Source organism: Phyllostomus discolor, chromosome 5 (assembly GCF_004126475.2).
Source record: "Phyllostomus discolor isolate MPI-MPIP mPhyDis1 chromosome 5, mPhyDis1.pri.v3, whole genome shotgun sequence".
Classification (NCBI taxonomy): domain Eukaryota; kingdom Metazoa; phylum Chordata; class Mammalia; order Chiroptera; family Phyllostomidae; genus Phyllostomus; species Phyllostomus discolor.
Window position 1 is genome coordinate 5,453,953 of NC_040907.2, and position 121,904 is coordinate 5,575,856.

Here is a 121,904-nt window from a genome sequence, read left to right on the forward strand (position 1 = left end):
CGGCTGGGCTGAGTAGCTCTGGAAATGCTTCCACACCTCGAGCTCCACTCCAGATCACGGGCAATTCGGCCAGCCAACCGGCGCCTTCGTCCCTTCATGGGCAGGGCGGGGCTCGGCGTGCAGCCCGTGGGATGTGTGGGAGTCGGGAGACGCCCCCAACTCCGGGCAGATGACTCGGCTCAAACACCAGGCTATTAAAAATCTTTATTGCTAATTTCCTTCTCCAACAGATACAGGTTTTTAGTTGAAATAAGAAGCCACGGCAACACTTTCACTTGTCTCCTTCAGAAGATGAGACCGATCGGGCCCCCACTGTTACAAGGTGGGGGGGGCGTGACCTTGACAAGGACAGGCTGGGGCAGAGGACATAGCACGGGCCATGGCACGGACCCCGGACGGGAGCGACAGGTACAAAGACAGGGGCCGCCAGCGACACTGGCGTCTACACCTGAGGACAGACGCTGCAACCCGGGGGGAGGGGAGGTGGAGAAACGCACCTTCCCCAGGGGCTCCGCTGGAGCTGCAGGGCACTGAGCTGAGCGTGAGTGTGTTTATGAGTGTGTGTGTGCTCACACTTGCACAGGCGTGCACACACCGCCCCCTGGAGCAAGATGCTCTGAGGCCCCTTCTGGGGTCCCCACAGTCCTTGTCCCCTGGGGACCAACAGCCTTTGCAGTTAACAGTCAGCCACCAGGGCCAGGGTCCCGTGCGTGGAGGAGCAGGAGGACACGGGGTCCAGGCCCCCGACACTGGAGACTCAGCACAGCGTGGCCCTCCCACGGACCACAGGGGTCTCTGGGGATCCCACCTGGGACATTGTGACAGTCAGCCCCTGTGCTCCACGGCGGCCCCAGACCTGAGAAGGGGGGTGTTTGGTTCTGAGAGTCTTCTCCCGGTTCCGGGTCCTGGGGGCAGGAACAGGCGTCTGCCTGAGGGGAGGGTGAAGGCTGCCCCCAGGGGGAGGGGGAGGGCAGGTGGGAAGACTGCAAGCTCTTTCTCAGGCTGGGCTGGAGCACCAGCTGGGCAGGCCTGGCTCAGGGAAGCGCTCTGTAAACGAACACCACACGGGGAGACCTTTGGAGGGCGGAGCAGTGAGAGGCACAGGCCCGGATGAGAGAACCCGGGTGCTGGCTGGGACCTGTGCGGTCCCAGGGGCAGACGCCTCTGGAGCCTTGCTGGGGGGGGGGGGGGGGGGGGGGCGGTGTTTGGGGTCAAAGCACTGGCAGGCTTTGTGAGCCCAGCTGGGGTCTGTGTGTGGGTGGGTTCTGGGCCCCTGAGCAGAGAGACCTGTGCTACACGGTGGGGTATCGCAGCTGGGAGAGCAGCTCCTTCCCTGTACAGGAGCAGCCCTGCACCACGCACCTCGGCTTAGCACAGAGGTGCTGGGCCAGAGGGGCTGGCTGGTGGTGGAGCAGTCCCACCCCGGCCAGGGAAGCTGGCTTGCTGCCTGCCAGCTGCTGGGAGCGATGCACGTAAATCCTGCCTGACAGTCGGTCACCTCTAAGCCCCGGGCCGCTCCTTCAAGACAACGCAAATCTCCTGGGGGGCCCCATTTTCCAGCGGTGGAATCTGCTTGGGGTCCTCGAGGTCCCCTTGCTGGCAGAGCCAGGCGTGGCCACGAAAGCAAGTGCACCGTCCAGCCGCAGAGGGACCGCTCTGGGCAGGGTGGGGAGAGGCCGTGCCAGCAGGGGGTCACGGGCGAGCCGATGGGAAACCAAAAACACACACCTACCGAGAGCCAATCGAATGCAAACACAAAACATGTAAAAGCAGCAAGCTCTGTGTAATAAATATTGCAAAGCGCACTTGGTTTCTTTCTTTCTTTTTTTTTTCTTTTCAAGTCAAATATAACAACCAATGTCCCAAACCCTGTTTTCGGCATTCAAAAGAGAGGAGAAGCTGGTGCCGTCGGCAGAACACCTGCAGCCAATCAAAGAAAAACGCCGTTTCCCATCAGCCAGCCAATCCGACATCTTCACGCTCCTAAAAAGTGACCCAAATAAAGCACCGGAGCTCGGAGAGCTTCTTGGGAAGCCATAGACCGAAGAGCGAATTAAAAAAAAAAAAAAAAAAAAAAAGTAAGAGTCAGAAATAAAAATAAAAGGTTTCTGTTGGTCAAGATTTAAAAAATAAAAAGGTTTCTTCCTGCAGCCAATCGTGAGTCCGTCCCTTGAAGCCGACGAGGACCACACGTCCGGAGTCTCCCTGGACGTGGCCCCGCCGAGTGGCCTGGCCGTGGGGCGGGGTGGGTGGGGTGCTGAGGGTGGGGAAGGTGACCTGCTTGCTGCCACTCGGCCGGACGAGGTCCACGCGGATCGCTTGGCCCTTGCCAGCTTCCAGGGTGTTCTGAGGGGTCTGTCGCTACTGCCTCCGGTCCTCCGTCTCCGACCTGGAAAACGCCATCACCACGTCCTCTGCACCTGCAGACCAAGGGAAGAGGCTTGCTGGGCGGGCCCCCGACGTCCGGCTGCAGCCTGGGACCCGGCCAGGAGGCCTGGCCCTCAAGGGTAGCGGCCATCCCCCCTCCCCTCCAGTGCAAAGTGCTTCCGAGGAAGCCTGCCTCTCCTCTGGGCCTTCCTGGCAGCCTGGCCAGGGCATGCACCAACCCCGGTGCTGCAGGGCCGCGGGGCTGCAGGACCATGGGCTGGGGGTGACGCTCAGGCCTGCTCAAGGCCACGCAGCTAAGAAAGCGTGGGAGGACCAGGGCTGCTGGTCCTGGAGCCAGGCCCTGCTCATCAGACCCCCTGCTCCAAAGCCGCCAAAGCCAGGGACCCTTCGGAGCCATTCCTCTTGGCCAAACTCCCTGTTCCCAGGAGCACGGACAGGCCTGTCTCCAGCCCGCCTGTTGGCCCGGCTCCTACGGAGACAGATAATGGCCATAATCTTTATTATTCTTGTGGATTTGAGAGTCTGGTCCAGGCACTCATGAAGTCACTTCCTTTGTCCTGTTTCCCGTCGGACAGGTTCTGACAGGCAGCCAGAAAAGCAAGAGGGGGCAGGGAGAGCGCTGGAAACACCGACCTGCCTGAGGCGCAGACCCGGCAGGGCAGGCGAGGCAACCGGCGGTCCTACCTCGCCTCCTGGGCCCTGGCCCGCCGAGTCCTGCCACTTTCTCCCCTCTTTCTGAAGGGCACCCAGGTGCCCGGGGCCTTTCGGATATCCTCGCCCTCTGTGCTGGCCGGAGGGATTCTCCCGGGAGGGGAGGACTGGAACGGCAGACACAGAAAGGCCACCGGAGGGCCAGCCGGCGTGGGAGGTGCGCGGCGGAGCTTCTGGCCCGAGACACGGAGCCGAGAGCGCGCTGGGTTCCGCCCCCAGGCCCGGTGCTGGCCGCTTCGGCCATGCCGCGTGCGGGGCACTCTCTCCTCCACGCTGGCGGTCCCCTACGGACCTCCTTCCCACCTGTCCTGCCTCACGGACAGTGGAGGGGGCACCCCGCCGCAGGTGCTACAGGTGCGGCAGGGGAGGGCCTGTCCACCTGGATGGACCCGGGTAGAGACGTGCCTTCAATTTGGCGCCAGGGCACAAGGCGCGGCAACCACCCGCCCTGCCCAGCCGGGGTTCTGAGCGGCTCCCTCTGAACAGGGGAGTAGGGTTCTGGGAAGGAGCTCGGACTGCCTGGCTCCTGGGGATGGGGCTCCTCTGCCCGGGAAGCCCTGCGGATCTTTCCTGTGTGTTCTCGGGAACATTCTATTCTCGCCCCGGTCCCTCAGCCCCGGGACCACGCAACATCACTGCAGGCAGAATCTTCCTAGCAACCGCCGCTTCCAGGATTACATCACACCCTGCACGCCAGCTGAGCCGGGCGCCCAACAGATGCCGGCTTTCCCCCCTGGTGCCGCCTCCCCAGCTCGCCAACCAGTGGGGGGGGGGGGGGGGGGTGGGAGAGAGACCATGACGGGGGAGCCGTCAGCACGAGACGCCCCGGGCTGCAGTGAGCAGGGGCAGCCCACTCGCTTCTTTCCCAGCCTGTCTCGGGGGCTTTCTCCCAGGACCCCGGGCCTCTGTCCTGAGCTGCAGCCACGGAAAGGGCACTGGCGGCCCCAGGGGGGAATGGAGAGTCAGCAGAGGGGAGGGGCCCTGGCTTCTTAGAGGAGCCCAGACCTGGGGGCCGGGGCTCCCGCCCCACGGCTGCCCGGTGTGTGTGTCCAGGCCACGCTCGGAGAGCTGGGGAAGGAAGTAACCGCCTCCAGGTCACCCAGGGAGTCCGGTGACCGTCTAACAAGGCACCTGAAGCTGAGGACTTGCCAGAGCCCGGCCTGTGCCACGCTGCCAGCTGGTGGCTGCATCCCCAGCCGGGGTGGGGAAGGCTGGGAATCCACGGCGCTCATTCACAGGGCTGCCCACTCTGCGGCGTGTGGAGCCACGCGTGGGAAGGGCCTGCACAGCTGCTGCCCGTGCGGCCCCTAAAGGGCCCTGCTGGCTTCCAGGCCCCAACACAGGGATCCGAGTTCCTTTGGGGGCCAAGAGCGGGGAGGCCCTTCCAGAGCCTTCTCTGACCTAACCTGCACACTGGCGCCCGACACCCATCCTTCCCCACGGGCCCGGCCATGAGCCCAGCGGGCCTCTGGGTGAGGACACCCCTTCCCCTCTCCCGGTCTCCAAGGCGCCTGGGCTGGCTGCCCCCCCACCCCCGGGGGCTGAGCCACTCTGCTCGTCATCACGAGTCAAACTGCTGGAGCTGAGAGCCCGGAGGGAACTCAGAGGGCGGCTACCATGGTCCCTCCTTGTCCTTTCGAGGCCAGCACGGGGTGTCCCCCATGGGTGCTCTCACTGTCATGGAATCATGGGGTTCAGATGCTGCACAGAGGCCAGTAGGCCCGCCCCCACCTCCAGGCAGCCACCTGGGTTTCCGCTCCCGCGTCACAGTGAGGCTGGGCACACCCACGAGTCCTCCTGCACCCACTGTCTGGACTTGGCACAGAGTTCTGCCGCCCGTCCACCGGATGTAGGCGAGTGCAGGAGGAGGGGAGCTGGTCCGTCCGTCTGTCCTGCCTGTGCTCACTAACACAGCAGAAGACACAAGGAGCCGGCACCTGGCAAACACATCACAAGAGAACAAACCACAGGCCCGCATCTCTTATGAATACAGATGCTCGTAGCACCCATGACGTGCGAAAATACAGAAAAACACACCAGCAACCTGGAAAAGGCAGCACCTAGAAATCACGACACAATCCGACCAATGGGATGTGTCCCAGGAATGCAAGGTTGGTTTAACATCAGAAAATCAATCAATGAAGAGAAAAAGGGACGAAAACCATACGACCATCCGAAAAGACACAGAACACACATCTGACAAAATCCAACAGCTGTCCATGGTGAAAACCTCCGGTAGAGCGGGAACGGAAGGGACTTTCTCAGTCTGGGCGAGGGCGTTCACCGGGAACCACAGCCGTGACCGCACTTGGTGACGAGAGACCGGGCGTCCTTCCCCTTCAAGGGCAGGAAGGGGAAGAGGATGCCCAAGCTCTCACATTCCTACTCAGCACCGTGCTGACGGTTCTGTCCGGGGCAGCCCGGCAAGAGAAAGAAATAAAAGGCACAAAAATTGGAAAGAAGTAAAACTACATTTGTAGATGACCCGGATCTCGACTACAGAAAATCCTAAGGAGTCCAATAAGAAAACTATTAGAACTAGCCCTGGCTGGCATAGCTCAGTGGATTGAGCTCGGGCTGCGAACCAAAGCATCGCAGGTTCGATTCCCAGCCAGGGCATATGCCTGGGTTGCAGGCCACGGCCCCTGGCAACCGCACATTGATGTTTCTCTCTCTCTCTCTCCCTCCCTTCCCTCTCTAAAAATAAATAAATAAATCTTAAAAGAAACTATTAGAACTAATACACAAGTTAAAGTTACATAGTATAGGATCAATATACAAAAATTATTTGTATTTCTATATACTACCAATGAACAATCTGAAAATAAATAAAAAAAAAAACAACTTTACTTATAGTAGCATCAAAAATAACAAATTTACCTGGCTGGCGTAGCTCAGTGGATTGAGCCTGGGCTGCGAACCAAAGCATCACAGGTTCAATTCCCAGTTAGGGCACATGCCTGGGTTGCAGGCCAGGTCCCCAGTGGGGGCCATGTGAGAGGCAACCACACACTGATTCTCTCTCTCTCTTTCTCCCTCCGTTCCCCTCTCTAAAAATAAATAAGTAAAATCTTAAAAAACCCCACAAATTTAGTAGAAATAAATTTAACAAATGTACAAAATTTGTACTCTAAAATATATAAAACATCGTTGTTCAAAACATGGCTGAAAAAAATCCAAAACAATCCCCATCAAAATCTCAGCTACCTTTTTTTTTTTTTATTGCAAACATTGACAAGCTGTTCCTAAAATTCACATGGGGACCCTAGGATCCAGAATTGCCAAAACAACCACGAGAAAGGACAAAGTTGGATTCACCCTTTTGGGGTTCAACACTCACTACAAAACCCCGATGGGTGTGGCTGGGTGGGCAGGGCGTCGCCCTGCAAACCCAAAGGTCTCCAGGTGATTCCCACCTGGGGCACCCGCCTGGGCTGCAGGCCAGGTCCCCAGTCGGGAGCACGTGGAGAGGCAACTGATCGATGTTTCTCCCGCACATGGATATTTCTCTCCCTCTATTGCTGCCTCCCTTCCCCCCTCTCTAAAACTGAATGAATAAAGTCTTTAAAAAACGTACTGTGACACTGTGGTCAACAAGACCGAGTGGCGTGGCGTGAGGACATGAGGACAGACGCATGTGCACGTCAACAGAACGGAACTGAGAGTTCGGAAATGACCCCCCCATCCATGCCAGTCGGGTTCGGACAAGGGTGCCGCGGTGACCCAGCGGGACAGAGGTGGACAAGCGGCGCTGGGACGACCGGATACTCTCATGTACAGGACGAAACTGGACCCTCGCTCACACCGTATGAAAAGGTTAGCTGAAAATGCCCCAGTGGCCTAGATACATGGGCTAGTGTGACAGCACCCCTGAAGAAAACACAGGAGTGAATGTCTATGACCTTGGGTCAGCCAGGAAGAGGTTTCTTAGATAGGACACTCAAAGCACAAGTAACGCAGTAAAACACCAGATAATCTGGGCTCTATCCAAGTTAGGAACTTTCTGTGCTCTAAAGGGAACTAGAAAGAGAGTGGAAAGGTGACCCGAGGAACTGGAGGAAATGTGTGCAGTGCATACATCCGGTGAGAGGCTGGTGCCTGAAATTTTAAATAAAAACTCAACAATTATAAAAAGTGAAACCACCGAATTTTGGAAATGAGCAAAGAACCTGAACAGACGTCCCTCCGGAGACGGTGTCTGAGCAGCCAGCAAGCACAGGGCTCGCAGCATCACTCGTCGGCATGGAAATGCAGCCCCGGACCACGGGGGGGAGGCCCCACTTCCCACCCACTAGGGTGGCGGGAAGCAAACCGAGAGACAGTGACAGGCATGGACAAGGGCGTGGAGCGATCGGAACCCTCCACCGCAGGTGGACACGGCAAGGGGCCGCTGCCGGGCCTGCCCCACCCACAGCCTTCCCACCCCAGCTGACCGCCCCTCCCCTCTCTCATTGGTCGTGGCTCAGGTCAAAACCCTGGGGTCTTCCCGATTGCCCCACCCCCGCCCCACCCCCTCCACACACAACACATCAGCCAGTCCTACTGACTACGTGTAAAGTAGATCCGGAATACTGTACATCATCACTGTTTCCCCACCCCCACCCCGGTCCACACCCCACCCCCCACCAGCTTCTGGAACCTCCTGTTCCTGGACCTCCCCATGGGCGCCCCGATGGTCCATGTCCACACAGCAGCCAGAAGGAAGTTCTTAAAAACACAGGTCAGACTTGCCGTGCCTTTGCCCAAAACTCTCCAGAGGCATCCCATCACCAGACGTCTCATTCCATGCGGAGTCAACTCCAGCTCTACACACCGGGGCCTGCAAGGCTCAAGGGATCTGGCCTCTGGATGCCTCTGGACCCTGGACCGCCTGCACCCCCTCCTCTCCCCCACCACGGGGGCTCCTGGCCGGCCTCCAGGCACGAGGACTTGCACCTCCGGGCCTTTGCACTTGCGGCTTCCTCTGCCTCAATGCTCTTCCCCGAGTCTGTCCCACGGCTCTTGTCCTTCGTGCCAGTCTCTGCAAACCACCCCCGGGGGTCCCCCCACCCGACCACCACTGCCGAAGCGGTGCCTCCCGTCAGCCAGGCCACGGCAGCCAGCCTCGGTATGCTCAGCGAGACCCCAGAGTGACATGTTGACGTGACCTCGTTTCCCCGCTGGAAAGAACATTCTATAGGTTCCACGGGACCAGGGGCTCTGTCTCTCATGCTCATATATTCATAGCGCCAGGGAAAGTCCCCGGGACACGGGACGAGCCGCTGTTGGGGACCCTGTAGGCTCAGAGACAGAAGGCAGCTCCGTGCCTCAGCGGCAGAGGCGGGCTGGACACAGGCCCCGACTCCACGCCTGCACTGCCACGCCCTCAGGACAGGGAGCGAGTGACTTCCAGGCGCCCCAGCACTGCGGTTGCTCAGGCCTCCTGCCAGAGACCCGCCGATCCGCCCACCCCTGTCAGAGGAGAACCAAGACCCGGGACTGAGCAGACACAACATCACAGCAGCCCCAGGGTGCCTTGGAGGAAACCCAGCACGGAGTCCAGAATGCCACCCTGGGGTGGGGGGGCAGCCCCGCCCCCATACGCCTGTCCGGTCCCCACGCCCTGCCCTGGCCCGCTGCCTGCCAGATACCTCCCCGGGCCCAGGCTCGCTCGCCTGCCGTGGAAAGCAGGGGACCCAGGAGCTGGCAAGGGGCAGCTCCACGCCAAGGCAGGGCCCCCTGTGGGCCGTCCCCGCCCACACCCAGTGCAGGCTGGGCCCTGTTCACAGAGTCCAGTCAAGTGACTGGGGAGGGAAAAATGACAACTATGCAGGAGCTTAGAAAGGGAAGCTGGCCCCTAGCTGGGGGCGGGAGCCAGACAATGGGGTCACTGGCCCGTGCGCAAGCTCCGGGTGAACTCACAACAGCGGCAGGGAAGGCCCAGCACAGGCCGCACACAGCAGCGCCACCTTTGGCCCCACCCACGTCCAGGCGGCCCTAGGGAGCCTCCACATCGCCGCCAGGACGCTGGCTCCCTCGGAAGTGCAGGGGCGCAGGGAGCAGCATGGTTTGGAGGAAGCCCCCAAGGCACGAGATGCAACCCCCAGCACCTGCCCAGTGACTCTCGGCATTTGAGGCTCTAAGTTAACATCTTTCCAAAAAGGTCTTTCACGTCACCTCCCTGTTTCTGGAATTGTCAGATGTACTTTCATCGGCCGCACGGTCATAGCTGGGCCAGTGACGGTGGGCGGAAAAGAACAGTAAGAGGGACAGGGAGGTGGCCATGGCCCTGAGGCCGCAGGGTGGATGGAGTGAGGGCACTCGCGGTCCATTTCTCAGACCTGGCCGGGAAACCCTCACGGAGTCTCCAGCCCACGCCCGCAGATACGGGGTTACTCCCAGAAGCGGGGTTACTCCCAGAAGCGGGGTTACTCCCAGAAGTGGGGTTACTCCCAGAAGCCGCACCTGCCATGGGCGGGGCGCCCGCATCAGGCAATCTGGAGCCACGGCTCCTCTAAGCCCAGCCCCCCCCGAGGACCACGCCCTCTGGCGACAGGAGGCTCCCTGAAACCCCCACGCCCCTCCGCCCCTCGCTGGGCAGGACTTCCCAGAGCTACTCTGGGGCCAGACATGCTGGTGCAGGGATCTCCCGACCTGCTCTCCCAGGGGCCCAGCACCTTCCCAAAGAGGGTAAACCCCTGGGGCTGAGAAACTCAGAGGTACAACCAGAAGCCCCAGCCTCCAGACCCCCACCGCACTGGAGGGGGGAGACGGGGAAGGGCGTTAACTCTGGCTAAGCGCTCACAGCCATCCAGGGGAGCCGGCCGGCCAGGCCCAGACACCCTCCACGCCCAGGCCGAGGGCTGGAGAGGAAACACGAGCACGTGACCACACGATTTGGGTGGTGGTATCTCTTCACCCAATGGCCTCATTGTCACTGTCACTGGCTATAACCAACTACAGTCTGCTACCTGGCTGCGCGAAACCGCAGCGACGCAGCTGCCAGCTCTGGAGGGGGGGGGGGGCGGGCCAGGCGGCAGGGCCCCTGGAGAAGCAGGTCGCGGATGCTGCGCCAAGGGGGAGCGCTGCCCCGAAGGAGACGAGGCTCGAGCGTGGCCCTGGACTGGGCATCCCCCCAGACGAATGCCGAGTGCTGGGTGGCATCGCCGCTTTTAGCAGCCGCATCCGCAGCCTAGGAGCCTGGGGTTCCATGCGTCTTGGCTCTGATGCCCCAAGTTCCCGGGGGGTGGGGGGACGGGTTTACCCAGAGACAGCAAGACACCGGTTGCCATGGGGACGGCAGCGTTGATCCACCAAGGTCTTCGCAGCCGAAGCAGGCCTCCAGGCTTGGTGGCACCCACTGGGTGACAACGGTCACCAGGCACCCAGGCTGCCGGAAGGCGAGGCCTGCAGGCAAAGTGTGCAGCCGGCTCCCAGCAGGCCGTGGGGCCTCCTGACTCGCCCTCCCTGAAGGCCCTCCCTGGACTTGGGCTGCCTCTGTGGATGCTGGTACCCCGAGCCCGACTCTGGGCCTGACCACGCCTAGTGTGGGATGCGGGGGTCCTGCCCACTCACCCGCCTCTGTTTCTCCAGCCACAAACCACCATGACGAGTCCCAGCGGCCCTGCCTGTCTCAGCACCGAGGGCAGCGCCCACAGCACAGAGCATCACAAACGGCATCTCCTGGGGTCACAGCTCAGGTGCTACCACACCTGGTCTTCTCTGGTCCGGACCTGCCCTCCTAAACCTACCTGCTCTGGTCCCGGACCCGCTCCCCCAAAACTCACCAGCTGGAGTCCCGGACCCGCTCCCCCAAACCCACATCGCCCCCTCCTACACGCTGTACCCGGAGCCCGACACGCCGCCCCCCTCTGAGGTGTGTCCTACCAGGCGAGTGAGGTGCCCGTTGTCCTCACTCCGATTCTGCGGCTCCCACAACGTACGGTCCCCCAGACCAGAGAGCGAGGCTGAGCGGGAAAGGGGCAGGATCTGGGAGGTGTCGGGGGGATCCCTCCAGGGGCCAGGGGTGACCAGGTCTTCAGCGTCCTGGCACGTTCCCACACTCTAGCGGACATCAGAACCACCCGCGGGTTCTTTCGAACGCGGATTCCCGGGCTGTCTGACTGCGGGGCTGGGGTGGGGCCCAGGAGTCTGCACGTGTGACGAGTGCCCTCGGTGACCCCGGAGTGGTCGTCCAGTGGCCTTCCACACCCTGAGAACTCGATGCCGCAAACCGCCCCTTGGTCGCCGCTCCCCACCCCCGAGCTGGAGCTGTTGCCCCTCCTGGGTCAGCGTCCTGAAAGACGCCCCACTTCCCCTTCCTCGGGTCTCCCCAGAAACTGTTCTGGGAAAAGTCACCACGGACCTCTTCAGTACAAGTCACGGAGCCCTGACGGTGACCCTGCGGACCCTCCCCTCCTCCCAGAGCATCCTCCTACTGTCCTTGGCACCAAGCTCCCGGGCCTCCTTCCACTGGGCTGCCGCCCCCTCTCCATGCCTCACCGACACCCACACCCAGTCCCGTCTCCTCCTGCCTCGCACCCAAGCTCCGACCGTGCTTGACACCCACCGGCTCCTCCCCCTCAGTGCTCCCCTTCCCGCCTCACCCACTGGGACCCTGGTCTCAAACCCCATCCCCACGTGTCCGCCCACAGGCAGGTTCTGTGTCCTCAGTGACCCGCCTCTGGGATGCACGTGCATCCTTTTGCACGTGACCTCACTGTGACCTTCCAGCTGCCTCCCTGCCTCGCCCTCTGGCCCACGACCTCTCCCCAGCGCTCACCCTCAGTGATGACAACTGACCTGGCTCTCGCCCCCTTCAGGCCCACGGTGATCCCTTGCAGACTTCGGAATAAACTGCGTCCAGAGCCCATTTGCCTTTCCAGCCGCCTACCACCCACCCGGCAACTGCCGCACCAGGGGGACACGCAGACACTGAACACTGGCGTAGGCTGGGCGAGCCCCAGGGGCTCCCTTGGCCTGGGACGGCCCTCCCATCCCCCACCCCGGGTTTCCCACACCCCCACCCCCACACATCCTCCCAGCCCAGGCAAACAGCACAGCTCCTTGCGGGTTCCTGGGCGAGTTTCTCTTTTCTCGGGATCGACCAGTCTCCCGTGACCTGTGCGCCCAAAATTCTCCACACATCTGTCCCTGTGTCCACCCTGCCGCACCGGCAGCTCCGGCACGGGGCTGTCACTCGGCGCCAGGCCTGGGGAACGGATCCGCGGGCCGATGTGTCCCATTGCCGGGAGAGGGGCCCCTGGGCGCTCTCGTCGGGGCCGAGGTCGGCCTCCCCCAGGGTGTCCGGAGGCTGCACGGGGGCTCGGAGGCGTCTGTTCCCAGTCCTGGACGAGGGGCCCCTACAGTGGCCGAGGCAGGTCAACGCAGCCCTTCCCGGGCCGGGACCAGACGTGGAGCTGAGCCCTGGGCCTGCGTCTCCGCACACTCCTCCCCCTTTCTGGGTCGCCGTTTCTTTTCTTTGCTCCGAGTTATCACACACCCAGTCTTTCCGGTTGATCTTTCAGCTGGATTCAAGGTATATGTGAATTTTTTTTTGGTTCAGTTTTTAAGTTTTTAGGTTACAGGTAATTCTCCTGAAAGCGTTGATTAAAGTTAAAGAAGATTAGCTTCCCATCCCGTAGAGTGGGACTCTCCCGGGGCCCGCCCAGCATTCCGGGCCCGTGTGTCACCTCGGGGGGCCTCTGGGAGAAGCCTCGGCCCACGCACGGGTCCAGCAAACCCCTGCTCTGTGCCCGAAGCTGGACACGGCGCAGACCCTGGCCCCGCGGGGGTCCTGACGTAACGTGTGATTGGGGACACGCTGCAGGAGCCAGAGGAGGGGCTGCGACGGCCCGAAGGGGGCCGGGGAGGACTGCGTGGAGGAAGTGGGAGGACGGAAGGGCGTCCGAGAGGGTCCCAGGAGCCGCGCTGGCTACAGAGTGGACAGGACGGTGCCAGCACCTCTGAGGAGAGCCGCCGCCGAGAGGGCCCTGTGGGACAATCAGCTGTGAAGTGCCACGGGTGGGCCACTCCCCGGGAGCTGCAGGCTCCCTGCTGCTTTGCCCTTGGCCACAGCTACTTCACCAGGGTTCCGGGGCAGCCCCGAGACCAAAGGGCCTATTTTGGGCTCTCTGGTAGCACGCCGAAAGCCAGCAGCCTTGGCTTCCGAGGGGCAAAGCCAGCAGAGCCCAGAGAGAGCCCAGCTGGCGGCTCCAGGCTGGGGACCTTCCCTGGAAAGTCTCCTACAGAACAGTGTGATCAGGTGGGGGCCAGGACAGGCGGGTGGCGCCACTGAGCCAGTAACACGACTCCCAGGCCACAGAGTGGGGAAGAGAAGGGACAGGAGCTTTTCCTTAGCAAAACGGGCCACGTCTGGACGCGTCTCTTACAGCCCGGAACACCCGGACGAGGGCCTATACAGAGCACCGCACAAGGACGACAGCTCTGCAGGTGACTGGCTACGGGGGGGCCTCTGCGAAGTGCACTGGGGACCTGGCCCTGGCACTGGCCGGGTGCCCTGTCCCCTGTGCAGTGCCAGGGCAGGAGGACACTGGTGCTCTCGGAGAACCGGCACCTTCGAAAGCGCCACAGGGCCCAAAGCAACAGCAGTGGTAAACGCTTCCTCATTTTTTCTGTGTCCTGAAATTCCACGTTAACTGCCCAAGTCCCGCCTGTCAGTCAGGTGAAGCACTGCTTTGCTTAAAAATGTGCACGGCCTGCGAGCCACTCCTAGAGTTTATCTGAAAGCCAGCGAAGAGTTACACACAGGGCGTGCAACACGCGGCCTGCCCGGCCGGGCCCCACACCGACGGGCTCTGTCACTCAGCCTTCGGCTCGTCCCTTAGCCGCTCCAGCCTGCGGCCTCGCCCTGAACGTGGGCCCGGGACAGCGCCCGCCTCGCAGGCCTGGCTCGAGGGTCCGCCGGGAAGATGCTCGACAAGAAGCCGGGCTCAGAGGAGGGCCTAAGTGGACGTCTGCTGTCACCGTGATTCACAGCGAAAATGAGAAACAAGTGTGGAACAATAAAGGATTGGTAAAAAAAAAATTATATCTATATCTATATATATGGCAGAGCCATATGGTTTCATACTCTGCAATTTCTAAAATGTTTTCTCGAAAATTATTTAAGAACATTGTAAAATTATCGTAAGTTAAAAACAAATGGATGTTAAGATGGAGAGCAAGATGTTTCTAGGATAAGGTCCCGACCTCACGATGGAACCAGGTGCACGTGTCTAAAGGGTGGCCAGGAAATGTAACCAGAGGTAACAGAGATCACAGTCACGCGCCAGGATCCAGTCCCTGAGCTTCTCGGCGGTTTCTCTTTCTCCCCCCGGTTTTCTCCGATGACTGTGCCTTACCTCGCGGCCAGGACAAAGGGTCAGCTTGTGTGACCGGGAGGGGGGCCCTGGCGACAGGCAGGGACGAACCTGCCCTCCCGCCGGCTTGGGAAGCTGCAGCCAGGCCTTCTCCCTGGGGTCCAAGTCAGCTCTGCCTGGCTGCCCTCAGGGGCCGGGGGAGGGTGCTCAGAGGGTTGGCCCCGCGGTTCTGCCTCTCTGGGCCCCACGGAGATGAGGAGGGGAGCCGTAGTCCCAGGCTCAAGGAGCCCAGAGCCCATCGGGAGACAGAACAGGAGACAATGTGGGAGCAGCCCTGCCGACACGAGCGTGGTGGGAACTACACGAGCGCCTGACCTGTGGAGGCAGGGGAGCCCCATGCGGGGGCAGGAAGGTGTGAGCACGCATGGCCCGAGGCAGGAGCTAAAAGCCATTCACCGTGGCTGTTCATGGCGCTTGAGGTGGTGGTGTTGCAGCTGGGCAGGGGGCCTTGCTCTCATGCTGAGGGGGCTGGATTTTATCCAGAAGCAGAAGAGAGCCACTGAGAGGGTTTGAGTGGGGAAGAGACCTGCGGATGGGGCCTTCCGAAGTCCCCCTGGCTGTGGGTGGAAAGTGCGCTGCGGGGCAGGTAAGGAGTCAGGGCACCGGTGAGCAGCTGTTGCAGCAATGGAGACAAGAACCCACCCGAGCCCAGGGCCCAGACCGCAGCGGGGGTTCCCACCGCAGTGGAAGACGAAGTGGAGCTGGGGAGCACTAGCCGGGAGGATCCAAGGGCTCGGTACTAACTAGGTCCGTGGGGACGAGAGGAGGACACGGGGTGCGCGGGTGGCACGTGCGTCACGGCAGAGGATGCAGGCGAGGAAGGTTGAGACCCTGGGGCTGCTGAGTGCGGGACGTGGGTGTGAGGTCACAGCACTGCCCACGGGGCTCTGGGGGCGGCAGCGGGGGCTGGGCTGCGAGTGCGCATCTGCCGAAGTCACCGCGCAGGTGAGCTCCCAGAGACAGCGGATGAGACTGAGCGTCCAAGGTGGGGGAGGCCAGCGTGATGAAGGGAAAGAGGCCGCTCACGGGGGGATGAGCACTGAGAGAGGTGGAAATTTAGGGGACGGAGAGAGAGAGGTATGTGCATCATGCAAGACAAGGGGCGAAAAGCAGGGGTTCTGGGAGACATGCCCACCATTCAGTTCAGTACCGGGGTGCCGCTGGGGCCCTCTGCCGGAACCATTCAGTGACCCCTCGGGGCCACGCCCACGTGCCAGGGCCCAGCAGATTCTGGACACAAGTTCGCCGAGGGCAGAATGGGAATGAAGGAGGCCGGGAGATAGGGTGCAGGGTGAGGCGTCAGACCTCAGTGGGTGAGGGATACCCCAGAGAGGAAGTGCGCGCGGGTCTGGGGGTTGTGGGCGGGACCCCAAGGTCAAAGCAAGTACTGATCCACTGGTGGGGTGGCCTCAGGCCCCCTGCCGGGGGTAGCTGGAACAGCAATAGGTTGCTGGCACCCCAGAGGGAGTTTGGGGCATATGCTGAGAGACAGCGCCACCTCGTGGCAGGAGGCACTCACACCAGGCTTCTGCTCCCAGGCCTTTGGGGGTCTTTTGTGCTGGGGCCCCCTGCACTGGAAGCAGTGAGCCAGGGCTCTTGCCACCTGGGCAGCACTGGAGCCTCTGACAGCAGCATGCCCCGTGGCATCAGCTGAGGTCGGCTCTGCCAACGGAGAAGTAGGTAGACTAGAATTTTAGGTGACAGTCACTTGGAAAGGACAGAAATACAAGATTCTGCCCTTGGGCTTATACCTGCACCAGACGGGTTGCTCTTTGGCTGTTCTTGTGTGTTTGTTTGTGACACCTTTGGGCCCACAAAGAATAACAGCATGTGCATGAAGCTCTTCCAGGCCCAGCCGCCTGCCCCTCTCCAGCTCAGGGTCCACAGGGATTCGTGGGGCTCTCTGCAGAGCTCACCTTCCCGTGAGGTGGCGGTGCGGGTGAGGGGCAGCCTGCAGGGCACCCAGCAGTGGAGAGCCGCACCTGCCACCGGCCTGCCCACGGGGGCTCCCCACGCTCCAGGGTCAGCACCAGAAGCCCGCTTCCCGGGGGGAGGGAAGAGGTGTGCGTGAGGCCGGCCCGGCTGGCCCAGGGACGCCCCGCACTCAGAAGGGCCCAGACTCTGGGGCCCACACCGTCCCACCCATACAGCTGTGACTCACTCCCGACTGCTCCGCGGTTTCAGGCCAGGTGAGGTCACCGTGACTTCCTCAAACCACTAGGAAGAGCTCGTTTTTAGTCTCAATTGTTGCCTTAGCCGAGTAAGATAAAGAGTTCTCATACAAATACTTTCGGAAGCTTCTCTTATTACAAAAGAAACGGGTATGCGATGTAAAAAAAAATCAGCTTAACAAAAGTATGTGACTTGGAAAGTGGAAGTCCCTTATACAGTTTTACTCTCTATCAAAATTTTCTTCTTCTTTTTTTAAATTTTAATCATTGTTCAAATACAGTTTTCTCCTTTTTACTCCCAATCTCAAAATTTTCTATGAACAGCCTGTGCATTTGTCTAGCATTTTTTTTTCCTGCACACACACACACACACACACACACACGCGTGAGTGTGGGGGAGAGGTGCCTGTGCTGTCTTCTGCGCTGACATGTGGCTGTACAGCTTCCCTTGATTTCTCCATTAAGAGCATTCAACTGGAGGTGTTCTTACCCCACCCCCGTACCCCACCCCCCAGCTCAAATTCAGGTTAACTCAGTGACCCCAGACCAGGGTGGGAGGACAGGTAAGGCCCCAGGAACTCAGAACCCTGAGTTTCGGGGAAACACGGTTCAGCATCCGGGAGAGGGGCCTGGGCTAGAAATCCAGGTTCGCCTGGGAGAGAAGTGTGCGCCCGGAAACACGCCAGGAGCGGGCAGGGGCCAACGGCACACTCCTTGTCTCCTTCCCAGCTCCGCCCACAGAGCAGCCGGCACAGGACAGGCCGCCCAATGGCGAGCAGCTGTTGAGCCGCTGGGACGTCCTGTCCGGTTCTGCTGAGTTAGGTGCACAGGCCGGGTCACACCCAGCGTCAGAGCTCGGGAACTGGGCCCCGCGCCAGGGCAGAGCCCTGTGACATCCAGGAGAACGAGGGCAACTTCAAGACAAGCAGCCCCGTGGTCCAGACCTGCTCTTCCCCTTGGGAAGAGCTCGAGGATGGGCACACGCACCCCCGGCACTCTGCCTGCGGAGCCCCCGCCCAGCGGACGTGCCCACGCTACTTCACGGCCAGTGGCTCAAACTAAGCGCAACAAGAACAAAAGAAAGTAACTAGAAGGTGCTGGTCGGGAAGCTGGGCTAAAGGGTCAGGGTAAGCCTTCCAGGTAGGAGGATCCCCACAGCCTCGGCCACTCCAGAACACACAGTGGCGAGCCCTGCACAGGTCTGCACCCCGCACCCCCTGGTAACTGGCTGCCTGACCAAGGGCAGTAACTTGCTGCATCTGAATCCCCGTTTCCTTGCCAGTTTACTGCAAGCAATAGTAGCTAGCTACAATTAAATGAAATGTATCGAGCACTTAGCACATGCACCAGATAATATACGCAAATGCCACCCACCACCACTACTGTGACCGTGTGAAGACACACACACAAAAAGAAATAACTCCCAAGGGCACAGAGAGGGCCTCCCCTCTGGGCACAGCCAGGAGCACCCCAGCCACTGTGTAGCCTGTCCCCGGGCCAGGCCTAGCACACAAGTCCAGGTTCGCTAGCCCTGCATAGGGTGCTGGGGGGCAGGGGGCAGGCCAAAAGCTGAGGAATGCAACAATCAGAGCCTCCGTAGTGACCAGGCCTCCGGATGCCTCCATTTCTTGCCTCCCCCAGGCCTAGAAAGGGATCCCACCAGACTGAGACCAGGCAGGAGGCTCCCAGGGCCCCCTGGCTTGATGTAGCCTCTGCCTAGGGCTCAGCTCTGAGGGTGGGAGGGGGCTGTGGCCCCTCCTCGTCTCTCACGGACCCCCATCTAGGAGGGCTGCAGCCACGCTCCCAGGAAGGGCGTGGCCAGCCGCGGAGCGCGGACTCACCCTGGTCGATGGAGTGCTGCGGCAGCTGGCTCAGCTGGCTGTTGACCACCCCGGCGTAGGTGCGCAGGAACTCCTCCTCGCTGGCCGTCAGCTGCAAGGGCGAGAGCGCTGCAGGTGAGGGGCGGATCACTGCTTCTGAAGGCACCTGCCGAGGCCTGCTCGATCCCCAAGAGGCGCCTCCTCCTCTGCTCCCAGGAGATTTGACCCCTCGGTCACAGAGCGAGCCCCCCTTCCACCTGGGAAACGGCCCATGGGGGCCTTGCCACTCAGAGCAGTCCACCCGAGGCTGGACTCACGGGCAGCACAGGGCTAGCAGGCGGGCGCAGGCCCTGCTCGGGGGAGTGCCCCTGAGCATCCGCTGCCCCTCGGACCCACCCTGGGAGAGGAGACTTGGATGGGAGAACAGAAGGAGGGAAGGTCGGGCCTCAGAACTCTCACCGCCCCCCACCCCCGGCCCGGAGGTAGGAAGGCTGCCCCCCCAGTGCCCCTGGGACTCACGTACCGGACTCGTGCCCCGTGCCCCAGCCACAGAGCCAAAGCGCAGGCTCAGCATCCCCCTCCCTGGCCGCAGCTGCTACAGCCTCTGCTCTGCCCGCACCCGCCACCCTCCCTGGGGGGCTGTGGCTCCATGCCCCCACAGGCACTCACGTTTGACCCCATCTTCCTCAGCATGAGCAGCACCCGGACCTTCTGCTGAATGTACATCTCCTCCGGACTCTTCCCGGGAGCCCCCTCGCGGTTCATCCCCTGGCCAGCTCTGGGGTCCTGCGGAGCGAGGAGAGACATGAGCGGGCGTCAGGGCAACACAAGCCAGATGGAGACACGGGGCTGGGGGGGGGGCGGTGCTGCCAGGCAGCCCACCGTGCTGCAGGGTCTCGCTTCCGAGAGCCCAGAGCTGGGGGTGAGGTGCCTGCTCCTCCTCATCCCCTCTCACCCCAACCGGACTGAGCCCTGGACCTACAGCGGGCACCGGCGCCCCCTCTGTGCGAAGAGCGGCCAGGCCCAGGAAGACGGAGCTGACCTGGCCTGCTGGCCGGCTCTACCTTCCAGCCACCCCCGCGGCGAGGCTCCTGCGATGAGCCACAGGAGATGTGCTACACGACCCCCAAGTGTCCCAGATTTTCAAAGCAAGCAGCTCTCCCAGGGAGCAGAAGTGGTGTGATCAGTCAGAGGCAGCTGGCCAGGGCCTCTGCTGGAGAAACTGTGAGATCAGCACCCAGCCCCCAAACCCCAAGGCAGCGCCCGCAGCCAAAGCCCCTGACGAGTTCAAGAGGCCGGCTCCTGGGCTGGGCTCCAAGGAGTCCCTCGATGGGGACAGGGGGGCCCAGGGCGGTGGGGCCGAGACACCCGTCCACACTCCCTGCCACCACCCCCCACCCCAGGCCCACCCCGTCCGTCAGAGGGTGACTCCTGTGGCCGCAGCTGTGCCCAGGTGCAGCAGGGACCCCACCTGTAGCAAGGTCCCCGGAGAGAAGTCCCAGGGTTTCCCCTCCGGGAGGAGCCGGTGGAGAGGAAGCCAGGCGTGGAGGGATTTAGATTACATATTTGCAACTCCTGGATGAGTCAGAAATAACGCAGCAGCTGGTGGGGGTGGAGCCTCAGCGGCCCCGGTGCCAAGGAGCTCCGCTCCGAGGACCGAGGGAACTGGGCTGGTGGGATGAGAACACTCCTCACACCGTCCATCCCTCGGGGTCCGGCGAGCCCCGGACCAGCAGGCTCTCCCAGGCAGGGTGGCTGTCCTGGGGGGGGGGGGGGGGCAGTTCTTGGAGCAGCCTCAGGAATGCACCAGAGCCCCGACCTGCAGCTTCCTTGTTGATCCCCTGTCAACTGCTCGGTCCCCGTAGCCTAACAGAGGCCCTGGCCCTAAACAGCCCACACAGTAGTCCAGCAGCCGGCAAGTTGGGGCTTAAGTAGCAGTTCTATGCCTGATGTGATGTGGGCCCTTTTCAGGGCCTTCCCTTCTGCCACCAGAGCCCCAGGCTCCCTGCTCTACCGTCTACCTCTGTCCCCTCCTCCGGGAGCAGAAAAGGGTCTAACTAAGGGCTGGTACTTGGGCAAGGGCCGGAAGGCGCCTCAAGACTGCTCCTGGACGGGAGGCAACCCGGCCACCCCAGGGCCAGGTGTGCGGAGTGCGGGGGACAACCCTGACCCCTAGCACAGCTGGGTGGGAAAGCTCGGTTCTGGGGGCTTCACTCCTCACACTGGCCTCTTTTCACTGTCCCCCACTCCCCCAGCCCCCCACCCCACCAGAAGGATCTCTAAAAAAGGCCAGGACACAGGGCCCCACCCCCTGCTTTGCCTACCCCCCACCACCCCAGTGCACCGCACAGTCTCACCAGGACCCCACGAGGCCCGCACAGCCGGCCCTGCTCCCCCTCTTCACTCCTCCCCTTGCTGCTCTGCCTTCCTGGCCCCGTCTGTTTCTAGAACATGCCGAGAAGCTCTTGCCCCAGCAGCCTTTGCACCGAGTGTCCTTTGACTCTGGAACTAGATCCTTCTCATCCTTGGTTTCACTCGAAGACGCCTCCCCAGGAAGCCTCTCCCAGCTGTGGCAGCGCGGGCACCACCCCCTCGGCCCCCTCTGGTCCACGCAGCCCTGACTTGTCCCAGTTTCCCAAAAGCACTGCACTGGAGCGCTGGCTGCTGCCTCTTCCCGGCCCGACGGGGAGGCTGGCACCTGCGCGCTCCACGTCCCGCACCTGCGCACTCCGCTTCCCCGTCCTCCTGCAGCCCTGGCCCGTGCCTGGCGGGCGCTGGAGGGACTCGGCCCGCAGACTGAAGGCAGCATGGAGACTATACTGCCTGTGGCGTCAAAGCGTCCTCACCCCCACAACACCCACCACACCCGGTCAGGGCCAAATGTCACGGTGCTGAAAGGGACCGAAGGGCCTAACCGGCCTCCGGAACCGCACTGAGCGCCCGAAGGACCCCGGCTCCCGAGTGCTGCGTGCGCCTGCGCTGTTGTGATCTCCGGACGGCGTCCGAAATGCTCCGTGAGGCCTCCAGACTGGGAGTTAGGGCTTCCAGGAGCAGAATCTTCCCGTTCTGCCCTGTGGCCATTGCTCTCTCCACCTGACAGTGTGGAAGACAAGTGACCAGCCACTAGGTGTCGCTAGAAACCAAAGAACCAGTGCGCCACTGGCAACCTCCTCCCGGTCTGGCTCAGGCCCTCTCCTGCCCCAAAGGTCCCAGAGCAAGATCTAGCCATTCACTCAGGGGCCCGACTGACTCTCCTGGACGCTGCACGTCCCGGGAGCTGGGAGCCCCTTCCTCGCTGTGCTTCCGGGACAGCCAGGCGTCCGCCAGCAGAGAAGCAGGCCCAGAGCCAGCGGGGATGTGTGTGTGCACGCACGCCCATGAGTCGTCACACGTGGCCTATTTTTCAGAGTTTTGCTCTGTCCAACATCTCACCCCCGGCGCCCCGAACAGATCAGTGTCGTCTATTATCTTCCAGGGGACTGCAGCCTGTCCCCCGGAACCTCCTGCTCTGACACGGTGTTACTAAGTGTATGTGTGTGGGGGGTGGGGGGGAGGCTCACAGGGCTTTGTGGGTGCCGGAGTGCATCTCCGGGGCCGGGTCACTCCCGTGTCAGCGCACTTTCCCAGCCCCAGCTGGTGCTTATCTGTTTCTTTTTGCTCCGGGGAACATTCTTGTCATTTCTAAAAAGGGTGGTCTCCTAGGGTTCTTCCAGCTCCCACCGGAGCCGATTCCGCCCTGCCTCCCGGCAGAGGGCACACCTGGGGCTGGGGCGGGAGCTGGGGCGGGGACAGCCGTGGCCAGGGAGCACGCCTCTGACCCTCCCGCTCCCGTCTGGGTGGGCCAGAGCTTCACGGCTGCTTTACAGAACTTCCCCACAGAATCGGCACTGAGGGTGTCAGAAGGGAGAAAGTGAACAGATGAAGAGAATAAATCGTGGTGACCCAAACGACAGGCATTCCGGTCGCTGGTACGCTAGGAGGGCGCTCCAGCCCGTTCGGATTTGCCGCCTGCCTGTCTGAGCAGACACGCTGTTAGATTTTCATCACGACCCTGACGAGCACCAGGCTACCCTCGTCTGAGAACACTTACCCAGCCCCGCAGGGATCGAGACCTTGCCTCCATCAAAGTGTGTTTAGATGACCTAAGGCCACACTGCAACTAATCCAAACACACCACCCGTCCATCCTGTCCGCAGCCACTAGGGCCAAAGGTAACGACGCTTCTCAGTGGTGCCCCCCCGGCCCCCGCCCACCAGCCCCATAAAGGTCCCGTCACCCGACGTGGTGGCGTTTCCATTCTAAGTCCAAAGAAAAACCTGTATTAACGGCCCGAGCCGGAGACAAACTGGCTCCCTCTCTTGAGACACAGCACCCTGGGAGCCAACTGGGGACAGGCGCGGATGAGCTGAAGCGCAGAAGGTGGAAAGAACCAGACGATGATGGACCGTCCGAGTGAGCGGCAGGGGCAGAGGCCTGCGGCCGCACATCGCGCCGTGGATAAAAGTGGAGGCGATCCCAGGAAATCACGTCTGATTGGGACAAATGCAACGGAGGGAATCCGAGGTACCTGCATTCCCAGCAAACACATGGGCGTATCCTCCCCCAACCCCCCCCCCCCCCCCCCCACTCCTGCTGGTTCCGAGCCTGCATCTCCAGCGGAGCAAGGCCGGCTGGTGCTGCACAGTGAGGAAGGGGCTCACAACCCCGGACGGATCTGAAGGGACAAAGGGGGCCCGTGGCCTGAGAGGCCACACTGTGTTCTCTGGGCGACACCCTGCGCGTCTCTGCAGGGACCTGACCCTGCGAGCAGGAGCACGAGGCCCCCTCCGAAGCAGCCGATCTCACCGCGGAAGAACGCGAGGCAGTGCGGAGGGATCACCGGGCCAGCAGTCCGCTGAGCGCAGCCGCGGCCCGCAGACCCACTCGGACAAACGGCGCCGGGGAGCTGGCTTCCCTTCGCCAGGCACGCGGGGCCCTCAATGCAAACAAACACAGCCGCCCGCACTCACTTTTATTTACAAAGTGAAGCTAACGCTGTTTGAACACCCACATTTATACAAATCAAAACACACATTTACACGGGGGCGACCTTGTACCTGCTGGGAAAACGCTGAGTAACCTCAGGCCCCGCCCGGCCTGGCCCGGCAGCGGGGGTCCTGCAGCCACACGAGCCACATTTGCCCCCTGTGTCCCAACATGGGTCTTTTGTCCACTTTTAAAATGTGATACATTTTACATGCTCACATTCTGAAACGTGCATTTGTACAGTGTTTACCCTGCGTACAAATACAACGCCACACAACTGTGCTATTCGTAGCACTTCTACGAAGTGTGAATCCGGAGATCGCACACGCCCTAACAGACCAGAAGCCGCCAGCAGGGCCGCTGCCTTCCCCGCGGGAACCCACCCATCTGCAGACGCGAGCTCTCTTAGGGGGGGATGGAGACGCACTGACCTCACCGTGGGCCTGGGAGGCTGCGCCCGAGGACCCGCCATCCGTGGCCACGTCGCCAGACACCCTTCCCCTGGGGTCCTTACCTGCTCCTGGAAATCAGCTTCAGGCAGACAGGTGCTCAACTGTGACGGGCGGGCTGAGGCCGGGCAGAAATAGGAAGGTGCGGCCCTGCGGAAACACGGAACACGGTCATGGGCGGAGCCAGGAGGGCCGCGGGGCTGCCGGAGTCCCACCGGGAGCACACGCCCCGTGCTGACAGGTACAGGACCGCGGGCCGGGCGCTACGGCAACGGGCTCTGCCGCAGTCCAGAAATACCTGTGTGTCTGGCCGGCCCGGGAAACCTGCACCAACACCTCTGGGGCAAGGTGCTGACTGCAGCTGGGCCCGCCTGTCACTTCCGGCCGAAGCAGGTCACCCGCGCCCCCTCCCCTCGGGTTAGTCACCGAGGCCAATGGAGAGCGGCGCTGGGAGACGGTGCGGCTTGGCGTGAGTCACTCCGCCGGGACAGCGGACGGGCGCGTCCCGCACCTGCGCCAGCAGGCACGCCCGCCAGACCCGGCAGGAGCCAGGCGCAGGTACCTGGGCTCTCGCCTCCTCTGTGCTCAGACGTGCACGCAGCCTGTGCTCGGTGCGTGTAAACGTAAACCAACACGCACACATCACAGCTGCAGGTGATTTACAACCCACCGGCCTGGCCACAAGTCCGCTGGTGCCACACACACACCGCTTTCCGGAATCCGAACGCTGCCCTCTCGTCTTTTGCCTCTCCCCACACGACCACAGCGCCCAGGCCCTCTGCGGGGTGATTTACTGGAAGCATGGACCGAGGGAGGCCACGGGCGGGAGCCCAGGGCAGGCAGGCGTGGGTCGCCGAGGAGACCTGGGCAGACCCGGCTGCTGCCTGATCACCTCCTCGGCCGAGGCGCACAGACCGCGGAGCACCGGGGTTAAAGGTGGCCTCCCAGCCCTCGGCCCGCCGTGACGGCCGGGGTCCCAGGGTAATACCCGAGGAGAAACCTGTCTCGAGGGGGGCACAGGACCGAGGGGAGCTTTGGACCCCTCTGTCTTCCACAATTTCTGCAAAGAAGGCTGCTAGCTCACCCCAGGGGCCGAGGAAAAAAGTGTTTGCCATAGAAAGTGAGATTTCAAAAGCCTCCCCCCCCCCTTGCAGGGGGACGTGGCTCTGGCCTGGGGCGCCTGTCCTGCTCATCCCCTCTACTAGCGAGGCCCCCGGGTGGATGAGCCGCCAGCCACCACCCCTCCCCGCTCAGACTGCCCCCTCCCCCCCCCCGCCCCGTGGGGACAGATGTTCACCGTGATTAATTGCTCTCTTATTCCTCTAGGTATCAGAGCACCCAAATGCCAAGGGCCCCACCCAAGTCCCCACATTCCTTCAAAACGAGGTGAAAAGAGACAACTTTCTCCAACTCCCGAGGGGCTTTAACTTCTTTTTTTAAAAGATTTTATTTATTTTTAGAGAGGGAAGGGAGGGAGATAGAGAGAGAAACATCAATGTGAGGTTGCTGGGGGTCAGGGCCTGCAACCCAGGCATGTACCTTGACTGGGAATTGAACCTGCGACAACTTTGGTTCGCAGCCTAAGCTCAATCCACTGAGCTACTCCAGCCAGGGCAGCTTTAATTCCTTAACCCACCGCAATGGCCAATTAGCCTCCTGCAGTCCGCAGGGCTCAGGCCCCGCCCGGGAGCAGAGAGGAACTTTGTTTTCATGACTTTGAGAGGAAGGAAGCAGGGGGGAAGCAGGAAGGCCTCTGTGAGACCCCAACCTTGACCTCTGAGAAAGGGCAGCCACTGTGGCCGGGTCTGACTTGGGGTGGAGCCGGGCCACCCCCCGACTCGAAAGCTGAGGGGGTGAGCGCAAGAGTGGGGAGACCAGGGAGGAAGAAGGAGGCAGAAGGTGGGAGAAGTGGAGGCAAGAGGAGGGGCACGTGAGGGCGACTCCCAGGTGTGCGGGCTGAGAAGCCAAAGGTGGGCGTTTCCATCCGGAGCCGTGGAGGGAAAAGACAGGGAGTTAAGCTTTAGGCAACTGGGGGCCTTCCCACCCCTGAGGCTCAGTCCCTTTGTCTACAGATGGGGGTGGGGGGGTGACGATGGCCTCAAGCGCTGGCTGAAAAGGAACCGAGACAGCACGTGAAGAGAGCCCTAGGCTTAGGGCCCGGTGCACAGCGAGCTCTGAGCTCTCGATAAGCTCTCGATAAACACTAGTGACTGTTGCTAGAGGTTAAGAGCAGAAGGCAGCACAGACCATACGAGTGAAAGATGTTTTTGTTAAAGGATGGGGGTAAAATGGAACAAACAATAAGAATCCAAAGGTTTAAAATAGCCCAGCTTGCTTTCCTGCCTTCTCCTCTCCCAGCTCACCCATCGGCTCCCCACTAACTGGGAGGAATAATGAGGGGTGAAGAGCTACTGGGGTGGGGTGGTGGGGGGTAGGGCACAGGACCTCAGCGCCACGCTTTCCACGCGCTGCCCCGAATCCTGGTTTCTCAGCCTCTGGCACTGCTGACGTTTTGGGCTGGACGCCGGCCTGTGGGGTAGGGTATCTGGAGGCACCCCTGGGCCCTACCTAATACAGTCGTGTTGCAGTCAACACCAGGCCCGGATACAACACAGTCCCGTAAGGGTATAATGAAGCTAAAAAATTCCCTATTGTCTGGGGACGCTGTAGCCCTTGTAATCCCACAAATACCACGGCGTCACAAATGACTGCCATTCTCAGTGCAGTGACCTGCTGGCAATAGGTCTGCAGCCTGGGAGCTGTGGGGGGGGGGGGGGGGCGTCTGTCACCCCCAAATCCCTATGTCTGTCTGGCATAAGGGTTATTTCAGGCTGATTCATTTTAAGAAACGGCAAACATGGGAGAAATTCTGGAAGCCAAGTAGTAGAAGTTGAAGTTACTCTTTGTAAAATACATTCACAGGTATTTGTGAGGGAAATCTCCATTGGTGCCAGGAAGAGGGGATGACCTTCTCTCCAGAAGCTCTTATCCGTGCAGGGGGCTTAAACCTGCAGGGCGACCTGAGCCCAGTTTGCTGCGCTCCTCCTGGTCACCTCCATGACGGACGCCCCCACCGCCGACACCTTCCTTGGTCTTCAGCTGAAGGTGGTATTTTACATGGTGGCTCCCACCATTTGGTAAGTTACTCAGCTTCCCTAGGTCTCTCCCACGTAGACAGGAAACATACATGTTATTAAATGTGTTTGTTTTCCTTCTTAAAAAAAAGATTTTATTTACTTTTGGAGAGAGGGGAAGGGAGGGAGAGAGGGAGAGAAACATCAATGTGCAAGAGACACATTGATGGGTTGCTTCTCGCACGCCCCCTACTGGGGACCCGGCCCACAACCGAGGCATGTGCCCTGGCTGGGAATTGAACCAGCAACCCCTCGGTTCGCAGGCTGGCGGCCAATCCACTGGACCACACCAGCCAGGGCTTTTTCTTGTTAGTCTGTTTTTTTGTTACAGGGATGTCTCAGCCAAGAACCCAGAAGGGGAGAGGGAAAATTATTCTTCCTCCCCTCCAGGGCAATGGGCTATACCGTATAGCCCTATATAGCCCAGGGGGTTAGTAGGCTGGGCCATCTAGGTTTGCGTAAGTGCACACTGATATTTGCACAATCAGATCTCCCACGGATGCACTCCCGTCGTTAAGCAGTGTGTGACGTAGGTGCCGGCAGCACCAGCTCCCTGGTTGTGACAACTGAGGCTGAAAAGGGGGTTCTAAGGAGCGTAAGCACCCAGGGGGATCCGGTCATAAATTCCTAAATGGACAGGTCACGGCGGGAAGTTATAGCTTCTTCAGTTTGTCTTGGCCTCAAGCGAGCCCTGTCCAGTGTTTCTGTGCGTCTAGGTCACACCCCCCTCCTCAAGAAAGCGCAGGATCTGGGGACTGTCCTATAATCCAGTCCCCACCTTGCTTTCTCCCACACGCACTTGCAGCCCTGCTGGCGTTCCCTCCTCAGTTCCAAAAGCGTAAAATAAACCGGAGACTGTTACTCTAGGAAGCATTTTTCTCAGGCCGCTGAGCTCTTGCTTCCAGGCGTGTCTTCCTCTGTTTGGCTCAAGTACATTTTTATAAAAATTCTCTACAGATTGGGACATTCTGACACGGACACCACCAAACGTGTCTCCAAGATGTTGTCACGTGTCCCCGAAGAGGCAAAGTCGTTCCTGGCTGTGACCACTGTAGAGAAGCAGCTGGCACATTTTCTAGCTTACTGTTGGCCAGGCCAATGATTCTAGCCAAGAGCGAAGGGTTGTCCTTGACCCTTCACTCATGGGAATCCGTTCCGTCTGTGCTACAAGCCTTTCCAGGTGGAGACACAGAGATGCAGAGAGTAACTCGCCCGTGACCACCCAGCTAGTGGGGCCTTCTCCGTGCCTGGCGCGGGAGTCGAACCCGAACCGGCCGAGCTCTTCCCCTGCCCGCCAGCACACAACCGAGCGGACAGAAAGGAGCTCAGAGAGCCAGGGAGAGGGAGGCGAGACTGAGGCCTGACCTGTGGCTCTGGCTGGGAGGCCCACTGAGGGCGCCACCTCAGGCCCCCTAGCGACATCGAAACTGGGGCACCAGAGAGAATCTCCACAGGTTCCGCTCTGAGTAATTAAACTGCAGCCTCCAGGACTCTCAGGCCTCATGAGCAGCTGCCTTAATTAATAAATTCCACAATTCAGCCTCCTCAGCCCAGAGGCAGGCCCGGCATTCTCGAACCACGCGCCGGCAGCACGAGCAGAGCAGGTCGCACGCCGGCTCTGTGAGTCAGGGTGTTTGCAGGACGCAGCACCATTCTCGGGGGATGAGCTTGGGAAAAGGCATTTGTCCTGAGGTCGCCAACCCCAGTTCAGACCTGATCCAGAGCTCCTTCCCGCTCTCTGGGGCCAGGCAGTGGTAATCACTGTGGGGGCTGAGCATTCTTTAAGGGCTGGGCACAGCGTCGGTGGTCACATTCAGCACACTGTCCTCACAACAAGCCTGCAGGGCAAGAATTGTTCCCATTTGCCCTGGCTGGCATAGCTCAGTGGATTGAGTGCGGGCTACGAACCAAAGTGTCGCAGGTTCGATTCCCAGCCAGGGTACATGCCTGAGTTGCAGGCCATAACCCCCAGCAACCATACATTGATGTTTCTCTCCCTCTCCCTCTCTCTCTCTCTCTCTCTCTCTCTCTCTCTCCCTCCCTTCCCTCTCAAAAATAAATAAATAAAATCTTAAAAAATAAAAAAAAAAAGAATTGTTCCCATTTTAAAGACCAGTAGACTGAGGCTCAGGGAAGGTAAATAACCTATCCAAGGCCACGGCGCTCACAAGTGATGGAGCCTGGATTCGAATCCACATCTTGCTCCATCCTGTCAGCCCCTTCCGGCTCAGAAATTCACAGATGCGTTAGCCTTTTTAATTGAAATTAAAATGAAAATCCTCCCTGACCAGCATGGCTCAGTTGGTTGGGCACTGTCCCGCAGAGCGAAAGGTCCCAGGTTCGATTCCTGGTCGGGGCACATGCCTGGGTTGCAGGATTGGTTTCCCGCTGACATGTGTGACTGGGGCAGCTGGTCAGGGATTCTCTCTCACATCAGTTTCCTCTCCCTCACTTTCTCCCTCCCTTCCCCTCTCTCTAAAAAAAAAAAAAAATCTTAAAAAATTTTTTTCTATGAAAATTCAGTTTACAGAAACAAAGATGCCAGAGCCCCAAACTACTGGCAATCAGAAAATGAGATAAGGCAGCATATCAGCTAAATCCAACGAACGGGACCCAGGGGGCGGGAGAGGGGCAGGGTCCCAGGGGCCTTTATTGGGCATCTGCAGAAAATGTAACAGGAAGTACTCATCTATGAGGCAATCGTGTTGTGTCAATGTTATACGCGTCGAGTATGATGATTCTATTGTGATTCTATTGGAAAACATCCCGGTTCTTCAGAGATACAGGCTGAAGTATTTAAGGGTAAAACGCCTCGATGCTTGCAACTTACTCTCACGTGGCTCAGGAAAAAAAACGATTGTGAATGTGCTTCGAGACAGAGAACCACGAGCAAACACGGCACAATGTTCGCGGCGAATCCAGGTAAAAGGCGGAATTAGGAGCGTTGGCCGCACTGTTTCAACCTCGCTGTCGATTTGAAATCAAAATTAAGTCAGGCCCTGGCTGGTGTGGCTCAGTGGACTAAGCGCTGGCCTGGGAGCCAAAGGGTCGCCGGTTCGATTCCCAGTCAGGGCACGTGCCTGGGGTGTGAGAGAGGCAACCACACATTGATGTTTCTCTCCATCTCTTTCTCTCTCCCTTCCCCTCTGTCTGGAAATAAATAAATAAAATCTTTAAAAAAAAATTAAGTCAGGAGAACATTAAAAAGCCGCTGGGGAGGGAGGCGTGGCGGTGAGAGGGGCCGGCAGCTGCTCTCCGGCGGCCTCTGGATGTGCGGGGAGCTCCATCTGCAACCCGCCCCGACCGCCCCCGCTGGCCAGGGCCGGCCCTCCACAAGTGGGGAGCAGCTGTGAAGCCCAAATATAGGCGGGCCCTTGTCGGCTCCGGCCGCAGGTCTGCAGGCCCAGGGCTGATTCCAGAACGCTCGATAATTACCCTGAAATTACCCTCAACCATTACCCTCAGAGTTTCCACCTGCCCCTTCGCGGCAGGGTGGTACGTTCTGCGCCAGGTGCGAGCCCCTCTGATGAAGGCCCTTCAAGGGAAGCTCTCGAAGCCTTAGAATCAGATCCTCCCGAGCTGATGCAAAACGGCCCCAGAGCGAGCAGGGCACGGCCGCCCTGCCCCAGCGGTTCTGATGGCCACGGGGAAGGTACCCACACGGACAACCAAAGGCAGGCTGGACGGGGGCCCCTGGAGGCACCGCGAGGGCCTGGGGGTGCATCCTCCTTCCGTGGTGTGACGCCTCTCTGAGCGAGCCTGACACGTGGCTCCTGCCCAGGGCACCACCGCAGGCACCTCACACGCACCAAAGGGCACCCCCCCAGGACCCGCACACGGACAGGAAGTGAGAAGAAGGGGTTCCCTCTGCTTTGCGCTGGCACGGGAGCAGGCGGTCAGACCCCGGCTGTCCACCACATTGCCTGCATGGCGGTGACTCAGTCGGGGGCATTCGGCGATGCCTGGAAACATTTCTGACCGTTGGGACTGGGAGGCTGCTAAACAACCTATGATGAACAGGACAGTCCCCACCACAGGAGCTGTCACGCCCCTGTGTCCCTAGCACAGGGGAGAAAAACCCTGCTGGGGGTCACCTCAGAGTGACCAGCCGCACCAGGCTCCTCCAACCCCTCTGGGCCTTCGCGTCTGCTGGTCCCTCGTCCTGGAACGCCCTTCCCTGCTGGCTGTTCACAGCTCTGTCCTTACCTTCCCCGGGCACCCTAGAAGCCTGTGTTCACACGGCCGCCCAAATTTCCTCCGCCCACAGCACAGCCCTGACACGGCACCTGGGTGTCTGCGTATCTGTTCCCACCTCCCGCCTGGAAGCCCGCGGAGAACGGGACCCGGGCGAGGTGGAGGGCCCCAGGCAGCCTTCGTCTCGGAGACAGATGAAAACGGACCGCATCTCAGCAAGTAGGTTCTCACGTAACGCCTACGAGGAGAGGGAGGGCGCTGACAGGCTTTTTTTTCAGGCCTCCAGTATTTTCGTGGCCCCTCGAGCAGCCTGTGGGTCTGTGGGATGAAGGATGCGGACGGGTGACACAGAGCTGCCGGTCCCATGTGGGTGGACTCCTGGGGAGCACGAAGGGAGGACGCTTCCCGGCCTCGGAACGTCCTTCCCTCTGAGAATCTGAGACTCCGGGTGGGGCGGGGCACTGGAGGAGTTCGTTGGCACATAGTATGTAAGGTTGGTGCAGCTGGGTTGGTGGTGCAAGGCATCTGTTTAGAACTTCTTCTAGTTTAAAAAAATTCATCTGTGATTTTTGGCCCGATTTGTAGCAAAAGCTACCCAGCTCTCACCGTCTCTGAGTCTGGAACTGGGTGAGACCCACCTCTCGCTGCTCAGAAGGAGCACCAGGTGGGCCGGCACCCAGCGGTGCCCATGACAGCGGCACTCAGGACAGTGCCACGCAGGACAGCACGAACAGGAAGGGGACGTGGAGCCGGAGGCAGCTGCTGCGGTGGCCGCGGGCGCTCACACCCTGGGCAAGTAAGTCACTTGGCTCCACGGTTCTGACCAAGGACGTGCAGGTGGGGGTTTTCTCTCCTCTTAGCACAGTGGAGGAACAAGGACAGAAGGGGGGGCATCTTTTGACCTACTTTGAAAAGGGATTCTTTTTTGTTCCCGGAAAACAGCTGGAGCCCCAAACGCTGGCCGAGGGGAAGCCTGAGACCTGAGGTCGGAACCAGTGCGCCCACAAAGGCCGGCTCCGGATGGTCCCGATTCGGTCTGACTCGCGGCCTTGGGCCTCCGGCAGGTTCCCTGGGGCTGGGGAGGGCGGACTCCAGAGCCCCTGTCTATCTGCAAACAGATGAAAGCGCCGCACCCTAGTCCTGGTCCCACGCAGGCGGCTCCGGGCTGGGCAGCTGGCGGTGTTGGAAGCCCACTCCTGCGAGCTGGTAGCAGAAGGACCCTTTTTCTCTCCAGTGACCTAGATCGGCACCTGACCGCCCCAGCATGCCGACCCACCCCCCAACCCGGGGAACACCCAGTGTGCACTGCTGGTCTGTGTTCTAAGGACTTAGTGGATGCCAGCTTGAGGCCGGAAGGACAAGTTCCAGGCCTAATAATCCCAGGGAAGCAGCCTGGACAGGAGGCTTCACAGACCTGGGGTCACCGCCCCGCCCCCCCCTCCCCAAGGAGGAGGCGACAACAACGTTCAGGTCAGCCCACAGACCCCCAGAGCTATGTCAAACCCTGCGGGGTCACCCCGTAACATTTTAATCAGATTGGGGGATTTAAAATGTGTTTGTTTGTTTGTTTGTTTTTAAACAGCAAGGGGTGGGGGGCGCGACAGAGTGCTGTTCCTCTCCCAGGAGCTGCAGGAGGTCCCTCCACTGAGGGCCACATGGACACGCTCATACCACCCTCGCTCTCGCAGGGACAAGCCTCGTCCTCAGAGGCAGGCCCGGGCACGGCCCGCCCGGCCCTCCCGGTGCCCAGCAGCAGCAGCAGGCCGGCCCGCCCAGGAGGAGTCGCTGCCCTCCCTGGCTCTCCCCCCCCCTCCCCGGCCCCCACTCTCCCTGCACTGAAGTCTCCTAGAATTTGGGTCAGATAAATAAGCCTCCTGCACCCGGTCCACTGCAGCCCTCGGAATCCCCGGGCCAGGAAGACGTCCAGCTTCCCGGTGCGAGAAGTAGGTCATTCAACCAGTGGGTTGCGTGCAGGGCGAGAGCTCCGTCACCCCTCAGCCCCAGCCACGTGGCCCCCAGAGCCGCCCCCTGCGCATGGCCCAGCTCTGGGGCCGGCTGTCCTCGGGGCCCGGCCGACAGGCTCCAGGTGTGGTCTCCTGGGGGAAACTTCCATAAACTCTTAGGAAGATAGGTTTTAGGGTTCCTGCCTCCTCTTCCTATAGGCTTTCCGCATATAGGTATGTGTTCATTTGCATGAGAATTCAGGCATGTTTGTTTGCCTTGAAAAATACCCATGCTGTCGCTGCAGATCTCGGGGTTCGTCACACTCGCCCCGCACGGCAGCCACTCACGGTTTGTCCAGATGACCCCGCTCTGCCCACCACGCAGGCCTGACCTTCCCTCCCCGCCCCCACCCCGCCCCCAGCTCCCTCGGAACACAAATAATGCAAGGAAAGAGGAAACCTCCCCTAAGAGGCTGCCGAAGACTCGGTTTCCTTCCTTCCTCGATGTTGCACAGGCTGCTGATCAGAGTCAAAAATATTTCACACAAAGACAACTCCAGACCCCGCGTGCGTTTGTCCCATCAACTCGCTGGGGCAGCAGCCCTGAGGACGAGAAGTCCCGTGGGGTCACTGAACTCGTCCAGTCTGAAGGCAAGGGCGGGGGCGGCAGCAGGTGGGGGGAGGGGTGGCCAGAGAAAATCCACACGCTGCTCTCCGCAGAGGGGAAAACACAGCCCCTAGTACAGCAGGAACCCACCTTCAGCCGCTTGGACAGGAAGTCGTCCCCCCACCTGCCCCCCCTCCCCCGGCCCGGCCACTGTGCAAAAGCTCAGACGTGTGGACAGGAATGAGACGGAGGCCACAGGGGCCGTGTGAGGGCTCCAAGAGCCTGTCCCCATTCCCAATGGGTGTAGGCATAAACACCCAGACGGGGCACACCCAGATAACCCAGTTCGGGAGCCAAACCCCTGTCATCTATGTATAATGACGTCCCGGTTCCCGCGGCCACAAAACCATTAGTCACCAAGCCACAGAAAGGCAACAGCAAAGCTCCTGGCAGGACTGGCCTGTTAGCGCGCCCCTGGCCGAAAGACTCACCCAAAAACTGTCGCATCTCGTAAAGTGAAACCCGGGAGTCTCCGACGAGCCCACGCCCACAGAACCCAAGCAGAGCCTGACTTCTCGCGAAAACCCTTACCTGCGAGCAGAAAGCTGATACACGTATCAGGGCTCGCTGAGAGTGAGGTTACTTCCATGGCACGTCGGTGTGACGGTACTGCCGAGGGTGACAACTTTGCCTAAGCCTCAGAGAGCTGGACTTCCTTGTGCATGCACTTGGAACACACAACATGTGTGAAATGCAGCGTGAAAACAAAACACGGCGAAGACACCGGCACCGCCACACGCCGGCTCTTACCTGCTTCTGGAAAAAGTCACGTGTCTGCCAGAAAGAGGCTCGATCACAAAAACTTCCACGTCCAAGAAAGAACAGCTCACCCAAAATAGACATTCCTCAGAGGAAGGAAACAGACGACTGTGGAAGAGAAGGGGCAAGGCACCAGAAACCCAAGACCATCGCCCAGGGGGGCCAGGCACAGCCGAGGGGACCGAGACCAAAATAAATTCCAGATGGAACAAAGCTGGGGTGGTTTTTTTTTCCCTCCTCCTCACCTTTTTACTTTGAAAAGCTTCAAAGCCACAGGAAAGCTGAAAGAACAGCACGAGGAACATCCCAGTACCTGCCCAGAGAGCCCCCCGCTGCTAGCATTGTGCCACCTCTGTCCCTGTCTCCCCCTCCTGTGGGGAGAGGAGGGCGTGTCTGCTTTTCATCCTGAGCCGTTGGAAAGTAAGTTGCAGATAGGTATCACGACCCTTAGCCAAGGGTCTCATTACTTCTCCTACAGAGCTGTTTCCGCCCCCAAGGAATTTAACACTGACCCAGGGGTGGTCTCGGATGTACAGCCCATCTCCAAATGCCCCCAAGCCCCGCTCCCCTCGCTTTGGCCTTGACTGGTTTCTAATTTGGGATCCAAGCGAGGTGCTCCGTTGCATGTGCTTCCTGTGCTCTTTGACCTCCTTTAGCCCAGAATGCTTCCCCAGCTTTTCTTTGTTTGTCACCACATGAACGTGTTTTAGAGTTCCGGACCATTGTCTTTAGGATGTCTCACAAGCTGGATTGGTCTAATTGTTCCTTGGAGGTAGAGTAAGGTTAACCATCATGGCAAGAAGCTGCCACAGCTGGTGGTGTCAGCGCCCCACGGTCGGGTAGGGGGCGGCCCCCCCGCCCTGCAGTGGCGGTGTGCAGCAATCCGGGGGTGCCGGGTGTGATGCCGTGATGCCTGGCTTGTGGGGCACACTTTTAGGTGCAGAGGAGAGAGATTAAGTATGTTAGAAGAAAACACAGGGAAGAAAATAGTGGGAGAGGAAAACAACATGAAATAAAACCTAGAAGTGATCAAAGATTTGAAAATCTGATTATATAAGAAGCAAACGCTCTGCGTGGGGAAAAAACAATATAATCAAAAGAACAATAAATTGTATCACAGCTTTAGAACAAACTTCCTTAATATATAGAGAATAGCTGTAGATCAATAAGAAAAAGACTGCCAAGCCAAGAAAGAAATGCGTGAACAATATAATAGATTGTTCATTAATGGCCCTTAAAGATATGAAATGATGCTTTACTTCCTCATAAGGAAATTGCAAATTAAAATTATAGTAATATACCACTTTTCACCAATTCAACTAGCAGCCATCAAAAAGTTTCACAACTTCTGCCAGGGTATGGGGGGAATAGGTATTCTCGTACAATTTTAGTGGGTATGTAAAATGTTAGTACCTCCATGAAGGGCAATTTGGCAATACTAAAAATTGAAAGAGATGTACACCTTACTCTAAAAATTCATCCTGTAGGAATTTATCCTATAGATACGCGTACCCACAATGCATGAAGATAGATGTAGAACATTCCTTGTTAACAGTAACAAAAGACTTAAATGCTCACCAGCAGGGGACTGGTTTTTAAAAAAAACTAACCTTGAGCGTGGGCTGCAAACCAAAGTGTTGCAGGTTCGATTCCCAGTCAGGGCACATGCCTGGGTTGCAGGCCACAGCCCCCAGCAACCGCACATTGATGTTTCTCTCTCTCTCTCTTTCTCCCTCCCTTCCCTCTCTAAAAATAAATAAAAAAAAAAAATCTAAAAAAACCCCCCAAAAAACAAAAAACTAACCACTCAAAAGAATGCCATGGAACAACTAAAATGAGTGAGGTAGCTCTATATGACCTTAGACGAGTAACTCAACCTCTCCGTGCCTCAGTTTACCCACCTGCAAACTTGTCGACAGTAACAGCACTTACTTCATAAGCTTGTTGGGAGGAGTGAGTGAGCTGACATAAGTAAAGCGCTTTCAACAATAGCCAGCACGCAGGAAGAGCCCCGGAGATATCAGCCTAATGGGGGGGGGGGGGGTTACTCGGAGTTCCAGTGTTTGTTGTGAAGTGAAACAAGTGAGTGCAGAATACTGGGTATCACGGCATTAAAAAACGCGTGTGGCAGGGATGTGTGCGATCACCCGTGTGTGTGTGGCGTACCTGCCCACGGGCAGAATGTCTCTGGTTAAGCTGCACAAGACACTGGTTGGCTAACAGCGGTCTCTTTTGGGGACGGGAATCCAGGGAAGAAGGATGACGTAGTTTTTACCATAATCCTCACCTAAGGACATTTTCTCATTGCTTTTAGAGAGAGAGAGAGAGAGGCAGGGAGAGAGAGAGAGAAACATCGATCTTTTGCCTCTTGTAGGAACCTCGACCAGGGACCAAATCCGCAGCCCAGGTATGTGCCCGGACTGGGAATGACCCACAACCTTCCAGCGCACGGGACGATGCTCCAACCAACCGAGCCACACCTGCCGGGGCACCCTGGAGCCTCTCGAAGTCTGTGCCCTGTATGCGCACTTTTTCACAGGGAGTGAATGGGGTCAGAAAATGAGACCCAGAGAAAGCGGGCCCTTCCTCTGGGTGGTCCGGCCGGTCCCGTGCGGTGCCTGGTGTTGGGCACTCAAGCCCCACCATCATCGCTCACAGGCGTAAGAAACCCCTTCTCCTCCGGGACACAGAACGTGAGGGCCGGCAGCCAACACCTGGAGCGAATGTAAGGCGGTGGGGACAGGCTGCCTCTCGGGTGGCGACCGCAGCCTCACCCCGGGTGGGAGGAGGGACACCTGTTCTGGCCAGCTCCTCTCGGCGGCGGCCCAGCATCAGCTCTGGAAGGCTGCTCCGTGGAGGAAAGCAAAACCGGGCCACGGATGGGCGCCCCCACGGCTGGTGTGCTGGCCGGTAAGCCCCAGCACGTCCTCCAGAAAAATCACTGGCACCCCTGTCTTCCTGCAACTCCAACGATCAGCCAGAGAAGCACCATTGACCTTGAAAGGCCACCGTGCAGTGCCCACAGCGGGGACAGACACAGTGGTGGTGGGCAGCGGGGGTGTTGCTGACCAGCCTCCACCTCAGTGGGGAAGCTTACCCTGGCCGGAGCTCACCGTAGCCGCTTCCCTACCCCTCCTCCTGCTCCTTCCTCTGTAAATAAGATTGGGTCATCCGGGGGCTCAGACCTACCACTTCACCAGCCTAAAATGCCCAAATCATCCTGGCAGTACTCCCCGCTTCATGGAATTATATCAGCCTGGCCGGAGCTCACCGGAGCTGACCCCCCCCCCCCCGCCTCGCCCCCAGTGACACAGGAGAAACATAATGTCACAAATGGAAAGTCGTGCACGTGTCCTCTACCTGCAGAGAGCGGAGGAAACCTCTGGAATGTGTTGACTTCCCCTTCCTGCAGCAGAAGGACATTCTGTGGGCATGAGGGTCAGGAGGGGTCTCTCGGAAGCCAGGGCTGCCTGGGGTTGTGAGGCCTTGGCCTGGGCGGGGAGGTCAAGGCTGGCTCCTGTGCTGGGAACGGGAGTCCCTGGTCTGCCTGGAGATTTCGCAGGAAGAACAAGGGTGGGGCTCCCACCGTGAGGGGTGTTTGGGCCCACAGGGGTCCCTGGTCGCCGCAGGAAGCTCCCGGTGCAGAGTCCCGGGGAACTGCAGAACAACAAGGCGGCACCTCCGTCGGCCCCGGGGTTGTTTCCAGTTCAGGGACACGGACCACAGGATCCCACGGCAGGAAACATGTGGGCTGGGTACTCAGGAGGTACTCCGGCCTGAAGAAACCTTAATTGGAGCTGGTCTCCAAAAGCCTCCCACCCAGCTCTCCTCCCCGTGGGAGAGGATGTGAAAGTGGGTCACGCTCTCCGGGCCGAACTGGCGTCCCTGTGGGCTCCGACCACGCTTGCAGAAGTCCAGGGACACTGAGTGACCTGGTCTCCTTGTGGAGCCGGCCGTTTCCTCCCAAGCAGGTGCTCAGTGAGCGGGGAGCAGCCTAGCACCAGGAAGGCGGCAGCCCCCAGGGGAGGTTACTGTTCTGGCCCCTTCCTCTCACTCTCCGACCGTGGGCAGGTGGCTCTGCCCGCCCTTGGCCCTCGCCACCCCTGCCCTGCCTGGAGGGAGACAGGAACACTGTGATTTCTTGTGAATGGCTGGGCCTCCCTGACCTTGCTCTTTGAAGGGACCCCGAGGACCGAGGCGTCCACAGGCACCGGTGTTTCAGGAACCCCGTGAGCAGTCCGGCGAGCGCCGGGCAGCCAGCTAGCTCCACAGCCCGCTGGCTGCCATCGGCCTGTCTTCCAAAGCGGGCAGAGGGAGACCTATCGGGCAGAGAGAGCATTCTGGAGAGATTAGGTCTGGCAGGCGTTTCGTAAGAAAGGCACTGGCCTGGGGGCATAACTTCAAAAAGCTTTGGGAAGAGCCCACCGCCCTGATCTGGAGCTCTCCCTGACTTGAACTCCAGCAACAAAGGGTCAAGGCTGGGCATGGAAATGAAGTTCTTGCTAACCACCACCACCACCAGGTGCTAATTGTTTCTAGAGATGCCCACACCAAGAGCAGCTTTTGTTGAGCGTGGCGCAGGAGGGCTCCAGCCTATGAACGCCCCCCTAGCTCTTCCGGGAAGCCGGCGCAGCCCTCCACCCCACTGCCCTCCACCCCACCGCCCTCCCGGGGCAGGGGCCCCTGGGGGCCGCCGTGCACATCTGGAAATCATATCCTGACCCTCCTCCCGGGGTTCAAAACACTCCCCAACACTTTTTTTCCCCTTATTCACATGACTCCAACTAGATAATAAGCCTCGTGGCGCTAGACTTATAAGGGAAGGATTATTTTTACCCTGCTTGCCACAGAACTCCCAGTGGGACCCAGACTGTAATAAAAGCCCAGTAAATATTTATTAATTGAATTAATGAATCATTAGGAGGGAGGAGAAAAACGAAGGGGAAATGGAAGGCAGCCATCACTTCTTGGTATCTCTGTGTTCTCGGCTTATTATAACGACACCCTGGGCGGGCTTAGCACCCAAGCCCTTTAACCCCTTCTTGGCTGTGCTGTGTCCTGGGTGGGGTTGCGATGAGACGCACCTGCTTCCAGAAGCTCTCACGGTACACATAGCACGGCCACAGAGAATGGAGAGACAGTCGTGACTCAATTGTTAAGACACTTCAGAAGGAGGAAAACAACATCTCGGTCCAGCTACGGGCATCCCCGAAGGCCCCCTTTCCCTCTGCGGGCTGTTGTCTTGCCTTTTAACAAGGCTTCGGGGAGGATCGGGGCATAATGGGTCTTTAATAACCGAGCATAACAGCGGTTGGTGCTCAGCGCTCTTTCATAAAAGAAGTTCAAAAGCACTTTGGCTCAAACATCATAATGCCCCTGCGAGCTATGAAGGTACAGGTATCATTATCCCTATTTACAGTTGGGGAAAGTAAGGCAAAGGGAGGTTAATGAGCTTGCCCAAGGTCAGAAGCAATGGGGAAAGGGTGTAGGGATTCAAGCTCCTCGCCAAGGCCAGGGAGCTAACTCTGGCCCCTACCCACGCCACCCACGCTGGCTGCTGGGCCGAGGGGAGTTTTTTTTCTCTTCTTCTTCTCCTCTATTGTTTCTGCCAAGAAGCAGGCTCTAATAGAATGCCCAGAGCTCACGCCCAGGAGCCACACGTACTTCCTCAGTTCGAATCTGACTCCGCTCCCGACCAGCTCGGCCTCTGTAAGTCACCTAACCTTTCCAGACCTCGGGTTCTGCGTGTGCGCCACGGTAGCAGTGGCGTGTACCTCGGAAACGACGGCAGGGCCAGACGGGCACTGTGTACGTGAAATGCCATTATCATTCATCTTCTCATTTTCTAAATGAGCACACGTCACTCTTGTAATTAAGAAACCAGTTATGGGCGAAAAAGGTCACGCCCACTCGGTCTGGTTTTTACAAGGCTTCAGGTGACATGTGACTCCCGGGCGTTTCGGGTCCTGCTGACGAAACGCCCTGGGACCCCGTAAGTGACCGACAACACGGAAGTCCTATTTCATCCCCACGATGCTCTGCGGGCCTCTCAAGGGTAAGAGCAAGCGGCACCGTGGACACTGCCCGACAAGGGGATGCCTGAGTGAGGCTGTGATGAGCTGGCTGGCCAACTGCATTGTCGTGTCTAAGGAGGCCAACCCCGAACCCTGGTGAGCTGGAGCCCTGGGTGTGCAAGGCCATTTCTCCGCGTGCTCTGCTGAGCTGCCCGACTCTGCCCAGCTCACGCCGAAGGCAGCCAGTGCTTTCCAGGGGTCACTGTGTTCCTGACCACGTGATCAGTAGTGACACTGTGGCCCGACCCTCTACAGAGGACCTGGTGATACTCAACAGGAGGCCAGAAGAGAAGGGTGTGGGGCGGGGAGTAAGGAGAGCTGCCCAGTTGATGCCAGTGTACCCCCCCCCAGAGACACCGTGACAGATTTGTGTGGGGGTGTCGCTGGTGCACATCTGAAGAATGACAGCAAAACTCCAAGGTTACCTGAGACCCAATGCCAAGATGAGAAGCTTGAACTCATGCAGAGGAGCAGAGAACACGGGACAAGATGCTAAGGGCTGGCAAGGCTCACGCGTTCAACCCAACAAATGGTCACGGACTGCGTAAGTGCTCAGGAGGAAGAAGGCTCAGGGGAGTCCGCAGGACACACAGACCCACACCTGCACCTTCACTAACCTGACCGGCATCTCCAAATCTTCTAGGTGCCTCGGCCAGATAAATGAGAGGCCTGACAGGGATAAACGCAACACTGCTGGCCTCCTGGCCTCCAGAAGCCCTCCTCCCAGGACGAGGAGCGCCCCCTCACTGCTCTTCCTCGTGTCCTGCTCTTCCTCCCAGAACGGCCCACCAGGAAAGGTTCCCGCACAGGGACCTCCCACTGTTCAGGATTAAAGAGTAAAATCCTAACCCCTCCCTGTAGCCAAAGATCCAGCCCCTACCAACTCCTTGCCCGCCTCGTCCCAGCCCCGCTGGACTCATGGCTCCTGCTGTCCCCTCTACACGTCCACTGGGTCCCCGTTCAAAGTCACCTCCCCAAAGGTAGCTGAAGTCACGCCCCGTTGCTCTCCGTCTCATGGCCCTGAGACGGTCTCCCTGGGTCTCTTCCCACCACTCCGTGTTATTCTGCCCGCACGTCCACTCGTTTACTGTCTGCCTCACTCACTACGACAGGGGGTATCAACCTCATTGTCACCAGGGGCCGCACCAGCCTTGTGGTGGCCTTCAAAGGGCCAAATGCAATTTAGGACTGTGTACGTGTAACTGCTGCTTCGCAGTTCAGCGAGAGCTTGGCGCTGCCGCCAGGTAGAAACAAGGTGCCGGGCCGGATAAAACAACGTGGAGGGCCGGGTTCGGCCCGCGGACCTTGGGTTTGCCACCTGTGATCTACGAGGTAAACCTCTTTAGACCATGTATCATATCAGTCTCGTTCTTGGCTGTATCCCCAGCACCTACAGCAGTGCCTGGCACTCAGTAGGTGTTCGATAAGTCACTTGATTTAACAAATAGTTACTGAGTGCCTACAAAGTTTAGGCACTGAACCATAATAGTAGATAAAAAAAAAAAAAGACAAAATCTCTGCCCCAAAGAGCTTTGATTCTGTTGGGAGATAAGATAAATAAATAATGGTGTAATAGTAGCTGCTGCTTCAACCAAGGAGGTGCTCAGTGCTCAGGGCGGTTCTAAACATCTGAAAGGTATTTACTTAATGTAATCTTCCCAACAAATCCGTGAAGTGTTATTATTTTACAGACGGGGACACTGAGGCACAGAGGGGTTAAGTTACTCGCTGAAGGTCACGCTGCTCGTAACGGCACGACCGAGACCCAAACCCGGCCGCTGTCCCTTGCAGGCAGGGCGGGAGAGAGGACCATCGAGGAAGGGGCGCCCTGTTCTGGGAGTTCTGGGAGCTCCGAGAGACGCAGGCCGCGGGGTTTACCTGGGCTGCACGCTGGAGAGGAGGAATCTGAGAGTGAGCACGGTCTGATGAAAAGACACAGGAGGACAAGGGTCAGGATCCCTGGCTGCTAGCTTTAGGTGCTGTGAGACACCCAGGCACGTCAATGGATACGTGACGAGTTTACTCTTTGTACAGGACACCAATCCGCGTGCTGTGAGGGACACAGACACAAACTCTCCCAACAGGGGTCCTGGCCTCAGACAGCTTAGGGCCGTGCACATACCCATGGAGCTGAGCCAGAGGCAGCAAGTGGCGAGGGCCATAAGAAAATGCACAAACTGCTATGGGATTTCAAGAGTTATGCAGCCTCCAGGAGCCACAGGTGGCCAACCACTAAAGAGGAGCCGGCCTAACATAACCCCCAAGGTCCTCTAGTTCCGACGTGTCCTGAAGGCATGGATTTAGAGGAGCATGGAGATCAAGTTTTATTCTGGTTAATGGTTCAAGTTCATGGTCACTGAACTTGTTCATGCTCTCCTACCCGAGAATAGTTCCAATACCTTTGGGCAACATCTCACAGCAGCAGAAGGGCGTCATGCTCTCATTCAAATACTGCAGCTAGGTGTGGGGGCAAAGCCCAGCGTGCTCTGCCCTCCTCTGCCTCTAACTGGTTTTTACACCCGCAAACCCTCTTCCAAGGAGGAAGTGACCCTTCTGTGAACACGCTGTTATAATAATTTGGGGACTGTTCCCTATTCCCCTTGTGCACCGCCTGTACCCCTAGAGTCTAGCACAGTACCTGGCTCACGACAGGTGCTGAGTTAAGGTTTGCTGAGCTCAGCTTGGGCACGGTCAGGTCTAGAAATTCTCTGCTAGACACGGAAACCTCAGTCGGTGTTCCCTGAAGTTTTGCTGTGCAGCTCCCAGCCTCTCCCAGGGGGGCAGACTGGTTCCACCCACCTCTTCAGTTCTACTGTTTCCACGCTGGCCCTCTCAGCCTCCATCACCTCCTGCCAGGCAGCTGCAATCGTCTGTCTCCCAACTGGCACCCCCTGCTTCTGTGTTTGCTCCGCACAACCCTGTCATGATGTGGCAGCCAGAACGATCTTGGAGAACTTAAACTTAGATCTTATCGCCTTTCTGCTGAAAATCCTCCAACGGTTTCTAACTGCATTTGGAATATAGTCCAGACGGGTTATCCCACCTTCACAGCACTCACCGCTACTGAAATTATGTTGTCTGCTTATTCGCTTACGCCCTCCTCTTTAGAACGGCCATTACAGGAGCGCGGGGGCTGGGGCTACCTTCACCATTGTGGTCCTGGTGCTCGGAAGGGTGCCTGCCGCATAGTAAGCGTTCACTATTGAATGAATGAATCTCCATCCCATAGAGGCAGCTTGTATTTACAAGGACCACAAACTCCACCAGGAAACCATGAATGACACACTAACATTTAACAGCTGGCACCTTTACTCATCATCCAAAGTCCTGCTTGAAATCAGAGGAACCTTGGGCCCTGGCCAGGTAGCTCAGTTGGTTAGAGTGTCATCTACACGTGCCAAGGTTGTGGGTTTGATCCCTGGTCAGGACACATACATAAAGCAACCAATGAATGCATAAATAAGTAGAACAGCAAACTGATGTTTCTGTCCCTCTCTTCCTCTAAAATCGTTAAAAAAAAAAAAAGCAGAGGAAATTTGTTATCTCTGGATACTTTAATGGTCCAAAAGATCAGTGTCATTTACAATCAAAAGGCAGGAACTACAGCCCAGCAGTTGTAGCAGGAAGCTGAGAGCCAAGGCACTTGGGAACAGAACCTCAGAACAAACTCCAACTTGCATCCAGGTCCCTTACCAACACAACCTGTGCCTCAGTTTACCCAACAGTCAGCCAGGCACACTTCCCCAAGTTCTGAGTGGCAGGAGACAAAATAACAGCTACAGCATACTTAGATCCTCAGATAGGAGGTGCCACAAGAGACACACATCTCATTATTTATCGACAGTTTCGCTGCACGCACAGGCCTCCCCGGCCTTCCCAGGGGCTAACCTGACAGCAGGCCCTGCTCAGACAAGTTTGGCACGCAAGACAGAGGGAGGTACGTGGGGCCTAACAGGTTGGGTGTCCAGAGCTATGTGTCTTGATTACCAGGTTCAAGAACAAGGAAGGTGGTTGGGGTGGGGGTGATGAAAAGGAGGTGAGAAGTGTCGTTTGGGCGCCAAGTGGTTAATTTTGCAGGCTCACGTAACAGCTGGCCATGCAGATGAGACATGTGCCTACAATGTGTACCTTCCAGTAGCACTCGCGCAGAGAGGTGGAGTCGGGAGAAGGCAGTTCAATCAAACTAGAGAGAGGAAGGGCAGCCCAGTGGCCAGATCTTGGCAGCATTTAGTTTGGGGAAATATGGAGGAGCTCTCTCTCCACAGGGTCAGGATGCTGGGAGTGGGGCTCAGGTGAGGCAAGAGACAAGAGGACGCAGGACCCTGAGTGCTGACAGAGGATGACAACCACGCAGACGCGGTGCAGCGAGCTACACAGCGTGGGTGGCTCGGACACCTGTGGAGGCGATTCCCCGGAGAAGGTGAGGACCCTGTAGGGTGGTCTTCGGCGGGGGCAGGAGAGAGAGAAGGCAGCGGCAGCCCGGCGGGGCGAGGAGGCCTGGCCAGGACCAGGGAGCCGCGCCGGGGGCCCAGCCGGTGGGTCCGAGCTGGGTCGGGGGTGCCCTCCGCTGCCCCTCCCCGGGAGACAAAGGGCCGGCAGCTCCCCCGAGCCCAGGCGCGGCGCGGGCCCAGGAGCTACGGGGTAGGGCTGGCCTCGGCGCTTACCTGGGCCGCCCGACCCGGCCGGGCCGGCGGGGGCTGCGGGGCCGTGCACGGCGCGCGGCGGCCTGTTCCGGGGCGCGATCACCCCAAACAGCCGCGGTGGCGGCGGCAGCAGCAGCAGGAGCAGCAGCAGCAGGAGCAGGAGCAGCAGCAGCGGGAGCGGCCACCTCAGCCTCCGCCTCCTGCTCCGTGAGTCACCGCGGCGGGGAGGGAGGGAGGCGCCAGACCGCCGTGGGTGGGACCGGCGAAGGGGGCGGCATCTGGCTCCGCGCGGGCGGCGGAGGCACGACCACGGCAACGCCCCGCAGAATGGAGGGGGCCGCGGTGGGCCGGGTCCCAGGGGCGGGACCTGTTAGGGGCGGGGCCCTGGTGCGCGCCGGGGTCATCATTGGCCACATTGGCCTGTGAGGCGGGGCTTCCTGCTGAGAGGCGGGAGCTGCGGGACTCTCGGGGACGTTTATTGGGCACCTCGAGAAAGGGGGAGGAGACCATGGGCCCCGGGGCGGGGCCATGAGACGGCAGAAGGAGCAGGGTCGCGGGTTGTGGCTGAGCAGCTCCGAGAGCAAAGGGTTAGGGCCGGGACCCTTGGTGGGCTGGAGAGAAGGGGCGGGCGTTCGGAGGGGGAGGCGGCCTGAGGGCGGAGCCCAGGTTAAGGTTGGAGCTGTCGCTAAGGTACAGCAACTTTGCCTGTCGTTAGCCGCTCCCGGAGCACAGGGATCCCGTAAAAATAATGGCCTCTCCTATACACGGGTCTGTGTTTTAAAAACGGGAACTGCCAGTCCGGGCGGAATCCTTGGTGAGACTGGTAATACCCAGGGCCCCTGAAAAATCTGAAAGGGCGAGGTTGCAAGACATTTAGAGGCGTGGTCTTGCTGAATCTTGGAGCTGGGAACTACCTTTGAAGCAGTTAGGCCCGCTCTGGAGTCCGCGGAGCCCAGAGAGCCCAGGGATGGGCCTCCGTGGGTCCGCTAAACTTAGAATAGCGTGTGCATTTAGCAATACCAGTGAGTGCATTTTTGTCGAGGAAAGGGCTCTTTGATCAGAATGTTTCTATAGAAAGTCTGAGTCTGCTATCTGGCACTCTCTGGAGACAGTACAGGGAGAAACAACTCTTTATAGGCAAAATGTGAATTGCTTTGAACACCCACATTCCCTTTTTTTTTTAAAAAAAGATTTTATTTATTTTTTAGAGAGAGAGGGGAAGGGAGGGAGAAAGACAGGGAGGGAAACATCGGTGTGCAAGAGAGACATAGATCGGTTGCCTCTTGCACTCCTTCAACGGGGGACCTGGCCTGCAAACCAGGCATGTGCCCTGACTGGGAATCAAACTGGCAACCTTCATGGTTTGCAGGCCAGCGCTCAATTCACTGAGCCACACCAGCCAGGGGTGAACACCCACCTTTCCTTTTAAAGGGACACATGTACTTAAGTGTGCTCTCATTTTCAACATTTTAACTTAACAGTTACACAGTGTGACACTAACTGCCATTTAAAAGGCCCCCTGTCCTGCTTTCCCAACCTTTGTTTTCACCCCTTTTTCGTCCCATCCTCTTCCACTCTCCAGACATTTCTTCTCCTGCTCTGTGCAAGAAGGATATGAGATACCTTTTTTTTTCCTTTACTGTGTTCATATTCTGAAATGACCACATCACTCTTTTGATTTAAACCTGTATTATAGTTACAATGGAGGAATACTTTAATCTTATCAGAAGTCATGAAATGGTGAATTCTGAAGGACCAGAAGTAGGTCTTAATTATGTCTGTGCTCCCTCACGTCCAGACTACCCTGCCCCTAGCAAGAGCTCAACCAGAACTGGCCAACACAACGCACCAGTTGTTCCTTCAAGTTTTCCAGAGCACACCAATGCGGAAAAAAAACCCTTATACATTCAAATAATTTTTACATAAATATTGATAGTTAAACAAATGAACTAAAATTGAACAAGTCACTTGCTATTCAAGACATAATATATAAATTATATTTTTCAAAAAGATAGATGCTTAAGGGAGGAAGGCGGGACAGGAATGCACACAAAAATGTGTCAGTGTGAAATGGATTCTCTTCCTTTTTTCCAAATTTTCATAAATAGGCCCTGGCTGGCGTAGCTCAATGGATTGAGCTCGGGCTGTGAACCAAAGTGTCACAGGTTCGATTCCCAGTCAGGCCACATTCCTGGGTTGCAGGCCACAGCCCCCAGCAACCGCACATTGATGTTTCTCTCTCTCTTTCTCCCTCCCTTCCCTCTCTAAAAATAAATAAATAAAAAATCTTTATAAAAAAAAGAAAAAAAATTTCATAAATATATTTTATAGGTTAAAATTATGATAAATTCTCAACACAGCCAGCACCTCAACTACCCCATGAGCTCAGAGCTGGGAAATTTTGCTTTCTAGATAGCAGTATTACTCCAGGATTAACTCGGGCTCCGTCCATCTGTAGGGTCTTAAAATGAAACACTGAAGGCTTAGGAGACAGGAAACATCTGTTGGTTCCAACAACCCAGCACCCTCGCACCCCCCTTCCTCCACGGGGAACTGCTCCTCCAGGCCCCCCTCTACCTCCCGGAGGTGCTAATCAGGCTCCCAGGTGCAGCACCTACTCTCTCCCCTTCACCAAAACAAAAAACAAACAAACAAAAAACAGGGAAGACACAGAACTCAATCTGGACCAATCCAAGTGCCGCATTCTCTTGACTATGGTTCAGTAGGATGGGACCTGAGCTAAACCCATTGGAGTTCTTCCCTGAAAGTTTCTACATTAGAAATGAAGGAAGTTCTGGATTTCCCATTGGATCAGGAAATATAAGGATGAGACTGCAAACATATTAGCACCATCTTCCACCCACCGCATGGAAAATTCTGAAAGAAGGAGGCAGTGTTACTGGACAGAAACAAACATTTGGAGGGAGGGAAGGGGAGGGGGAAGGGGAGAGAAAAAGAAGGAGACCCCTAACAGCGTGTTCCCCGGCTTCAGTAGACCCTGCACTGGCTTCGCTCATGCCATCTTACCTCTCACACTCAATAGGCCCCCAAATCTCCCTTTCCTCGGGTGCTCCCTCTACAGCAACTGGCACTGCTCCGCCTAGTTGCTTACATCGGAAACTTACGGGTATCCTTGACACCACTCTCCTTTCCCCCTCATCCAGTCCACGCTATTCCCATCCCCAAACCATATCTGGAACCTCCCCACTTGCCACCATCTCCGCGTCTCTGTCCCAGTTGAACCAGTCATCAGCTCTCATCCAGACCCCAGCAGCAACTTCCAAGGACTCTCTCATTCAGGTGTTTCCGACCATCCCCATCCACTACCCACACGACTACAAGAGAATCTTCTAAAAGCATACCGGTGTGGCCAGACTTCTGCTGTTCAATGAGTTCTCTTTCTGTTCGTGATGAAGTTCAAAATCTTTCGCATGGCTACAAGACCCTGCATAATCTGACTCCAGCCTGACCTTGAACCACCCTTGCCGACTGGGCTCCGGCCACACACAGGCCTTCTCCCTGTGGATCACGAGGTGCTTCTTCGTGCTGGGGACTGTGAGTGTGCAGCTCCCACCGCCTCTACGGCTCCATTTCTCCCGCTTCTCCCCCGCTGCACCTGCCTGAATGATTGGTCTTCAAGAGACTTTTCTTAACTGGTGCTAGATCCAGTTCCCGCGTGGCCATGAACTCCAGGAGGACAAGGAGGTCTCTGTGAACCACGCCTACCTAGCACAGCACCTGGCACGTGCAGATGCCCGACGGATATTATTGCATGAACAACCCAACGTATAAATGGATAAATAGCTACCCAGGACTTGCCACCCATTGGCCAGCTACTCCCGCTTCCCCATTTCCAATGCTATCAACGCAGTCAAGTTTTCAGGTCAAGTGCAGAATGAAACAACGGTGGAACCACAGCAGGCTGCGCGTAGAGCAGGAGGGCTATTTTGGAGCAGTCATGGCAACCGTGGTCCTCAAATTCTACCCCGTAAGAAGGCCTTCCTGCCCACCAGGTGAATAGGTAGGTGCTAGGTGAGAATGGGAGAGGAAGGCAGAGACGTTGCACTGAACAAAAAGAGATTTCTTGGTAAAGGAAAAGGAGAACCGATTCTTTCTGTTTTGAGAACCAAAATTACAACGTTAATTAATAATTTCCAGTAAGAGAGAAAGTGAAAAAAAAATTTTTTTTTGCTTTGGTCCCTATACTCGTCATCCTGTTTACGTTTGGTTTGGCTCTGACTTCTCCGAGGACAGCGATAAGGAGGCTAAGGGCACAGGCAACAGCACGTCAGTTACGCGCTGTCGTCTGATTTTACTTTGGAGATAGTAAGGAGTCACTAAACCCAGCGATAAAAGCACTCTGTAGGTCAGCGGATGTACACATTTTTGTGTCATGGGTGGGGATGCGCAGCTGCGACCGCCTGGCTCTCCGCCAAGCCGTCCCCGGAGTGTGGGCTCCCGCGGCCTCTGGTGGGTAGACCCTCCCTGTATCCGAGAATTCTGCTCCGACTGAGCTCAGGAACAGTATAAACAAATAATTATTCACTTCTTCGGCCAAGTGTTTTGAAGGACTGACGCGTCTCATAAGCGTATTTGTCGGTGCAACTCTAACATTCTAACATTGTCATAAAGACAAACCAGCTGAAGACCTCAGCTGGGATCCAAACACTGTCTGTTAGCCTTTGAGCATAGTAGTCTGGTTATCGCCTTTTTTCCCCCGCTGCTGGTCACCATCCAATTCAGTATAAAAAATAATTACTATCCCAAAAGCAAACAGCCTGTACTCTCTGGGAGTAAATGATAAACAGCCGTCCCCCCCCCACACACACACACACACACGCTCGCCCCCGCACTCACAATGCATTTTGTACCTCTAGATGTTGCGGTGTTATCAGTGCAGCTGAAAGGACCGTGGTGACCGACCGTGCCTTCCGCCCCCGCGGACAAGTAGCAGGGCCTGTTACTATGAAATACTTACAGCTTCGTCCCTCCCATTCACTGTTTTTTTTTTAAAGATTTTATTTATTTATTCCCAGAGAGGGAAGGGAGGGAGAAAGAGAGAGAGAGAGAGAGGGAGAGAAACATCAATGTGCGGTTGCTGGGGGCCATGGCCTGCAACCCAGGCATGTGCCCTGATGGGGAGTCGAACCTGCGATGCTTTGGTTTGCAGCCTGCACTCAATCCACTGAGCTACGCCAGCCAGGGCCCATTCACTGTTTTAAGAGTAAAAACATTTCAGACCTGCCTGAGGATATAAACCTTCCTGTTTGCCATTCAGACGTTTAGCGAAGGGCTTTCTGAAATCCTTTGCTGTTTGTGAGACTGAGGCCTGGCCTGCAGCGATGGGACAGACACTGAGAGCCTGCGTTTTGGTTCAGCAGAGATTGCTCAATCTGCATGAACTTTGTGGTTTGGTCTTCTCCGCATCCCCTCCCCTCACTTTCTTCATTGCTGTTCTTTTGGGAAATTGCTTCCCATCAGCAGTATTTGCCCCCAGCTGGTGAATCAGATGGAGTTCCTCTTTCTAGTTAATGAACAGTGAAGGCTAAGGGCGGGAAATCTGCACCCTGGTGCCAGCTAATGAAGAACCTCACATGAAAGCCTATGCAAAGGGGGACAGGCATGCTGAGAATGCCCTGGGATCGAGCTCGCTTGCTCTTCTCCCACACACTGCATAACAGATAGCAACGATGATTAATTATTTAAGCAAAGAACATGAGAGCCAACACAGGCAGCCCTCTAGGACCCTCTGCTGAAATCATTTTAATTAGCGCAAGTGATACAGCCAAGGGACACAGCCCAAGATACTTACTAGCTAAAGAGGTATTCACAATCCTCTACCACTTATTATCGTCCCTCCATAAAAGACAACGGAGGCTGTATCTGTGGACATTGCTGACACACCGGAATACGGAAATGAGATGGCTTCTGCAGGCTCCCTTCTGTGACGGCCTGTGCGTGGGGGGCGGGGACAGGAGGAGGCTCGGTGGGGTCTTCGTAGGTTCCAGGGAACCCGGAGGCTGTGAATCCCAAGCCTCCCCTCCGGATGCCTCTTTCTTGTTCATACGGGGAAGGACATTGAAGCTCAGAAAGTTGTGACTCCATCCTGATTTTCCTCTTTGTACTTTGCACTGAAACCGTCGAGAGATTTTCACTTCCAGTTTCAAACTTTGTGCCATTCCTGGTAGGTTTTAGTTTTTCTCTGTATTTATCATGATGCCTGGGGACTCTCCTTACTAGATAAGCTGTGGTGCTATTTGAAGTTCACCCCAAAAGGCATAATTTTGACCATATTTTCTTGACTTGTTTGAAACTCATCGGTAGTCCTGCTGCCATCCAATCTTTCCACATTGCCAGACCCCCTCCAGCTAATGACATTTCCCCTTATAACCATTGTTTTCATTTCTAACTCGGTAACATTTAGAAATCCAGCACTCATTATTATTACAGCTCAGACTGTTGGGACATTTAAAGTTGTTTCACAGGCTGCTTACACCATCCTCATTTTTTAAAAATTCTTTTTTCTTCGTGTTGTTCTGATTGGTTGTTTCCTGCTCCCTTATGTTCCAAATCACTGATTGATTCTCAGCTTCATCCATCCTACTGTTGTTTCCCTGTAAATTGTTCTTTATTTCAATTAGTGTGCCCTTTGTTTCTGACTGGATCTTTTTTATGCTGCCAAGGTCCTCACTAAGTTCCTCAAGCATCTTATAACCATTGTTTTGAGCTCTGCATCTGATAGATTGCTTATCTCCATTTCATGTAGTTCTTTTTCTGGAGTTTTGATCTGTTCTTTCATTTGGGCCATGTTTCTTTGCCTGCTCAGTTTGGCAGCCCCCCTGTGTTTGTTTGTGTATTATTAGGTAGAGCTGCTCTGACTCCGTGTCTTGGTAGTGTGACCTAATGTAGTAGGTGTCCTGTAGGGTCCAGTGGCACAGCCTTCCCTATCACCAAGCTTGGTGCTCAAGCTGCACCCTTTGTGTGGGCTAAGTACACCCTCCTCTTGTAGTTGAGCCTTGGTTGCTGTTGGCAGGTCAATCAATGGGTGGGATTTACCCAGGCCAGCCAGCTGCAAAGATTGGCTGCGACCACTGACCACCAACCTCTGCCCTCCGTGGAGGAGCGGCTGTGCAGGGGCAGGGTGGTGGTGCTCTGACATGGTCTGTAGCTGACCACTGGGTATGCAGGCCCTAGGGTTTCCAGGGTGGTGGAGGCCAAGGTCAGCCTCCACCTGTGTTTTGCCCAGTGCCATCCTGCCTGAGCTATAAAGCAATCTGAGATGGCTGCTACTTGTGCTGGGCATGGGGAGTCCCAGGTGAAGCCAAACTGTGTATCTAGGCTGGCTGCTGTTAATACCAGGCCTGGGGCCACTTAGCAAGAGGTATGGGGCTGGGGCTCACTGAAGCCGGCTATTGCTTGCTTGATAGGATGTAGGAAGCTGTGAACATGAGCCAAGATCAGCCATTCATATGAAAAAGTCACTGTTGGAAGCTGTAAGTTAGTTGGGACAGAGACTCAGGGGATCTTCAGGGAGGGACAAACAGGTTGAGGGAGTCTCAGATATGGCAGCCACCTGCCAGCAATGTGGCTGTGCGGGGGGGAGGGTTCAGAAAGGGGACAATGGCCTCTGCCCACCTTTCTGTCTGGGAGAAAGCTGTCTCCTGGCTCTCACCTTGATGCCAGACACTTGGGTTCCTCTCTGTATGCCTCTGGTACCTTTTCAGCTGCTACCCAGTGCTGAGGCTCAGGGTGAGTGAGTCTGAGTAAGTCTGTGTTGGTTCTTTCAGAGGAACTGTTTGGGAATCCAACAGCTTTTTCCACCAACTCAATCCCTGCTGATTTTTGCAGCCAGAAGCTATGGGCACTTATCTTCTTGGCACTGGAACCCTGGGCTGGTGGCAGGGGGCCTGGTGTGGGGCTGGGACTCACTCCTCACTCCCGAGATATCCTTCCCAAATTTTTATCCAACACACACGGGTATGGGACCAGAGTGTTCTATGTCTGTGCCCCTCCTACCTGTCTGGATGGATGTGGTTTCTTTTAATTCCGTCATGTCAGACTCCCATTCAACTCGATTACTGATGGTTCTGAGTGATGCTTGTTCTACATTTTAGTTGTAATTTTGATGTGGTTGTGTGAGGAGGCGGGCCGTGCTTACCTACACCACCATCTTGACCGGAAGTCCTGCAGTTGCCTTTTTCTGATTGTGCTCCAACGGTCACACTACCCTACACTAAGTTCTTACAGGACATTTTAATTGAACCAGTTCAGGTCTTCAGCAACGTCACCTGTGACCTATTAGGTGCTCCCCTGCATTTTGTTCAGCGTAGCCTCTGTAGTCAACCACTCATTCAAAACGTATTTTAGTACTTCCCAGATGCATGCCACTGTGCGAGGCAAGGGATAAGGCACAAATCAGACACACACACACATGTCCTTGTCCTCATGAAGGGCAAGTCAGACACCAATGAGTTACAGAGCTGAATAATTCATGACAACTGCAGTGAGGGGCTAAAAGCTGAAACACAGTGGGCTGTGAGACCACAGAATTGGGACTCAAACTTTGCATCAAGGAGGGCTCCTATGGGGAAGTAACATTTAAGCTTACACTTGAGGTGCAAGTAGGAGTCAACTAGAGAAGAGTGGGAAGGACAGCACACAGTAGGACCGCAACAAGACCGTGAGGAGAAAAGAGAACATGGTGACAGCAAACGACTGAGCGAGAAGGCCAGGTGCCTGGCGTACAGTGACGGGGAAGGGGCCCCAGCGAGGCTGGTAGGGGCCAGGCCCGCCCATCACAGAGGACTTCATAGGTCTTCATTCCCAAAGTAAAGAGAAGCACTGAAAGGTTTAAACGAGGATGTGACACAGTTGGATCTGTATTTAAATAGATGACTGTGGCTTTAGCATGGAGAACGGACTAAAATGGAACGAGAATGGTGTATCAGTCAGCTATTGCTGCGTTGCGAGCCACCCCAAAACTCAGTGGCTTAAACGAGCACGTTTTTGCTCGGGCATCTGTGATTGCCTAATGTGGGTGCACTCCAGGCTGCGGGGCGGCAGCTCTGACTGTGCGGGGTCGGGCTGGACTCAGCAGGGTTTAGCTCGAGATTGGGAGTAAGTCCGCTCCACATGTCCCCTCGTCGTCTTTGGACCAGGTGCTCCAGGCCAACTTCCTCTCACCACGAGTGTCAGAAGAGCACGGGCACCAAGCCAAACCGTGGAAGCACAGGGAAGACTCTCCAAGAGTCACGTCCATGAGCAGTCCCTTGACCAAATCGTCTCATGGCCGGGCCCAAAACAGTGGGACAATACAGCGTATCCCACCCCAAGGGCGGGAGGTGTGAGTAGGTGTTTGTTGATTCACACTCAAGTGTATCAAAGCAGCTATGATCAAGGTGTTTTCCGTTCAATGGAAACAAAATCAAGGATGGAGTCTATTGCTTCCCTGGTCCCGGGCCACCTTGCTTTGGCTCCCGAACAAGAGCTTCAATTTCCCCAAAGCCTTTAATGGAGGAGATTCGAAACTAGTGGGATACTGCCAGCCTGGAATCCCGTGGATCGCTCACAGGACGGTGTGGGGTCCTCGGCCCGGAGTGTGCATTGGGTCTGTCTGTGGGCTCAGTATATGGGTGATTTGGAGGCGATCAGGAGCGCATGCTGTGACCATTCCTTGTTAGGTTTTAAGAAACAAATCGATCCCTTTTTGCACTTATTTCTAAGTAACCTCGAGAGGAGTTTCCTCCTGTCAGGGCCGGCTCCAGCTCGCCTGGAAATGCTCCCTCTTCTGCCTGTCTCCAAGGCTACCTACTCATTCTCAGTGTTTCCCAAACGGAAAGGCATAGTAGGTGCTCAGTGTATTTGGATGGGTCTGGCACACTGCTGTGTACTCTCATCAGTTTTTAGACATAATTGGTCATTATTTTTTAAATAATTTATTGAGGGGAAAAAAATCTGTGTCCCCCCCCCCCCCAAAGTCCTAATTTCTTATCTCATGTTCTTGGGCTCAGCTTTAACTGGGGCTCATCCCTTTCTTCCCTTCGTGCTGTCAGGCGGGCGTTCACAGCCACGGCCCTGGCTCTTTAATAAGAAGCAAGTCTTGCTGTGGACATCAATACCTTTGGTGGGGTGGGAGGCTGAGGGGAGAGTTCATGTAATTTGGGAGCAGCCCTGTGGGGAGTAAAAGTGAACTATTTTTAGCTGAATTCAAGTGGAGGCAATTCACTTAAAGGACCCAAAGGCTTCGGCGATATCTCAGATTGACTTTAATGAGTACTTAGACTGAAATAGCTACAGGCTCCGGGAGGTAGACTAACCTATTGAGGACCTCTCCTGGAAGATAAAAAGACACTTTTATAGCTTGCCTCATGGAGCGCCAGCCTCTTTTCATGCCCCTAGCTCGGCGCTCAGCATGGCAGCATTTCTGCTCATCTTACTAATTGGTGGCTAAATACAGACAGGGGAAAAAAAAGGGGACACTTATTTCACCAATAAGTAGAAACACTTTCTTAGGAAACAGCAGAAGACAGCTTACAGGGAAGAGGAGGGTGTCCTTAAGAAAGCATATTGGTGACGCTTGTGACTTTTCAAAGCAACTTGGAACAGGCAATTTCCACTTAATTTCTTTTCAGAGTGGGTAAGAGACATGCTAACGGGGCTCAAGGGTCTAGAAAGATAAAGGAGCCGGTTTTAATTCGCCTTCCATTTCTGCGGCTTACGACGCCCTGCCGAGGCAGACTACAGCATGAACGTGGAGGTTCCCACACACCCAGTGACATTCTTCCACGAGAAAACCTTGGGTTGTAATACCTTTTCAGCACAACTTACATCATTAGGAGAAAAACATAACAGAAAAAGTAATTTATCTCGCCTCCAAGAAAGGAAAAGACGGGAGTAACAGGATTGTGGGCTTTCTCCCACATTATTTTTATTGTGTGATCTTTATTTCCCATTATTTTAAATATCTAGAATATGAATACAATCTTTCTTTAGTCGAACCAAACATAGTGCCTCCATTTTACTTAGTATTTTTAAATGTATATTTTAAGATTTTAAATAATTTTAATACAGTGGTAGGAGTCAGCTTTTATACAGTTCCTCATACTGTAGTTTCAAAGTAATTTACACAGTCAATGCCATTCCCCACAGCACACCTTCATGGACACTTGGGAGGGGACCTGACAAAATGGGGTAGAATTAAGAGTGGCACAGAAAGGGCTGGAGGTGGAAGGATGGGGTTGGGGACACGCTATCGCAAAATCTGGCACTTGCCACTTTAACGTGAAGCCGTTGGAGGAATCGCAGGTGCAAGGACTTTCAACACTCCCCACCAGGTCACAGATCCCTCAGGAGCGGAGCCTCCCCGACACCTGGAGGAAAGGAGCAGCCGCACCCTGAAGACGGGGGACACCGAGAAACCCGGACAAACAGACGTTGCTCAGTTCTCCTCTGTCTACATCAGCTTGCCTTTGTCTTATTGCATCTTCCCATGGCTTTCCACTCTCCCTTGAAGCTACCATACAAACACTCCGGTTTAACCGTTTCTCTGGGTCTTCATTTCGTCACGTCATGTACCATTTATGTTAAATAAATGTGTATGCTTCTCTCTTATTAATCTGTGCTCTGTTACAGGAATCTCCGCCAAGAACACAGGAGGTAGAGGAAAGATATTTTCCCTACCCCAAAGTAGTATTCCAACTTGCCATTTACTATTCCCCAAAACAACTTAATAACACAAGCATTTTAATGAGATATACATAGTTTACAAGATCGGTTAAAAGATGAGAGAAAATTATAGTTGAAAGAGATCACTTAGACCAAATTGTATAGATCAGGATTATTTCCAAGCATAATGTTCCTTATAACATATAGATATACATCTGAAATGTTTCCAAGAACCCAGCTAACTATGACAGAGTAACAGGTATCTTTTTTTATTAAGTCTATTTAAAACACAATTTTATCTTTGTAAGATAAACCTCTGGTGATGCAGCTAAGTGTCTAAACTTCTATTAATTATATAAACACTTGAGAATCATACAAAAAAAAAAAGGGATTCCATCCAATATCTGTTTTAGAAAGTTTAACAAAAAAGCCAAGTAATGTCCCTGGCCTGTATCAGCACTCGGTAAATGTCTGATGAAAGAATGGCATGATCAGAAGAGGTAGCAGATAGAAAGGTTCCCTGCTCCCACACTGTCATTACAATTTTTCCAAAACATGTTTTCTTTTCAAGAGATAACCCCCACCAGGGAAAAGCACATTTAGAGTTTTCAAACCCAAAGGGCCTTGTGTACACGATTTTGTCCAGTGCTTTGACTGTAATACAGTCACCCTGGGACAACCAGCCCCCACTCTGGCACGAGCACCACTGCGGGAGGTCATCAGTGCCTGGGGGCACGATGGGCACCTGGTCCGGCCGGCCGGAGTCCTGGGAGAGGCACGCACAGAAGGGAGAGGCACGCACAGGAGGGAGCGCGTGCTCACACCTCTCATCCCCGCTCCGAGCCCACGGTTTCCTGTCTAAGACTGCGAAGTGGATTAGGTAGGTGTGCGTGAGCTCCTTTTTCTGGACTCTTCTCACAATATTTTCATGTGGAGGAAAAAACTACCCACACTTCTTTTTTTTTTTTTTGTGCTTGTTTTGTTTTGCAATAGTTTTGTTTAAAGGCCGTGTCAGAAACACGGTCCCTCGCGGGCCACTCCGCCTTCCGGCGGGGTGAAAAGAAGCGCCGCCAGCCCGAAGCTCCGGGGCCGCGGGTCCACCTGTTTGCTTCACACGTGCAGGCGCCCTCTCGTGAGTGAACAGGAAACAAAATACTGAAATAAATGAGCATATGCTCAGCATATAAATCAAATCTAAGATACAATTTACCAAGAAACTTGATGTGCAGAAAATTGGAGATGCTAACACAGTTATCTTTTTTTTTTTTTAATGAAGTAGTAGAAGCACCACATTTTCTAAGGTCATGATCAAATCAGGGTTAAGGCAATCAGTTATAATCTAATCCAGGCCAAATATCTGCTCCTGCCTAAATGACCGACCTCTTGGATTATCACTGAGGATAACTGTGTCAGTTTCCCAGTTGGCTCAGCTCATGAGCATTGGAGGAATAACTGCAGGCCTAAATGAACCAAGGTCACACACGAGCCAAAAACACATCAATCTCCTCTTACAGGAAAGAACACCCCCATGTAATGCGACAATTGAGCAGTAACAACAAAAAAAGTACCCCACCTACTAAGACATTTTGGTACAAACAGACATAATTAAGTCATTTAAGCTCTTAATCCATGTATTGAAATTATGACTATGACACAGAATCAGGGGTTCTTGTCGGAAGGCCTCAGAAATTCGCGGTCACAGCTGCCGGAGGCGGGGGCAGAGGGTCCGTGGCTGTTGCATAACCTTACAAAGAACCCTTCCCAGCCCTACCTTCCTCTCTTCTAACTCAAAATTAGTGGCTCTCCTTGACCTCCTTTATAGAAAATGCTTTCTTATTAGTTATTTTTAATTGTAGTCCTCTGTCTGAGGCTGCGGGGAATGTGCCTGTCTCAGAAGATAAGCATCAGGAAGCTTCCAAGGGACGGCTGCTAGCCTCCCCACTCTCCCGGTCCCCTGCCTGCATGGGCAGGGGCTCTGTCGCGAACTCCTGAGAGCACTGCTGACCCCTTGTGTCCAGGGCTCTTTCAGCACTGGAGTCTTTCCACTTGGCCGTGAGGGCGAACAGGGAGAAGGGCTTCAAAGAGAGTGCATTAGGATGCCAAAGGGCCATGTTCTCGGGGACTATCTAGCAGGGCCATATTTTTAACCTGTGTTTTTGCGACTCAATGAAAATATTAAATGCTAGTTAACCCAGTTTCTAAATCTTTTAATTCCAGGGCCAGGCAGACTGGAAGCAATTACAGCTCATTCAATGGGTCTGTGGAAATGCTGACAGTTTTAATTTACATATTAATGCTGGAAAACATTTTCAGAGGCAAAGGAGCATTCTTTGGTCTAATAATGGATAGAATAAGGGGAAAAATGGACAGGAAAGTGGCTCAAAAGCTCTAGGCAAAATGGTCCGGGTTTATTTTTTTCTGTAATAATTTCAAACTACCCATTATTCACTGTATAAGACACCAAGGCAACAGTGGGTCTGCAGTCTTTTCTTTTGCTGAAGATGGCTATTCTCGGGCTGAGTGTCTTCAATAAAAAGCCCAACAATCAGAGTTAACAATCCATCTATCCAAACTCCAACTCCTTCCTGGGAACAACTCATTCTATTTCTTGGTTTCTTCCTCTACCGCCCACCTAGAATACTTATCCTACCACTCACAGAATAAAACAAACATTGAAACAAGAATCGTTTTAGATTATTCGATTTCATTAAACAGCCCAGTTGGACACTTGCTCATTGGAACTTACTTTTGCTTCAACTCCAAGTCTTGGGGGGAAAAATGCAAGAATTCTTTTCATTAAAATATCAGCTTGACCCAAGGATGTAAAAAGTTAGCTGCCTCAGCATTAGGTATTGCAGTCTAAGAGACCTCCCAAGAGGTCTAAAAAAATTAGAAGATTAAATATAGCAAAATATGAACTGGAAACATAGTTTACAGGTCATTTAATAACTATAGCTGTATAGAATTTTCAAATTATTTTTCTGAATTAAATACCAAATTTACAAACAACACATATCATATGGCCCTTGAAAAAACTTTTAAATGGTGGATTAACTCCATTGCAAAATTTCTTTCTGTTCTAAGGAAGAGAGGGGAATGCAGAGTAATCCTATCTGGGGTCCTATTATCCCCACTGAACAGAAGAGAAAAATGGGGCTCAAAAAGATGAAGTACCCATCAAAGGTCACATTGCCACGATTGGCAGCATCTTGGTAGATACTGCAAACCTGACCTCTTTTAAAGGAAGATTAATTTAAATTGAATACTAGTCATTACTTACTAAATGAATACATCAATGTGGTTAATGACAATATTCACTGATGTTGGTCTTATAGAAAGTTTAAGTAAAACCAAAATTAAGGACTCCAGATTCATCTAGGCCCCTTTCGAATACAAAATATTCCTAGTTTTCCTCATCCTATTCCTGGAGGGGAAGGGGAAAGCTTGCTACGGCTTAACACAGTAACAACAACACAGCAATTCCACTCCTAGGTACATATCCTAAAGAACTGAAAACAGGTATTTAACCAAATACTTACACACAAATGTTTACGGCAGCATTATACACAACAGCCAAAAAGTGGAAAAAACCCAAGTGTTCATCAAGGGGTAAATGGGAAAACACAATCCGGGAAAACACTCCATGCAAGGCAGAGTTTTCACCCATTAAAGGGGATGAAGTGCGGACACATGCTGCAGTGTGGACGAGCCCGGGAAACACTACGCTAACTGGAAGGCAGGCATAAAAGGCCACACGCTGCACGGTGCTACTGACATGGAATGTCCGGCCTCGGCAGACCGAGAGAAGGTGTGCCGGCGGTGGCTGCAGGGCTGGAAGGGAGCAGAGCGACTGCCCCACAGGAGGCGACCTCGCCGGTGCGGGGGCTGCGAGGCCGAGGCTGGGGCACCGGGCAGTGGCGGTGCCCGCACAACACCGGGGACGGCGCACTGCGTGCCACGGAATGGCACGCTTTGAACCAGTGCATTGCACGTTATGTGGATTTCACCTCGGTTACAGCAAAAATGCAGAATGATGATTGGCCATAAAGCCCTAGATGAAGAGCAGGTAATTTGCTTTCTCTTGGTTTGTCACGATTTCAATGAGTTTTGGACCATCCTAAACCAATATATAAAAAAATTGCCCACTAGAATTTCCAAATAAGGCATTAATGTAGCTGAGTTCCCCAATTTGTACAGCTGAGAGAGCACCTAGTTGAGTTTACAGTATACATGAAGTTTTAAAAATGTCTTTAATTTGTATCAAGTGAAAAGAAAAAGCATACCGAGAAACACATGAAAGACTATGACGCAGCCAGCGCCCAGGAAAGAGGCTAACATGTATGTGTATGGGGAAATCTGCATGTCTGAGCTTACAGAGAGGTGTAAACACTCAGGAGAGAAACGTGCTTTTCCTCAGGGCTTATTTCGTGTTCCTCCACAAAACTGACTAGTAAGCAGTAATTCCGCGCCCAGTGGGTTTCAGCAAAGAGGTCACACACAGGGAGGGCCTCTAGCTGCCACTTCCAATTGCTTCCCTGGTGAAACAACACAGGAGGTTAAGTTACTTCAGGAGACTCTCAACAGGGCTCCCATTGTTCCGGCCCGAACCCAGAGAGACAATGGGCCCCATTCATCAGGAGAGCGGACCGGCTGGGGAATGGTCCCTCAGTGACAACTTTCTGTTGGGACGCTGAAGTTTTTATAAACATGGACTTGCACAAATACGTGTTAATTATTGTTAAAGAACAGCAAAGAATAAAAAAAAATAAAATTCAATGGACACTAAACTGAGAATTTGAACGCCCAAATCCTACCCCCAACTCTCTGGTGTGACTTTAAGCAAGTCACTTGCTCTTTTTCAGCCTCAGTTTCCTGGTTTGTGAAATGAAAATGATGTCTAAGATCACTTAGGACTCTAAAATTCTATGAACACATCTGAGATCTGTTAATGTTGCTACACTACTCACTCCAACAAATGGGGATACATTTTCGTGAGCAGAAAAGAATCACTAGTTTGCATCTTTCCGTTTGCTATCAGCACCTAAAAACAAGGAGCCTTAATAAAAACAGTCAGAGAAACTATTTCCTATCCTCTCTCTTAAACAGACAGATCGTGATGAATACGGTCTAGTGACCCCTCCGTCCCACCAAGTCCAAGACCACGCAAGGAGACAGCCCTTCCCAAAGCACAACGGCGAGGGGCATAAAGAGACGCCACAGGTGTGTTTCCCTGTCACCTTTTCTTAGGTTACTAATGAACTTCAAGAATCTCTGGATTTCTTTGCAATGACTCCAAATTGCCAGAAGAAAAATGCCGTTTACAACAAGAATGTGATCACCGTCCCACGCTTCCGCACCATGTCATTTTTTTGTTTTCTCAACCTCAAAACTTGCCAAAGCAAGAACTTTGTCTCCAGAGCCTAAGGAGAAAGACACATAAATGAAAAGGTCACTTCAAATGCATTCACAGTTCTGGGTAAAGAAGCAAAAACCTAGCACACACATGTTGAAACAGACAATGAAACTGGCTCCTGCTACTGGTGCATGGCCCCTGAGCTCCCCCGCCCCCGTCCCGGTGTCCTCCCCCGCACGACCACTCAGCCGCAGGGGCCGTCTGCTGGTTCCAAATGCTTCCTCTAGCTTCAGGTATGGGGCAGATCATGTAAAAGTTTAGTTTATTTTTATATTTACATTTAGATGGCAAATACTTTAGAAACATTAGGCCATATTAACTTAATTTTTAATTACAAAGTATTGAGAAATAAACTCAATAAAAGGGATTCATGAAGAAGGGAATTCTGGCTTTACCTCCAAACTCAAGAAAAGGCCCTCACACCACCTCACCCACGCTACCGTCCACCGGACAGCCGTTTGCATCTGCGCTGCGGAACACAAGGGCACTCACCGAGGTCCGTGGAGACTCTCTCGAACTGGCTGAGCGCGGCGCCGGCATTTGCTGCCAGGAAGGCCTCGTCGTCCGCAGTCAGCTGGACAAAAGGAAACAGAGTCCAGTGGAGGGGGCTCCGGTCTCCACGCGAGGTTCTGGGAACCACTGTCAGGAGTGTCTCGGGACCACAGACTAGATCACAGGTCAAGAAGTTCTGCCCCAAATATTTATACCTTTTTCCTTTTCTTTCGTTTTTAAAAAGATTTTATTTATTTTTAAAGAGATGGGAAGGGAGAGAGAAAAGAGGGAGAGAAACATCGATTGGCTGCCTCTCGCACACCTCCAACTGAGGACCTGGCCTGCAACCCAGGCGTGCGTACTGACTGGGGATCAAACCAGCGACCTTTTGGTTCTCAGGCTGGCACTCAGTCCACCAAGCCACACCACCCGGGGCTACACTTTTTTTTATGCCTAATACTATATTAAATTAAGTTAAATGTAGGTACCTTCTCTCCAAGCTTCCTGAGAGCTGTTAGTATCTCCACTTTCTGTTGGGTGTGCAGGTCTCTCGCCAGCTTTCCTACCATGAGGTCTCTGTCCATCTAAAGTGGGTCAACACCGAGCATGTGGCATTTCAGTAAAAAACGTTCTATACATAAAATCCAGCTTTTCACATCTACTTCTTTAAAAGAAACAGATCCTCTAGCTGATTAACATTATAAAGAACTACAGAAACAATTCAAGGCAAACATGACAGAAATGCTATTACATAGTTGTAATAATCTTAATCATAACCACTGTCTTAGCTATAAACCCTACTCAGTAGAGTGCAGGAATCAGGAATCAGCCAATAGCTTCCTTGAGAGAGGAGCCATCCTCCAAGAACTCATTTCATCAAACTCAAGTGCGGCCTACCGGCTTGAATAAGGTAACTGGCATCGGATCTCCTGGAACAGGGGTTAGATATTACCTTTACCAACAGAAGCACTGATAGTGTATATTGTGCATTGATACTATTCTGTGTGGTTTATATACATTACATATTACACATAATATGTGCTCTACACGTACCACTTCATTTAATCCTCGTAACCACCATAAGAGGTAGAAACAATCATTATCACCTCTTTACAGGTGGGGAAATTGGGGCACAAGAGTTTGATCAAAATAACGTCCCCAAGATCACACCTCTCCACACGGAACAGGAAGACAAGTGCAGCCGTCTGACCTGAGTCCGTGCCCTCAACCACTATCCCGCTGACTTCCCAGTGGCCGCAAGTAACTACCAATGCTGTGATTAATGTCAAGTCTATAGCAGACTTCTTCAAGTGTCAGGTTTACAAAGACACTCGAAAGTCTTAGGCGAGAAAGGCCACACACGCATGAAGCGATGCTTCTAATGAATTCTGGATTGGGTTTCAACTCCGGGCTTCAGAAGTAAGTAATAAAACCTCACAGGTGGAGTTCGGTGGAAGTGGTCATTGGCCATTTAAACTACCGTCTGCTGTTCAACCCTTTATATTCATTATCAACAATAATTGCTCAAAGGACTAATTTTGACCAATTTTTTAAAAAACAGACTTTTTTTTAGAGCAGTTTTGGGCTCACAGGATATTGAGCGAAAGGTACCGATGCTCCCCACGCACAGCCTGCCCCCACTCAGGCACAGCCCCTCCGTTACGGCCATCCCCGCCAGCGTGGGTGGCGCACCTGGTGCTGTCAGTGAGCCTACACGGACCCATCCCAGTCTCCGAGGGTCTGCAGCTGACATGAGGGTTTCCTCGTGGTGCTGCTTATTCTCAACTGGCCCGTTTTTAAACTCCAGAATAATATAATGAGCAAATTCTTGGGCTGAGAAAATAATATATACAGAGCAGCTGGATTAATTTAAAGAAAATTTACCTCTGCTAACCTTGTCCGAAGCTGACCTGGTTGTTTTTTTGCAAACAATCTGATGACCTCGGGAGTTTTGAAGGCCTGGCTGATCGCTGCCTGGATAGCCTGGAAATACAAGAAGGTGAAAACTAACCAAAATATTCTGATGAATTGGATATTGCAATAACCGACTGATGGGTCTTCTTTGTCTATCAAATACTGTTGCAATTTTAGTTTCCTTTGCTATTTCTGTGCATGTCACTGGAGTCAAACACATACCTAAATAAAGATCTGGAAGCATATGCTGTTTTATCCACAAATAGACACTCATCTAGAAGTTAAACTCCCCAAAAGGGTATATTTTCTATATTATAAATACTAACCAAAAATGATAATAAAAGTAATAATAACCACCTGTGTCATCAGTGTAAATAAATTATGCTTACCAGTTGCATTCCACTTAGTTCATCTACCAAAGTCATATTTCCAGACATAATTTTCTTCAGTGAATCATTAAATTCACTTAGTTGCTCCAGAGTTTCCTTTTTGGTTTCTTCATATTCATCTGTATCAAGTTCCTCTCTGAAGTGCAGTGAACACAACAGAAAAATACAGGGTTCCAAGTGAAAACAGCAATGTTAGCAGTTGTACACTAAGATTTCAAACATTACATATATTTAGAAAAAACATCTTGGGGGGAAAAAGGCTGAAAGGAAATATCAAAATACTAAGGATGGATATATTCAGATATTTAAAATGTGGGCATTTTTCTACAATATGATTACTTTGATAATTAAACATTTTTCTTTTATCAAAATGAAGCGTCCTTAAACCACACAAAACTTCCTTTTAAGCAGTCTATAAACCAATGGTAGACCCTTGGGCAAGATACTAAATATAGCCAAGCCCCAGCTCCTTTATCTATAAACTGAAGATAACGAGACTGCCCTCCTTACAGGGTTGCTAGGAGCATTAAACGAAATATGGAAAGTGGTTGGCATGCGGTGGGTACTAGATAAATAGCTGTTTTATCATTATAGTTAAAAGTAGGTAAAATTTGTTCACCTTGAAATACAACAGCAGTGTAGTCCTTGCCATCTGAGTCAGAGGCTATTTTTATTCACCAGTCAAAGCGTGTATTAAACATTCACTACAAATAACAACAGCTACCACGTATCGAGCACCTGCTCTGGGCCAAGCGTTTCGCTGGCACCTTCACCTGCAATGTTTACTAAGGCCAAACAGTCTGTGTCCTTTAAGCTAAGGCTGAAAACACACCAGAAGTTCACGTTGCACCTGCTCAGGTTGCTACCAAGCAGGGCAATTTTTAAATACTGAAGACAAGGTAGGTGGTACAATTTCCACTTTACAGACAAGGAAATGGAAACTTGAGGGGGGTTAAGTGTTCAGTCCAAGTTCACACTCACTCTGTAATTAAATGGAGACCTTCACAGCCCAGCCCGACAACCGACAGCCCGCCCTGGGTTTACTTCCCCAGCAGACAAGGCACCGCGAGGAGCACTTCGGGGATACCGGCACCACGGCTGGGCCTGCACCCTGGGAGTTCGCCATCTAGCTGCAGGGGAGTCAGCTGCCAGCGCAGCAGCGCGCAACTAGACTGTTACCTGCACTCCTCCAGATCTTGTAATTGCTGCATCAGTCTGTCCAACTGTTCTTCCAGATTCTGCTTCAATTTGCTCGTCTCTGTCTTTCCTCTGGAAGCCATTTCAATCTCTGAGTAGAACAATAAACCCGAATAGGGCATATATTTGGTTAGTTGAAATGATTCAACATACCAGGCAAATTTGACACAGGCCACACTCCTTCTGAGCTACAGGTGTGGGAAAGATAGCTGTGCGGAGAAAACCTCCATTTATACATAAAAGTTTAGACGCATGTAGTAATAACTCCGCACAAAACTGCCTGGCAGTCTCCCTAATTGACTTGATGAATTAATTAGAAGTGTTCACTAGTGGTTTATCTTACTTTATACAAATTTGACCGATGAAAGTACAGATTTATGAAGAAACAGATCGGTGTGAATACAGATTCATTATAATATTCTTTTTCATTCTTAGTATGTTCCAAAACGTAGAACACTCCTAGTATTATTTTGCCGGCCTTATGTGCATTTACTAATGCCTTGTGAGTGTGAACAACTTTTGATATGAATTGCTTCTTTGGAAATGTGTTCAAGTTTCTACTGGATTATATTTCACTGATTTATATAACATGAAGACTTGGTAATTATGTTGCAGATATTATCTCATCTCCTGACTTTAAATTCTACTTAGGTTGTTTTTGTCACAGTAAATTATTTTTAATGGTCAAATCTATGTTCTCATTAAGTCTTCTTGGTCTGGGCCCCATGAAAGCATGCCACAAGGTTTTGAAACCTCAAGGTTTCAAAATGTATATATTTTGTATTCTAAAACTCTTATATTTCGAACATTTAGCTCTTTAAGCCCCCTTTTTTGTTAATGCTGTGGGTAAGGGTCTTTCGTTTTCTTTCAAGCAGATGGTAAACTGCCCAGCACTGTTTGCTCACCAGTACTCATTTACGCCACCTTCAGTGTGCGCGGTAGTAAGACTCAAGTCTGTTTTATAGATAATGCTCTGACCCTGAGGCATCACCCTGCTATTCTAACTATTATTGCTTCAGAGCTGTTATATATTGATAACTGTTCAGAAGTTACTTTTATTGCTGTGGGTTTCCCCCCTAATAATTCTTGACTGTTTGTGTGCGTTTTCTCTTCTAGCTGAATTTAAGAATCAGTTTGTCCAGTTTCCTTAAAAATTCAATTGAAATTTTGACGGGGGTTACACTGAAATTAAATACAGTGTAGACAAGGAAATGGAAACTTAAGGGAGGAAACATGTATCCTTGAAATTTGAATCTTCCTATCAAGCAATATCTCTCCATTTATCTAGGCTTTCTTTTACGACTTTTAAAAAGAAAATATTATTTGTTCACAAAGGCCTTAAACACTGGGTAGTCAGATTTTGTATATTTTGTTAATATTAGGAATAGGGTTTTTGTTATTATAATTTCTGATTATTCCTGGTGCACAGAAAAGCTACTGATTTTGGTGTTGATATTGTAAGTATTTACCTTAACATTTAAGTTTTTCTATTTATAAAAATTAAACTTACATTCCTTTCAGGAAACACATTTTGGTTAGTGTTAGGTATAACCATTCATCAAAACCTTTAAAATTGCCCTGACCAGCGCCGCTCAGTTGGTTGGGCATCGTCTCGCAAAGGGAAAGGTCACCGGTTTGATTCCCAGTCAGGGCACGTGCCTGGGTTGTTGGCCAGGTTTAAATCATCTACAATCATTAATAACATATAAATGCATAATGAATGAGTATAGCCAGAAGTGTTAATTTATTATAGCTATTCTCCCTGTATAAGTTCTCCCAGAAATACACGTTTAAATTTTATTTTAAATCTGTTGAATTTTCCAGTAAAATTCAAGGCAAACCCAAGGTAAAATGGAAAGTGTCTTTCCAGGATTAATTTCCTATAGTTTAACCACATTGGACTCCTCATTTCACAACATGCCATGACCTTCCCCCCCTCTCCTGGGAGCCTTCCTTCTTCCCACCTATCAAGCCTAGCTCTTTCCTTCTCCAGGGGCTAGCTCAAGTTTCACTTTCTCCATACTGTGTTCCTTGGCCTCCCTGCCCAATCCCTAGATGGTGAGTTATCTGAGAGCAAGGATTCTGCTTTCTCTTTATACACCAGAATTTAGCACAACATTGGGCAGGTATAAAGTACTGGGTAAATAACCGGTAAATTAACAATAAGAGACTGCTTCTTCCGCTGTGTTCCACATTTTATTCTCTACTTATCATTTATTTCTTCCTTGAATTATATGAGTTCATTATAGCACGTTTTTCCCCCTGTGTCTTCCTGTCTGGACTGTAAACGCTCTTAAAGCAGAAAATGAGTCTGATTCCGCTTAGCCTCCATATTCGAAACTGGTTGAAGTGTATGAAGATACAGCAGATTTTAAGGAGGAAAAGCTACTCGAAATAAATTTCAGGGAGGATGGAGGCACTTAAAAAGCCTTAACCTGGCGCTGCCTTGAGATTTATCCCAAAAGATGAGCTCGCTGGCACCACCTAGTATTCAATAAAGGCGGTGCATCTTCTTACGGAAACTGCAGAAAGGGTTCTCGAAAACTGCCACCTGGAGTGGCAACGACTCATTCACACTCAGACCTGTCCCTTATTGCTCTGAACGCTGCACAGTGCTGACAGGTCTCAAACTGCGTAAACCTCTAATTCTTGAAGTTCCAGTGTCATGCGCTCGAGAAAAGCAAAACTGTTCATCAGGACCACAAGGGCCCGAAAGTTCAAATCGCCATGGTGTGGAGCCGGATGGGAAAAGAAAACCCATTCACAAGGAGTTTTTCTTTACTATGCACAAGCTCGGCCTAAAGCTGTCCAGATAACTTGCACTGGAGCAGCCAGCAACCGAAACACACCCCTCTCTTCCTAGGAAGGCACCACGGGGGCGGAGAGTGGGGATGAAGGGGGCAGCCTTCCTGAGATTTTTTTCCAGCGAGGGCGAGGGTGTTACCCAAGAAAACCCCGCACCCGGAACACGCCTCGGAGGGAAGCTGTCAAATCCAGACGAGCACCGAAAAGGTAAGGGCGGAGGGCACGCCTTCTCCCGTTTCCCGGCGGGAAGTGAGCAGCGTTCGGACCCCAACCATCCCCGCTGCCGCTGTCAAGGAGCGGCTCCGGCCGCGGCCCCAAATCCTCTCTCCACCCGGCAGGCCACGTGAAGCTCCCGTACTCGGGTCGCGCGGCGGCCGGGCTCCACTAGGCCCGGGTTACCGCCAGAGGTCGCCGTGGACCCGCCGCCCCCCGAAACTTCTCGGGCCCTCTCCCACTAGAACCCGAACCACGTCCTCAGGATTCGGGGTTCCCTCCCAGCCTCAGCCCGCTAATCCCCAGCATTCCCAGGCAGGGGCCCCGCCTACCTGAGGGTCCCGGGCAGGCGGACGCGCGCAGGAGGAGCGCTTCCGTCGGACGCACGCACTTCCGGTCTCCGGGAGCCAATGGGGGTGTGGCCGCGGGTGTTCCCCTCGCGGGCGTCCGGGCTGCGGATCGCCTCTCGGACGACTCGGGCCGCTGTGCGCTGAGGACGCGGTAAGTCCTGACTCTCAGCCCCGGAGAAACCGCTGTCTAGGAGAGTCGGCCCAGATTCCCTTGTCGTCGCGAGCGCGGGGGACTCCAAGGGAGTGGGGTCTTGGAGGGTCGAATACAACGGTTGCCGAGGCAAGATCAGATCCAAGTTTGGGGCGAGGAGTCTGGCTTGTCCCTTCATTATTTGCATCTGTCTGGAACCCAAAACCTCGGTAAATTGGCCTGTGGCCTTTGGAACTGGTGGATTCACCCTGAAAGTAATAATAATTTATGAAACGATCACTTTCTAATAAAGTTCCTCTAGAAGAGGCTTCTTGGTAGGGGGAGGTGGAGCGGGAAGTCCTCCATTCTTAACTTCTCTTTTCTCCGAATTCTCCAAATCTGTAAAATACCAGACTCGCCTTCCTAGAAACGGCTTGACACTCCCGCCCCTGGAGAAGGAGACTGCTAGCTGTTGGGCAACACTTTAAAAATTACTCAGAAAGTAGATGGAGACCGTTTTTCTGGTGTTCCCAGCCCAGGTCCATGAAGAGTCAGCAGCGTTTCCCACGAGATTGTTTGCGGTGCGGGCTTTAAAAGTGATTCTTTTTTCCAGCACCCAGAACAAACTTCCAGCTGAAATGACCATGGAACTCTACCCGAATGACTCACTGCTATCCGTTCTGTCTCATGGTAGAATTCCTTGCGTCTTACCATAAATTGTTTTCAGAGTTACAATTTGAATGTGAAACCACTGTTCTAAGCCAGCCGAGAAAAGACCGTTGATGTGGATGTAACCTACAGCACAGGGAATAGAGTTAATTATATCCTAATAACTGTGTGTGGTGCCAGGTGGTTACTGGACTTATTGGGGGATCATTTCATAAATTATTTATTAAATGTGTAAGCACTATGCTGTACACCTGAAACTAATATAATACTGAATGTTGACTGTAATTGAAAAAAAAGTGTGGATTTAGGGAAACAAAAGTGTTGACCCACAGGTTGGAATAGTTTAATAGCCTACCTTGCAAAAATGCTTCAAATTCACAGGATATCTTTTGTAAAAGGGAGTGATGGTTATGTTACTGTAATTATCTCTAATTTCTGGTCAATATGTGTGGAAGTGACCGTGTTTTGAGCCATATGGAACTCTCCGTGACAAATAGGGTCAGTGCCAAACAAAACAACACTGAAAAATCCATTTTCTTCTTCCAGCGTTTTAAGAACTTGCTGAGTAAACATTGGCTCACATTGTACTTCCCTAGTTTCGATGGTGGTGACACGAGGTTCTAGTCTGGCGTCTGTGTTGGTTTTGGTGCATGCCACCGTGAGGCTGTGGCGGAAACTCCTCCCGTACGTCCGTGGATTTGCCAGCTCTGCTTTCTCAGTCACTTCATCTGACCCAGCAGTTCTGGGCTGGGAGTGTTCTTCAACATTTGGGCTCTCGTTTAGAGTTCACGGGCAATAAAAACATATTCCTAGTGCATCAGTAAGGGAAATTGGTCTGGGTTCCCGTTCGAAAGCAAAAATAGAATCCAAGCCCTAGGGGTGGGGGAGAAGAAATAAAAAAAAAGAAGAACTCTGTATTGGGCAAGCAGTCATGGGAGAGAGCGTGGGGGTGAATGACTTCAGAACTGGGGGTCATACCCAGGAAACAGGCGCCCCTCAGACACGAGCTCGGTTGCAGACCGCTGTGATGAAGGGAGTATCACAATAAAGGGAGTCGTATTCTTCTTCCTGGTGGAGGGGCTGGCCTTAAAAACAAAACATGCCCCTGGCTGGCGTAGCTCAGTGGATTGAGCGTGGTCTGTGAACCAAAGTGTCGCAGGTTTGATTCCCAGTCAGGGCACATGCCTGGGTTGCAGGCCACAGCCTCCAGCAACTGCACATTGATGTTTCTCTCTCTCTCTCTCTCTCTCTCTCTCTCTCTCTCTCTCTCTCTCTCTCTTTCTCTCTCCCTTCCCTCTCTAAAAAAAACCAAATAAATAAAATCTTTAAAAAAAACATGCAACACCCATGAAGCACAATAAGATGAGGCATGCCTGTAAATAGTACTGTTCAGGTGGAGGAGTTTAGAACACTTCACCTTGGACTTGGGATGGGAGCCTAGAGAGTGAGAGTTCCTCCAACTAGTAGGGAGATGCCCGGGCAGATGGCATTTGAGTGACTAACAAGAGGTACCCTGAGCCGAAGGCTGTCCGGACACGTGGGCCTCAGTTTGTAGCGTTGTGACCGTGGTGTAACAGTGAAGAGCGTGAACTTTACATTGGAGTCAAGGTTGTTGAAGGGCTGTGAGATCTGGAGCAAGTTAATCAACCTCTTTCAGCGTCAGTTTCCTCCAGCCTCTGGTAAAAGGGATGACAGTAGCGCTGTGTACTGTGGATGAGAAAGGCGCCCTGTATGGAACCCAACCAGCTCAGGGGGCAGCCAGCACAGCAGGCCCTACGACCTCCGAGACCGAAAGTAACACCGGACGGTCTGAACATAAAATGCCTAACTAAAAGCAGATCCTGGTGGGCAGTCACATGCTTGACAAAGGTTAGCCTTTACCTTAAGTGAGCCCACCTACTGTCTTTGCTGCATCTAAGGTAACATACCTTTGAAATGTCAGAGTCATCTCCTTTTCCAGACCCAAGACCACAGAACCCCTCATTGTTTTCCTGTTCCCCAAATACCATCTCTGTGTGCTGTAAATGTTCATTGTTAACTGTCCTGTGCCCACTTATATCACTAATATAAAAGAAGTATGTGTCTCTCTGTTTTACTCTTTATTCAATCTCAGAAATTTCCCTGCTTTGCTTTTTCCCCGCCTTCCTGATCTACTACCAATGAATGTCATGTAACCACGCCCCCTTGTGTCCACTGCTTGGATTCTAATGCATAAAATAAGCTGTAAAACTGCCGTCCTCAGAGCATTTTTCAGTCCATTGAGATTTTGCTTCTTGGCAACTGTTCTCAGTTTGACTTAAATAAACTCATAAAAGTTCTCTGCAATTTGGGTGTTTTTTGCATTGACTGTACCTACTTTGTTGGAGTCTTCTAAGGATTACGTGAATGTTTAGCATACCGCTGGGCACACAGGAAGAACTCAACAAACGTTACCACCATCATCATCATCATAGTTAGATAAGCATGATTGTATGTATCTATAAGGAACAGGCCCAGCCAGGGAGAATGAGCGAATGTATTACCACTCAGGGAGAAGCCCATGAGGTAACATGTGGATTCTATGAGCAGGAACCCTGCGGCTTTCTGCCCCTCTGCTGTCCATTTCCCAGCCCCAGGCAGCTGCCAACCGGCCCTCTGTCACTGTAGATTAAATTTTCTGTTCTAGAATTACATACAACTGGAATCATACAGTGTGTGCTGTTTTGTATCTTGCTCCTTTCATTCAAAACAAAACGAAACAGATTCTTCCATGTTATTTGTATCAGTAGTTCCTTTTTATAGCTGGATAGTATTTCATTATATGGCTATACCAACTTTGCTTATTCATTCATCCATTCATTCATCTCCTGATTAACATTTGAGTTGTTTCCGATTTTTGGCTATTATGTATCAGGCCAAACCATGCAATTCCTTGCATGGGTATATGTTTCATTCTCCCTATTACTGTTATGCAGCCTCTGAATTCGTACCCAGAATCCTTCTCTATGGCTTCCTTAAGGACCTTCCTCCATCTTCGCTTTCTTGCAGTTTCTGTTGCTTCCCAATAGTGCTTTCCCCTCAACCTACCAACCATTCTAATTCTATTCCTCAAAAAAAATATCAAATCGAATCAAACAAACAACCTGCTCTTAACCATGGCACCCCAGTGAAGAGAGTATTCAGTGTCTCTGGGTTTTACTCCCAGGTTCTTGTCTCTCCATCCCACCTGCCTACTCGTTGTCTCTGCTTGATGCCTGTGCACACCGCCGACTCAACCCCCTGTAAGACGGCAGTCTGCTTCTTCATGCCCCGCCCCCCCCCCCCCCCCCCCCGTGTCCCCAGCCTGCACTTCCCCCGACATGCTCTCTGCTGCCTGGTGGCACAGATCTACCCGGTCACTTGAGTCAGAAGTGTGCCCCCTCACCCTCCCCTCCTCCATCCAGTCCCCTGATCTGCTTGTAAACCCTCGAACCATCCCTCCTGTTACTACCCTTCCTTGTCTCTCACCTGGACTGGTGGAGCGCTCCAAAGCAGTGCTGTGCAAACTCTAAGATGCCCACAGATCACCTGGGGATCTTGTTAAGATGCAGGTCTTGACTCAGTAGGTCAAGGGTAGGGCCTGTGCCTCTGCATTTCTAACCAGTTCCCAGGTGATACCCATGCTGCTGGTCCATTCAGTCTTTGAGTTCTCTCTCTTGATAAGGTCATCCAGTCTCGTGACTTTGAATACTGTCTATAGCAGATGACCTCAACTGTCTAGTAAATCTCTAGTCTGGGCCTCTTCCCTGAACTTGGCTCTGTTCTCCATTTGTCCACTTAACATCACCCTTAGGATACTTCACAGACATCCCAGATCCAACTTCTCTGTAGATAGAAGTGCTGATCTTCCCTAAACGACTCCAGGGCCACTTTGTCTTCTCAGAGATAACTCTGTTCTTCTAGTTGCTTAAGGCAGAAAAACTTGGAGTCATCCTTGACGCCTGCTCTCTCACAGCTTGTGTTCCCTGTATCAATCAGCAGATCACCCGGCTCTACCATTACAGTGTGTCTGGAGTCCCATGATTCCTCACCGCTGCTGCTGCCACGGCCCTGGGCCAAGTCAGCCTCGACTCTGCCCCGGCTGATTGGGGTAGCTTCCGGTCTGGTCTCCTTGCCTCGCCCTTAACTCCCCCTAGATTCTGTCCTCAGAGAAATCTTAGAAGGTGTGTCGGGTCTTGTCACTCCTCTGCTCAGAACCCCGCCCTGGCTCCCCACCGCCTCTCCAACTGCATCCGCTGCCACCGCCCCTTCCCTCTGTTAACGCTGCCTCGGCCACACGGGGCTCGCTCTCCTGGGATGCAGCCACCGCGCTTGTCTTGGGGTTTCTGCATTGTTACTGTCCCTTCAGACACCTGCGTGGCTCACTCCCTCGCTGCCTTTAGTTCTTTGCTCGAATGTCAGGCCCTTCCTCACCACCCTGTCTGGAATTCCGGCTCTCCTAATCTCGCCCTACTTTGTTTCCCTGATAGCCCCATTGCGTGTGTGTGTGTGTGTGTGTGTGTGCGTGCACACGTATACATATATATGCACATATGTATATATGATTGTTTGTTTCCCAACACTGGAAGGTAAGCCCCACGTGAACAGAGAATGTTGACAGCTTTGCTCACTTTTCCCCAGCGTCCAGCATAGTCGGTACTCAAGAAATGCCTGCTGCGTCCTGACGAATAAGTGAGCATTATTTCTCGAGGGCACTGACTTATCAGTCCCGGCTTGAGCCCTCTAACACGTCCCCACTCAGCACTGAATGGAATCCAGACTCACATTGCATCCGAGGCCGGGGACGCCCCGAGAACTATCTTCCGGTCACTTCACGTCAGCTTTAAAACAATTCTCGTGAAGTCGGAAAAGGAAAAGTGTAGAACTTTTTTTACCTTTCCCCAATGGAACGTTTTAACTATGCCGTGTATCTAAATAGAAGTTCCATTATTATATATCTATATTTTTAGTGTCAGTAGAAAGTATGTATTGAAGACCAATGGTGTGCTGCATGCAGCCAAGCCCTCGGGTTAAGGTGAGCCTTTAGAAACTCAATATTCAATTCAATTCAATAGTAGTCAGAAGTTTTTCATGTCTAGGATTTAAGCAACTGTGAAAAAAGTAGTGTTGAAGATTAAGTTTCAGTTTTTAAAAATTTTAAATAGAAGGCAGTGGATGTCAACCATCCACGATTATGTTTCTTATAGTAAATTTAATGAGTTTAACGCTTGATGCTTTTATTTTTTGTTAAAGGTTTTATTTAGTTAGTTTGTTCGTTGTAGAAGAGAGTGGAAAGGAGGGAGACGTAGAGGGAAAGAAACATTGATGTGTGAGAGAAACATCGATTGGTTGACTCTTGAACACACCCTGACTGGGGATCGAACCTGCAACCTAGGCATGTGCCCTGACTGGGAACTGAACCCACAACCTTTTGGTGCATGGGACGACGCTCCAACCAACTGAGCCACCTGGTGAGGTCTAAAATTTCCTACTGTGTTTTTTAGGAAGCAATAAATTGACCTTATTCAAGCGCACAATGTGAATCATTGTTCTTTTGAAACTAAACCTTCTTTTGTTGTTAAGATTTATATTTTCCTTCTTCCTTTTAAATAGTTATTTCTATAGCACCCATCCGGCTGATGCTACTAACTTCATGGTAACAAAAAAAGGAGGTTCAGAAAGTCAAAGCAATGGTCTTGAAAGAATTTGATAGGAGCTCCTTATTTGGGGTGAATTTGGGTGTGATGTCAGTCCTGTGAGTTTGGCTGAGCTCTTCCTTTGTATCCATCGTTAGTGCTTGTTAACACTTAAAGACAGCGCTCTTCCAAACACTGGTGTTGACGCGCTTCCTGTCCCTGCGGCTCTGACGTTCAGCTGGGCGTTTCGTCTCTCATCTCGGGGCAGCAGGGCAGGAGGTGGTCCTGTGCTTGCTGGCAGCGGTCAGGAGCGGAGCTGCTGGGGCAGGCTCAGCCTGCTGGAGATGAGCACCCGAGGCAGGAGCCCAGCAGGGCTCCGCGGCCAGCTTCAGGATGTGGGCTTAGCGCCTGGTCTCGCACAGATCACACTGGCCAGCCAGAGCAGCCCCTGGCCCGAGAAAAGCACTGCAGGGTGGAGAGTGGGGTCGCATTCAGTGGAGTGGACTAAGGTGAGGAGGGTGGCTTTTCACGTCCCTCTCTCACCCTCCCTGCTTTTCTCGTGTCGTCGGGACTCCTTAGCTTCTGGGACTGCCCCTTGCAACATGACAGTCCTGGCTGAACAGTTCCTTCCCTGGGACCCACGATGAGCCTTTGACGAAGGGAGGTTACTTGGGAAGTTTTTTGCTTACCCGTGGAAACCACGCTGCTCACCGACAGCAGCACAGACAAGTAGTAAAGTTCGGGAGTCGTTTTCTCCTGCGTTTGGGAGGGAAAACAGTGCCGTGAGGAATACGCTTTTCATCAGAACGTATGTTTAACACATTTTCGCCCCAAGGATTTAGACAGAGACAGACACAAAGTTAGCAAGAGATGGCAGCCTTGCCACGGAAGGTGCCAGCCTGGTCCAGCATTCCACTGTTGGTTAATATTTCAACTTAGAAAAAAATTCTGGCAAAGTGGAATTCACACACAGAAAGAAAACCCTCTCGTGGAGTTTTTTTTTTTCACTTTCCCTGGTGAAATGTTTAACTGGGACATGTGTCTGATTAGGAATTCTATCTCCACATACCTTTATTTCTAGTGTAAATAGAAAACAAGTATCAAAGACTAATGGTGTATAGTATATATACAGCCAAGCTTGCAGATTAAGCTGAGCCTTTAGCACTCAGTATTGAGAAGCGTACACAGTCCGCTGCCAACACCGTTAGCACCACGGTGCAGACGCCCTCGCCGAAGGACCCCACGCCGAACACAGAGAACATCCTCTTCAGGGCCCGGGGGGCCGGCTCCATGTGGGTCAGCAGCACGGAGAAACCTGGAGGGACAGCGGGGCGGTTCAGTTCTCCGGGCCGAGTCAGCCCGGAAATGCGCGCTTGAATGCAAACCCAGGTGGGACGGGGTCCCTCGCTGTTCTGACTGGTCGTGTCCTTATGGCAAGGCTGGTGATGGTGACTCTTTGACGGGGTTTTTTAAAGATGTTATTTATTTATTTTTAGAGATGGAAGGGAGGGAGAAAGAGAGAGAGAGAAACATCAATGTGCAGTTGCTAGAGGCTGTGGCCTGCAACCCAGGCATGTGCCCTGACTGGGAATCAAACCTGCGACACTTTGGTTCACAGCCCACGCTCAATCCACTGAGCTACACCAGCCAGGACTTTGACGGTTTTAGGAGTAACATCTTCACGATCTCATTTAAACCGCACAGCAAAACTGGGAGGCAGGCACTATCGCATTTTACGGACAGGAAAGGGCTGCCCCAGGGGCCCAGGGACTCCTCTGTGCTGTGGGGCCAGGGAGCTGGCCTCCCTCTCTCCCTGACACGGGGCCCTGGACATCCCATAGGCTGCCCCTGGGGGAGTTGCGATTTCATGGGGGGCCTTCTAGACCAGGGCCACAGGCGCTCAATGACTAGATCTTCATTTAAAAAAAAAATCTCATCAGTTTTTGACTTCAGGTTGTCAAGATCCCTGGATTTCTACTCATGGCGTACCTGCTCAGTAACTGTTTACTGAGTGAGTAGGTCTGCTGTATTTGTATGACTGTGAAGAACCTCATAACACTGACATGAAAGGTTTGTATTTAAACGTAATTCGGGCCCTGGCTGGTGGGGCTCAGTTGGTTGGGGTCGTCTGCACAGCAGAAGGTCGCCAGTTTGATTCCCGGTCAGGGCACAAGCCTGGGTTGCCCATTCGAGGTCCGGGTGTGTAGGGAGAGGCAAGCAACCAGTCAGTGTTTCTCGCTCACATTGATGTTCCTCTTCCTCTCTTTCTCCCTCCCTCCCCCCTCTCCTTACAAAGAAATATATAAAATCTTTAAAAAATTCAACTTAACTTGGTTTCGTGTTCAAATCACTGAACAACCAAAATGGTGACTAAGGAAATTTTAAAAATTTCCTTCGCCTGCATTGTAAACGTGGAGTTTTTTCTCAAGTTTCAGTCTGAGCGCTCCGGAAAACAGGAAGTCCCGTCCTCCCCACGGAGTAGGCACGTGAGCAAGCGCCAGGCAGAGTGCCTGCACACTTACCAACGGTGAAGTAGGTGAAGACGATGCTGCCGACCAGGTTGTTCAGGAGGGGCTGGCTGCAGTACTGAGAAGAACTGGGCCTAAAAGTCAGCACACTGGGTTGTAGTTAACGTGTTACGGACTCGAAGAAATCCGCTCTAAGCAGAGCACCGGGAGGCCCTGCACCCCCTGAATGCTGATCCCCGCCTGGCAAGAGGCTCATCTGGCTGCAGGCAACTCACTTAAGAACCTTGTCCCTTTAGCACAAGCAATATTAAGCGTGGTTAATATTCAGCCCTGCCTGGTGTGGCTCAGTGGATTGAGCACTGGCCTGCAAATCAAAGGGTTGCTGGTTGGATTCCCAGTCAGGGCACGTGCCTGGGTTGCGGGCCAGGTCCCCAGTAGGGGGCGTGTGAGAGACAACCACACACTGATGTTTCGCTCCCTCTCTTTCTCCCTCTCTTCCTTTCTGTCTAAAAATAAGTAAGATCTTTAAATTAAAAGAAGTTGTTAATATTCATAATCGGTGGACAAATAAAGTTTGCCATTTTTCTGATTCCTGTTAATTGGCAGTTTTGGTGGAAGGTGTTTTGTGGAGATCCTGGCCTTCTGGAGCAGGGAGAGCACACGAGCCCCCTCCTGTGATGGCAGCGGGCAGGTTGGAAGCGGGGGCTAATGACAGGAGGTCCCAGTTTCCCTTCCTCCTCTGCCACCGCAGGGGGGTTTCCGTTTGCAGATACTTTCAGAACATCAGTGTTCTCAGAGCTGCGACTCTGTTACAGTTTTGAATGCACTAAACGAAGCATTTGCTTCGTTTGCCCGATGGGAAAGTCATTCGCTGACTGAGTTTCCCTGCCCAGACCGGTCTCCCACGCAGAATCTGAAATCACGCGTCAGGTCATAATCGGGCTGAGGGTTGCCTCTGCCGCCCTCCGCCCCGCTGCTGCCAGGCAGCTGGGACTGGTCTCCCGGGAACCCTTACCCTGGAGCGTTGGTGCCCTCATTGTCTTCCTAGACTAGAGGGAGTGAGTGTTGATTAAACGTTCAACCCCATCTGCCCAAACCCAGTTATTCTCGCTGTGTTGAGATTTTTGGCTTTGCAAAGAGCTGGAGCAGGTGACAAGCCCCGACACCAGAGGCAAACACAATGGGGCAGGCCACCGTCAAACAGGCGGCGGGGATCTCAGCGCTCGCCCCACCCCACCCCGCAGGTGAGCCGCAGGCAGGCGCAGCTGCCGGCGAGGGGCGGGCTGAGGGAGGCACTCACCGGAGCAGAACGTAGAACTGGAGGAGCAGAGCGGCGATCCCCAGCAAGGACACTGTCACTCGGCTGTGTGGGACACAGTGAGTTACGTTTTACGTGTGTTTGGGGGTGACATGGCTCCAAGAAACCAGTCGGGTTCTGTTTCACGATAATGTAATCTTAGACCGCAGAGGTAAAGTTCCAAATACAGCGAAGGTGGATTGAGATCTACCCCATTAGAGCAACGTGATGTGTAAGAGTACGCCAGTAAAAACTCGAAAAGTGGCTACTGTTCATCCAGCTCCTACCGTGTCGCAAGCACCGTTGACACTGGTTTCCAAGAAACCTTTGCAACTTTGGTTCCTTTATCAGGGCTGAATTAACGCTATAAGGCAATGCACAAGTAATGGCATGAGTTATTAATATATGTGTATATCATCAGCAGACAAATGTGTCAAACATCTTATATGCATTTTTCTCACTCACTATGCACCAGTCCTGTGAGGCAGAGGCTGTGGTTCCCCATGTTACAGATGAGGAAACCAAGACTGAGATTAAGTGGCTTGTCCGAGGACAAACACCTGGCAGTAAGAGGCAGAGGCCGAGCTGGAGAGCGGGAACTGTGCCCCGAGGTCGTGCTGGCGCTGCCTCCAGGCAGACGGCTCGAATCCAGTATCACTTACAAACCGGGGGTTAACCTACCGACCGCAAGTTACAGCCAATGAAGTCTGCTGTCACTGCCCAGACATTTCTGAAATTTTGTTGAGATTATGAGTATACAGTTTCCATGCACATAAGAACATCTTCCCCATTCTGTTTCTTTCTTCACCATAAACTCTGTTAGTTCTTTGGCTATTTTATTAATTGGGTCTAGCCCCAAATGACTTCAGGATATTTGCAGAAATCGAATTTAACTTCCAAGGACTAATATTTATCCCACTGAAGGCACTCAAAATAAAAAAAAATAGGCATTGTCAGAATATGCTCCCAGACCATTTAAATCAATAGCACATGGTTAGAACTAGAATACAGTTACATGCCTAAAATTGTTTTCAAAGGCACAGCTTCTTTTCAGAGAGATAAATTCCAGAGGTTGTTAAGTCAACCACACTCTCTAAGTCAGCACACGGAACATCCTGAAACGTGACAAGAAGAGCCAAACAATTCCTATTCTTTCTGAAAAAGTTAATGTTTTAAAAACTGGATGTTTACAAAATGTTCCGTTAATTTTTACACACCAATGTTTTTAAAACCCAAGGAGGTCAGTGACATTGAACTTGGGAACTGAAAGTCAGTTTCAGCTAAACGCCCAGACCGCCTCGGACAGACAGAAAGGACGTGCGTCTGCCCCAGCGGCCGAGAGGGCATACTTACAGCCGGCGCCGGTGCGACGGTGGCAGCGCGCGGTGCGCGTGGTAGGCCGAGTGGGCCAGGCAGAAGTGGATCATGGTGTCCAGGTCCCGAGCGCCTGGAGTGGGCACGGAGGGTGCCCAGCAGCCCTGCTGGCGCTTTCAGACCTCTCCCCCAGCTCCCCACCTGCCCCGGCCCCCTCCCCTGCAGAGGACATGCTGTCCCCTGGCCAGGGACAGGTCCCTGCGGTTTTTAAAGCCCCCCTGGGCTGTGATTGGCGCCCGCTGTAACCTAACCCTTCTGCGGCTCCCGGGTCTAACGTGTGGTCCGGGCTCAGGGTGGTTGTGCTCACAGTGAAGTAACAGGACTGAGCTGGATACTTGAGACAGCCCGCGCGTGCGACAAGGGAGAAGGCCTTCTCTAAGCCGAGAGATCGGCTTCTCCAGCCGCGTCCCCAGCCCTTCCCCCGGGGAGCACCTGGACACCTGAGCTCGTCCCCGAGGTCAGGGAGCGGCTTCAGGCTCTTTGTTCCAACCTCCCCTGCGGGCGGGCGAGCTGCTCCCGTGGGAGCCAGCACCTCCTGATCTCAGCCTCCCTGATCTGCGGCTCGCAGCTCAGGCTCCCCGGGGAACGGGGAACGGGAATGGCACCCGGGACTCAAGATGGGCGGGCCGAGCCCGGCCCCTCCACCTTAGTCCTGGAGATGGTGCCCGTGGCCTGCAGGGTACTGCAGGGATGTTGCGTTCACCCCCACCCCCTAATACCACAGGCACTTTGTCTGAGAGTTGGGGGTGGGGTTAGGGAGGGGATGCGTGGGAACAAGCCCCAGGTGAACCCTGCTTTCATCCTTGAGGGGACTGAAGGTAGGACATGTCAATCACTCTTACCAGCGAACTCACTTTTCAACGCCATGTGCAGCGCCACTGCCCCCTCGCTCCTTTGTTTACTGTCGGCGGTGAGCGGTGTGCCCGTGGTCCCTGCCCCTGCGCCTTGTTTGCAGAAGGCCTCAGATATTCACTGAATCAGTGTTTCTTATGTCCACCCCCATGACCACTTAAACCGAAGCACTCAGGACTCGTGTTTTAAGAGAAAATAACAGAGAATGTTGTTTTCTCTGTTTTAAGACTGAGAAAAACTGGGACAAAAGGAAGACAAGGTCAGGGTCAGGTTGCCCGGCATCCTCCAGGGCACGTAAGTATCGGGGGTGTAAGCTCTCAACCAGTACGCTGCCCAGGCGGGAGACTGGGCGACACTTCTCTGTGCAGTCGGACCAGCCCCAGGGACAGAGCTGCACTATTGACCGCCAGGTTACCCTCAAGGAAGCCCCCTGGCAAGGCAAAGCCCTACCTACACACTCAGAGCTTCGTGGCAGCTCATGTTGAAGGCAGTGTAAACTGTATCGTTCATATTGGTAGAGAGCTAGGAGAGGATCATGCCTTGCTGAACCGAGACCAGGACACCATAAAAAGGAGCACACAGAGGAGTTAATGTAACAGCAGAAGCGAAAAGCTCAGGACGTGGGCTGCAGGATGAAGTCAACAATACCCAGAAATGAGAGCACGTGGTAGAAACAGGAGAGAAGTGACCGGAATGTCAGCAGGCCGGCCTCGGTGCCTCCGCTCTAAAGAGGAGGCATCTCTGAGGGGGGCAGAGAAAAGGGGAGGCAGGAGGTCACGGGCGGAACAGGTCACAGGTGGTTTTCAGAGTGGAAGTCATGGCTTTTCGGCTCTGAAGGGCCTGCTCAGTGCCCAGAATGGCGGGACAAATGCCCCCACTAGAGGACATCAGTGTGACATTTCAGGACACGGGGACAAAGAGGAGACCTTACAAGCTTCACGGGAGAAAGTAAGTCAGTCACACTTGAAGGACCCAGAAGTGAATGTGACTTTGGCGTTTTTGCTGTTTGCATTGCAGTCCAGAAGCAGTGCCTTCAAATTCTGGGAGAAGACGATTTTCAAAAATTGTGTATTTACTCTCACATGTTTAAACTTCAGCCTTCCAAGTACTCTCCATTTGATGCAATATGCCTATCCAGATGTTTTTTCTACTGCTCAAAACAGTGTTTGAACTCATTGATTCTGATGCCTTTTAGTGCTTCTGCTGTTTTTTGTTTCAACTCTTTCACATCAGCAAAACGTTTTGGTTTGAAGACATTTTTCACCTGGGGAAGCAAACAAAAAGTCACTCAGGGTCAGATTGGGCGAATAGGGAGGGTGGGGCACGGGGGTCATGCTGTTTTTTGGTCAAAAACTGCTGAACACTCAGCGCTGTGTGGGCAGGTGCTCTCATAAATCACCCCTTATGAAATGGGCAAACATGTTGAAAGAGTCTTCCAAAAAAATTCTCTGAAGCTGAATGCAGCCTCTCACAACAACACCAGCTGGTGCACTGATCCAGATGGGTTCCTGGAACACCCACCTGGTAGGGGAAGCCTGAGCTGCTGTATAAGGGGCCCGCCCTCCAGAAGATACAGAAGTTTGGGAGAGGAGAGTGGGGGTGTATGAGAGCTCATCCTCACAGATCATAAGAGAAAGTAAACAGACACTGTTTACACTGGATGAATTGAGGAATAGCACCAAGAGCACATAGTATAGAACGATGGTAGAATCTACCAAAAGAAACAGCTGCAAAAGTTATCGGTGGTTGCCTTCAGGGAGCTGAATGGAGGGTTTCGTGAGTGGGGTGTGGTTGATGACTTGATTTTCGTTACGGACTTTTATTATCCCGTGATTTCTCAATCTACATTCATTTAATAAAAGTTTTTAATGACAGTTTTAGATCAGATGTCTTGCATTACTTCAGTAAGTTTATGGAAAGATCCAATGGAATCATTTATGTGAAAAAGAGGTTTGTACCCTGGCTGGTGTGGTGCAGTGGATTGAGTACTGGCCTGCGAACCTGAAAAGGTCACCGGTTTGATTCACGGTCAGGGCGCATGCCTGGGTTGCGGCCGCGTCCCCAGTTGGGATCATGGGGGCATGTGAGAAGCAGCCAACAGATGTATCTCTTACACATTGATGTTTCTCTCCCTCTCTTTCTCCCTCCCTTCCTCTCTAAAAAGAAATAAAACCTTTTTAAAAATTTAATAAAAGAAAAAGGTCTGTAATTGTAAGCCGTCATCCAGTGGACTGGTAATGTGATCACGTCGACTCAGAGGCAGGACACGGCTCTGGCGGGCAGGTTGCCGGGGAGCCGAGGTTGGCTGGGAGACGGCACTGTGGCTGCGTCAGTTATCTGGCCGCACGGGGCAGTCACAGAGCTGCGGTCGCTTACAACAGGAAACCTTCGTTTTTGCTCCGAGTCTAGGGTCAGCCTCTGCTGACCTCACCTGAGCCAGCCGTGGTCCGGCTGGTCTCGAGTGGCCTCCGCCACAGAAGCAGCGGCGGGCTGTCTGTCAGCAGGACCACTGGCTCTTCCCCCACGCTCTGTCATCCCCCGGCGGGCTGGGCCAGTGTCGTGGCAGAGGCAGGAAGCCGAAAGAAAGTGGAAGTGTACAAAGCCCCACTGGCACACTGTCCCATCTGCCACATTCTTTTGGCCAAAGCAAGTCACAAAGTGTGGGGGGGGATCCCCATCCTTTACGGGAGGGGCTGCAAACTCACCCCGAAAAGGGAGGATGGAGAAACGGGGCCACTTTTGCGATTCACAGTCGTTGAAGCAATCCATCCAACTGGGATGGGAACGCAGGAGGTGTCGGAAGACCCACAGCCGATGTGCTTTTCCCTCGCAGACAACCCGGGAGGTGTCCGAGAGTGCCGCTCAGACCAGCAGCCGCGAGTCCGCAGCATGGAGGATCCGGGGAAGACGGAGGTGGTTCTCCTGGCGTGCGGTTCCTTTAACCCCGTCACCAACATGCACCTCAGGCTGTTCGAGCTGGCCAGGGACTACATGAACGGGACAGGTAGGGACAGTGACCGAAAGCAGCGACGGGGTTCAGGACACACTGTCCCCGCAGTGTGGCCCCGTGGCATACCGGACACTTGAAGTTGAAGGAGTTTGAGAAACTGGCAGAATCGGGAGGCCCACTCTGACCCCCTCCCCCGCCTCTCCCCGAAGCAGGCCCTAAAACCCGCACCGGAGAGGGGCCCGCCCCGTACCAGAGGGGAGGAGCGGAGCGGAGCGGGCCCCATCTCTGAGAGCAAAGGGAGGCCGAGCGGAATCGCAGGGGGTGGGCCTTCCTAAGTTCCCCCGAACCTGCTGCACTCGCCTCGCCCTCATGACCCCGTCTGCTCGTCCTCAAAGCCGGCGCTGAAGTACTCAGGCTCAACTGCTTCCCAGGGTCTTCATTTCCTTGCGAAGGTTCCTGTGTCACGTGACCCTCACGTTAAATAGATGTGTGTGCTTTCCGTTAGTAATCTCCTTCTCCGTTTAATTTTCAGCCCCAGCCAGGGGCCCTACGAGGGGTCCAGGAACCCGTTTTCCTTCCCTCCGTGCACGAGACTGACTTTGTTACACGGATGGCCATGCTCTGTGCCGACAGATAGGGGGATGGGCGCTCACACTCACTGATCATCGGGGAACTGACATTAAAAATGATGTCTGTTTTCCCCACCACGTGGACAAAGTTTTTAAACCTTCCTAGGGTCAAGTGTCAGAGGCTGGGGAGAACTGGGCTCTTTTTATGCTCAGGGGCGGGCAATGCAGCCTGATTAGGTCGCTTCACAAGGCGGTTCTGTGCCGTGTCTGTTTCACCGCAGCTGTAGGTGAATGAATGAATGAACCCGAGTCCCTGTTTAAAAAAGAAAGGGAATCTCTGGGTATAAAACATAGTGGTGAGAATATTTCCTGTGTGTAAAATCTAACTTCTTGTGCCTCACGCCAAGCCTAACTCTTTGTGCAGGAAAATACAGGGTTGTCAAAGGCATAATCTCTCCCGTTGGCGATGCATATAAGAAGAAAGGACTCATCTCTGCCCATCACCGAGTTATCATGGCCGAACTCGCCACCAAGAACTCCAGCTGGGTGGAAGTGGACAGCTGGGAGAGCCTTCAGAAGGAGTGGACCGAGACCGAGAAGGTGCTCAGGTATTTGTGGTGAAACCAACCTTGTTGGCTCTCAGGAAGTGGGGCGGGGGCTCTCTTGGCCTCTTGCCGCGTCTGAGGGCCGCCTGGCTCTGTGAGCACACAGCTCCACGAAGCTGGCCCTGGGGTGGGGAGGGCCGGGGCGGTGCCCTTCCTGTGGGAGGCTATGGGACAGCTCAGCTGGTCCTCCCGTGCCTTCGCATCTTGTGGTGTCGTGAGCTGTTTGCATGCTTGTTACTGTGTCTCTGTCTGTTGGGGAGTATCCACAGAGGAAGGCCCGGCTGGAAGATGGTGGTTGTCATCAGCCTTCTCAGGTATGAGAGAGAGGCAGGTGATTTAAGGAAGGGGAGCCGAGACACTTGACGATGGACGGGCCCGTTTCTGCGTGCCGCTCCCGTGACAGCATGCGCGGGTTGTCACAGGTCTCTGCGCGCCCACCTTCGGGCCGTTCCAGGTCAGGGCTCAGAAACCAGAGTGAGGAACAGCTGGTTGGCACTAACATTTCCTCGAGTATAAGATAGAAGGGCTTTCTCAGAAACCTTTCAGTCTGGTGTCCGCTCTCAGAGTTCCGAACCTTCGGGTTCTGACCGCATCAGTTAGGATTCAAGCAGGAACTGGAAACCGCTGTGAGTGTTTTAAGCCGAGAGGGACACAGGTGTTTAGGCAAAGCGTTAGAAGGGCTGGAGGAGTGGGCGTCGGGACTTGTTCAAGGTCATAGCTCCTCAGCTGCACTCGGAGAGAGTTCAGGGGCCTGCCTGTTCCTGCCTCCGCTGCCACCGCCTGCTGTTCACTGTCCCCCTTGTCTCCTGAAGTCAGCGGCTGGGTGACGGGCTGCAGGGTCTGGGCACCGCGCTCGCGCTGTAACATTACTCGTCGGGCTTCCCAGCTGCCGAAAGGTGGCCTCTGTCTGCCTTCTTCCTCCCACACCTTTCACGAGTGAGTCTCCTCGGCAGGATCTTGGTCACGGCCAGACGCTGCTGCGAGGGCCCCTGGGAAAGGTGTTCAGGGTAGAATTAAATACCGAGCCTGCAGGGGGCAGCAGCGAGGCGACTGCTCGGGAGGGCCCGCCCCCTTTCCTGCTCTGCGAGGAGGGGAGAGGTTCTCATGACACCAGGCCCCTGCTTCCCTGCCCTGCCCAGCTCCCCTGCTCCTCCTAACCCGGTGCCCCTTACGTCTCCAGCTCGGGAATACGAGAGGGAAGGGATGCAGGGATACGAGGACCCGGAGTTTGTTCCACAGGGTGGCTTCAGTTACTTGAATAGCTGCACAGTTGCACATCGCCGGGCACCTGGCCGCCCGCCAGAATGAAGTCACACACAGATGCTGCTGGCAGGCCCTTCCTTAGGCCGCGGGCACTTGCCCCGCTCCGGGCCCTCACCCGCGGCCTTGGGGTTCTCCAGTCCCAGGTCAAGCCGCACCCTTCAGGGGTCAGCAGTGTGGGCTCTGGAACCAGACTGTTAAGGTTCCAAATCCAGCCTCTGCTACTTATGAGCCAGATGACCTTGGGCCACTCAGTGTCCTCTCTCAGAGCAGATAATAAACCACTCTGGTGGGACGGCGGCAACAGCAGAGTTGCTTTGTAAGAGCCAAAACACGCACTCCATCAGGAGTTATCGGATGCCTCCCATGTCCCGGGGCTCTAAGCCTCCCCTCCCCCCATTATGGGGATGATGACAGAAGAGAACTTTTATAGAATAGAGTTCACAGAATAGTGATTGTTATTACTTACGACACGGGATGCTGAGAACATTTACTCAAGTGATCCCTGCAGAGGGCTGAGGGCGGTGCCTCGCACACAGTGAATAATGTTAACTCTCGCTGTTATGACGCGGACACAGGAAGCTTAGCCAGGAATAGCGACCGCGTGCTGCTGTGCTCCCAGGGTTCTCCCTGCTTTCCGCGCTCGGGAGCCAGGAGCCGGGGCTCCAGGGTGCTGGCCCGCATCCAGTCTGACCGACCAGGCACCGTGTGCACCTGCCATTAAGAGTTTTTACTATCACCCACCTTTAACATTGCACCGGCGGCTCTTGGGCGCCTGCAGACGGACGGCGCTTCAGGTGAGCGCGGTGAGGACGAGGAATGTCCTGTTGCTTCGCTGTTTCACAGACACCATCAAGAGAAGCTGGAGGCCGGTGGCTGTGACCGCCAGCAGGACTCACCTGTGCTGGAAAGGCCTGGGCGGAAGAGGAAGTGGGCTGAGCAAAGATCAGAAGTTAGTCAGAAAAAGTCCCTAGAGCCGAGGACGAAAGGTCTGTATGTTTTCCCAGGACTCTCGAGAGCTGAGCCAGCACCCCCTCCTGTTTTCATTTTCTGTTCAGTACACGTGGGTGCCTGGAAACTGCCCCTCGGAGTTGGATGGCGGAGGGCGGGGGAGTAAACGGCGTCCTGAGCTCCATCCCCTGCCCCAGTCCTCAGTTTTTCGGGGTCCCGGGTCTCTTCTGAGCGTTGGAGTCTGATAAAACCTGTGAACCTTCTTCCCAGAAACACACGCATTCGTTTTGACCCAGGGAGTTACCGGAAAGGCAACGCCTAAAGCGAGGCCCTCTTCCGCCCCCAGGTGTGCCGGAGGTCAAGCTGCTGTGCGGGGCGGATATCCTGGAGTCCTTTGGCGTTCCCAATCTGTGGAAGAGCGAGGACATCGCCAAGATCGTGGGGGTCTACGGGCTCGTGTGCGTCACCCGGGTGGGGAACGACGCTCAGAAGTTCATCTACGAGTCGGACGTGCTGTGGAAGCACCGGGCCAACATCCACCTGGTCAACGAGTGGATCACCAACGACATCTCGTCCACCAAGATCCGGCGAGCCCTCCGGCGGGGCCAGAGCATCCGCTACCTGGTCCCCGACCTGGTCGGGGAGTACATCGAAAAGCACAGCCTGTATAGCTCGGAGAGCGAGGAGAGGAATGTCGGGGTGGTCCTGGCTCCCTTGCAGAGGAACACTGCAGACACCAACTCGAACCCAACAGTGTGACGTTCTGGGCCCCCTTGCGGGGGCTTGAATCAACACGGGTGTTAGCGACTGGAGAAAGGACGCATGAGCCTGTTTCGGGGGCTAACGCTTAAAGGTGTGGTCAAAATCAGTAGTAAATGAAAATCAGCTTTGTATTTTTTCTCTTGATCAGAAGTGGCTATCTTGATTAGAAGTGAATGTTTTCAGTATGACAGCCTTTTTTTCTCTCTCTCTAGAACGTACACATCCTTTTATCTTTAAAACAGGAGATTAGCAGCGCTAAAACCGGAAGGCGGTTTCATCAAGCTAACTATAAATAAGAAATCACAAAGGACTTCCTGGCTTTGCCACCTAAGGGGAGCAGAGCAGGAAAAGCCAGAGTCCACGTAAAACCCTCACTGGGTCGTGGCGGGAAGAACACTCAGGCAGCCTCTCTCTCTGGGCAGCTGTTGCCCAGCAGGGCCCGGGCAACAGTTCTTGAAGTGGCCAGCTCGCCCGGGGCACGGCTGACCAGGCCTCCCCCGCGCTGTGCAGAGACGGGCTGTGAGCGTGCCCGGCAGGAGCGCCAGGCCGTCCCCCAGACACACACGTGCCCGCAGCCCCGCCGCTGGAGGCACAGAGCGGGGGCTGGCGCCGGAATGTTCAGAAGGGTGCACAGCCATCCCCGACGCCCACCCGGGGGCGGGGTGGGGAGCCTCCTCTGCTTCAGGGCCCGCAGCACAGCCCAGTAGTAGGTACCACGCGTTCCGACCCAGCCGGCCACCGTCGTTGCGTCTTCAGGAGCCACTGCAGAGATGACGTCACACTACCGGGAACCCAGAGGACCCCGGAGAAGGAGGTGTCTGGTTCAAGAGTTGTATGCCCGTGCCACTGCTCTAAGCCTTTATCAGTAGCTTCACCCAAAGATGAGCGGAGACCCTGGGAACAGGAAAAAGGCCCCGCTGGGCCAGCGCAGCAGGCTCAGCTCGGGGTTCTGGGCACCGATGACGCGTATGGGAGCTCCTGTCTCGGGCCAAAGCTTGGGTCTCTGAAGAGCCCCGCTGGGTCTGTTCCAGCCCACTGTGGGTCTGCCTTTTGTGAATTCAAGCAGAAAGGGGGTCTTGAAAAAAAAACTTTATTTTTTAGAGAGGGGTAGGGTGGGAGAAAGAGAGGGAGAGAAACATCAATGTGTGGCTGCCTCTCATGCGCCCCCTAGTGGAGACCCGGCCGTAACCCAGGCATGTGCCCTGATTGGGAATTGAACCAGGGACTTTTTGATTCTCAGTCCGGTGCTCAATCCACTGAGCCACACCAGTCAGGGCAAAAAGGGGTCTTTTTTTGAAATACTTGTTCTCTTTGTATCCTTTTGTATGGTCATTAACCAGGGTAGAACTCTCAAATAAGTTATAGCTTTATATTAAAAATACAAGCTTGTTATGGGATACTGATTAAAATTTTGTGGAAGTTTTACCAATTGGTAAAGCAAAAAGACCAGAAATAGCTTTTTACAGAATAGTTTTATGGTTTATGAAAATTGTTCTGTGGCAGAAACAGGACTAAAGTTAAAATTTTAATGGAAATATAATAATTTACCTTATGCAATTTATATTTCATACCTACATCACTCTAGATAAAGGAGGTACAGCTGCTAAGAAAAAATACTTAAAATTGTGCAATTGTATAATGAGATCTGAACCCGCAGTTTATAAAAGGAAATTGCTAAATAAAACGATCAAATGTACACCCTGCAGCTCCTGCCGTTATTACTAACACCCGAAGGTCAACCCCCTGAAGAGGTGCAAAGCCTGGCACCCAGTTGTGTTTTTTTCCTCCATCTGCTAAAGGCATGAAAAGTTAGACTCTCGGATCATGGAAATGTGGGTCATTCTCCCTCCTTAGCTGTGTGGAGCTGACGAGTCAGAGCAGTGCTGGAAAACAGCAATCTAGAAGTAGATGAAGCTGTCAAAACTTAACGTTGGTTTCTTCTCCTGGAAAACTGTAATTAGTGCACCCGAAGTCTTGCGTGACCTGCAGAAAGGTGCCCAGTGCTAGACATTTCTCCCATACTCTGTTGCCTCCCCCACCCCCATCAGTGCCCACACCCTGCTCAGCTGTGAATGCATTGACCTCGGGCCCCACGGGGTCAGGCGGCCTGGGGAGACCCTGCTGGGGGCACCGGCCATGGCAAAGTGGCCCTTCACTGTGCTCTTTAGGGATCGACACCTTTGCACGTTGAACGAGCAGCCTGGCTGGCGTGGCTTTTTGTCCCAGTACCGAGGACGCTGCTAATGTCAAGCACAATAGCACATTTCTGGGCGTCTTCAAGGACAGAGCTCCCCCCTTGGGTGATAGAAATGAGAACAATGAACTTCACGGGGGAACAGTTATTAGTAACTGCTGTGACCTCCATTGAGGAAAAGGAAAACATGCCATTGTTTGCTCCACTCTGTGCCTGTTTCATAATCTGTTGTCGCAACGTGAGAGTTCGGGAAACGTGTAAGGTCGGTGTTTTGCTTGTCGCATGCTGGTCTTTCCACGTGTCGTGCTCCCTTCGCCTTTGCGCAGTGCGGTTTAAGCACCACAAACAAGCTCGCAGCGAGTCCTTAACCGGCAGCTCCAGCAGCAGCTTCACTCATTTGAATGCACGGCACGTGGAGAGGGTTTTGGGGTGGTTTTTTTTTTTTGCTGTTGTTTACCTGTTAGGTGGACACCTGGGAACAGCAGACCTTTTAGACAAGAGGGGCGGGTTTGCTCCACCAGGTGAGGATGCAACTGGTCGTCTGCAGCCCCCATGAGGGCCCTCAGCCAACCACACTGGCGCCTTCATCTGAGATTCCCAACCTCCAGAACTTCGTACCCCCTAGAGATCAAGTGCAATGTCAGAGAAGCCTAGACCAGTCTCCTCAACCAAGGAAATTAGGACAAGGGGTGTTGTAGGTAACATACGGGAACTGTGCTGGGCTGAATGTGCATATTTTGCTGCTCACTATTTGGGGGTATATAAAGTTTCAGACAAAATAATGAAGTCACATTAGGGAAATTCAAGGGGGTGGAAAAGAGGGTGCTCCTTGGTGATCAGGGCAGACTGATTGAACCAAAGCGGTGATTCGGGCGCATCTCCCTGCATCAAAGTCAGCGTGCCCTTCTGCCCTGTGAGGGTCTCGCCGCTGGGGAGAAGCAAGCACCCCCAGTGCGGGAACTGCCCTCTTCCACCCCGACCTCCGAGTCCCTTCTCTGGGAGCGCAGAAACCACCGTGGTATGAAATAGGCTCCTTCCACCCTTGTTTCTGGGTGCCGTGGACACCCATTCCTCCGCCATTCTCCTAGTTGTTCCCAGAGGCCCCGAGGCACCCACCCCAGCGTGAGGATGGCCGGACAGGCCCGTGTCTGACATCTGCACCGTGTTTGCTGGTGGTGCTGTTTGAACTCCGAATGCCAGCACTGAGTGTGTGCTGGGCATGGGCGCACGTGGGCCTGGTTCCATGACCTGGGCGCACGCAGTGAGGTGACGGTGCCGAGGGCGCTCAGGCTGGAGTGAGCAGCTTGCCTGGGCCTGTGCTCTTAACCCTCCTCGCCTTACATGACGCATTACCTGGCAAATAATATTTTAGCCAGATCTTGAAATGTTCATCCACCCTACATGGATGAGTAGCACAAATAAATAAACTTTCAACAGTGTGACGCTCTGATGCTGGTGGCTGGGGGATCAGTCCGCACAGAAGGACCCAGGTGTACGTGCCCAGCGTGAGCGATGCCTTGGAACTAGGGCGGCGGAAGCCCAGGGGGAGCAGGGGACGTGAGCCCGAGTTCACGTGCGGGACCAGGGAAGAGGAGGTGCCCAGCTGCCCGTGCTGCCACCGTGCTGCCCGCATGCAGGAACACCGCCCGCATGCAGGAACACCGCCCATGAGACGGCTGAGGGAGCGTCTCTCCGCCTGGGAGGTGGGTGTTCGGTGCCGGGCCTGCGGGTCAGGTGCTTGCGGACGGCATCCCTCGACTCCGTGTCCCTTTCTCTAAAACAACGCAGCGACCCCTGAGGCCCCTTCCAGCTCTGAAGTGCTGCCTACCCGATGGGGGGTTGGCACTCACACTGGCTTCTCACCACTGCGCCACCGCCTGGCCCTTCCCTGCTGCATGACCGAGGAGCACGTCCTGGGACACTGTCATTACGTCAAGTACCTAGGGGAGCCCCCCAGAAGACGGAGACTCTGCCGCGGGGTCGCCTGCAGGGAGGCGGGGAGGAAGACCTGCCACATTTTGAGCGTCAGCAAGGGGCTCTCCAGAACCACATCCGAAGGCGCTCTGAGCATGAGCAGGCCAGGAAGCCAGGGCTGCGCCCTTCCAGGGGCAGCTCCTCCCGTGAAGCTGCCCAGACCCATGGGTAACGTGACCCATGACGACATTTTCAAGCATTGGGGAAAATGCAGCACATCCAACTAGTGACAACAGTAGAACAGACCCCTGTGAAGCCATCGCCCAGCTTCAGTCGTAACGTTCTGACAACCCCGCTTCATCGGCCCCTCCGTTGTTTCTGTTTTGCTGGAATCTTTGAACGAAAAGCACAAACGTGTGATTTCATCTGCAGATACATCAGTGCGAGGGATGCGTGAGTCCCATTTCTGCGCTAAAGCAATTGTACCGAAGACTGGCAGGAGGGACCGAGACGCACAGGATGGTCGAGGAAGAGAGGAGGTGGTTTTTGTTTTGTTGTCAGGGTTTCTTTTGTTTGGTTTTTTTTTTTTGGCCTATGACCATATAACATATTAGTGTCAGGTGTACAACATGTGATTTGTTACTTATCTATTGCATAGGGGTCACCACAACAAGTCTAGCTGACATCTGTCATCCTACCTAGTTACAAAATCTGTGTGTGTGCATGAGTGTGTGTGATGAGAAAGAGGTGTTCTTTTTTTTTAAGATTTTTATTTATTTATTTTTAGAGAGGGAAGTGAGGGAGAAAGAGAGAGAGAGAAAACCATCAATGTGCGGTTGCTGGGGGTTCTGGCCTGCAATCCAGGCATGTGCCCTGGCTGGGAATCGAACCTGCGATGCTTTGGTTCGCAGCCCGAGCTCAATCCACTGAGCTGCTCCAGCCAGGGCAGAAAGAGGTGTTCTTTGATCACTTGGGCCCTGGCCGTGTGGCTCAGTTGGTTGGAGCGTCATCCTGTACACCAAAAGGGTGTGGGTTCGGTGCCTGCTCAGGGCACATACCTAGGCTGTGGGTTTGACCTCTGGTCGAAGTGCACACAGGAGGCAACCGACCCATGATTCTCTCTCACATGGATGTTTCTCTCCCTCTCTCCCTCTCTCCCTAAAATCCATAAACAGATCCGCGGGTGAGGATTCAAGAAAAATCATTTGGCCCCATTCAATCCGCTTCAGAATCTCAAGAAAAACAGCTTTGTGGGAAATTGGTGAGATTTTGGCGGTCTCACCAGCATTTGCCCCTCTGCGATGCAGAGCAGAGGCGTGAGGCCGAGGGGTCCGGTGGTCTTTGCCGTCCCAGCTCGTGGATTCTCGGGGCCCACAGTTCCCCTCGACGCCCAGGCTGCCCCGTAGTGCAGCTAAAAGTGTCAAGTGTCTCCACAGTGGACCTGAGTTTCCAGGCGCCCTGTTCTCGCCGGAAGGACAACACCCATGGAGTGTAAGCATTTTACTTCACACTCGTTCAGGACCTTCAGCGAGTCAGGCGTGCTCAGCAGCGAACCACTGCTGGCTTGTCTTGTGCCCTCAAACGGGTTGGAAAAGGCAAACGAGTTGCTTAAGGGGACGCGAGCACCTTGATTTTACAGTCTACGTCGGATGCTTTCCGCTGCAAGTAGCAGGAAGTTCAACTCCAAGTGCTTTAAACAATAAGGACATTTATACCAGAAGGAGAGACAGAGGGCAGGCAGGACCCAGGGCCCGTGGGGGCGGTGAATCAACGGCATCACGGGGACCCCGGTTCCTCTCATCCCCCTGTTCTGCTGGTCACAGCGTCCTACATCAGGGCCCCCTGAGTTGTAGGACGGTCACCGGTGGCAAGTCTTCCTCATTTGCATTCAGAAGCGGAGAAAGGCTCAGTTAGACTCAAGCATCTTTCTCAGCAGCCCCGTCAAATTTCTCATACATGTTGTCTGACTGGAATTCCTTTGAGCCTGCTTGTCCCTAACAGCAATCAGTGGCAAAGGAGATAGGGTTCCTGTGACTGCCTGAGCCTTCAACGACTCCAGCCCTCACCCCCGGGACCGGGCCAGGCTCCTCCTGGCACTGCTTCCCGGCGCTGGGCAGGGCAGCACAGATGCCCTGGGGGTCACCACCATGTCCACACCGTTCTTTGCTGGACCAGCATCAGGCTCCATTGAGTGACGGAGGAGGGGTTCCCCCCAAGACCCCCTCGTCAGTTCTCACCTGTTACCGTCTAGAAGGAACAGTGTCTATACCCGGTGTGGGACCTCATGCCTAATAGGTTATGGTTTGCTTTGCCAATACCAAATGGAAGGAGAGACAGGGCTTGAATTGGGCCAAAGTTCTCCCTTCTTTTCTTTTTCTTAAAAATAAATCAAAATATTTATTTATTTTCAGAGAGAGGTGAAGGAAGGGGGAGAGGGAAAGAAACCTCAGTCAGTTGCCCCTTGCACGCCCCCACCTGGAGACCTGGCTGGCAACCCAGGCATGTGCCCTGACAGGGAATCGAACCTGTGACCTTTCAGTTTGCAGGCCGGCGCTCCATCCACTGAGCCACACCAGCCAGGGTCTCCCTTCTTTTCTTTTCAGAGAAAAGTTTGTCCTTGTCTAGAGGAAAGATCTTGGAATTGTAAAGGAGAAAAATGGCTCCTCATCCCACGGGCAAGTCCAGTTTATGCTGCTTGAACTGAAATTCAGCCTTCTCATGACAGGATGGCCCCTGCCCAGGCTGGCACAAATGCTAAAAATTGTTCATAGTTATTTCCATTATACCAACCAGCACACACACTAAAGTCATTATCAGTTATTTCTGTGACTTCCACTTTCAGGCCAAGGTCTAGAACAATAAGATTTTAAGGGTAGGAAGTAAGTGTGATTTCTCTATTTTCTGTTCGCCTGGGATTTAAACAGGCTTCATGCTCCAGAAATCTGGTCAGAGTTCATAGTTCTGTGCCCATGAAGTGGCAAGTGATAGCCAAGTCCAGGCTTTGAAAACAGCCTCTCAGAGGTCACCGAAGGAGTCGACGTCTTCTAGTTACGAGAATCAACATTCTCATTCTGAGCAAGGCAAGGCAATGCAGTGCAAGGCAAGCCTCTGTTTCCTCAACAAAAATGGCATATCTGGAGCCCGGGCTGGCGTAGCTCAGTGGATTGAGCGCGGGCTGTGAACCAAAGCATCGCAGGTTCGATTCCCAGTCAGGGCACATGCCTGGGTTGCAGGCCACGGCCCCCAGCAACCACACATTGATGTTTCTCTCTCTCTCTTTCTCCCTCCCTTCCCTCTCTAAAAATAAATAAATAAAATCTTTGAAAAAATGGCATATCTGCTTTAGAAAAAGTGGTAGCCCTGGCCGGTGTGGCTTCATTGGTTGGGGATCGTCTTACAAAGCAAAGAGTTGCCAGTTCGATTCCCGGTCAAGGCACGTGCCTGGGTTATGGGCTTCATCCTCACTCAGGGCATGTTCCAGAGGCAACTGATGGATGTTTCCGTCTCACATCAATGTTTCTTTTGCTCTTTTCTCTCTCTCTCTTCCTCTCTCTCTCCAATAAATCAATAAAAAAAGAGTCGTAGCCATTCATTTAGCAAACATTCATCAAACCCTCACCAAGCCCTGTGGCAGGCTCTGGGAATGCTGTGGAGATAGGCTCGGTCTCCGCCCTTGAAATATTAACGAGAAAGGCAGTCAACAAACCAACCAGGAAAGGTAACTATGGGTCACGTTAGTTACAAGGGTGGTGAGCAGAGCTGTGATGCAGAGTAACTGTATATTGGAAGTACACGGAAGGCTGTTCTGAAGAGATGATGTTTAGAGATTTTTTTAAGAGACCCAAAGCTTTCTCTGCCCCAAGTTCTAAACCAACTGGAAACTAAGATGCAACAAGCAACACATGGAGAACCAAGACGGCACCTTCATCACCGATCCGGTCTGGGTTGGAGTCCTAACAGTGCGAGGGTGGAAAAGGCTAGTGCCCGCGCAGACGGTGTTTGCAAAGGTAGCTATTCTGAGGTCCCCATTCCACCTGCTATCCCTACACTGTGACACTGAGAGACGAGGTCCCCTCCCTTTGCACCTGGGCAGGTCTATGATTCTGGTAGAAGTGATGCCACGTGACTTCTGAGACAAGGTCAGAAAAGATGGGACAGCATCTCCTGGTGCTCCTGGGACACTCCCCCCACCCCCCAGAGCCCAGCCAGCCGCTCATGCTGCGAGGGGGCCCAGCAGTCCACATTGAGGCCCATGTGAAAAGGAACCTGGCCCCCTACCCACAGGCCTGGCTGGGCACCCCACTAAGGGGCAGCCAGCACCAGTGTACCAACCGGGAGATTGAGCCACTGGGAAGTGACTTCTCCAGCCCTCCAGACTGGAGTCAGGTTACCCCAGGTGAAACCTCGTGCAGTGGAGATGAACTGTCTCTTGTGAGCAGATGAATGGTTTTTGTTGTTTTTGTCCGCTACATTGGGGTGGGGGTCTAAGTAGTAACTTAGACACTAATTCCCCCAGTCTAGACTTTGGAGCAGCCTACGGCAGGGAAAGCCCAGGTCTGTGAGACAGACGCTCCCTCAAGATTGTATTAAAAGGGGAGAAGCTACACCTGGCTGGTATAGCTCAGTGGATGGAGCTCGGGCTGCAAACTACTGTGTCGCAGGTTCGATTCCCAGTCAGGGCACATGCCTGGGTTGCAGGCCATGGCCCCCAGCAACTGCACACTGATGTTTCTCTCTCTCTCTCTCTTTCTCCCTCCCTTCCCTCTCTAAAGATAAATAAAATTTAAAAATCTTTTTTAAAAAGATTTTAAAAAAGGGGGAGAAGAAAAAAAAAGAAATGCCCTGTGTTTAGAATTTTTGATAGGTTCACCGCCAGGCTGATAACAATGGATCAATGGCAAGCAACTCATTCAGGTTTTCCTGGAACTTTTGCAGTTTTACCAGCGGAAGTTCCTGAGCACTCCTTCCGCCTCAGGGAGACCAGGGTGGTGGTCGCCCTGGTGGCCCTCCACCAGGCAGCTCCTCCCGCCTCCATGAGGGGGAAGTGAGCATTTGGAGACAGGCCAGGGTATTCAGGGAACGCTCGTCTCTGTAGAGCATTACTAGAAAAGATTGTGCCTCTAATAATAACTTTGCAACTGGTTGCCAAAGGAGCCAATTGTGCAAAAACCAGGGGAAAAGCACCCCAGGAGGAGGGAGCACCGCATATAGACCCTGAAAAAGGACAGGGTTGGACCTCTGCACAGAACCACGGCCACAATAAAGCTGGGGTGAGTGGAGGTCCTGAGTCAGAACGCAGCACTGCTGTCGGTGGAGAATGTAGAAGCCAAATCAGGAATGGCTTTCTGAGCCACGGCAGAGTGCAAGTTCCCATTTAACAAAAATGGGCCCCGGCTGGGGCGGCTCAGTTGCTTGGGCATCATCTCACCAACTGGAAGGTCACTGGTTTGATGCCCAGTTGCGGCACGTGCCTGGGTTGTGGGTTCGGTTCCCAGCCAGGCACATAGGAAAGGCAGCCACTCGATGTTTCTCTCCCTCTCTTTCTTCCTCTCTTCCCCTCTCTGTCTCTAAAAAAAAAACAAACCACCAAAAATAAAAATCATGCCTTGACTCATGTGGCTCAGTTGGTTGGGCGTTGTCCTGCAAAGCAAAAGGTCACCTGTTGATTACCTGCCAGGGACATACCTGGATTGCCAGCTTGGTGCCCAGCTGGGGTGCTTATGAAAGGCAACCAATCAGTGTTTCTCTCCCCGTCTCCCTCCCTTCCCCCTCTGAAGATAAATATATAAAATCTTAAAATAAAAAAGAAAAAAATGGGACAGCACTGAAGAGTTTCAAGCAGGGACGTGATGAGATCTGAACTGCATTGCCCGGAGGCTGCCCTGGCTGCAGTATGGAGCACAGTTTGGTGAGGTCAGCGCCGAAGCAGCAAGTCCGGGGAGGGGGCGAGAGGTGCCGGGCGAGGCTCGGGCTGGGGTGGTAGAACCAACGAGGCCCGGTGGTGGGTCGGAAACAGGTGAACAGAGAAGGGAGCAATCCAGCCCGCCCACCGTGGGTTTTGGCGTCAGCAACCAGGTGACTAGTGATGCAGGCGACAGCGGTGAGGGAAGGTGGAGAATACCTTTGTTTCCTGCTTTCTGTCTTGGATGTGCTCAGTTTGAGGCGCCTTTAAGGCATCTGCGTGGTGACATCAGGTAGGCAGTAAGAGCCCGCACATGAGTTCAGGGGTCAGGTTGCCTGGGTTCGAATCCAGACTCGTCCACCAACTGTATCACCTTCAGCGAGTTACTCAGCCTTCCCCTTTGTCTGGGTTCGTCTCAGTCAAATGGAGATAATAAAGCAGCTATCGGAGAAGTGGATTTTGTGCCAAATGATCATACGCACAGTCCTCACTCAATACATGTTGGCTGTTAGTATAGTTGAGTCCAGAGCTCATGAGAGGGGTCAGAAATGATACGTACATCTTGGAGGTGGCCTATACGTGGACAAATAGTGTTTGTGGCTAATGTTTCAAGTTAGCCCACATTCCCAACCTCCTTCTCCTTTGCCTCTCTCTGCTGTCCAGACCAAACCTAGACACTCGAGTCCCCAGGCCCCCTTGCAGTTGGAAGTGGCACAGGACACAGCTTTGGCTCATGAGTGTAAAGAGAAACCTGAAATGACGATGGCGGATGGGTTCCCACCTTGAATGAGGATGCCGGGGCTGCAGACCCGGCGGCCAGCTCCTGACAGTGAGGTAAGGCCGCAGAATCACAGAGGCGCCACTTCCGTGTGGTGGCGTTGCCAAATCATGACCCGCAACCACTTAGCCCAGGACTGCTTGACAGATAAGGAAAAACAACTCTGTATTTACTGAGATCGCCGGAGCTGGGTTTGCTAATACATTGTTTGCAGCGGACACGGCAGCGAATGCCGTGAGTTTGAAGGCGACCCCTTGGTCCTTAGCGTGCAGGTGGAGAAAAAAAGTGTGGCCCCCAACACAGCCCGGGCACGCACACGTTTGCAGCCACAGGAAGAGGTAGCCCCAAGGAGAGCAGCAGCTCCCCAGGACCGTAGCAAAGGAATCCAGGCGGGAATGGGCTTCTCCCCCCCCCCCCCTCAGTGTCCGGTGCGCCCCCATGCTCCGCCCCTCGCGGTCCCGCCCGGTCCCGCCTCCCCGGCCGGGCACTTAGGGCCGAGCGAGCGCTCTGCCCACGCGCCCTCCTGCCGCCACAGCCCCGCCATGCCCGCCGACCTCAGCGGCACCTGGAACCTCCTCACCAGCGACAACTTCGAGGGCTACATGCTGGCCCTAGGTAGGCGGAGGGGCGGCTGCGGCCGGGGCGCGGGCGCTCCCGCCCGGCTGGGGTCCGGGCGAAGGCTTGTCAGTCTGGTTTCTCCGGGGCGGCCAGGTCCCTGTCTCTCCTTTTGGCGATGGTTGGGTTTGTCCCCCCGCGCGTCCGTTTGCCGGCCCCCCAGTCTGTCCTGCGCCCCCCTCCACCTGCCCGTCCACTCATTCGCCGGTTGCCCCGTCCCCCTGTCCTGCTGTCTCTCCTGTGCCCTAGTCCCCCGTCTACTCGTCGGCCCACCACCCCAGTCTGTCCGCCCGTCCGCGCGTCCATCCGCCTGTTCCCCATCCTTGCATCTCCGCCAGTCCCCCGTCTGCTCGCCGGTCCCACGGTCCCCCTGACTTTGCTTCGCCCCCTACCCCGCCTCCTCTTGTCCCCTCGGCCGTCCCTCTACCGGCCCGGCGGCCAACACTCGTGCCCCAGAGTGGATTCCAACCAGGCGGAGGGGCAGGGGACGTGGGGCGCCTCGCGGGAGGACTCAGGGACACGAAGGGGGGCTTGTCCACGTGCGGGGGCGACCCGGCCGAAGCCCGGCCGCGGGTGGATGTTGCCCCGCAGCCCCCTTTAACGCGGGGCTCTAGGCAGCCTGCGCCCCCGGATCCCTAGAGCCCAGGGCGCCCCCAGGGAGGTCCCGGCCCGCAGCTCCGGCGTCCCGGGCGCTTCCAGCCCAGCCCTGCGCTCCAGCGCCCTGCCCCGCCCCGCCCCGAGGTGATTCCGGAGCCGCTGGATTCCCACCCGGGTTTGAAATCTTTCGTTTTCTGACTTCCACTTTTTCCCTCGAGGACTTCAGGGGTGTCGCAGCCCTTAGAGGCCGCTCCCCCCTCCTCGAGGTTCTAGCCCGGAGGGGGGTTGGTCGGTGCCTGGAAGGGCCGCTTCTGTCTCTGCGGCGCGGGGACCACTGAGTCGGGCCGGCGGTGTGGGCGGGGCCAGGGGAAGGGGGGGACGGGGAGGGGGGGTCTGACGGAGGTCCTTGCTTCCCAGGTGGGGGAGGGGACTGGAGACTGTCTTCCTCCCTGACAGCAGAAGCCGTCCTTCCTTGCAGATCCCCGGCTTGCCCTGCCCGTAGCCTCATCCTCCAGACTTGGTGCGTCTGAGCACCTCCTTCGTGCCACGGGCTCTTCACTAAACGGCGCCAGGCGGTGGCACTTCTGACAGATGAGCCAGAGCTGCGCGGGGTCTGGGGGCCCTGGGACGACTCTAACTCCGCCTCTTCTCATCTGACGCGGGGCCTCGGTTTCCCCATCTGTTAAGTCCAGATGGGAGTGCGATTTTTTACTGTGGTAAAATATGTGTAGCATTAAATTGGTCATTTTAACCATGTTGAAGTGTACAGTTCTGTGGTCTGAGTGTGTTTTTAAGATCTCTGAGCCTGTGGTAGGATTCTCCTCCCCCCCCCCCCCCCTTTCTCACACTGAGTAGGGAAGTCTGGGACTTCTCAGGCGAGATCTGATTTGTATGGACACAAAATCCTGTAGGGAAGAAAAGAAATTTTCCCTCCACCCGTCTGTTTCTTTGCCCAGGGCCCTGTAGATTAGACCAGCCAAGGACAGATGAACAAGAGACAGACAAACAGAAGCTTAACACACGCATCCCGCACACACTCGGGAGTACTCAGCAATGAGTACCACAAAGGAGTACTCAGAACATGCGCTGACATAGCATTTAGCAAAGAGTAATGATTTTTTAAATTTATTTTTAGAGAGGGAAGGGAGGGAGAAAGAGAGAGAGAGAAACATCAATGTGTGGTTGCTGGGGGCCGTGGCCTGCAACCCAGGCATGTGCCCTGACTGGGAATCGAACCTGCGACCCTTTGGTTCTCAGCCCGCGCTCAATCCACTGAGCTACGCCAGCCAGGGCAAGAGTAATGATTTTGTAGAGAAGCGACAAGACCAAAAGACTTTCCATTTCCAGGGTGAGAAACAATAGGAAAGTAAATATATGGGAAAACTAACTATATGGGACAATAAGGGCTGGATTATGTAGATTCTTCTGGTGCCCTTTCTGGGCTGATGAAAGCCTGGAATCGGCTCCTCACTTCTGTCCATCCCGGTACAGACGGGGGAGGGGGAGTGCGGTTCGGGTACAGACAAGAGAGAGACTGTCCCCTGACATGGCCAGTGTCTGTCCTGCAGGCTGGACCAGACTGGAAAGAGGCCACTTTCCGAAGCCCCCTTAGAGACCGTCTGGGGTGACCAATGCTCATCCTGACATAAACCAGCACCCCGCTCATGTCCCCTGCTGGGCGCTGGGTCCTGGAACCCGTGTGGTCCTGACCCTGTCAGGCACATGATGTGATTTCCCGAGTGTGGCATCATTTATGTACTGGTCCTTGTGACTGTCCCCATCTTTACCCTGCATGATATTTCGGCACTTGCCGAGATTTCATCTTGTAGTTGCCTAAGACATGCTTTGAATGTAAGTTCCCCGTAATAAACTCTACTAATTAGCAGACTGAAGTGGCCAGCCTCTTTTTCCCAGCTCTCCTGCCCTCGGCGTACGGAGGTAGACTCACTATGTCAAGGTGACATGTTTTAAGGTACGGTGTCCTGAGCCCTACCAGGGGTGCAGTTTTTGTTTGTTTGGGATAATGAAAAAACTCTGGAAATGAATAATGTTGGTGGTTGGATAACATCATGACCGTACAAAACCCCTGAATTGTATGCTTAAAAAATGGGCGAAATGGTAAAATTTGTGTATTTTACCACAATAAAAAATTACCAAATGAAAGGATGACAAGGAGACTTTGGTAGAAAATGTACAATGGATCCTATTTTTATTTTAAAAAAGGAAGGCTCCTTTTAAATTCAGTGGTTTGAATTAAAGCCCATTTTTCGAGTTAGCATTCTCTCCTATCTGAGTCACGTCTTATGACTTTACACAGTGAACTAAAACGTGTTTTTTCTAAACACACGGGTTTATGTTTCAGGGGAATAAAGATAGGTCCTGTAATAAAAACCAGAACGTCCTTATCTTGTTCATTGGGTGGAAGGAAGATACAACCAGGCGATCTGTCCCTTTTAACCGAAAACAGAGCTTGAAGTCTTTGGCCCAGTTAAATATTTAAGTTAACCAAGTGCTTAGTGAATTATTCAATGTCTTACATTCAGATTCTTTTTAAGATTAGCGCATGGCGTATAGAGGGTTTTATGGCACAGAACTCAAATAATCAAAATATCTTTAGGTTCAAGAAGATTGTTTTTGATTTTCCTTTGATGGGAGCCAGTTCTCTTCTACTTTTTATTTTAATTGTTGTTTAATTACAGTTGTCCCCATTTCCCTCCATTACTCTCCCCTGCCCTACCCAACCCCTACCTCCTACTTTCAATCCTCACCCCGCCCCCCCCGCCCCGTTGTCCTTGTCCATGTCCATGGGTCTTTATACATGACCCTGGACTTGACCCTTCCTCTTCTTTCCCCCGTCACCCCGCTCCTGCCTCCCCTCTGGTCAGTGTCCGTTTGTTCTTTATTTCCACGTCTCTGGTTCTATTTTGCTCGCTCTTTTGTTTTGTTGATTAGGTTCCACTTACAGGTGAGATCACATGGTATTTGTCTTTCACCACCCGGCTTATTTCACTTAGCATAGTGCTCTCCAGTTCCACCCATGCTGTCATGAAAGGTAGGAGCTCTTTCTTTCTTGGCCGCTGCGTAGTATTCCATTGTATAAATGTACCACAGTCTTTTGATCCACTCATTTACGATTCTCTCTTTAAAGGGAGATTTAGCCCTGGCTGGTGTAGCTCAGCGGATTGAGCGCTGGCCTGAAAACCAAAGGGTCACTGGTTCGATTCCCACTCAGGGGACATGCCTGGGTCGCAGGCCAGGTCCCCAGTGGGGGCCATGTAAGAGACAACCACACATTAATGTTTCTCTCTCTCTCTTTCTCCTTCCCTTCCCGTATCTCTAAAAATAAATAAACTAAATCCTTATAAAAGGGGAGATATAGATTCCTCTGTCTCAGTATTGAAGGGCCAGGAGAGAGCATTCACAACCTCTAGCCACATAATGCACTCAAGCTCATAAATGAGCGGTGGGACTCAAACCCACTTCCTACACTAAAAGCCTGGTCGTCTCAGTATTCCATGGTTTTGTGTGGGAGTCTTTTTTAAAGCGTATCCAAGATTCCTAAACGATTGCAGGAGTTTTTGAGGGTTTTCCCCCCAATGGTTGGTCAGAAACTGTCCACATTCTGTCTTTGTCTGAAGGGTAAATACATAAAGCAGGAAAAGGCAGAGTTGCTGTCATGGAGGCTGGGTCAGGGGCCTGAGCCCCGTCTCCTTGGCTCTCCTGGCCCCTTGCCAGCCTCTGGCAGGGATTCTGAGAATGGCTCCTGCTGTGTCCAGCCTCAAATCTGTCCCCTGTGGCACACAGCTACCTAATGAGTCTCCTCTGAGAGCTGTTGAACCTTCTTAAAAATATATGTATACATATAGATTTTATTTATTTTTAGAGAGAGTGGAAGGGAGGGAGAAAGAGAGGGGGAGAAATATTGGCCCTCAACCCAGACATGTGCCCCGACTGGGAATTGAACCTGTGACCTTTCAGCTCTCAGGCCAGCGCTCAATTCACAGAGCCACACCAGCCAGGGCAGCTGTTGAACCTTTATAATCAGCCTCTGGATGGAGGTGTTGCCGAGATATCTTTCCCTATAGATCCTATTATGGTGACAGATGATACTGACAATGTGAAAGAAATACTAGCAATCAAATGCAATGCTTTTTTAAAAAGATTTTATTTATTTATTTTTAGAGAGGAAAGGGAAGGAGAGGGAGAGAGAGAGAGAGAGAGGGAGAAAAACATCAATGTGCAGTTGCTGGGGGCCATGGCCTGCAACCCAGGCATGTGCCCTGACTGGGAATTGAACCTACAATGCCTGGTTCGCAGCCCACACTCAATCCACTGAGCTACGCCAGCCAGGGCTTTTTTTTTTTTTTTTTTAGATTTTTATTTTATTTTATTTTATTTATTTATTTTTAGAGAGAGAGAAAGGGGAGGAGAAAGAAAGGGAGAGAAACATCATGTAAGAGATACATCAATCTGTTGCCTCGCACATGCCCCCAACTGGGGTCTTGGCCTGCAGCCCAGGCATGTGCCCTGACTGGGAATCGAACCGGTGACCTTTTGGTTTGCAGGCCGGTGCTCAGTCCACTGAGCCACACCAGCCCAAATGCAATGCTTTTGAGGATAGTTGCCACGTTCTTTGCTTTTGCATCTCAGATGAAAGTTTAAATTTCTTTTTATTATTATTATTATTTTTTAAGGTATTGACTTTGCCACTCGTAAGATAGCCAAGATGCTGAAGCCACAGAAAGTGATTGAGCAAAACGGGGATTCTTTCACCATCCACACGTACAGCAGCCTAAGGAACTACCTTGTTCAGTTTAAAGTTGGAGAAGAATTTGATGAAGATAACAAAGGCCTGGATAACAGGAAATGCAAGGTAAAAGTTGCCGTAATAACGTGAGCTCTTCATCGGGCAAGTTAATTGGCTTTTCTACTTAGTAGGATCCTTCTGGAACCAGCTAAGGTTTCTCCCTTCCATCACGCAGAGCTTGGTCACCTGGGACAATGACAGACTCACCTGCGTCCAGAAGGGGGAGAAGAAGAACAGAGGCTGGACCCACTGGATTGAAGGCGACAAGCTCCACCTGGTACTTGTCACACTGTTCTTATGTTTGGTGAGGTGACATAATATTGAAGGACATGTTAAGCAGGAAGCCAAGGCCAGTGATTCCACTATTCCAACCCTTTCCACCTGGTGTGTTATCTTCCAGTCTCCGTCAGAATATTCTGCCTTTTCATGCCATATGAAAACACATGCCAGGTTTCTAGATAATTTTCCTGCTCGAGTTATTATATATTACTTGAATATATATAATAAGGTAGCAAACCGGCCGCATGATATCCCATCGGGTTAATGAACTCTTATTTTGGTAAAGCATTTTCTTACAGGTGTCCAGGGGTATTGTATTTCAGGGTGTTTTCTGCTGTTGCTTAAATCCGTGCGCATAGAGTTTTTCCCTCCACGGTCTTACTCCCTTGGGAAGAATTCCCAGAGCGGGTCACTGTGGCCCGGGGTCACTGTGGCCCGAGGCCACACATCATTGCCTTGTGCTACTTTGTTGCTTTACTCACTTCCGAAAGGGGGTGCCACTGTCCCATGCCCCCACCAACTCTTCATGAACATGCAAATTATAGCTCAACTGAATGTGATATTTCTAAATACAATCTTGAAGGTATAATATTGTACCTCAAGGTTTCATGGTAGCTTTGGCCGTGAGAATTCCTTCCTGCCGTATGTGTCATGGTGCTCACATTTTTCCAGTGATGCTTTTGTGCCCAGGTACTGGGGTAGGTCCTCTGAGCGGATCCTCTCACTGAGTGGTCAGGGCAGTCCCGTGAAAGGGACACTGTTTTCCCGCTTACAGATCAAGAGACTGAGGCGTAGAAGCTCCCCGAGGCCGCAGAGGGGAGCCTCACATCTGGGTCTGACCAGAATGTGTGCTTCTACTCCACGCCTTGCTCGCCTTAGCGCACGCGCGGCATCTGGGTGACGCCGGCGCCAACGAAATCAGAGCGCAGGTCTCAAAGGTGGCAGCGGCCTTTGAGGGTCTGGGGAGGCTTTGACTGCCAAGGCACTGAAGACATTCCGATTCTGGATCGATGAAGCTTACAACCTTTGGACAATAAGACCAAGTAGGAAGCTCGCCTTCACAAAAGTGTAATATGGCGTCACAAAGGAAACACAGATGTGATTGAGAATTCAGGTTAGTCGGCTGTAAGGAGCCACGTTCAGATTGCAGGCATCCTCCTTGGGCATTCCCAGGAGCTCTGCGCAAGCAGACCCTCGCTCTGGGGATACTCACAGCACAATTCTTACATTTTCTGATATCATAAAAATACATACATATTTGGCCTCTGTACCCGGTTCCTAAAACCCTTGAAATCTCCAGGGCAACATGAGTGTCTTCTGTATGCTGATGAGATGACCGGTGAATGGGGACCCACCCCCTAGAATGGGGTACCCCAATCACCAGAACGATCAAGGCATGATAGCAGGGTATGAACTTTCAGTCTGGCCCCTGACCTCCAGGAGGAGGAGAGAGGCTGGAGATTGAGTTATTCACCAGTAACTAATGATGATTTAATCAATCAATTATGCCTATGTAGCGAAACCCCCATAAAACCCCCTGAATGAAGGGGTTCAGAGAGCTTCTGGGAGGGTGGAACTCCTGGAGAGGGAAACATGGAGGTGCTGGGAAGGTGGAACTCCTGGAGAGGTCGTGGGCGCTCCACACACCGCCCCCGCCCCTGGCCCCCCGCCCCTGGCCCCCCGCCCGGAACCTTGTCCGTGCGGGCATCCGCTCCGCTGGGCTGCCCCTGCGGTGTGGCCTTTATAAAACACCCGTGCCCGTGTTCCAAGTGTGCTTCTCAGTTCTGTGAGCCATTCTGGCAAATGACTGAACTTGAAGCCATGGGAACCCCAACTTATCACTGGTTGGTCAAGGTCGAGGGGGCCTGGCACTTGCCCCTGTCCTCTGGAGTGGGGGCAGGGAGGCCCTCACCCGTGGGCTCTGCGTTCACTCCGGGTTGTGAGTGTCAGAACCGCGTTGCCTTACTGGACACCATTGCTGTCAGGGTTGGAGAAGGGCGTTGGAAAGGACAGCACGTGTCTGGCGTCAGGAAGAAAAGACCCCCCCATATTTGGTGTCAGAGGGTTGCGAACACTAATAGACCCACGCCGAGTCATCTTCTCCTCCCCCCTCCGCCCCCCGGCCCCTAGGAGATGTTCTGCGAGGGCCAAGTGTGCAAGCAGGTGTTCCAGAGAGCCTGACTCGCGGCAGCCCGGAGCCGCGCGGGCTGCAGCTCAGCGCCGCTGGCGTGTTCCAGAACGAGCAGGTGTTCGTCTGTCCTGACCTGCTGACGGGCCCTGTGGCCAGAGGGCGGCCCCACGGCCTGGGCCAGAAACCATCTGCATTGTGGGAACACCGCTTCAATAAACCTGTCCAACGCCTCTGACTTTCTCCTCTCCGTGTTAGCAATATTCCACGATTTTAAGGAATATTTGGTGTATGGTGGACACACCAGTGAATAAGGTGCAGCTCCTGCCTTCAAGGTCTGGCGAGGCCATGGATGAAGTGAGCCTTCTGAACAGTGGAGTTCAGGAGAGGCAGCTGTGGGAGGGGCGAGCTTGACCTTGGGGCGTGGGCAGGCAGCGGCAGGGGCCTGGGGTGGCAGAGGTGGTCTTCAGCTCAGACCCCAAGCAGAGGTGAGCAGGAAGCATCGGGGAGCGGTCTAGGTGAAAGGCTGGGGGTAAGTCGAGGGGGCGTGAAGAACCGAAGAGACTGCTGTAGCTGGATCCCGAGTGTACGTGGGTGGGTGGGTGGGTGGGTGGGGAAAGGTGACAGAGGAGAATGGAATGACAGGCAGGGGCAGCACCATGAGGCTTGAATGCCAGGGTTAAGAGGTAAGATTTTGTCCCCAAAGTAATGGGAAGATGGCGACTGGCATTCAGCAGAGGCTCTCGCCCCCAGACAGGAAGTGCAGCTGCAGCGGGCAGAGAGGGTCGTGGGTGGGGGAGGCTGTTCGAGCACCTTGCTGGGGCCGCAGTGCGAACTCACGTGGGTCAGGAACACCGGGAGCCCAGGTCTCCCACAGAGGGAGCAGGATCTTGGGGATGGAGAGAAACAACCAATTATTATTATTTTTAATTTATTTACTTCTTGGCTGGCATAGCTCAGTGGATTGAGTGCGAGCTGTGAACCAAAGCATCGCAGGTTTGATTCCCAGTCAGGGCACATGTCTGGGTTGCAGGCTGCAGCCCCCAGCAACCACACATTGATGTTTTTTTTTTTTCTCTCTCTCTTTCTCCCTCCCTTCCCTCTCTAAAAGTAAGTAAAATAAAATCTTTAAAAAATGTATTTACTTATTTTTAGAGGGAGGGGAAGTGAGGTGGAAAGGGAGAGAAACATTGACATGTAGAGAAACATAGATTTGCTGCCCCTCACACACCTCCAACTGAGGACCCAGCCCACAAGCCAGGCATGTGCCCTGACCAGGAACTGAACCCGTGACCATTCAGTTTTCGAGCCAACACCCAACCCCCTGAGCCACACCAGTCAGGGCACCAATTATTTAGGAGGCAGAATCCATGGTCCGGAGTGACCATGAGATGTAGGGATGATGGAAAGGGGAGGAGTCAGGGAAGATGCACTGTTTGGGGTGCAGGCAGCGGCAGGAAGGTTGGAGCCAATCAGAAAGAAGGGAACACAGGCAGAAGAGGGAAGCAGGGCTGAAGCGTTAGATTTTGAGTGTCTGTGCCCAGTGAGAGCCAGGCTGTCAGGATGGAGGGGTCCCCAGACATATACAAGTTGTCAAACGTCTAAACTATGCGTATGGATGAGACTGTCCAGGACACTGTGTTTAAAACAAAAACAGAGAAACCTTTCTTTAGAGAACCTGCAGAGAAAGGGTGGTCGGAAGGGCTGGAGAAGCAGGACAGCATCTGGGGAGCCACGGAAGAAGCGTTTCAGGGTTCAGGGAGAGTTCGGCACTGGCTCTGATGCCCAGGTACCAAGAAGGCACGGTGTAATTCCTTGAAGCTCCGAGGCCAGAGCTACAAGAAGAAGGAGAGGGAGAGAGAAGCAGCAGCCGGATGTTGGCGGTGCCCTTCTAAGCCGGTTAAGAAAGTCTCGGGAAGTTGTGACACCTAGGCAGAGACTTAAGGCAAAGAAACAAGCTCTGTGAGCAGGTGGGGGCAGAGGACGAGTGCCAGAGCCTGGGGGCTGCGGGTGTGTGCTGTGCTGGAGGTGCAGGCAGGAGGCGGAGGGAGCAAGGTCAAGAGCGAGAGGAGATGAGGCTGGTTTTCGGCAGAGCCACGGGGCTTTGAGCAACCTTTTCTGCTAGACGGCTGCTTTGTAGCCCCTGGAAATACTAACTCAGTTTAGGGTACAGAAGCAGTCGATTTTTTTGTCCTTTAAGGTGCCAAGTTATGGCTCAGGTCACAGTAAGAGAGCGTCTCTTAGCAAAGCTGTCTTCCCTTCCATCCCCCTGCCCCCCCAACTCTTGCAGACTGACCAGCTCTGGTCTGGCTGTCTCTTGTCCACCCTTCTCTTGTAGGACTTGACTGGAAGCAGCAAGTAACCAGTAATAAATCTCTGCCTATTTTGTGCAAACTATAGTTCAGATTAAACGAATACTTAAGGAAGGGAAGTTCTCATTAATAGAGGAATGCCAACTAATAGATATGAAAAAGATAAATAGATTTAAAAGGTCAACACGTTTCAATTCTTTAAAAATTTTTTATTTTATGTGATTTGTCTACAGAGGAGGGGAAGGAGGGAGAAAGAGAGGGAGAAAAACATCATTGTGAGGGATAAACATTGATAGGTTGCCTTTCCTACCTACGCACCCTAACCTGAGACCAAACCCGAGACCCAGGCATGCACCCCCACTGGGAATTGAAATGGGGACCTTTTGGTTTGCGGGATGACACCCAACCCACTGAGCCTCACTGGACAAGGCAACAGTTTACAATTCTCAATGAAAGTGTGCCCTTGGGCAATGATCACCAGTGGCTGCTAAAAGCATTCGACAAAGAGTTCATTGGTTCTGTAAAATGAATGGGGCAGGCTGACACCGCCCATAGGAGCCAAGCGATCGGTCTTGTCACTCAAGGTGGGGACAGGCACTGTGTGTGATACAATGAGAGGTACCACAGTAGCACCTGTTTGTCCTTTTCAAACAAGAAAAGACACAGGTTCCAAATCAGCCGGCAAATCTAACTACTGGTTTACAGGGCACACGGGGAGATAGGAAGGTGTGCTACCTGACACCACCAGTCAATGCTAGAACGTGAGGATTCAATTCTAGAAGGTGAATAAGCAGTGACTTCTCCCATTGACATAGCGTGATCAAGTCGGGGAAGGAGGATTGCTCTCTGTAAAAAGGGGCAAAGAAGCAGGAGTCACGCCAATCACATACAATGCATAGACTTTGTTTATATCAGTATCATGACTCAAACCAACCATACAAATATGTCTTTCAGATAATTAGGAACATTTGAATATGGAGTGGATAAAAAAGATTCAATTTTCTCCGTGTTAATGGTATCATATGTGTGTTTTTCAGTTGTTTTTTAAAGACATACCAACATTTCCCTGACCGGTGTGGCTTGTTGGTTGGGCGTTGTCCCACAAAACGAAAGGTTGCTGATTCGATTCTTGGTCAGAGCACGTGCCTGGGTTGTGGGTTTGGTCCCTGCTCAGGGCACCTGCGAGAGGCAACTGATCAACATTGATGTCTCTCACATGGATGTTTCTCCCTCTCTTTCTCTCTCCCTTCTCTTCTCAGGGAAAAAAAATAAACACACTGGCATATTTACAGGTAAAATTATATATGTTTAAAATTTGCCTTGAACTGTTCCACAGAATAAAAGAAGAAGCAAATACAAAACATTAGGTGTATAGATGAAATAAAGTTGCAAATTTTTAAATCATTTCTTTGACCTGGGTATGCATGGCTGCTATGGACTGAACTGTAACCCCTACCCCACCCCCCACCGCCATTCAGATGTCGAAGCTCTAACCACCAGTGCGACTGTACTTGGAGATGGGGCCCACAAGGAGGTCATTAAGGTGAAAAGAGGTCATGAGGATGGGGCCCTGATCCAACAGAATTAGTGTTCTTGTAAGACATGACCGCAGAGAGCTCTCCCTCTCCCTCCCCACATACTCGGGGGCGGGGAGAAAGGACATGCTAGTACCAGGCTGCTGTGTGCCAGCCGGGAGGAGAGCTTCACCGGGGAACCAGCCCCACCGGCACACTGACCTGGACTTCCAGATTCCGGACCGTGAGAAGCAAAGGTCTGTTGTGTAAGCCACCCGTCTGTGGGATTTTGTGGTGGTGGCCGAGCTGACTTCTTAGCACCAAGAAGTGGGTGCTACTGTGACAAGTACCGAAAGCGTGGAAATGGCTCTAGAACCGGGCAAAGGGGTGGAGGCTGGAAGAGCTGCGAGGCACACGCGAGAAAAAGCCTGGATTGCTCCCAGGGGACTGTTGGTGGAAACGCAGATATGAACAGCCATTCTGATGCGGTCGCAGACAGAAGTGAGGACCGTATCGTTGGAAACCAGAGAGAGCTGTATCCTCTGTTAGAAAGGCGTCTGGCATCAACTAATAGAAAATGTGACTAAGAATAACATACATGTGTAGTTTTGTTTGTCTTTTTAATTTTTTTATCCTCACCTGAAGAAATGCTTACTGATTTTGGAAGAAGAGGAAGGAAGGGAAGGAGAGAGGGAGAGAAACATCCATCAGTTTCTCTTGTACACGCTGCAACCAGGACTGAACTCACAACCTAGGCATGTGCCCTGGCCAGGAATCGAACCAGCACCTTTCAGTGTATGGGACGACGCTCCAACCAACCAAGCTGCGCCAGCCAGGGCTTGTTGTTTGTCTTTTTAAATCTCATACAACAAGTTGAGAGAGGCCATTTAGCCCCAGGGAAGCTGCTTGAGGACCCCTGAAAGGATCCAGGAAACGTCTATGGTCTGTCTTGGACTGGAAGGACATAGCAACTTCAAATTACTTACCTTTGGGGAGGAGGGAGGGGCAGAGGCTGGGGAGCTTTGATTTCTTTTTTAAGTGAAAGAGATTTAAATGGTTGGCTCTCCAGACAGTCAGAGTGGAACCTTCCCCCAGTGTGAGTAGTTTTCCTTTTTCTCCAGTGGGAAAGAGCTCCGAGCAGGACCACCCATGACAGGGGTGAGGAAGAGGGGAGAGGGTGCGGGGACCAGAGGGTGCGGGGACCAGAGGGTGCGGGGACCAGAGGGCACGGGGACCAGAGGGTGCAGGGACCAGAGGCCGGAAGGTCAAAGGAGCTCCAGACCCGGTCAGGCTGCCCTGATGCTGAAGCTTTCTCCCTCCTGAAACGTGCAAACCAGCACTTGTGCCGCGTGGAAAGGCCGGAGCACGGGCTGGTCCCCAACTCCTTGGGACACAGGGACGGGACCAGAAACCAAACAGGGAGAGGTGAACAAGGTTGCAGGGGACTAGGGAAGAGAAGACACAGATACTATACCCCAAAGAATCAAAGGTATGGCCCTGGCCAGAGTGGCTCAGCGGATGGAGTGCTGGCCTGCAGAACCAAAAGGTCTCTGGTTCGATTCCCTGTCAGGGCACATGCCTGGCTTGCAGACCAGGCCCCTGGTGGGGGGCCTATGAGAGGCAACCAATTGATGTTTCGCTCCCTCTCTTTCTTCCTGTCTTACTCTTGCTCTCTAAAAATAAACCAATAGAATCTTTAAAAAAAAAGAATTAAAGGCAAGAACTCCAATTATCATACACAAACATTCACGGCAGGGCGACTCACTGTAGCCAAACAGTGGAAATAACCCAAGTGTCCACTGACAGATGACTAGATAAACAACAAGTGGCATATTCATACCATGGAATTTTATCCAGTCATAACAAGGAATGAAATTATTCTCATGCACGATACACTGTGGATAAACCTTGAAAATCTTCTGCTAAACAAATTAAGCCAGTCGCCCAAAACATCCCGTATTATGTGATTCCATTTGTATGAACTATCCGAAACAGGAAAACTCAAAGAGACAGAAAACAGATTCAAGTTTGCGGGGGGGCTGGGGACTAGAGGGGGATGGGGAGTCATTGCTTAGTGGGTACAGAGTTTCTGTTTGGGGTGATGTAAGGGTCTGGGGACCAGAGGTGGTGGCGCAACATTGCGAATGTACTAAGGCCCCTGCCTTGTACACTTTAAGGTGGTTAATTTTATTGTATGAATTTCACCTTTTAGAGCGTGGAGGCATCACTCACATTGAAGCAGCAGTTCTTACACCTTGTCCTACAGAAAAGCCACTCAAGAGAGTGAGCGTAGGTGGGATGCTGGGCCCTTGAACCTGTCATTTTAACAAGCAGCCCCGGGGATTTTGATGTAGGCTGTCAAGCACCGCACTTTGAAACTCCTGGGCCAGAATATTGGATACAACATTCAGTAGAATCATTTGCTTGTCTTGATGGAGAGGAGAGAGATGGTGGTTCCAGGCGCCCATGTCCTCAGTAAATGGAGGGACCGGACAGGGTGTCTGCACGTGAGGAGAGCCAAGTAAGGTGACCCTGGAAGCGAATGAGGGTTATGGAATAACGGGGTACTGATGATATCGGGGTCTCAGTGGGGACTGAAGAGGAAGCTGGCCCCACACTGGGGGAGAGAGAGGCAGCCATCAGCTGTCAGCAGCTCCGGGTTCAATGAAGATGAAGAGCGTGTCCCCCGATGTATTACTTTGTTCTTGTCGTCATAACAAAACACCACACCCTGGGTGGCTGAACAACAGAAATTCGCTGTCTCACAGCTCTGGAAGGGTGAAGCCCAAGATCAAGGCATTCGCAGGTCTCTCTTCTTGGTTTGCAGATGACCTCCTTTTGCTGCCTCTTCACGTGGCTGTCCTCTGTGATTGGGCCCCCTGGAGTCTCTCCCCTTTCTTGCACAGACACCAGTCCTGTTGGATTAGGCCCCCACCCTCAGGACCTAACTTAATCTTAATTACTTAAAGGGCCCGTGTCCCCACTGGGAGTCAAGTCTTCAACAGTTGAATTTTGGAGGAACACCATTCAGTACATAAAGCCATAGGGCAGGAGACTTAGGGCCAAATGGAAAGAAAAGGCTAATAGAGCCCACGGGCCTCAGGACTCAGCCACACAATTTATCTACGAAACAGGCAACGACTTTTAGGACCCAAAGGAGAAAACTGAGTGGAGACAAACACGGTCTCATAGCTCCATCGGGAAACATGGGTGACTTTCTTCCCTCCTTCCTTCTTCCTTTCCCACTTTCCTTTCCTTTTCCTCCCTCCCTCCCTCCTTTCTTCTTTCTTCTCTTTCTTCCTCCACCCGTCCTTCTTCCTCTTGCCTTATGACTAGAAAGTGTTTCTTAAAAAAAAAATAAATTCCCCACTTAAGCAGCCCACAAAATGTTACCTTCATCCTTTTACCCCTGCCAATATCTGTTTTATCAGGCATTTTAAGAAAAAAAAATAAGTATAGAAATGAACAGAATATTAAATTACAAATTAAACAGAAAAATACAGCTTCTTAAAAACACTCTTCTCCCTCCAAGGAAGACCGGCTTATAGCTTCCTAGCCGGCTTATTGAGGGTCCAATTAGGGAGGGTTCGGGACGGGATCAGGAGACGTCCTGGAGACGTCCAGGGGGCGGGGCGCGCGACCCTCCGGCCAAGGGGCTGGTGGCAGTGTCTACGCGAGAGGTTGAGGTGCAGGAGGGTGAGAGCCCTTGGGCTGTTTATTCCCCACTTATTTCTGGGCGGTGCTCTGCCAGGCCGCGCGAGGAGCCGGCCGTCTGGGAAAGCAGCAATGAAGTGGACTGAAGAGAAGGAAGTGAGTCTCTGCCCTCCTGGGAAGCAGAGGAAGGCTGCTGGGAGGCCAGGACGTTTCCCAGGGAATGGCGGGCGCTGCAGAGCTGGCGCTGTCCACGCGACCCCAAACCCCCGGGAAGGGGCCAGAGGGCGGCGGCGGAGAGGGGCCTCCCAGAGCTTTTGCAATTAAGCGAGTCGGGTTAGCGATGAGTCACTCGTCTTAGGTAGCTCCCGCTGGTGCTGCTGGTGCTGCTGGTGCTGCTGCGGCTGCCACCGCAGAGCGGACAGGACCCCACGCGCCCCCTGCTGGACCAGCCACACATCCTCCTACCCCTGGGGCCCTCTGGGGAAGGAGGCAGGGCCCTTGCTCTTTTTTCGTTTTGTTTTGTTTCTGTTCTTGGATTTAGGTGTATTTTTTTTTAATTAAAAATTTTTTTCAATTACAGTTTACCTTCCATATCATTTTGTATTAGCTTCAGGTGCACAGCATAGTGTTTAGACAATCCTGTCCTTTACAAAGCGCTCCCCCTAGGGTTTGTTAAAAATTGTGGTAAAATATGCGTACCAAAAGAACTGCTCACTTTCCTATTTTAAGAGTGTAGTTCATTTGCATCAAATGCGTTCAAATTGCTGTACAGCCATCACCACCAGCTGCAAAACTTTTTGTCTTCCCAGGCTGCACTCTGTGCCCATGAAACTTCAACTCCCTGTTTACCCTCCTTCCCCCAGCCCGGCAACCCCGCCAGTCTTCTTCATGGCCCTGTGACTTTGCCTCCTCACGGGAGCAGGATCATCTAATATTCGTCCTTCGTGTCTGCTGTTTTACATAGCTTAAACCCTCGAGGTTCACTCATGCCACTCCATGTGTCAGAATTTCCTTCCCTCCGCAGACTGGATGATATCCCACCCGCACTCTTTGTGGGTCCGCTCCTCCTTGGATGGACGTTTGGATTGTTGTGACTCCATGCTGTCATGAACGTGGTTGTACCGATGTCTGCTTGCGTCCCTGCTTTCAGTTTTTCTGGGCGTGTACCCAGGAGTGGGGAAGGGTAGGGTGTACACAGAAAGACGGAAAATGCTAGTTCACTCAAAGGGAAGTTGCGAAAATAGGAGATAATGATGATAAACCACTTACGTAAGTGGTTTACTGTGAGCCAAACACTGTTCTAAGTGCTTTACATAGATTAATTCATTTAATTTTTACAACATATGAAATATTCTTATTTCCAGTATATAGATGAGGCAATTTAGACACAAATTGCCTTTTTAAAAAATTTATTTTTAATACTCAGTTAGAGCTGACATTCAATATTCTATTAGTTTCAGGTGTATAATATGGTGGTTACACATTTATTTGACTTGCAAAATGATGCCCCAATAGGTCTAGTGCCCCCTGGCACCATCCGTAGATATTACAATGCTGTTGACCGTGTTCCCTATGCTGTGCTTTACATCCCCACAACGACTTTAAGTCCTAAGTCCTTCGCCTTTTTCACCAGTCCCCACCCACCCTCCCTCCCATCTGACGTCCACCAGTTTGTTCTCTGTATCTATGAGTCTCTTTTGTTTATTTTGCTTTTTAGATTCCACATGTGAGATCATATGGATTTGTTTTTCTCTGTTTGATTTATTTCCCTTAGCACAACACCCTCAGGGGTCCATCCATGCTGTCGCAAATGGTAAAATGTCGTTTTTTATGGCCGAGTAATATTCTATCGCATGCCTGTGCCGTGTCTTCTTTATCCACTTGTCTGTTGCCGGGCACTGAGGTTGTTTCCATGTCTTGGCTACTGTGAATAATGCTGCAGTGTACACAGGGGTGCATAAGCCTTTTTGAATTCGTATTTTGGATTTCTTCAGACAAATACCCAGACGTGGAATTTCTGGGTCAAAAGGTAGCTAGTTCTATTCTGAAAACTTTGAGGAAACTCTACACGGTTTTCCGCTGTGGCCGCACCGGTCTGCCTTCCCGACAGTGCCCGAGGGTTCCCTTTTCTCCGCCTCCTCGTCGGCACTTGTTGTTTGTTGATTCACTGATGGCAGCTGTTCTGGCAGGTGAGAGGAGATATCTTGCTGTGGTTTTAATTTGCATTTCTCTTATTATTAGTGACATTGAGTACCCTTTCACACAGGGGTGGGCAACAGTGGGTTTACAGTTGTTCATATGGAAAAAGACACGAAGGTTATGATCATGACAGCTAGCTTATTAAGTCAAAAGGATGTCACAGTGGTGCCGTGGCCTCAGGTACGATCTTGTAAGCGCTCAGATTGCCGGCCTTCATTACACATGCATAATTAATAATATAAGACTAAACTGTGTTTCACGTACTCACAGCACAGCCGTGAACCTGCTCTGGCCCACCTCTGTGTATCTGGTGGCCATCTCCTTGGAGCAGAGACGTCAATTGTCTGACATTGAGTACCTTGCTCAAGGTCACAGAGTTAGTAAACTGGGGAACCCAGGTTCCTAACGTGTGTTCTCCCCTCACCTCTGCTGTTTTAGCTACTATAACACCGGGAGGGTGTTCCCATGAAGGAAACTTCCACTTGTGATTTTTTCCATCCCTTGAACACACCCTATGCGCTTACTATGTGCTTCAATGTGCTTGGGACTCGGGGACGCACGTTTCTGTTCAGTTGACTTTGCACATCCCACAGCTTCACGCACGGGGCAGTTTCCCCCTCCGTTCTGGGTCACTGGTCCCCAGTTCGGATACGTGTGCTTCTGGCTGCAGAAGCAAAGTGACAGGAGACCTTGCCAATCAGCAAGCTGAAAACACGACCCTCCATCTTTGGAAACTGAGTTCCACGTTCTTTCTCGGGGCTCCACGCAGCCGCCCCGCCCCCTTGCGTGACTTCCGGGTAAGGACGCACCAGGTTCCGGTTTCGATCTGACAACCAGGAAGCTTGAGTGGACAACACGAGTAAGGGCCCTGATGTAGGTCCACTGCACATCAGTAAAGCTGAAATTAAAAAAAGAAAACCCCGGGTTCAGAAATGCACGAGCCCCGCGTCTCTGTTGTTCCTAAAGAAGCTCCACAGACTTTGATTCTGTCTGCATCTCTCAAGTTTTGGTTCCAAAGAGCGCTGATCAAAGGTCTCCTGGTGCAATCGCTGCCAGATGTGGGCTCTTCACACGGCCAGGTGGAAGAGCCCATCCTTGGCAAAGGAATGCATCCAGGAGGCATCTCCGTGGGCTGCACATTTCTGGATGCACTTCAAGGAAAAAGGAAAGGAAGAGGAGGAGGGCTGGTAGGAGGAAGAGAAACAGCATTTTAATTTGGCTAATCGTAAAAATGTAATTTCTCAGAATATGACTGGTTAGTGTATTTTTTCTTCATTTTAACAGCTTTCTGGAGTTACAATGTGTATCCATAAAACCCACCCCCTGTCAGTGTACAGTGGCATATTTTTTAGTGAATTTAGACAGTTGTGCAGCCACCCCCCGGATCCAGCTTCAGAGCCTCCCCGTCACTCCGAAAAGTTCCCTCGAGCCTCCTTGTGTCCTCCTGTTGTTTTATACCCTCTTTGTTTGCAGTGCCAGACAGTGGAGTCAATGGATGTACTTCTAATGAATACTTTTTGTACTCGCTTTCATTTTCGCCCAGGGCAAGAATCTCTCCTTTATTTCCCAAGATCTTTTGTAGGATACCGTTTCCCCTAATTTTCTTGCTCTCCCTTCATTTGAGAGGTCTTCCGTTCTCCACAGATGACAGATTTGCTTTTGATATTTACTCCGTGCTCTCATTAGCATTTAATTATATCTTCTGGGTACAATATTTTGGGCCCTTTGAAAAATAGCCTTTTAATCAGTAACAATAAACAAGCTCTGGGTTGAGGTTAAAAATAACAGGTACCTTCCCAATCCTGTTCTCTCACTGAAAATGTTTTCTGCAAATATAAAAATCACCAGTCATAAGATTCCGGGATAACTTTTTTTTTTCCATAAGGAGGCGTAGGTTCATCTCATCACTTTGAAAAGGGCTTATTTCAGTGTGAAGGGAAACAGACAGGGCAGCTGAAACAGCCGGAACTGACAGAGGGCCAGTTGATGGACGGAGCCTTCTACTCTGGTCATTCACAGAACTGGTGGCTCAGGCATCGTGACTCCTCCCTCACGTTCAGTTTACCCTTCCCCCATTTTGTCCCAGCCACCTGCTTAGCATGCCCTTGACCCTAGCTCTGGGAGTGGGCCCGGATTGGCTTACCCGTGGCTGGCATCTCCCACATCCATCGCGATTGGCTCAGGGCCAGGGAGCGAGAGCTCCAACGGCCCAGTCAGAGTGAAGGATTTTTATTTATTGATGGTAGTGAGAAATGTCTTTACCCCTCTATGCCCTGTTCCCCACTTCCCACTTTTTCGAGTCAGGTGAGTCAACAAAGGCCTTGAGTATCTGAGAAAGTCTGAGTTGGATTTTGTTACTCGCTTTTGAAGGAGGCCTTTTTAATCTAAATGTTATATAATAAAAAAGATGGGAGAAACAAAATGATTTGCTTGAACTCTCCATGATTCTAGAGCGCGTGTTGTGTGCCGTTGCGCCCCACAGTTCTCTTGTCCCGTGGAGGTTGCCTCTCCCCCTGCTCGTTGAATGGTGCTGGGGCACTGTCACTAGACTGAACACGCAAAGCACATATTCCAAATGTTAACTACACAACTCAAGTTTTCCATTCAAACATACGAATGTAAGTAAACCAAGAAAATGATTGGAAATTTCCAAGAAAAGAAAGCAACAATTCCATTGTAACTAACAGACTGTTATCTTCAAGTCAAAGAACAAAGAGGTGCCTATGCTTAAGGACGATACAAAGACAAAAAAACTCATAGCAGCATTGTTTAGAACTGCGCAAAACTGGAACGACATATTCTTCAAGAATGAAATGGCTCTTTTCCTCTCTGGCTGCCTGAGAAGAGGCCCCCATCACCAACAACCCGGTTCCTCTCCAGACCAGGAAGTTCATGACCAAATGCCAACTTCAGCAAATGGCCATCAGTGTCCTTCACCCTGGGAAGGCAATAGTACCTAAGACGGAAATACTGGAAAAACTGGCCAAGCTGTACAAGGCCACATCAGTTGTCATTTTAGTGTGTAGTCAGAACCCATTTTGCCGGGTGGCTCCGGCATGATTTACAGTTTCTTGGATTATGCAAATAAAGACGAAACTGACCTTAAATGCAAGACACAGCCTGTATAAGGTGACTGTGCAGTTTTTCCTCGAGAGGATTAACAAACTAAAAATAATTAATTAATTAAAAAAAGAGTACAATGGATGAATAAATTGGGGTGTGTTTATATAAAGGAATATTTTTATAGCAATGAATGTGAATAAACTAAGCTAAATGCAATAACATGGGTGAATCATCATGTTGAACAAAAAAAATGCTAGAATTGCATTTACGTGCAATTCAAAACTAGGCAAAACATAAACTATATTGTATGGGGATGCCCATACAGATCGGAAATATATGAAGAAAAGCAAAGAAATGATCAATGATGAAAGCCAGGACAGTGGCCCCTCTAGCTATAAGGGGCAGGGTCGTGATCGGGGTCAGAGGGGAGATGGCTTGACCAGGCTGGTGAATATGCTGGTTTTATTTACTTTATAATCATTTTAATGCACATTTCCGTAGGTGTGTTTATACTTCACAGGGAAACATCTTTTTGAAAGAGAGAAAAGGGTCTCCCTAGAGAAACGGGTAAGAGTTAAAAATATTCCTTTGATTGTTTGCTCTGCTGTTTTCCTGTGGGTGCCGTTTTTCGGGAACAAAGGCACACTCGCAGA

General features: G+C 53.1%; 4 protein-coding genes across 8 annotated transcripts; 2 read left to right on the plus strand and 2 right to left on the minus strand.

The window, feature by feature from the left end:
• Nucleotides 1–244: 244 nt before the first annotated feature.
• On the minus strand, nucleotides 245–45,529 carry CTNNBIP1 (catenin beta interacting protein 1). Of its 4 annotated transcripts, none has more exons than XM_036025279.1 (5): nucleotides 45,360–45,529; nucleotides 23,990–24,074; nucleotides 19,120–19,236; nucleotides 18,472–18,562; nucleotides 245–2,420 (listed from the first exon to the last, which is right to left on the minus strand). In XM_036025279.1, exons 3-5 carry the CDS (start codon nucleotides 19,213–19,215, stop codon nucleotides 2,362–2,364), a joined length of 246 nt encoding a protein of 81 aa, XP_035881172.1. In that variant the 5' UTR covers nucleotides 19,216–19,236; nucleotides 23,990–24,074; nucleotides 45,360–45,529; the 3' UTR covers nucleotides 245–2,361. The 4 variants fall into 4 exon arrangements, with proteins under 4 accessions (XP_035881172.1, XP_028368733.1, XP_028368735.1 ...); XM_028512932.2 differs by lacking the exon at nucleotides 45,360–45,529 and adding an exon at nucleotides 34,613–34,702; XM_028512934.2 differs by lacking the exons at nucleotides 23,990–24,074; nucleotides 45,360–45,529 and adding an exon at nucleotides 34,613–34,633 and having other exon boundaries at nucleotides 1,785–2,420.
• Nucleotides 45,530–57,142: 11,613 nt separating this feature from the next.
• LZIC (leucine zipper and CTNNBIP1 domain containing) lies at nucleotides 57,143–69,837 on the minus strand. Of its 2 annotated transcripts, none has more exons than XM_028513442.2 (7): nucleotides 69,758–69,837; nucleotides 66,390–66,498; nucleotides 65,211–65,346; nucleotides 64,792–64,890; nucleotides 63,396–63,491; nucleotides 62,908–62,989; nucleotides 57,143–62,422 (listed from the first exon to the last, which is right to left on the minus strand). In XM_028513442.2, the coding sequence occupies exons 2-7, from the start codon at nucleotides 66,488–66,490 to the stop codon at nucleotides 62,364–62,366; spliced, it is 573 nt and encodes a 190-aa protein (XP_028369243.1). In that variant the 5' UTR covers nucleotides 66,491–66,498; nucleotides 69,758–69,837; the 3' UTR covers nucleotides 57,143–62,363. The 2 variants fall into 2 exon arrangements, with proteins under 2 accessions (XP_028369243.1, XP_035881174.1); XM_036025281.1 differs by lacking the exon at nucleotides 69,758–69,837 and adding an exon at nucleotides 68,991–69,145 and having other exon boundaries at nucleotides 58,367–62,422.
• A 32-nt stretch (nucleotides 69,838–69,869) lies between these two features.
• Nucleotides 69,870–90,991, plus strand: NMNAT1 (nicotinamide nucleotide adenylyltransferase 1). Its single transcript, XM_028513233.2, has 5 exons — nucleotides 69,870–69,926; nucleotides 85,032–85,202; nucleotides 86,142–86,325; nucleotides 88,429–88,571; nucleotides 88,880–90,991. Exons 2-5 carry the CDS (start codon nucleotides 85,088–85,090, stop codon nucleotides 89,290–89,292), a joined length of 855 nt encoding a protein of 284 aa, XP_028369034.1. The 5' UTR covers nucleotides 69,870–69,926; nucleotides 85,032–85,087; the 3' UTR covers nucleotides 89,293–90,991.
• A 9,573-nt stretch (nucleotides 90,992–100,564) lies between these two features.
• RBP7 (retinol binding protein 7) lies at nucleotides 100,565–108,747 on the plus strand. Its single transcript, XM_028513648.2, has 4 exons — nucleotides 100,565–100,698; nucleotides 105,990–106,168; nucleotides 106,278–106,379; nucleotides 108,512–108,747. Exons 1-4 carry the CDS (start codon nucleotides 100,626–100,628, stop codon nucleotides 108,560–108,562), a joined length of 405 nt encoding a protein of 134 aa, XP_028369449.1. The 5' UTR covers nucleotides 100,565–100,625; the 3' UTR covers nucleotides 108,563–108,747.
• The last annotated feature ends 13,157 nt before the right edge of the window (nucleotides 108,748–121,904 follow it).

What these genes read in the sequence shown, in the direction of transcription:
- CTNNBIP1 (XM_036025279.1), bottom strand. Translation starts at nt 19,215, where the DNA reads ATGAACCGCGAGGGGGCTCCCGGGAAGAGTCCGGAGGAGATGTACATT. An exon ending in TGAGGAAGATGGGGTCAAAC is followed by an intron (nt 18,563 to 19,119) that starts GTGAGTGCCTGT and finishes TCGCCCTTGCAG; the next exon opens with CTGACGGCCAGCGAGGAGGA. An exon ending in GCAGCACTCCATCGACCAGG is followed by an intron (nt 2,421 to 18,471) that starts GTGAGTCCGCGC and finishes CTTGGTCTGCAG; the next exon opens with GTGCAGAGGACGTGGTGATG.
- LZIC (XM_028513442.2), bottom strand. Translation starts at nt 66,490, where the DNA reads ATGGCTTCCAGAGGAAAGACAGAGACGAGCAAATTGAAGCAGAATCTG. An exon ending in CAAGATCTGGAGGAGTGCAG is followed by an intron (nt 65,347 to 66,389) that starts GTAACAGTCTAG and finishes ACTGCACTTCAG; the next exon opens with AGAGGAACTTGATACAGATG. An exon ending in TCAGGAAGCTTGGAGAGAAG is followed by an intron (nt 62,990 to 63,395) that starts GTACCTACATTT and finishes CCTTTTGTCCAG; the next exon opens with CTGACTGCGGACGACGAGGC.
- NMNAT1 (XM_028513233.2), top strand. Translation starts at nt 85,088, where the DNA reads ATGGAGGATCCGGGGAAGACGGAGGTGGTTCTCCTGGCGTGCGGTTCC. An exon ending in GGACTACATGAACGGGACAG is followed by an intron (nt 85,203 to 86,141) that starts GTAGGGACAGTG and finishes CTCTTTGTGCAG; the next exon opens with GAAAATACAGGGTTGTCAAA. An exon ending in GAGACCGAGAAGGTGCTCAG is followed by an intron (nt 86,326 to 88,428) that starts GTATTTGTGGTG and finishes GCTGTTTCACAG; the next exon opens with ACACCATCAAGAGAAGCTGG.
- RBP7 (XM_028513648.2), top strand. Translation starts at nt 100,626, where the DNA reads ATGCCCGCCGACCTCAGCGGCACCTGGAACCTCCTCACCAGCGACAAC. An exon ending in GGGCTACATGCTGGCCCTAG is followed by an intron (nt 100,699 to 105,989) that starts GTAGGCGGAGGG and finishes TTATTTTTTAAG; the next exon opens with GTATTGACTTTGCCACTCGT. An exon ending in TGGATAACAGGAAATGCAAG is followed by an intron (nt 106,169 to 106,277) that starts GTAAAAGTTGCC and finishes TCCATCACGCAG; the next exon opens with AGCTTGGTCACCTGGGACAA.